Below are 141,212 nucleotides of genomic sequence, written 5' to 3'. Positions count from 1 at the left end.
CATATTCTCCCACAGGCCAAGTGATGGTTGAACGATCACACCAGGTTTTAAAGGAACAATTAGTGAGATTAAAAGAGGTCAAGAACATCGATGGGCGATTGTCCACGGCATTGGTTGTCTTGAATCACTTATGTTTGACTAGTGACCGAGAAGAGCCTCCTGCGAGTATTCATTTTCAAACAATAAATAGAGAAGCACCAAATGTGTTACCACAAATAAGAATGAATTACCGAGATCCTGCTACAGGAAATTGGAAAGGGCCATACAGTTACAGAAATACAAATAACACCTGTGGTTACAATGACACTGCTAGGCAGGGTTTAGGGGCTTATAGCATGGAGACAAGGGGTAACAACTACAGCGTTTGGAACAATCGTACAGCTATGGCCTTACCTCCTGATGTTTTTCTGATTTGCGGGGATAGGGCCTGGCAAGGTATCCCTGTAAATGCTATCGGAGGTCCATGTTACTTAGATAAACTCACTATATCTGCTCCTAGCTTGTCACAGTTGTGTGAGATCACCAGACATAAATGGGCATTGCTCGCACCGGACTGCAATGATAATGTTGAATTGCTTCGTGTTGCAGCTAGAGTGGCATTGGCAATTTTCGTGCCAGGAGTGGCGTCTGTGGCCGCACTTAACAACTTAGAAAAATTGGCATGCTGGGCCGAGAAGCAAGCCCATGCCACGACAGAGATACTTGAGGAGATGTTACCAGATACTTGAGGAGATGTCTGCAACATGCGCTCTTACAGGATCGATCTGCTATTGACTTCTTGCTCTTGGCTCAAGGGCATGGGTGTGAGGACTTTGAGGGAATGTGCTGTTTAAACCCTTTTGATCATAGTGAGTCAATTCACAAATCCATTACTTTCCTGAAAGAGCACATGAGAAAGATTCAATATGATATCAATCCTTTCAATCAGTGGCTCCCTGATTTGTTTGAAATGATGCATAGATGGTTACTGGGATTAATCAAAGAGGGATTAAGGATTCTGTTTGTTGTGGTGTTAATCATCATTGCGTGTTGTATTGTAATAAATGTGGTTAAAGGTTACTTGCAAAACTGTTACATCAGGCTTGGTTTGCTCAAAAAGAAAAAGGGGGAATTGTTGAGGTATTTTTGAAACAGCAAAGATCCCATGGCTTGCTGCAGCTGAGCAAACCAAGCTACCAGGATGACTATGAGAAGTTCCCATGGCAGTGTTCCCACATCGCCTGATTGAGGAATTTAAAAAATATTGTTGCCAGCAGCTGGCTTCAAGGACAAGGTCTACGTGACTGCTAATCACAAGGAGGTTGTTTTCTTGTAGTTGTTTGTCTGAGTGCTTTTGACCAATAATCTTGTGAGACACTATCCGCCCCTGTTAAGTTTGCTGTAAAAGTCAGGCTATTCGGGTAATAAGAGGGAGCATGATCTGACCATACTAGTGTCTGTTGTGCTTTCGGCTGTTCTTCCTGCAACACCTCCCCTTTTCGCATGTGTACTAGAGTCCTTGGGTGGTCATCAGGCGTATTCTGGTGGTGTTTTGATGAAGGCCAGAAGTCTTCCTTGCTGCTAAACTTCTGACCCTTTATTTCTTTGACAGACTTCAGCAGTCCAAGCCAGTTCTTGCTGCTTCTATTATCTATGTGCATACAGTCTTTTACTCCCTTATCTTTAGTGTCATCCTGTCCTTGTAGTTAACATACAGATGTGTTAGCTAAGACCTGCAAAATCAACATCCTTTATCTTGTTCCCTGTCTCAATAGGTATCCAAGATCCCTATATGGGGAAGGCTTATATAGCATGGGAATTTTGTGGGAGACTTATGCCTTATCTGGAATGTCATTTGGATGCTAGGGTACACAACCTTTGGTGTTTGGAAAGGCATCATTTATTTATACAATAAAACAAATTAATCTAGCCCATTGAGTAAGAGTACATTTTAATATTGTAACTTAAATCTAGATATCAATATGAATGATCTGTCTGTCAGCTAGATGTCTGAATTTCCATTATAGTGAATAGACATGAGACTTATTTAGTCACAGACTAAGCCAAACTTTTTTTGTCATTTGAGATACCATAGGATAATGCAGCTGGCATCTAGTTACCGCTCTAGAAATACATGAAAATGTGTGGATCCTGTCATATCTGCCAGCTCCATTCAGAAGTCTCAAATCTGACAATCATTTCCTCCCCCTGACTTCACTGAATATATCAACTAAGAGATAAACATAGGTATCTAAACATCCCCTGAAATGCTCTGGGACACTGTAGATGTTCAGATGAGGCAGATAAACATGACATAGGAGACCCACATCCTTAGTAGCAGTGTGAAGGCTAGTAGGATGTAGTAGACGAAAGACAACTGTATCCTGGGCTGCATCAAAAGAGGTGTGACCAGCAGGTTGAGGGAGGTGATTCTCCCTCTACTCTGCTCTCATGAGATGGTGTGGAATAATTGCCTGAGGTGACTTGGAAATTAATCTGATATTTACATTATAAAGAAAAGGTACAGCACTGAAGAAGCTTTCAGGGTGGAGCGTAGCTGCACTACATAGAAGCTCCCTAGGCCTCCAACCATAGATGTTGACCTCACCAAGGGAACTTGGTGTGCTGATTCTAAGAGGAATGGTATGGAGTGTGGAGCAGAGTGGAGACACCACAGCTAGGCTCTGTGATAAGATGGGAACTTGACTGTTCTTGTGCACACTGGAACCAATAAGCTGCACATTTGCTACCCTGAGCCAACGGCCTGTCATGTTTTTGACAAAATGCTGTACTTTTGGTGAACTTTGCCCATTATAATATCATTATAATACCAAAACACACCTCCACCCCAAAAGCTACCCACCTCCAAGGTGTAACCACACCTCACTGAGCATGCACTTTAAATTTTTTCTAGTCTATAAAAGCAAAGCGAGAAAATTTAACTCCAATCATAACAAAGGTATGCATGACTAGAGTCACACTCAAGCTCCACCTAAAAGATAGAAAATGGTATATAAATTAGCTTAAGGGAGAGAGGATGTTAGGGAAGATACCATAATGCAAGGAAAGATCCCTTCTGACTTCTGGGATCAGTCAACGGGCTGAGCCTCTCTTCCCCTGCATTGGGACGCCTTTGGGTAAGATTTGAACAATTGGTTATACCAAGTGCATCCCCAGGAAACTTAGAAATCTCTATAGTGGAGCTTCATATCTTTTAACGTGTTTATAGCCAGGCTGTGTTACTCATACTTTTGATATTTGTATGTGCTTTACAGACAGTGAATTTATCACCTGCAATTCAAAGAACCTGTGTACCCGTTGCTTTAATAAATTGCACTACTCAGTAAATCTAGCTGTGGTATTTCTCATTGAACATGACCAAACTCTTTTAAGTGTGGCTGTGGTAGTTCATGGAATGCAAAGACTGAGGGTATATTATGTTGTTTGTGAATCCGTAATCGTGATATGTACGCTGAACACAGCTTATAATGGCTAATTGGACATCATTCACAATTACTTCAACCTTCAACATAAGCTCTGGATCCCCCAGAACAAGGACATAAGGACATGGAAGTGTGAGGAATGTTTTAACAATTCGTGTCCATAAAGAACAATTTTGTTTGAATCCTGTCTGCCTCTGGGCCCTGCACTGGCAATTTAATTCTTGAACCACAGATGCAGTGTGTCCCAGTCTCCCCCTCATTCTAGTCAATTTATCACGTCTTCAGAAAACACTCCTTAAATTTATGAACCTGTTTGCTTTTGTTATTCCGGACTTCTATTTCTAACACTGCTATAGATGTGTCTGTGAATGGCTGGGGAAGAATGTTTTAATTACTCGTGAAGCTGTTTGTGTTTGATGTCTGGGAGTTTCAGAACAACTGATAACAACTAGTGACTGTTATGAGATACTATGTGGATCTTTGGTATCTGGTTAGGGGGGGCCGAGAGATAAAGAGGAAGGAGAAAGAAGCTGAAGGACGGCTGGGAGACAAGACTTGAAGAGGATGTTCTATAAACTTGGTATGGTGCCCAGTAAGTACAAAGGGGGAGAGGAAGACTATGAGCCTTCAGCATGAAAGACCCCTGGAGACCCCCAGAAGAGACCCCCAGAGGAGACTGCGCATGCTCCAGTAGGAGGGACTGGACCCCGGAAGCTAATTATAATAATCTATTTTTTTAGAAGTAGTAATGAATATGTATTAGTCTAGGAGCATAAAAATCAGCTGCTTGATGTAACTGGTGTGCGTCCTGGTGGAGTGGAGACTCCCGGTGCACCCAGCGCTGTTTGCTTACCTCTATTCCTTTATATTCTTTCAATAAATCCTATTTTTTATTTAATCCTAATTTGAATCCTGAGCCATTTATAACAATTTGGGGGCTCGTCCGGGATGACTATAGTTCCTGAATTCTGATTTAATCTAGGAGAGGCGCCCCACCATTTGGTGGCTCCTGTTTGAGTCAGATCAGGACTAATGCCATCCTGAACCTGAATAAAGGTAAGCAAAGAATTTGATTTTTTTGAGCTCCCTTGCCGGCTGTTTTTTGCCCGTAATTCTGCGTGCGAAGATCCGGATGAAGACGACAGGGTCGTTTGGATACCGTTCGGTTGGATTCCGGTGTCCGGAATCGAACCGGATGAAGACGACAGTCGTTTGTGGATACCGTCTGGTTCGATCCCAGACGAAGACAGCAGAGCTGCTTGTGGATACCGTCCAGTTGGATTCTGGATGAAGACGACTGATTCGTAAGATACTGTCTGGTTGGGTAAAGGTGCGGTTGCCAGTTTTTGTGTGTGAGAGTGTAACTGAGACTTCTAAAGTCAGCGTGGAGGTCTTTTTGTTTTCTCACTGGTTCTAATCTCCTGTCGGGGGGGCTGGTGAATGGAGTGATACGTGGGTGGGTGATAGGTCCTAAACCCCCTGCAAGACACTCTCACTGGGGGCAACCAAGGGCTGTGGGAATTGCCACTAGTAAAATTCCCGGATGGGTCAGATAAAATCGAAGACCAAGGACCAGAAAGGGAGCAAATTACCAGATATATGACCAAAAAGTCCATTATGAATAATGATTAGAAATTGGAACAATAGGGGCCCCAGAAAATTAAAGAGTAAATTGAAAATGATCCAGTATTTTATGATAGAATGACCAAAAGAACCCTTAAGACCCCATGTATTTTGATCCACGGAGGACAGGGTCTGTCAGGCTTTGAACATTAATAATAGAATACCCGTGGATCCGGAAAAGAGCAAGCTGAAACATTGGAATTAGAAATTAGAGAGCAATTGATTAAGAATGAATATGTGCTACATTTGTGCCTGTGCTGCACTTATACCACCAGATAACAGGAGCCTCTCAGACCCCGAGAACCAGATCAAAAACAACCTCATGGTTTAGACTTTAATCAAGGGGTCTGAGATAAGGAGGACTGTTCACAAAGGGACAGGTTATGCATATGTATAGGAATGTTCATGTATATGTAACTCTTTACTAAAGCAATTTGCCACATTAGGAGTGCATGACTTTGGTGGGACTACCTGCCCCGTGCTGCATGGAACTGAGTAAACATACCTACTTTACAATCTTACTGATTGTGGAGTCAGCTTTCTTTGAGTCATTTTGGTGAGCCAGGCAGGAGACACTCTGCTCGGCTGTGGGATTGGCTGCAGCGTGGACACCCCTAGGTGTACCCTGAGTGTTTTGCTCGGAGGGGACTCCACTCTCAGCTGCTCACCGCGGGAGCAAAGATCTCCTGAAACTGCAGACAAACGGTATGTTTTCGGCTGCTGGAGGGATACTAACTGGAGTGTTAATAATTGTATGTGGTTTTATGTATGTATTTTGTGTTGACATTTTGTATATTGTAATATTTGCATATTGTATGTATTTTGTGTTGAAAGTATTTGTGTAAATGTAAGGGTTTGAAACAAAGTGTTACAAGTCACTTCACGAAGAACACAGTCAGAGACAATACTTATTTGGTTGGTTATCATTCTAAATTATATTCCTGTGGTATGAATGAGATGTGCTGGAGGCCTCCGTGTGCGATTGTACTGTGTGAGTGAGACGCAGCGTTGCTGCAAAGCGAGTGCAGAGTTCCGATCCGTGGTTCTGTACTTTCCGCAAGGGGAGTGGGCAGAGATGAACGAAGTGCTTGACAGACTGAAAAGAAGTACTGTTTTATCCAAGTTTTGAGTGGTGGTGCCTAATATATGGGCCCGGTGTATCTTGTGCATCCTATTTTTGCTCTTAAATGTTTTGACTGTGACAAGAAAAAGGCAGGAGCATGATCTGACTCTACTGGTGCTTTCGGCTGTGCTTCCTGCAACATATGAGGCCCGCACAGGCCGAGACCTGGACTCGCTGAGACCTGAACAGGCCGAGAGACTGGAGCGGCGCTGGGAGACCAGAGAAACTACGGAGGGACTACCGCTGGACGGAGAGAGCCCTGAGAGACGCTGCAGAGCCACGGACGGCTCTGAGAGACACAGAATAGGCCTGACAGAAGCTGCAAAACGCGGGGAAATTGAAGTAATTGCGGAACATCCGAGATCGAGTTGCTATGGGAGATCAGAGGCGTCAGTGGACACCGGCAGTCGACTCTCACCGTGAGGCGAGTCGGCACAGAGCAGAGGGGCGGACATCAGGACCCTGCAGCCTGTCTGACATAACCATGGAGGCAGCAGCAGCAGTGGCTGTGCTGCTTCACTCTAGCATTCTTTTTATAAAAGGTTTATCTTGCAATGCAAAAAAGACTATTAGTCCCCAGATCGGTGTTATAACCATTACTAACGACGACTTAGCTCTATTGCAGGGCAGGAGTGCAGAGACACAGATTACACTGCCAAATGACCACCGGCAGGCTCTTTCACAAACCTAAGGTTGCAGCTGGCACTGCCTGCAGCCGTATAGCAGACGTTACACTCTCTTTCCTAACTAGTAATCATGTGTCTTATCCATTTGTGGTGAATGGTCAGTGGCAAAAAGAAAAGGAGGATGCCACTGACACTAACAGCATGGGTAATAGGAGTAGTATAAGTGACACAGGTGACGGTGCGGGGCGCTCTGCCTGCTGCTCGCCTTCGCCTGACTGTGCACTGCTGCCGACAGTGCTAGAGTAAAATGTGAAGACTGCTCAGATGGCAGTGATGAGAGTGCTTGTGTGAAGAAGATGTGTGCTGAATCTGACTTTGTGTGCAACAGTGGTCAGTGTGTGCCAAACAGATGGCAGTGTGATGGGGACCCGGATTGTGAAGATGGGTCTGACGAAATTGCTGAGCTGTGTCATATGAGAACAGTGTTATGGAAATGTGATGGTGAAAAAGACTGTGACAGTGGAGAAGATGAAGAGAATTGTGGCGATGTGACAGAGATCCTTATTGTAAGGATGGAAGTGATGAAATTAACTGCCCTTCCTGGACCTGCAGGCCAGATCAGTTCAGATGTGAAGATGGGAACTGTGTCCATAGGAGTAGGCAGTGCAGTGTTATGAGAGACTGTCTGGATGGCACTGATGAAGCAAACTGTAACAATGTTATTCAGTGCTCTGGACCTGGCAAATTCAAGTGCAGAAGTGGAGAATGCATAGATATCAATAAAGTGTGTAACCAGCAGAGAGACTGCAAGGACTGGGGTGATGAGCCTCTGAAGGAATGCATAAATGAATGTGACTGTCCAGCTGAGTTTGAATTTGTAGACAAGAGAAACTGTGGAGGTATTGATGAATGCCAAAACCCTGGTAGCTGTAGTCAAATCTGTATCAACCTGAAAGGCTATCAGATGAATCCTGCTACAGGAACCTGGAAAGGGCCATACAACAAAGCAAATTAGATAACTGTTATTTAACTTGTCAGAAGATAAAAAAAAAAAAAAAAAAAAAAAAAAAAAAAAAAAAAAAAAAAAAAAAAAGTGTTTCAACAAGCAGCCACGAGAGGAAAGAATCACTGAACCCCCGATGTGAGGGACTATACCTTGTTTCACTGACTACTGAAACAGCTGTGAGAACCGCAGAAAGGGACCCACGCATCCAGAATAAAAGGACCAGTAACTACTGAAACTTGGAGGGTTGAGTCCCGCTCCTGGGAAACTGAAACTCAAGCTAAGGGAGAACTAATATTCTGGCAACGAGGCTCTGCATGAATTAAGGATGCCAAATAAAGGGGACAAGCCTAAAGGGAGAAAAGGGAGAAGGCAAGACCGGGGCAGGACCCTCCACTGCGGTGTGTATGGTCTACCGAGGGAGGCAACCCCTATGGGTATTGACTGCCGAGTGAGAGGGCCTCGACCGGACTTCTCCCACACTAAGATCAGGTTGTCCCAAGAAAATAACATAAGAACCTTTTTAAACCTATATAAAATTGTGATTCGTTTTACAGGAGCTGGATCACCCTGACAGGCTGAACGGTAACACAAGCCTGAATCCACCCTGAAAGCAGGCCTAACTCCTTGACTGAAGGCGTTTGCCTATTATGATCCAGCTACGTGGGCAGAAGACAGATCCTGGGACTATAGGACCCCAGTATATATACTTAATAGAATAATTAGGTTATTAGCTGTAATAGAAATAGTTATAAAGATTAGAACTGCTTTGTATCAAAATTGCCTAGCTTTGGATTATTTACTAGCACAAGAAGGAGACATCTGTGGAAAATTTAGCTTTAGTAATTGCTGTTTAAAGATTGATAAAAAGGGTGTTTCTTCCTAGTAGCTGATAGAATGTTATGTTCTGGTATTAGGATGAGAAGAATGTTAATAATATGCTGATGTTTTAATTGTTTTTAATTGTTACAGAGCAGTGCTTACACCAAGCCAAGGACCAAGCCAAATTCAGCTTCTCACTGTCCTGCCAGCAGGCAGGCTGGGAGGAGGGCCGGACTGCTTGGAGTTAGGTTGGGCATCGGACAGCAGGTGGTGAGCATTGTGCATCACTTGTTTCGTACACATTATTACTAGTAGTACTATTATCATCATTATTGTTAGTATTATTGTTATTATTTTATTGTTTTTATCTCGACTCACAGGCTTCACTTTCCCATTTCTCTCTCCCATCCCAGAGAAGGAGGGGGGAGGTGAGCGAGCAAACACAAACCTGGAAGGATATGGAATGGGATTTATTTTCATGGCTGCCTGGTGGACCATGGGTTAAAAGAGTGTTATTTTTATTGTTATGTGGTGTAATGATGTTATTGTTTATACCTTGTATGATACCTTGTCTTACATTATTAATACACCGGGTGATAAATAGTACATTGGTAATAACTTCATTAAAAAAGGAAGGGAATATGTCAATTATGATGCTTAAGAATTGGACCCTCCAAGAAAAAAAATGATGAAATCCAATTATTAATAACAGAAGAGACACGAATTGGGGATGTTAAAAAGAAGATAAGGGATTGTGAGGAATGTTTTAACAATTCGTGTTCATAAAGAACAATTTTGTTTGAATCCTGTCTGCCTCTGGGCCCTGCACTGGCAATTTAATTCTTGAACCACAGATGCAGTGTGTCCCAGTCTCCCCCTCATTCTAGTCAATTTATCACGTCTTCAGAAAACACTCCTTAAATTTATGAACCTGTTTGCTTTTGTTATTTCGGACTTCTATTTCTAACACTGCTATAGATGTGTCTGTGAATGGCTGGGGAAGAATGTTTTAATTACTCGTGAAGCTGTTTGTGTTTGATGTCTGGGAGTTTCAGAACAACTGATAACAACTAGTGACTGTTATGAGATACTATGTGGATCTTTGGTATCTGGTTAGGGGGGGCCGAGAGATAAAGAGGAAGGAGAAAGAAGCTGAAGGACGGCTGGGAGACAAGACTTGAAGAGGATGTTCTATAAACTTGGTATGGTGCCCAGTAAGTACAAAGGGGGAGAGGAAGACTATGAGCCTTCAGCATGAAAGACCCCTGGAGACCCCCAGAAGAGACCCCCAGAGGAGACTGCGCATGCTCCAGTAGGAGGGACTGGACCCCGGAAGCTAATTATAATAATCTATTTTTTTAGAAGTAGTAATGAATATGTATTAGTCTAGGAGCATAAAAATCAGCTGCTTGATGTAACTGGTGTGCGTCCTGGTGGAGCGGAGACTCCCAGTGCACCCAGCTCTGTTTGCTTACCTCTATTCCTTTATATTCTTTCAATAAATCCTATTTTTTATTTAATCCTAATTTGAATCCTGAGCCATTTATAACAGAAGTATTAGAACAAGTCCAGAGGAGGGCCACAAAGAGGGGCTGGAACACCTCTCCTAGGAAGGTAGGCTGAGGGAGTTGGGGTTGTTCAGCCTGGAGAAGAGAAGGCTCTGGGAAGACCTTAGAGGGGCCTTCCAGTACCTAAAAGGGGCCCTACAGGAAATCTGGGGAGGGATACGGCAAGGAGCAAAGGTTTTAAACTAAAAAAGGGTAGGTTAAGATTAGATATTATAAATAAATTCTTTACTGTGAGGGTGGTAAGGCACTGGAACAGGTTGCCCAGAGAAGTTGAAGATGCCCCATCCCTGGAAGTGTTCAAGGTCAGGCTGGACGGGACTTTTATCAAACTGATCTAGTGGGAGGTGTTTCTGCCCATGGCAGGGGGGTTGGAATTAGATGATCTTTAAGGTCCCTTCCAATCCAAACCTTTCTGTGATTCTATGACTCCTTGGGCAGCTGAGCTTGCACTGGATTGGACTTATGGTTCACCAATGATGCTAAAAACTTTTCTGATGTTGACTGTGGATAAACCAAAGTGCCTATCTCCTGTGACTCACTAACAACTGCTCCATGTCAGTTGAAACTGCTTGCCTTTTGCTTGCTTTTTATTCTTTAAAATGTGTGGCTCCCATGCTTTCAAATAGCATTTTAGAGCTTAATTAGGTGAGGCTTTGCAAGAAACTTCAATCGGAGACATACACAACCTAGAAATGTAGTAGCTTTTGTTTGATGTGTGAGTTAGCATTATTTACATAAGCACTAGAGTGGTTGGTATCAGGTCAAACAATAAGTAAGGCAAGGTGGATGTATTATCCTAGGTGCTCAGTTCTCTGTCTGTAGTAATTTTGGTGTATTTACAAGCTGTTTACAGTCTCTGTCAGATAAATCTAATACTCAGTGATATTAAATACTTTAAATACAAAATTATGAGATTTGAAGGTTTTTGTTCTACAGACATTTCCCCCCCCCCAAATGGGTACAAAGGAATGCATAATCACTTTCATTCCAACATTAAACAATTGGCGGGATACTCAAGTGCAGAAGGCAAAAATGAACTGTTTGAGCATATGTATAAAGCTTTTGTGTAGTCTGCAGCGATTGGGCACATCCTCAGAATATTTAACCTGCTGCTTTTTTCTTTACCTGTTCTGTGTGATTTGAGTAATTCCACCACTCTTCAACCTTACTGTGCTTGTAAATTTGTTTTATACAAAGTATTAGTCAGTCATGTAGAGATACTCGCTTCAGATCTTGAGTTCCCAAGTAGTCAAATGCCCTATTTTTCTTTAGAAGCATTTAATACACTATAGAAGTACAAATTGGGATCATAGCCTTTGATTTCCAGTGAATCTGACAAATACAGGGTTCTCTCAGTTTCATTCATTTCATTGAACTTAAAATTGATTTCCCTAAACCTTAAAACTACAATGAACAATGAAACTTCCAGATGTAAAAAATCTCTTCCAAAAATTTAATCTAGTAGATGAATGCTACTGCTGGGGATATAGCAACAAATAACTGAGCATGGACAGAGTAATTCCAATCACATAATTTAAAACCAAATTACAATACTGATATAATACTGAGCCAGAAGGACATATGGTTCTCTCCCTGATAGAACAATAGAGACAAAGCTGAAATGTTTTATGAACAGATAGGCCAAACCTTGACTATGTTTATTCAGATAGAAGGAAGTTTAGAAACTTTGTATGTCTGGTGCTACCTTACTCACAAATTAGTCTATTAAATTTCCTTGGTCTCACTGGGAGAAGGCTCAAATTGTACAAGAAATTGTAACATATTTAGGTTTTGAAATTTTAAAGGGACAGAGACAGATAAGTAATAACAGGAAAGAAGCTATTTGCCAACTTCCAGAAACTTGGAATATTCATTTATGGCTTTCTTGGGAATGGTGGGATGGTGCTGCATATAGATTCCTAATGATGGATTGATGGTGAAACCTTTATATGAATTACTGAAGTTATCCAAAGGCCCCCTTCAGTGGACCAGTGAAAGTTGAAATGTATATATTCAGCTTAAAAAAAAGTTTGATGAAAGCCCTGGATTTAGAGCTGCCTAATTTAGAAAAGCCTTTTGAACTGTTCACCTGTGAAAGGCAGGCTGTAGCCCTTGGTGTCCTGACCCAACACTTGGGGGAATATAAGCGAGCAGTGGCATACCTTTCCAAGCAATTGGATCCAGTAAGTCAACAACAGCCTGGATGCTTGAGAGCGGTGGCTGCTACAGTATTGTTAATACAAGAGGCCCAGAAGCTCACCATGGGACAGAAAATAACTGTTTATGTTCCAGACATGGTAACTACAGTGTTGGATCAGAAGGGGGAACATTGTCTCTTCCCTAGCAGAATGCTAAAGTATCAGATGGCACTGATAGAACCATATGATGTGACCCTCAAGACTAGAGCTGTGGTCAACCTTGCCATGTTTCTCTCAACTTGATATGCAAAAAGTAAACCTGAGCTTGATTGCTTCAAATGTGTAAACATCTGGACATCAAAATATGCCTTTGGAGTAATGCATGCACATGGAGCCATTTGGAAAGAGAGGGGACTACTGTCTGCACAAGGGATAGAGATAAAGCATAAGGAAGAAATTCTGAGTTTACTTGAGAGTATACAAATCCCTTTTGCTATTGCTATTACGCATTGTAAAGCTCACCAATCAGGGTGAACCACCCCAGAAAGAGGAAATAAACTAGCTGATTTAGCTGCAAAACGGTCTACAGAAAAAGGCATGGAAAAAGAAGTACTAGCTATAGTGCCAGAGAAAAGTTTCTCTCCAGAAAAACCCTATTTATGATAAGCAAGATTTAAGATTAACTGAAACTTTAAAAGTGGAAAACTGAAGGGATGCAAGACATGGACTCCTGATGGCTCTTGAACAGGAGACGTTTATTACCCTTTTTCACTACTATGTATACTTTCCCTGTAGCCCCAAGCAATGTCCACTCGCCCGAATCTGTCATACAATTGGTTAGAGACCCTCAGACACATGCCTTGAGCCAGCCAGCAACTGGCCACTGCCCAAAGCTCATCTTTAACACTGTAGCCAATTTACTTTATCTCAACCTTGCTCAAGTTTTTGTTTCTACCACTTGTTTCCTCATTATCTCTAATTCAGGGACGTGTGAAACAGCATGAAGCCACCTGCGAATTCCTTTCCTACAGAAAACTGGCAGAATGGATGGGCAGTTGCACCCTCAGGTCTAGTAGTGGTATCCTATTCCCTTATGAATAGTCTAGTGAAAGAAGGACATAATGCTGTGCACTGGGAAACAGAAAATTTGCTAAAGCATTTACAGAAGTTATTTATTAGCAGGAATATTGCAAAGACTATTAGGCCAGTCACAGAGAGGTGTGAAATATGTTGTAGGAATTATCCAAAACCACAGAATAATATTCAATTTGGAAAAACTACTGAGGGGCAGGCATCTGGAGAGTATTGGCAAATAGACTTTACCGAAATGCCAGGAAAAGGGGGGGCTAAAGTATTCGTTGGACACATACACAGGTTGGCCTGAGGCTTTTCCATGTCATACTGAGAGAGGGAGTTCGGAGAATCTTATCAAGTAGTGATAGAGCGCTGAGAGCATTAAATTAGGATGCTACTTAGTGTCTTTGCTAACTATGGTGCATTGTGCAAATTAACTAAAGCAAGAAGCCTTGGGCCCCTTACCAAGGTCAGTCTCCTAATAAGAATGTGAGCCTATCTTAAGAAACTGGTAGAAACTGGTCCTGCAGATGGACAAGAGCCAAGGAGCAACTGAGTCTGCGCAAAGACAAGAGGTCAACTAGCAGTGAGGAGGAAGAATCATCAATCTTCATCCCCATGACCCCCGAAGACCACCACCAGAATACACTGTGCAAGTGCAGATGGGAGGAATTTATGGAAATGACTCCTTGGAGCTAATTTTAATATGAAGCAGGGACATGTTATGAATAGGTGTATTGGGAAACTTCATGCATACATGTATGTAACTCTTTACTGCATAAAAACAAGGGAAGTTGCCGCGTCAGGTGCCCACAACTTTAGTGGGACTACCCCCCATGCTTCCCAGCGCTGAATAAACATACCTACTTTACAATCTTACTGACTGTGGAGTCCGTTTTCCGCAAGTCACTACCAATAGGGCAAAAGTAGTAAAAGCTTTGTTAAAAGAGGTAATCCCGAGATTTGGAATACCTTTGGTGTTATAAATGAAGATACAACTCAATCTGAATTTAGTAATATTTATAAAAGGCAAGTAAACGGTGCTGGGTGTGCGGGGAGTCTATGCACTACCAACAAGCACACACTAACATCGAACTTTCTAAATATACAGAACATTGTTTTTACGTATTCATAAGAAACCCGAGTATGCCTATACCTATGTACAATCAGAAAAGGTACCAATTGAAACATAAACATGGCAAAGTTTTCTGAATTCTGGCAAGCGTTTAACAAACAATCCTTTAAGTCTATTACTATTAATATCCATGACTGGGGGAGCATAGTTGGAGTTGGTAATCCTGGTTGAAGTGCTCCCATGTCTTCCATGACTTCATTAATTTTTCTCAGATCATATAACAGTCTCCATTTTCCATTCCTTTTCTTGATTACAAACACCAAAGAATTCCAGGGCTAGTCGTGGGAATGATATGTCTCGCTTTAAGTTGTTAAGCAACTTGGCCTTCAGGCCTTATGTATCCTATTCTTCCCGGATCAAAGGGAAGCATATCCATCTCCTTTTCAAGGCCAATAGGGCCTGGATTAAAAGGCACGTTCAGGTCACCAGGGGGTATAACAGCAAAGGCCTGTGATGGCAGTAGCGGCAGGGGGACCAGTGATGTAGCAGAAGAATCAGTGGACGACATATATCACATTTGGGAATGTCATCAGACAGAGGTCCACAATTAATAGCCAAGATAGTTACTGAGATAATCAGACTATTAGGTATTAGTTGGGATCTGCATACCCCCCCCTCCCCCCCAGGCCCCAGTCTTGTGTCAGAGCCTCATTTTCCCTTTTGCGTTTTTCTAATCCTTCTCGCAATTTAGTCATTGTATCTCTTACCACCCCAGTATGATCTGCATATACACAACATTCTTCACGTAGGGCTGCACACAGTCCTCCTTGTTGTAAGAAAATCAAATCCAACCCTCTACGGTTTTGGAGTACCACTTCGGATAATGACCTAACCGATTTTTCCAGAGCTGTTATTGACTGCTCTATACGGGCCAGATCCTCATCTACGGCAAAGCGTAGAGAAGTAAATTCCTGGCTTTGTTTTATCAGGGAAGCAATTCCAGTTCCTGCACCTGCAGCCCCCAGAGCCATTAAAGTGGCTAAGGTGACGGCCGTAATAGGCTCCCTCTTTACCAGATGGTATTCAGCCACTGTGTGATGGGTATACATATACTCTTCAGTGTGGTATAGAATCCTTGGTATAATGACCACCTGTACACAAAAATCATGAGATGTGCTAAACAATTTTAAAGATATGCAAGGAGTGACTCCTAACGATGAACATACCCACCTAGTGTTATTTGCAGGAATTAACCATTTGTGTGTTTGGTCCATTTTTTCAGTGACATGGCACAGATCATTTTTATCTCTTGGAACTGTGCCGATACATCTACCTTTTCCCGTAACTTGAGTCAAAGTTATCCCGATTTCCTGACCCCAACTGCATTTGGAAGGATTTAACTCATTTGAATATTCAGACCTCCCCATATCTCCTATAGCTTCATAATATGGGGGCTTAACACTTACACATAGCCAGCACCCTTCAGTTATCTCAGGATTAGTTTGATTTAGTACCTGGAAACTAGCATTTATAACTTTCCACATACTACTCTCGGGTACGACCCCCCTTTTTTTTTTTTTTCACAATGTTTGGAAGCAGTGTGGGAAAGGATAACTCTGTCGACTTACTAGAAAACACTGTAGTAGGTTGGGCAGTCCCAGGTATATTTACAGTCTGGACAACCAAACCTTCCCCTAGTAACTCTTTATTAGGCCCGACTACCTTGGAAGTCTCGGGTTTTCCCTTCTTTATTAGTATGAGTCCTCCCCTATCTGTTCCGTGTTCGTAAAATCTGACATTTTTCCTAGTACCCAGCTAGTATCGTCCGAGTTTGTTAGATTTATATATAGAACCTTGCAAATTTCTTTATTTCCGTGGAAGGTTCCTGTATACCCTATACCATGCCCTCACCACCTGCAACGGGGATCCAATTGTCGGTTACAAGCTTGCAGCCCATAGCCCACTTGTAAGAATTTATCCCGACCAGCCCCGAGTGTCCAGTCTGTAGCAATGGTTTCACACCCCCGGTATGCACAATAATACACGTTCAGGCATTTACAGTACCCCCTTCCCAGGTTAGAACTTGGGCAGAAATAAAATCCCATATATTCCCAGCATCGGGGCCTCGAGATCAGCTGACATAGTGTAGAAGTAAAGCTTGGCCCCCCCCCCCGATGTTATCTGGGTTGCAATAACCTGTTGATCTTCGAATCGACTTAAAGTCCATTTAAAAGGTTGGTGGGGGTGGTGTTGAGTCGCTACGCAGGATGAAATCACTGCGAGAACCCCCAAATACCGATAGGAATGGCTGAGGCCCATGTCTTTCCCCACTTATTCACTCCTCTGCCTCACTCGTCAGTTGGGTTGCAGCCAACTACGAGGTTTTAGTTCTTCTCGGCAGCAGTAGTGTTCTTCAGGGGAGAGCCTCTACCTTAACCCACGGTACCTATCGAGTTCGTCGCAATGTGAGCTTCAGGTCTTTGTTTCCTGGAGCGATCTCCCACTTCTTGTCACAGATGGGTCCTTTAACACGGCTGGCATGCGTCCATCCTTTCTCCGCAGTCCGGACGGCTGTTTCTGTAGTAAGCAAAACAACATAGGGGCCTTCCCCATCGTGGTGTTAAAAAAAGTCTCTTTCCAAGTCTTAATTAGAATTGAGGGTGATCAAGTGGCAATTCCAAGTCATAGGGCATACCATATAGCATTTCAAAAGGAGAAATTCCTACATCAGTTCTGGACTGCGTCCATATGTTTAACAGTGCAAGGGGTAAGCATTTTACCCAAGAAGCCTTAGTTTCCAGCATAAGTTTTGTTAGTTGTTTCTTAATTTCACCATTCATTCGCTCTACCTTTCCAGAAGAGGAGAGGTGCCAGGGGCCGTGAAAATCCCACTCAATCTCTAAGGCCTGCTTTAATCCTTGCAGTAAAGCTTTACACCCATTCAGTCACGTGGTCAATTAGGACAAACAAGTAACTCAGTAAAGTCTACCTGTATATTTTGGAAAGGTCAAAGCCCTGGCTCCCGTCCCCCTCAAGATAGGTTACAGAAGACCTTTTATTTACCTTTTGACACATAGTACATCCTCTGCATGCGTGCTTCCCTAAAGTATATATTCCTACGCAGACATGCTTTCTTAGAACAACATCACACATTGCTTGCACCTCCCAGTGACTCTTCTGATGACTCATCAGAAGGATTATAATCAAAGTTTACAATTTATTAAAAGAATAGAGGTAAAGCAAACGGCACTGGGTGCGCCGGGAGTCTCCGCTCCACCTAGTCGCACACCCGTTACATCAAGATGCTGATTTTTTATGCTCCTAAACTCAACCCTCCACCCTCCAAGTTTCGGTATTTATTGGTCCTTTTACCCTGGATGCATGGGTCCAACCCCTTTCTGCTGTTCTCACAGCTGTTTCAGTAGTAAGTAAAACAAGGTACGGTCCCTCCCATCGGGGGTTCAATGATTCTTCCCTCCAGGTTTTTAAGACCTTGTCTCCTGGTTCTACCTTATGAATAGCAAATCCTAAAGGTTATGTTTTATTGTTTGATTCAATCTTTCTACTTTCCCTGAGCTTTGTGGGTGCCACGGAGTATGATATTCACAGAATCACAGAATTTCTAGGTTGGAAGAGACCTCAAGATCATCGCGTCCAACCTCTGACCTAACACTAACAGTCCCCTCTAAACCATATCCCTAAGCTCTACATCTAAACGTCTTTTAAAGACTTCCAGGGATGGTGACTCCACCACTTCCCTGGGCAGCCTGTTCCAATGTCTAACAACCCTTTCGGTAAATAAGTTCTTCCTAACATCCAACCTAAAACTCCCCTGGCGCAACTTTAGCCCGTTCCCCCTCGTCCTGTCACCAGGCACATGGGAGAACAGACCAACCCCCACCTCGCTACAGCCTCCCTTGAGGTACCTATAGAGAGCGATAAGGTCGCCCCTGAGCCTCCTCTTCTCCAGGCCGAACAAGCCCAGCTCCCTCAGCCGCTCCTCGTAGGACTTGTTCTCCAGACCCCTCACCAGCTTCGTTGCCCTTCTCTGGACTCGCTCAAGCGCCTCGATGTCCTTCTTGTAGCGAGGGGCCCAAAACTGAACACAGTACTCGAGGTGCGGCCTCACCAGAGCCGAGTACAGGGGGACGATCACTTCCCTAGCCCTGCTGGCCACACTGCTTCTTATACAAGCCAGGATGCCGTTGGCCTTCTTGGCCACCTGAGCACACTGCTGGCTCATATTCAGCCAACTATCAACCAATACTCCCAGGTCCTTCTCCGCCTGGCAGCTTTCCAACCATTCCTCTCCCAGCCTGTAGCTCTGCTTGGGGTTATTGCGCCCCAGGTGCAGGACCCGGCACTTGGCCTTGTTGAACTTCATGCAGTTGACCTCAGCCCATCGGTCCAGCCTATCCAGATCCTCCTGCAGAGCCTTCCTACCCTCGAGCAGATCGACACACGCGCCTAGCTTGGTGTCATCTGCGAACTTACTGAGGGTACACTCAATGCCCTCATCCAGATCATCGATGAAGATATTAAAGAGGACTGGCCCCAGCACCGAGCCCTGGGGAACACCACTAGTAACCGGCCTCCAACTGGATTTGACTCCATTTACCACGACTCTTTGGGCCCGGCTATCCAGCCAGTTTCTAACCCAACGAAGCGTGCGCCAGTCCAAGCCAAGAGCAGCCAGTTTCTCGAGGAGAATGCTGTGGGAAACGGTGTCAAAAGCCTTGCTGAAGTCAAGGCAGACCACATGCACAGCCTTTCCCTCATCCACCAAGCGCGTCACTTTGTCATAGAAGGAGATCAGGCTCGTCAAGCAGGACCTGCCTTTCAGAAACCCATGCTGACTGGGCCTGATCGCCTGCTTGCCCTGCAAGTGCCGCGTGATGACTCTCAAGATAATCTGCTCCATGAGCTTCCCTGGCACTGAGGTCAAACTGACAGGCCTATAGTTGCCCGGGTCTGCCCTACGGCCCTTCTTGTAGATGGGCGTCACATTTCCTAGGCGCCAGTCAACTAGGACCTCCCCCGATAGCCAGGACTGTTGATAAATGATGGTAAGCGCCTTGGCCAGCTCCTCTGCCAGTTCTCTCAGTACCCTCGGGTGGATCCCATCCGGCCACATCGACTTGCGCGCATCCAAGTGCCGTACCAGGTCACCAACCATTTCTTCGTGGATAGTGAGGGCCACATTCAGCCCCCCATCCCCTTCTGCCAGCTCAGGGTACTGGGTATCCAGAGAACAACCGGTATTGCCGCTAAAGACTGAGGCAAAGAAGGCATAAGCACCTCCACCTTTTCCTCATCTTTTGTAACAAGGTTTCCCCCCCGCATCCAGTAAAGGATGGAGATTCTCCTTAGAATTTTCCCACTGAATACCCAATTAGATTACCACACCAGAGGAAATAATCTAGCAGATAAAGAATACCACTTAGAATATTCCAATACCACTTAGAATATTCCCACTGAATACCTAATGATTGACATAATAATCTTATTATTTTAGAAGTAAAGTGTGTGCCCTGATCAGAACCAATGTACTGTATTATCCCATATCTAGGTATCAGGTGTTCTAATAAAATTTTTGCCACCATTTGTGCCGTAGCTCGTGCTACGGGATAAGCTTCTACCCATTGCATTAAATGATCTACTATTACCAATAAATACTTTATCCTCCCTACCTTGGGCAATTCAGTGAAATCAACTTGTACTCTCTCGGAAGGCCCATAAGCTGTTTTTCTCCCTCCCGTGGCTGCTTGTCGAAACACTTTCTTATTTATCTTCTGACAAGTTAAGCAACGTGGTGTAATTGGCTTTGCTATTTCAAAAAAAAAAACAATGCAACCAAATTGTTTTAGTAAATGGTCACTTAACACCTGTGTACCCCAATGTGTTTGTGCATGCAAACGTCCCAATATTTGCTTATCGGTTAGAAGACCTCCGCGCTCGCTTCGGAACTACGTTCCGTCTCAGTCACACTCTTACACACACGCAGGCAACCGAATCCCACCCAACTGAACGGTATACGCCTTAAACACTTACGACTCTGTCATCTTCGTCCAGATCTTCGCACGCAGAATTACGGGCAAAAACAATGCTGCAGCCGGCAAGGGAGCTCATAACAAAAACAAAATCTTTGCTTACCTTTATTCAGGTTCAAATGGCATTGGTTCCGGACAGGAGCCACCAAATGGTGGGGCGCCTCTCCTAGATTAAAATCCAGGAACCAAAACCATCCCGGACGAGCCCCCAAGTTGTTATAAATAGCTCAGTCCCAAAAGAGGACTATAATCAAAGTTTACAATTTATTAAAAGAATAGAGGTAAGCAAACAGCGCTGGGTGCGCCAGGAGTCTCCGCTCCACCTAGTCGCACACCCGTTACATCAAGATGCTGATTTTTTATGCTCCTAGACTAATACATATTCATTACTATTTCTAAAAAAAAAAAAAAAAAAAAACACAACAGAGTTATTATAATTAGTTCCGGAATCTGAACCCTCCTACTGGAGCATGCGTATCAGTCTCTGGTGGTCCCTCTGGGGGTCTTCCATGATGAAGGCTCATAGTCTTCCCCTCCGGCTTTTTTTTTCTTGTCCTTCTTCTTTGTACTCCTTGGCTGCATGTCAAAAGCTTGCACAGCGTTCCCTGCGAGCTTTGTCTTTTAGCCGTCCTTCAGCTTTTCCCTTCTCCTTAATCTCCTGGCCAGATATCAGGGGCTTGCATAGTGTCCCGTTCAGAAGCCAGAACAGTTAGCAGTTGTTCTGAAACCCCCAGGTATCAGAGACTTCAAGGAAAGAACATACGAATACATTTTCCTTCAAGCTCTCCATTGACACGAATGGTTAAAACATTCCTCACAGATCATAATAGGCAAGACGCCTTCAATCAAGGGGTTGGGCCCGCTTTCAGGGTCGATTGGGGCTTGTGTTACCATTCAGTTCAGCCTGTCGGCGTGATCCAGCTCCTGGAAAACAAATCACAATTTTATATGGGTTTAAAAAAAAAGGTTCTTATGTTATTTTCTCGGGACAACCTAACCTTAGCGTGGGAGAAGTCCGGTCGAGGCCCTCTCACTCGGCAGTCAATACCCATAGGGGTTGCCTCCCTCGGTAGACCATGCACACCGCAGTCGAGGGTCCTGCCCCGGTCTTGCCTTCTCCCTTTCCTCCCTTTAGGCTTGTCCCCCTTATTTGGCGTCCTTAATTCATGCAGAGCGTCACTGCCAGAACATTAGTTCTTCTTTAGCTTTAGTTTCAGTTCCCCAGGAGCGGACTCAACCCTCCAAGTTTCGGTAGTTACTGGTCCTTTTATTCTGGATGTGCGGGTCCAACCCCTTTCTGCTGTTCTCACAGCTGTTTCAGTAGTAAGTAAAACAAGGTACGGTGTTGTCGACGGAAGGAAGACACAGACACTCAATATGAGTGAACAATGAACTTCAACTTTCATTGATAGCTCAGTCGCCTTTTATCTAGTTTGAACATAATCAACTCATACATATTGCAAAAACTAAGCTCAGGATTGGCTAACATTTCCCACTCTTTTCAGTTAGTTCCTCCTTCTTTTAGCCACCGTCCTGCCTTAGGGACTTTCCCAATCGCTCAAGGGCATCGTGTCCTTGAGCCTGATTGGCTCTCAGCCAGCTGCGTACGTGCCAGACTCATGTGAGTTGAGTACGGTACTTTACTAGCCCATTGCCTCCTAACTGCCCAACATCCACATGTCCTATTTTACTTAACCATTCCTCCACAGTACGGTCCCTCCCATCGGGGGTTCAATGATTCTTCCCTCCAGGTTTTTATTAAGACCTTGTCTCCTGGTTCTACCTTATGAATAGCAAATCCTAAAGGTGGTGTTTGAGCCATCACTCCAATTTCTCTTAGCTCTTGTAATCTCCTTCCAATAGTAATTATATATTTCCGGATGCTACGACCCTCAACTACATTGTTGCCTAGAGGCATCCCTTGAGAATAAGGCATACCATATAACATTTTATATGGCGATAATCCAGTCTCACTGTGTGGTTTAGTTCTTATGTTTAGAAGTGCCAATGGTAAGCATTTCATCCAGGGCATTTGTGTCTCGATCATTGATTTAGCCAATTGTTGTTTTATTGTTTGATTCAATTCAATTCAATGATTTCTACTTTCCCTGAGCTTTGTGGGTGCCACGGAGTATGGTATTCCCACTGAATACCCAATGATTGACAGAATACTTTTATTATTTTAGAAGTAAGGTGTGTGTCCTGAGCAGAGTCAATGTACTGGATTATCCCATATTTAGGTATCAGGTGTTCTAATAGAATTTTTACCACCATTTGTGCCGTAGCTCATGCTACGGGATAAGCTTCTACCCATTGCGTTAAATGATCTACTATTACCAATAGATATTTTATCCTCCCTACCTTGGGCAATTCAGTGAAATCAACTTGTACTCTCTCGGAAGGCCCATAAGCTGTTTTTCTCCCTCCCGTGGCTGCTTGTCGAAACACTTTCTTATTTATCTTCTGACAAGTTAAGCAACGTGGTGTAATTTGCTTTGCTATTTCAAAAAAAAAAAAAACACGTAACCAAACTGTTTTAGCAAATGATCAGTTAACACCTTTGTACCCCAATGTGTTTGTGCATGCAAACGTCCCAATATTTGCTTCGCGTAAGCTTTTGGCAGTATCTCTCGCCTGTCTGGCAGCGTACATTTTCCTTGTTCTAACTTAGCCCCTATTTTCTCCAGTTTCGTTTGTTTGTTTTGTTTTCCATTGCATTTCAAAGTTGGTCCAAAAGTTCCATAGGGGTTTCTTTGGACCTTGTTGGAACCGATTCTCCATTCCCAATTTAACCAGATTTTGGTATTTACCGTTCATTATTTCCGGGGTGGCTATAGTCTCAGTGGGGGGTCGGTCAGGGGAATGCAATTGTCAACAGTTCCCTGAGCGGTCCCATCGGCAATCTGAGCTCACTCATAAACTCAGGTTGTTTTAAGAGTTAGCTGCCCTTCTGTTTCCATGACAACTCTCTCGGACCCATCATGGTCCCTCTGCCCCAAAGGGCTCACACCGGTGATTTTGAGATCACAGCCTCCTGTTGAGGCAGAACTATTAACATTCCTACATCCTCTTTCCCTGCTCATTCAACTTCAAACAGCTCTGTTAAATACTACATGCCACACCTTTAACACCGTCCACAACTCTTTTAACACTTCCTTTTATCTTTCTCCAGCCTGTACTTTTCTCATGCCAACACCAAAGGCTCAGTCAAGGGCCAATTAATTCCACTCCTTTTCTCTCTAAGATGCTGAAACAACGTATCAGTATACTACACTTCATCCTATTTTCCTTCTCTCCTCAAAAACATTAGTTGCAAGATAGTGTTACAGTCGACTGATCCATAAAGTGGCCATTTAGCTTATGTAGTGGCCACCACTGATTGCAATACTTAGTGGAAGTCCTCTTCCTTTCTGCGCTCCAAGTTCTAACAATATCCTTCGAATGTGCCAATATGCACCCAAGGAGGCTTTCTTTAAAACGTCTTTGTTTTGGATATTACTCATTTCTTTGATTTTCCATTCCCTTTTATTTATTTATTACTGTTCCTTATTAGTTGCCGCCCTTTGTTTCAATTTCCACGCAAACCTTTTTACTATCTTTTCCTAATCTTCTTCCCAAATGTCCCAGTTCTCTGGGATTAAATGCTTCTTCCCGCATACAAACTTTACTATTTCAGATTATTAAGGAGCCCCGTTCCAATCATAAATCCACGGAACTTCAGGAAAAGAGCTGAAGCACTCAGCCTTCCGTCTTCTAGACGAACATGACCACCTTTTCCACAAAATTTACATTTCAACAGGACCGAATTTCAAGCCGAATGCCGATTTTTCTCATGCACTTTCTTAGTAAGCCCATACAAAACAAGGGATCACTCCTGTGTATCCGTCAATATGGGGGCTTTAAAAAGGTATTGAGGCCTAAATAAATTCGCTCTCCCCCTTCTTACCGGATTCCCAGGGCTCAAACCCGAACCACCAAAGAAATGACTCTCTCCGTTCTACCGCTTCGATAATCAGTCAGCCCCCTCCCCCTCTCCAGTACTTGGGAAACTGACCAAACACCACAGCAAATACACCAAGGCTTCTAAACTGTTAGTTACTTAGATAATGCTCCCGCCTTTTTTCTTGTCACACTCAAAGCATTTAAGAGCAAAAATAGGATCACAAGATACACTGCCAGGCCCACATATTGGGCACCACCAATCAACACTTGGATAAAACAGCACTTCTTTTCAGTCTGTCACGCACTTCGTTCGTCTCCGGCCGCTCCCCTCACGGAGAACACGGAACCGCGGATCGGAACTCCGCACTCGCTTCGCAGCGACGCTGCGTCTCACTCCCACAGCACAATCATGCAATCACACAGAGAGGCCTCTAGCACATCTCATTCATACCACAAGAATATAATTTAGAATGATAACCAACCAAACAAGTATTGCCTCTGACTGTGTTCTTCGTGGAGTGACTCATTCCACTTGGTTTCAAACCCTTACACAAACGCTTTCAACACAAAATACCTGCACGTTTAAGAATAAGACATACAATTATTAACACTCCAGTTAGTATCCCTCCAGCAGCTGAAAACATACCGCTTGTCCGCAGCTTCAGGAGGCCTTTGTCTGCTCCTGCGGTGAGCGGCCGAGAGCGGAGTCCCCTCCGAGCAAAACACTCAGGCTGCACCTAGGGGCGTCCGCTAATCATTATTCCTAATGGACTTTCTGGTGGTATGTCTGGTAATTTGCTCCCTTTCTTCTGGTCCTTGGTCTTCAGTTCTGTCTGACCCATCTAGGAATTTTACCATGGCAATTCCCACAGCCCTTGGTTACCTTAGTAAGAGTGTCTTGCAGGGGGTTCAGGACCTATCACCCACCCACGAATCCTATAGGAATCGCTTCGGTCCTTCACCGGCCAAGTCCCTCGCGGGAGACTGGAGCCGCGGTTAGAAGACCTCCACACTCGCTTCGGAACTAAGTTCCGTCTCAGTCACACTCTTACACACGCAGGCAACCGAATCCCACCCAACCAAACGGTATACGCCTTAAATGCTTACGACTCCGTCGTCTTCGTTCGGATCTTCGCGCGCAGAATTACGGGCAAAATACAGTGCTGCAGCCGGCAAGGGAGCTCGTAACAAAATCAAATTCTTTGCTTACCTTTATTCAGGTTCAAGATGCCATTAGTCCCGACCTGACCCGAACAAGAGCCACCAAATGGTGAGGCGCCTCTCCTAGATCAAATCAGAATTCAGGAACCAAAGCCATCCCGGACGAGCCCCCAACTGTTATAAATGACAATTCCCCCCTTTTCTTCTTTATAAACCGTTGATTTTTGAAAAACCTTTCTCTAAGGTGTAATTTGGTAGATTTCGTCTTCTCCTTCGCTTTCTTTGCTTTCCATCTCCTCATTATCACCTTATCTGAGTAAGGTGGTGGCTCCATGGTCATTTGTTTCAATAGTGCGGTTTCAGTTAACCACTGTACTAGTCCTCTTACACGGGGGATAATGCAGCAACCAATGGCTGTCAAAACTCCTACAACTACGATCAAGGATGTAAATATGCCTACTTTTTCTGCCAATTCACTGGCAAGGGTGGTAAGCCCTTGCAATGCTCTAGTTACTGAGCCATCTGGGGCAGTATTGCTGGGTGTAAGAGTGCAACAATGGTTGCTCAGTATCACACACACACACCCCACCTCCTTCCTCCGCGAGCATCATACCTAATGATGTTCTGTTTTCCCAAGCCATTTTGCTGGTGCCATCTAGTTGTTCGGCAATTCCTCTCATCGCATCCCTTGTATAATTTATGACTCTCCGCTGATTAGAATAAGTATAATTAATCCAATCCACATTCTTATCGATCGTTACCCACCAGAACAGTGACTCAAACCCTGCAGCAATTTGATTCCTGGCTTTCTGTTCACCGGAAACTCCTCTAGGCACCCCAATAGAATCCACGTATACTCTGTCATCGAATGATACTCCTAAGCTTCTTTAACTTCTTCTGGGTATTTGTGATGTTTCTCTTTCAAATGCCAGGGTGAAGGGTATAGCTAAACAAACAAGCGCACAAGTGCCTCCCCAGTTATATGGTAGGGTGGACCGTAAGATCTTCCCTCCACCGTACCACCAGAGATCTGCCCTGGGTGGGGATCTCAAGTCTTGAGCAGTTTCCCATCAAGTCCTTGGTAGCACAAGGCAAATTCTCCCAGATGCTGGGTAGCACTCACACCCTGCCGTGAGAGGCAAGCTGTATGGTTACCTATAGCTGTAGAGAATGCAGGGGGAACCGCGATGTTGCTATCACACAAGGAACAGCAAAGAGAGACTTACAGGCCTCATTTCCCCAGGCAGTCTTTTCTTGGTACAATGTAATCATACATTGCATCCCCTGGGAATCCTTGGTCACACTTAAAACATCTTATCAAAGCCTGTCCCTGCTAGGATTCAGGCCACAACACAGGCAGCCTTCTTTGCCTGCCATTCCTTCATCTCTCTTCCTCTCCTTTCCATCCTGGCCCTGACTCCCCCTGAAGATTTTCTTCCTCTTTCTCCAACCCTCTGCCTCACTACCCGCTGCACTGTCAATACCATTAGTTTCGCTCTCTGCTTTTCCTTCTCATCTCCCCTCCGGACACACACCTCCAGGGCCTCCCGCAGGAGGGCCCCCCAGTGACTGTTCACTACATCCCCCCACCTTCTGGAGCATTTTCTGCATATCTTGCCAGGCTTTAATCACACAATGAACTTTCAAGAGCCCTTGGGATACCGGGTCCTCAGGACTCATCCCCGAGTACTTTCTCATTCTGACCCCAAGTCTCTCATATGATTTCTGTGTTGCACACTATCCTTACTCCAGCCAGGATTGGCAAGTGGGTATTTCTGCTCTGCCGGTAGTACCCCTGGTCCCGGAGGATGAGCTCTTTCCCATTCTTGTATAGCAGCTCTCCTCCTGATCATTCCCATCTCTTTCCCTGTAAACAACATACTCATAGGCATAATTCCCTCCCCCAAGAGTATAAGTCAGGTCCTAGGAACTGGTCTATTTGTTCAGCTAGGCTGTTGGGGTCCTCGAATAAAGACTTCCTCTCCTTCTTAAAAGTCCTAACCTCTCTGCTGCTAAGGAGGGGGGGGGTAGTTCACCTAAGAGGATACACCGTTAGTGTTAGTACTGTTAGTGCCAGGGAAGGCAAAATTCTCAATATATCTTCTACCTTGTTCTAATTCTTGACAGAGCCTAGAGTACGATCCTTCTTTAGGGACAGTGTTAACTACAGTCCCTGTCTCCCTTCCTGGAGTGACTGCTGCTGCCACGGGTACAATATTAGGATTATAGGGAGCATAACTTGGCTCCTTCTCCGAAAAAGGAAGCTTATTGTTTACACATAAACGTAAAGCCTGAATTTTCATCAGACCCGTATTTTGGCCAAAATACTGCTGTTTCCTTAATTGGTTCTTTTGTCCAGACTGATACACAGTATTTAATTTTTTTTTCTCCCCTTTTACAATCTCCTCTAATTTTGGGATTACGTTTCCAATTTCTTATCATTCTTCAGGAAGAACTGTTGGTAGGCACTCCCCCAGGGATATTTCCCATTTTTCCTAGCCCTTGTCAGTGTGCTGCTACAGAAATTTCCCTCCTGCAGGGTACCTCACACTAACGTTCCGATTCTGGAAAATGGGGGTGTACTTCCAAGCACTTCCCCCGTGCAAGGATTACCGTACACGAAATTTCCCGAGACTCTTCCTTTCTCTCCCTTATCTCACGCTTCGTCCGTCTCCGGCCGCGCCCCTCACAGAGCCACAGAACCGCAGATCAGGACTCCACACTCGCTTCGTACAAAAGTATGTCTCAATCACACATCACGCAGAGTCTCACCCAACCCCCAAGGCAATACTTAACATTTCTTACCTTGGTCTGTGCACAGAGTTACCGGATCAATTAGCAAACCCGGAGTGCCTACCTTCTTCTCTTTCCCAGTACTTCACGGATCCCGCCTCTTTAATCAGTCTCGGGCCCTCTGTCAGCTCTCTGCAGAACCGCCACCGTCGATGCACAGGACCGTTGAAATCAGCGGGCCATGCTTTCCTCCTGCTGCGGCGGTGGGGCTCCCCGGTAGGTGACTGGATCCCGGACGAGCCCCCAAATTGCGAGAAACACTCCGTAGCCAATAACTTAGGCTCAGGCGAGGATCTCAGTGAAGTAGTAATTTACTCGCGATTGATTGCAATGGCGGGCGCCCCACAAGCAGGAGAGCACACCTACTAGTTCCAAAACACAGTTTATATGCTTTTTGATGACAGGACCCTCCCCTGTTTCCCCACTGAGGGGGTAATCCAGGGACCTTAAAGATCACCTAATTCCAACCCCCCCCTCCCCACGCCCTGGGCAGGGACACCTTCCACTAGACCAGGTTGCTCAAAGCCCCATCCAACCTGGCCTTAAACACGTCCAGGGACAGGGCATCCACCACTTCTCTGGGCAACCCGTTCCAGTGCCTCACCCCCCTCTCAGGAAAGAATCGCTTCCAACTATCCAACCTAAGTCTACCCTCTCTGACTTCAAAACCATTACTCCTGGCCCTATCGCTCCTCTCCCTGGCAAAGAGTCCCTCCCCAGCTTTCCTGTAGGGCCCCCCCCCCTTTAGGTACTGGAAGGCCCCTCCAAGGTCTCCCCGGCGCCTTCTCTTCTCCAGGCCGAACCACCCCAACTCCCTCAGCCTGCCTTCCTAGGAGAGGTGCCCCAGCCCCCGGTCATCTTCGTGGCCCTCCTCTGGACGCCTTCTAGTACGTCCACGTCCTTCTTGTGCTGGGGACCCCAGAGCTGAACACAGTACTTACTCTAGGTGGGGCCTCACAAGAGCACAGCAGCAGAGAGGGAGAATCACCTCCCTCCACCTGCCGGCCACCCTCCTTTTGATGCGGCCCAGGATACGGTTGGCTTTCCGGGCTGCAAGCGCACGTTGCATTGCCGGCTCCGGTTGACGAGCTTCTCATCAACCAACGCCCCCAGGCCCTTCTCCTCAGAGCTGCTCTCAATCCATTCTCCGCCCAGCCTGGATTTGTGCTTAGGATTGCCCCGGACCAGATGTGGGACCTCACGCTCGTAGCCCCAAGCGTTATTTATGACCCTATCAGCTCCACCCCAAACGCGCTGGTGGCTTTTGGGCGCTGCTCCCTGCAGGCAAATCCCCGCTTTTGCCAGGGCAGGCCTTACCTTTTCAGAACTTGCTCCACAACCTTCCCTGAGAGCCCCACTTCAACTGCTGGTGTTTCCGAGGGGGAAAGCTGCACCTCCCGTGCAGGGGGTGGCGGGAAGGAATACAAAGCCTGCGCTCAGCCCTGACGCATCACAACTGGGTTTCTGCTCAGCTGGGGAGGAAGCTTCTGGAAAACTAGGCAGCGCCCCCCGAGGCTGCCCAAGCGTGGTCCGCGGTGCCCTGCAGCCGCACGGAGAGCGGAGCTCAAACTGGCCCGACACGGCGGCAGGGACGCGGCCGTCCCCACACGTGCAGTTCCTGCCTGAGGAGGCCACAGCGCTTCTGCCTCTCTGACAGGCTTGGAGGGTAATGACATCAGAACACGCTCGCTTCAGTTTGAGCTTCCAGGCGGGCGCTACTGCCATCGGGATGGCCCATGGGGACGGGGCTGGGGGCAGGCAACCACAGGCAGCTTTAACATCTCAGTCCTCCCCGTCGGCCATCTCCCAGCTACCACATGGGCCAATCAATGTGACCAGACACCAATTCACCCAAGGCAACAAAAATATTTACAAAGCTACATCTCTCTTCATAACTGTTCGTTGTTTACGGCTGAAACCAGTCCTGGGATAGGATATGCTACCTGGACCGAGCAAAGCCTTTGATGTGGTCCCTCACCACATTCTTCTCTCTAAATTGCAGAGGTAGGGCTTTGAAGGATGGACTGTTGGGTGGATAAAGAATTGGTTGGCTGGTCGCGGCCAAAGGGTTGTGGCCAATGGCTCTATGTCTGGGCGCAGGCCGGTCACAAGTGGCGTCCCTCAGGGGTCGGGCTCGGGACCGGTGCTCTTCAACACCCTTGGCAATGGCATAGACGACGGAATCGCGCAAGTTTGCAGATGACACCAAGCTGAGCGGTGCAGTCGATACAATAGAGGGAAGGGATGCCATAAGTGCAAGGCGTTGACCTTGGGCTGGGGCAATCCTAGGTATCTCTATAGGCTGGGAGAAGAAGAACTTCAGAGCAGCCCCGCGGAGAAGGACTTGGGGGTCCTGATGGACGAGAAGCTGGACGTGAGCCAGCAGCGCACGCTTGCAGCCCGGAAGGCCAACTAAGTCCTGGGCTGCATTAAAAAAGGGGTGACCAGCAGGGAGAGGGAGGAGATTCTCCCCCTCTACCCTGCTCTTGGGAGACCCCACCCGGAATACTGCGTGCAGGCCTGGGGCCCCCAGCACAAGAAGGATGTGGAGCTCTTGGAAAGGTCAGTCTCACCTCTGTCCCTGAAAAAGCTGTTGGAACAGCTTGTTCCGGATGCCATCTCCAAGCCACTGGAAGAGAAGAAAGTTATGAGGAGCAGTCAGCATGGATTCACCAAGGGGAAATCGTGCTCGACCAACCTTGTAGCCTTCTATGATGGCATCACCAGCTGGGTTGATGGAGGGAGAGCAGTGGACGTCATCTACCTTGACTTTAGCAAGGCTTTTGACACTGTCTCCCACGACATCCTGCTAGCAAAGCTGAGAAGGCGTGGGATAGACAAGTGGACGGTAAGGTGGGTTGAGAACTGGCTGACTGGCCGAGCTCAGAGGGTGGCGATCGGTGGCGCAGAGTCCGGCTGGAGATCTGTGACTAGCGGTGTTCCCCAGGGGTCGGTGCTGGGTCCGGTCTTGTTCAACATCTTCATCGACGACCTTGATGAGGGAATAGTGTCCACCCTCCGCAAGTACACCGATGATACAAAGCTGGGAGGAGTGGCCGACACGCCAGAAGGCTGTGCTGCCATTCAGCGAGACCTGGGCGGGAAGAAACCAAATGAAGTTTAACAAGAGCAAGTGTAGAGTCCTGCACCTGGGAAGGAACAACCGCATGTATCGGTACAGGCTGGGGGATGACCTGCTGGAGAGGAGCTCTGCGGAGAAGGACCTGCGGGTCCTGGTGGACGACAGGTTGACCACGAGCCAGCAGTGCGCCCTGGTGGCCAAGAAGGCCAATGGGATCCTGGCGTGCATTAAAAGAAGCGTGGCCAGCAGGTCAAGGGAGGTGATCCTCCCCCTCTACTCTGCCCTGGGCAGGCCTCACCTGGAGTACTGTGTCCACTTCTGGGCTCCCCGGTACAAAAAAAGACAAGGATCTCCTGGAAAGAGTCCAGCGGAGGGCAACAAAGATGATACGGGGCCTGGAGCATCTTCCCTATGAGCAAAGACTGAGAGACCTGGGTCTGTTCAGCCTGGAGAAGAGAAGACTGAGAGGGGATCTTATCAATGTTTACAAATATCTTCTGCGTGGGAGACAGTGGGATTTCGCCACCCTCTGTGCAGTGGTTAGTGGGGATAGGACAAGGGGCAACGGCCTGTACTGGGTCTGGCTGGGACGTTAACTTTCCCTGCAGCAGCCCATACAGTGCTGTGCTCTGCACTTGTAGCTAGAACAGCAGTGGTATCACACCAGTGTTGTGTCTACTGCCGAGCAGCGCTGGCACAGCATCAGGACTCTCTCTAACCCTCCTAGGGGGTGGGCAAAAAAGCAAGAAGACAAACATCACCAGGGCAGCTGACTTCAACCAACCAAAGGGATATTCCATACCGTATGATGTCACACTCAGCAATAAAAGGTGGAAACAGGAAGAAGAGGGGAAGGCTGGGCTCTCGTTGTGAAAACGTCGGTCTTCCTCCCAAACACCGGCTACGCACGTTGAGGCCCTGCTTCAAGGACGTGGTCAAGCATCGCTCATTTGTGGGAAGTAGAGAGTAATTTCTTTCCTCTGCACTACTTCCACGTAGCCTTTATTTGTTTTGGTTTTTTCCTTTTTTCCCTTTCCCCCTTTCTTTTCCCCTTTAGTTACATTGTTTAATTAATAATAATAATCAATATTATCAAGGAAGGATCATATAGGACAAGGGGGAATGGTTTTAAACTAAGACAGGGGAGATTTAGGTTAGATATTAGGAGAAAGTTTTTCACTCAGAGGGTGGCGAGGCACTGGAACGGGTTGCCCAGGGAGGTCGTGGATGCCCCATCCCTGGGGGCTTTCAAGGCCAGGCTGGATGCAGCTCTGGGCAGCCTGTTCTAGTGGTTGGCTAACGAATCAAGTTTCTTTATGAGGAACGGAGTCACAAAAATCATTTCATTTAGCAAGTTTCAAACACTAAGAGTATTTAATAGCATTTTAACGTTCCCACGCTCCAGTAAGCCTTGAATGTAATCGCGATTAAACAAGGAGCAGAGCGAAGCCAGAGGTCTAACAAAGCACGAGAGGTGATCGCATTTAAAAGCCTTATGGTGCCTTTAGCTAATCCTTCTTCTAGTTACTGAACAACGGACTTCGTTTAGGGGAAAAAAAAAAAAAAAAAGACACTAAAAATAAACACAAAAAAAAAAATAAAGAGAACGGCAGCCGAGTCTCGAACTTATCAGAAGCCGACTCAAGCATCCCAGAGCCTTCTACATCCTGTGGGAGGAATTCCTTCTCAAAGTTGCGAAACCCACGAGGAGGACCGAAAAGAAAGCGGTAGCAAAACTCCTAGGGTAGTCAAGAACAGGCTGACAAGCACCTGTCAGAAATTACACCCGGTAGAGTTTATTCTGCCTCCTCCTCGGGACAGGGGCAGACAACAGACAATGCCTGGAAGCTTTCTTCCAACCTTATTCTTCTCTGGTTCTACATCTGCCAGTCCTCAACTCGGCTATTTCGCAATAAAAGGGCACGCTTTTATTCGGGAGCAGGGGGAAGATAGCAAGGCCTCAAACACACAGCACATCCTAGATCGTCTTAGGAAGACGGAGACCCACAGGACCGCCGAGCGCTTCTAGCTTCGCGTTCCAAATGAATGGGCAAACCACCACCTACACGACACTGTCAACGGACCAAAACATTCTGCGCACGTGCGCTCCAGGGAGACACCGTTTTAACTTGCGGAACTATTTCCATCGGTAAGACACGCAAGACAGAGGTGATATCCCCATGCTCCATCTTTATTGTGCAAATGCTGCTCAAAAGCTCTTTATTACCCTCCACAGACAGCCGTCCAAAAAAAATAATAAATCAAACCTCAACAGGGGCTAGACTGATGGGCAACATATGAAACCTATTCGGCGGCGACCCGTACGCGTGCAGTGACGCCTGCGGTGCAAAAACCTTAGCCGGGAGGCCGGCCCAACTGACCGCCACCCAGAATACATAGATGTACACGATAGTCTGAAGGGCCCGAGGGTGGGCATTCACAGCCATCCGGAATCCATTGGTCAGGTCCAGGTTAACAGCACACTTCTTGCCAACAACCACGAAACGCCCAAGAAGCTGGAAAAAGGAAATAACGTCACCTAACGTGCTGTGCCACGACGCACAGAATGAACGCGAGCGGAGAACCACCCACAGAACACGGTTAGCTAATCCTTCACAATTCAACCGCCGCTCTTTGAATTACCCTCTAGACAGTAACAGACTACAAAACAGTCACAGAAGCTGAATTTGTCTTGGGGCTTAAAGCCCCCGTCATAGCTTCGGGCAACGTAAGCCACTCTGGCGGAAAATAAAAGCTTCACGGTGCCTTTTCTCTTGCGTGGGCTCACAGAGCCTTGGAACTTGACTTGCATAGCTAACAGCGAAACAAACACCCAAGCGCCGCTCAACCAGCTTTCCCTTTCCTCGCCTCTGACCTGCCCAAACCCCAAGCCCTCTTCTGCATAGTCAAGGCACCACCCCCGCTGTCCGGAAACCGTGAAAACGGGCATCAGACCGCACGCCGGAACAACGCTGCTTTTTGCACTGCAAGCGCGTAGCTGGAGACGAGCATCGCTTTATATCACTGCTCTCAGTCAAAAAGCTCAACTCCATTACAAGCTAGAGGCGAAAGACTACAGCATCGGACAACCCCAAATAGCCTACTGTGCGCCCCTCTGCAACAGCCAGAGGAAAAGAGGGGACGGGAAAGAGTCTAGGAAGTTACAAACCTGTTACAGGTACAGCCAGCCTAGCAAACAGAAAGCTCCCACAGTACTCACGGGTCCGCCAGAATCGTCTGCTTCACATAACCGGACAACTGCCTTCTCAGGAAGGACTAGGAAAAAACACTGGAGCCTGAGGCGAACTATCACGGAACGCAAGGCACTGGAGGAAGAGTAAACAGTTAAAACCTAGTCGGCTTCAGAGAAAGGCAACAGCTTAAGCAAATCACTATGCCCCACTGAACTCGTCCTACCGAAGCAGATTATCAGGCGCCCCAAACGCGCACGACAAAACAGCGATTCTTCTTAAGCGAGCTTTGAATAGGCAAAGTTCTCTACCTTCTACGCACAAGACACACAAGCGGCAAACAATGGCTAACTGTCCTTCGGTTATGTCCAAATATTGCCTCGGCCAGAGGCAGGAAGGCATCTTCAAAGAACCTGGAGTAATCCGGCTGAGGCCGTATTAACTCTCCGTCCTCGAGAACGCCACGTACTCAGGGGAAGGAACGTTCCAAATTAGCCCGTTACGGCCGGACCGACGTCAGACACCTCCAGACCGAGGCCAAGGCATCACCTTCGAAACACGAATACCACCGACCTGTAGGAAACCATCAACTCGCAACTACTTGCGAGGGAACTCCCCAAATCACCAGCAGACAGAAACTGCATACGGCGCCAGAAGCAGGATCCAGCGCGCAAGGTGACGGGGGCAGCGAGACAGCCGAGTACTTCAGGTTAGCGACTTCCGCTATTTTTATTTGTTTTAGATGCGACTGAAACACTGCCGATAAGACTCGATTCCACAGATGCTTTGTACTTCTTACTCACCATCGCCTTTCACTGCACGACAATCGAGAATTATAAGCCTTCCTCACGCTCCTCCCTATAACATCGCTCAACCGTAAAACAGGCCTTCGGTACAGCGAGCTAAGCAAATTCAAGACCATTCGCTAGAGCCAACTACGCTCCAAAAGCGGTTCTAAGCCCCCGCCCCCTCCCCCCACCTCAAGTTGAGACCAAGCGAGAAACTGCAACTAATTCGTCCTCCAGGAAACGCGTCGCACTAAGAGCGGTCAGAGTAGGTTGTCTGCTCTCAAGTCACTCATCAGACTCAAGTTAACGGCCTGGTTCTCCAATCAAGCACAGCGTTCAGGTTACATACGTTGCTGCAGCCAGTACGGCCGAGTCAAAACAGACGCGCGTGCGCACACACACACACACACGCACGCACACTCCTCGCGCAGCCTTCACCACGAAGGAGACAGGAAACGCGCCCTTTCGTAAAGGCAGGGCGCTACCGCAAGCACGGTTTCCGGAGAGCAGTTGAACGCTTCCAATACTCCAAACGGGCGGCAGCTGCAACATTACCGAGACCTATTAAGAAAGCGCTGTTCCAAGCAACGCGCCAACGCTTTGAGCAACCCGATCTAGTGAAACACGTCCCTGACCGCGGCAGGCGGGTTGGGCTAGATGATCTTTAAGGGTGCCTTCCAAGCCAAACCATTCTACGAGTCAGCACGCAGAGCGGGCAACGCAGCCCCTTTCACTAAGGGCCTGTTTTCCACACTGCAGATAAACCCTGCCGTCAGAAGCAGAGGAAATCCCTAACTGTCCTATCTTTAGCATTTCAAACTTAAAAACAGCAACAACGGTTATGCTGGACACTAACTTAGAGTTAACACCTTGCAGATAACATCTGCAATTTTTTCATAACTCTCAGCAGCTGCTCACTTAGTTCCTAGCACGTTGCGGCGCACCAGCATCAGTGAACCTTGCCAGCGTGCTCTTATCACGGTCCACCTCCAGCACGGAAATGAGAGCTGGGAAGCTCTCGCAGCCTGCGGGATTGACTGGTTTCTAGGTGTTTAAGAAAGCTAGGAAAAGCTGCAATTCTTCCCTTTCACAAGCCACTTTGGAGAGAGCGCGCGCTCGTGTGCGCGGTGGGGGTGGTGCCATAACCAAAGCCTAGCACAGCCGAGCCGGGGCGTCTCTAGAACGCTATCACGAGGCGCATCAAGACCTGCATTTCTGCTACGCAGAAACGACTGATTACGGTCACTACTGCGATGCTCACTGCCTATATGCATACAGTCCGAACCCCCAAGGAGACCGACTGCGCCGGCGACCCAGTACGCGCCGTGGCACCCCGGGGGCAGGCACCGAAGAAGCGCGGCGTTTTAGAGGCGCTGCAGTAGAGAGCGCCACGAGCCGGAGAGACCCCGACCGACCGACCGACCGACCGTCCGTCCCTCCCTCCCGCAGCAAGGCCACCACCCGCCCTGCCGCACTCCCGGGACCCGCGACGGGCCCTCGTTTCAGAGGGCCTGCGAGCGGCCGAGGGAAAGGAAAGGAAGGAAAGACTCGCACAACAACGCCGCGGCTACCTCCTCGTCCACGACCGCTCATCCTCACGGAGAATGTTGGCGGGGACCTCCTTGCCCTTGCAGGCGACCGCTCCGAAAGCTCCGAAAGCAGCGGCAGCGCCGCCACCGGGCCAGGCGGCCTGCGCCCTAACAATCCCGTCGGCCATGACGGCGCCCGCTCGGTACAACGCCCCCTCGCTTCCCGCACTCGGCCCGGCCCTCCGCGGCGCTCATTGGGCCGACAGATCGCCGCCGACCGCCCCCGCGCCTCGATTGGCTGCCTCGCCTGCCCCCTTGTCCCCGCCCTCTCGGCGGCTCCGCTCCCGTCGACCCGGTGCTTATCGGCGCTCAGGGAGGTCGCGTGCCCTCGGGGCGCGGAGGGAGCCGACCGGGAGGGAGGAAGTGGGCGCCCGAAAACGGGCTGGGCGGCTCCGCGGAGGGAATCTGGGCCCTGCACGGCTGGGAAACGAGCTCCACAGAACAGGCGCTCCGCTCATAGAATCATAGCGTGGCTTGGGTTGGAAGGGAGGGCGAGAAACACTCCGTAGCCGATAGCTTAGGCTCAGGCGAGGATCTCAGTGAAGTAGTAATTTACTCGCGATTGATTGCAATGGCGGGCGCCCCACAAGCAGGAGAGCGCGCCTACTAGTTCCAAAACACAGTTTATGTGCTTTTTGATGACAGGACCCTCCCCCGTTTCCCCACTTGAGGGGGTAATCCAGGTTCACAATCTATCTGATGTGGTAATGTTTCTTCACTTATCTGACTTGACACCGCCATTTTCACCTAATTGTCCTAAGGAGTCTGGTTGTCTGCATTTTACGAGGTCGCCTGCTAAGCTTTCTTATCACTGCAAGCATATCTCAGTACCACGTTCCTTCCCTCTAAACAGCGGAACTCTGCAAAAACAACGTTTCTATTCCCACAACAGGTACCGCAGGTATTTGCATTCCTTGTATAACCGAGTGTATTGGGCTGGTAAAACATGGAATTATTTAAATCCTCCACATATCCCCCCAGTACAACCATCCCAATTTTAGTAAGCCAATCAACACCCATAAAGCGCGCCCCCCCCCCCCCCGATAATCCTCCTAGATCGATTCCATAGCGAGTTTGAACTGGGGCATGTGCAATTTTCTTCGTTTCTTTTACAAGTTCATTTACAGCTTTTCCTTCTGTTGTGGTTTAAGCCGGCCGGCAGCTAAACACCACACAGCCGTTCGCTCTCCCTCTCTGGGATGGGGAGAGAAACGGGGAAACGGGAAAGCGAAGCCCGTGAGTTGAGATAAAGACAGGTAAATAATAATAATAACAATAAAGACAATCATTATGATAATAGTATTACTAATAATAACGTGTATGAAACAAGTGATGCACAATGCAATTGCTCACCACCCGCTGTCCGATGCCCACCCTAACCCTGAGCAGTCCGGCCCTCCTCCCAGCTCTTGCTACACCCCCAGCCTGCTCGCTGGCAGGACAGAGTGAGAAGCTGAAACGTCCTTGGCTTGGTGTAAGCACTACTCTGCAACAATTAAAACATCAGCATGTTATCAGCACTCTTCTCATCCTAAGCCAAAACATAGCATTCTACCAGCTACTAGGAAGAAACACCTTCATCACCAATCTATAAAACAGCAATTACTAAGGTTAAATTTTCCACAGACTTCTCCTTCTTGTGCAAATAATCCAAAGCTAAGCGATTTTGATACAAAGCAGTCCTCATCTTAGTATTTTGCTTTGCAATTAATCCAAGTGCATCTCCGGTTTTATTTACTGTTATAAATTAGACCACACAATTTACTGGTCTATTGAAATTATTTTATTAATCAAGTAAGCAGACACAAGCAAAACAGCGCTGGGCGGCTGGGGAGTCTCTGCTCCGCAACAGCACGCAACTTCCCTTTCCAGTGTTGCTGTTTTATAGCAGTTGAATTCCGGCTTATCAGGACTTGTTGAACTGGCTGAGGCTGCGCAGTCTATTGTTGAGAGGGGAAGTCGTTATTCCTCTGCTTCGTGTTCAGGTGGGGGTAGTGAAGCGGCAAAAAGGATGTCTTGTGGTAAGGAATTTCACAGAGTCTGGTTTAACTCAAGGATGTTCACCCAACACCCCCTCCTGCTTCCTCCCTTATCAAGGCCATTAAATTTTACAACCTTTTCTCCCCAGCAGATTCTCCAAATTCCTCAAAGACAATGAACAAACCCCCACTAATTTATCACAATCCCTCCTTTTTCTTTTTCTAACATATTTTGTTCATTGAATTTTTGCAATATTTGCTTGCTGAGCATCAAAGTTTCTGCGTCGTCCTTCTCCTGCTCAAGAGATTCATACTTAGCACGCACGAGCATAAGATGAGCTGCCTCTAATCGGCTTTTCACAACTGTGATTGCTCGATTGAATATACATGGTCCAAAAGTCAGTGCTAATGTAAGTAACAACAAGAGCCCCGCTATGGTTGATAGCAGGGTAGTAAGCCAAGGTGAGTAATTAAACCAGGATTCATACCAATTCTGACGAGCCTCATTTTCCCTTTTGCGTTTTTCTAATCCTTCTCGCAATTTAGTCATTGTATCTCTTACCACCCCAGTATGATCTGCATATACACAACATTCTTCACGTAGGGCTGCACACAGTCCTCCTTGTTGTAAGAAAATCAAATCCAACCCTCTACGGTTTTGGAGTACCACTTCGGATAATGACCTAACCGATTTTTCCAGAGCTGTTATTGACTGCTCTATACGGGCCAGATCCTCATCTACGGCAAAGCGTAGAGAAGTAAATTCCTGGCTTTGTTTTATCAGGGAAGCAATTCCAGTTCCTGCACCTGCAGCCCCGAGAGCCATTAAAGTGGCTAAGGTGACGGCCGTAATAGGCTCCCTCTTTACCAGATGGTATTCAGCCACTGTGTGATGGGTATACATATACTCTTCAGTGTGGTATAGAATCCTTGGTATAATGACCACCTGTACACAAAAATCATGAGATGTGCTAAACAATTTTAAAGATATGCAAGGAGTGACTCCTAACGATGAACATACCCACCTAGTGTTATTTGCAGGAATTAACCATTTGTGTGTTTGGTCCATTTTTTCAGTGACATGGCACAGATCATTTTTATCTCTTGGAACTGTGCCGATACATCTACCTTTTCCCGTAACTTGAGTCAAAGTTATCCCGATTTCCTGACCCCAACTGCATTTGGAAGGATTTAACTCATTTGAATATTCAGACCTCCCCATATCTCCTATAGCTTCATAATATGGGGGCTTAACACTTACACATAGCCAGCACCCTTCAGTTATCTCAGGATTAGTTTGATTTAGTACCTGGAAACTAGCATTTATAACTTTCCACATACTACTCTCGGGTACGACCCCCTTTTTTTTTTTTTTCACAATGTTTGGAAGCAGTGTGGGAAAGGATAACTCTGTCGATTTACTAGAAAACACTGTAGTAGGTTGGGCAGTCCCAGGTATATTTACAGTCTGGACAACCAAACCTTCCCCTAGTAACTCTTTATTAGGCCCGACTACCTTGGAAGTCTCGGGTTTTCCCTTCTTTATTAGTATGAGTCCTCCCCTATCTGTTCCGTGTTCGTAAAATCTGACATTTTTCCTAGTACCCAGCTAGTATCGTCCGAGTTTGTTAGATTTATATATAGAACCTTGCAAATTTCTTTATTTCCGTGGAAGGTTCCTGTATACCCTATACCATGCCCTCACTACCTGCAACGGGGATCCAATTGTCGGTTACAAGCTTGCAGCCCATAGCCCACTTGTAAGAATTTATCCCGACCAGCCCCGAGTGTCCAGTCTGTAGCAATGGTTTCACACCCCCGGTATGCACAATAATACACGTTCAGGCATTTACAGTACCCCCTTCCCAGGTTAGAACTTGGGCAGAAATAAAATCCCATATATTCCCAGCATCGGGGCCTCGAGATCAGCTGACATAGTGTAGAAGTAAAGCTTGCCCCCCCCCCCGATGTTATCTGGGTTGCAATAACCTGTTGATCTTCGAATCGACTTAAAGTCCATTTAAAAGGTTGGTGGGGGTGGTGTTGAGTCGCTACGCAGGATGAAATCACTGCGAGAACCCCCAAATACCGATAGGAATGGCTGAGGCCCATGTCTTTCCCCACTTATTCACTCCTCTGCCTCACTCGTCAGTTGGGTTGCAGCCAACTACGAGGTTTTAGTTCTTCTCGGCAGCAGTAGTGTTCTTCAGGGGAGAGCCTCTACCTTAACCCACGGTACCTATCGAGTTCGTCGCAATGTGAGCTTCAGGTCTTTGTTTCCTGGAGCGATCTCCCACTTCTTGTCACAGATGGGTCCTTTAACACGGCTGGCATGCGTCCATCCTTTCTCCGCAGTCCGGACGGCTGTTTCTGTAGTAAGCAAAACAACATAGGGGCCTTCCCCATCGTGGTGTTAAAAAAAGTCTCTTTCCAAGTCTTAATTAGAATTGAGGGTGATCAAGTGGCAATTCCAAGTCATAGGGCATACCATATAGCATTTCAAAAGGAGAAATTCCTACATCAGTTCTGGACTGCGTCCATATGTTTAACAGTGCAAGGGGTAAGCATTTTACCCAAGAAGCCTTAGTTTCCAGCATAAGTTTTGTTAGTTGTTTCTTAATTTCACCATTCATTCGCTCTACCTTTCCAGAAGAGGAGGGGTGCCAGGGGCTGTGAAAATCCCACTCAATCTCTAAGGCCTGCTGTAATCCTTGCAGTAAAGCTTTACACCCATTCAGTCACGTGGTCAATTAGGACAAACAAGTAACTCAGTAAAGTCTACCTGTATATTTTGGAAAGGTCAAAGCCCTGGCTCCCGTCCCCCTCAAGATAGGTTACAGAAGACCTTTTTATTTACCTTTTGACACATAGTACATCCTCTGCATGTGTGCTTCCCTAAAGTATATATTCCTACGCAGACATGCTTTCTTAGAACAACATCACACATTGCTTGCACCTCCCAATGACTCTTCTGATGTAAAACATCAGAAGGATTATAATCAAAGTTTACAATTTATTAAAAGAATAGAGGTAAAGCAAACGGCACTGGGTGCGCCGGGAGTCTCCGCTCCACCTAGTCGCACACCCGTTACATCAAGATGCTGATTTTTTATGCTCCTAGACTAATACATATTCGTTACTATTTCTAAAAAAAAAAAACACAACGGAGTTATTATAATTAGTTCCGGAATCTGAACCCTCCTACTGGAGCATGCGTATCAGTCTCTGGTGGTCCCTCTGGGGGTTTTCCATGATGAAGGCTCATAGTCTTCCCCTCCGGCTTTTTTTTTCTTGTCCTTCTTCTTTGTACTCCTTGGCTGCATGTCAAAAGCTTGCACAGCGTTCCCTGCGAGCTTTGTCTTTTAGCCGTCCTTCAGCTTTTCCCTTCTCCTTAATCTCCTGGCCAGATATCAGGGGCTTGCATAGTGTCCCGTTCAGAAGCCAGAACAGTTAGCAGTTGTTAGCAGTTGTTCTGAAACCCTCAGGTATCAGAGACTTCAAGGAAAGAACATACGAATACATTTTCCTTCAAGCTCTCCATTGACACGCATTGTTAAAACATTCCTCACAATCCCTTATCTTCTTTTTAATATCCTCAATTCGTGTCTCTTTTTCAACTTTTGTCATTAATAACTGGATTTCATCAGTCCGTTCTCGGAAGGTCCAATTCTTAAGCAGCATAATTGACATATCCCCTTCCTTTTTTAATGAAGTCATTACAAATGTACTATTTATCATCCGGCGCATCAATAACGTAAAGCAAGGTATCATACAAGGTATGAATAATAACATCATTACAGCACATAAAAATAAAAATAGCATCCTTTTAACCCATGGTCCACCAGGCAGCCATGAAGTTTAGTTTAGTTTCATTTAGTTTTCCACACCCCACCCCCCCCTTCTGCTAGTAAATAGCAGAACAACATTCTATGTTGAAAAATAGCATTCCTCATCTGGGTGGACTGGTCAGCTAAAAGATCCAAAGCTGTCGCTGTTTGATTGGTTATTATTTCGAGGACAGCTTGCAACCTAATTATTCGATTCAAATTATAAATAGGTTCTCGGGCTCCAGATATTACCTCGTTCGGGTTCCAGGTAGCTGGTCCATAATACTGTATGATTCTTTCAGGGGGCCATTCATTTTCTCTCCATTTTTGAGCACTACCTCCGGCTAAGGAAGCATCAATAGATCGTTTTTCTCTATTCAGATCATCATATAATTTTATTCCTAAGTGATTTCCTTGTATTTGTGACAATAAAAAGGACAAGGGTCTTATGTACCCCACATAGCATATTCCTGACCAGTCCTTTGGTAGCCTTTTATAGGCCTGTTTGCCACACACCCAATAATGTCCCTTTAGAGCCCACGTCCCATTTGGAAAAGGACCGTCCCATTCTCTTTTATTCCTTGGGGCGTGAAAATACAAAAGTGTTTCCATTACCAAGCGGTCCTGTTACAATGTTTGCCCCATTAGTACTCATATATATATACACCTCCAAGCTCCCGCACTAGATTCCCACTCACAATGACGACTAAGTTCTCCTTCACGACTTGTCATATTACGAGCTGACCAGAAATGTTTAAAGAACACTTGTGTCCCATGCTCATTTTGCCACCTCCAGCGGTAGACTCTTACCACATGCTGCTCCCTAGTGGTGTTATCACGCTGACAACTCAGGATTTGAACGTCGAATTGTCCCTTTGATTGTGCTCTTGCCATGGCTTCACATCCAGGTCCAAAAACTTTCTTATATGAGCATTTCAGCCAAGTCCCGTTTTTCAGCTGGACATGCCTAGCATTCCATTTTCCTTTACTTGCTGTACAGTTTATAGGTCCACATTCAGGATCAGTACATTCATACCCAGGAGATAGAGCCCATTTACAAACGCTTTTTCCCACCTTTACTGTTCCTGTTCTGTTTAAACAGTATATACCTTTCTCTGACGAGTGCAATTGCCACGGGCCTTCTTCCTCTTTCCAGAATTGTGTACCATTATGAACTTCACTCAAATTACTAACCCACCGCTTAGGTTCAACCGGGCCAGCTACCCAGGGCCAACTTTCAGCTCCCCCTGGTCCCCCACAAACCCAGCAATTGCTAAGGATAAAAGCCTTGGCCACTTCCTCCCCCAGAATGAAAAAGTTATTCCCATGGCTTAATTGCCCTTGTAAAAATAGTACCAGGAAGTATAACATCTTTCTGCGTCGTCCAGGGGGTATCGTGGGGATGTGAGAAACGCCTTCAATCAAGGGGTTGGGCCCACTTCCAGGATCTATTTGAGCTTGGGTTACTGTTCAGCCTTTGAGGGTGATCCAGCTCCTGGGAAACTAATTACAATAGGTTAAAAAAAAAAAAAAAATCTTATTTATTATATACACATCTTTGCTTGCTTGTTTGTTTCTTTTTCCTGGGACAACCTGGCTTTAGTGCGGGAGAAGTCCGGTCGAGGCCCTCTCACTCGGCAGTCAATACCCGTAGGGGTTGCCTCCCTCGGTAGACCATACACACCGCAGTGGAGAGTCCTGCCCCGGTCTTGCCTTCTCCCTTTCTTCCCTTCAGGCTCATCCCCTTCTTCTGGCATCCTTAATTTATGCAGAGCCTTATTGCCAGAACATTAGTTCTTTTTCAGCTTTAATTTCAGTTCCCCAGGAGCGGACTCAACCCTCCACCCTCCAAGTTTCGGTATTTATTGGTCCTTTTACCCTGGATGCATGGGTCCAACCCCTTTCTGCTGTTCTCACAGCTGTTTCAGTAGTAAATAAAACAAGGTATGGTCCCTCCCATCGGGGGTTCAATGATTCTTCCCTCCAGGTTTTTATTAAGACCTTGTCTCCTGGTTCTATCTTATGAATAGCAAATCCTAAAGGTGGTGTTTGAGCCATCACTCCAATTTCTCTTAGCTCTTGTAATCTCCTTCCAATAGTAATTATATATTTCCGGATGCTACGACCCTCAACTACATTGTTGCCTAGAGGCATCCCTTGAGAATAAGGCATACCATATAACATTTCATATGGCGATAATCCAGTCTCACTGTGTGGTTTAGTTCTTATGTTTAGAAGTGCCAATGGTAAGCATTTCATCCAGGGCATTTGTGTCTCGATCATTGATTTAGCCAATTGTTGTTTTATTGTTTGATTCAATCTTTCTACTTTCCCTGAGCTTTGTGGGTGCCACGGAGTATGATATTCACAGAATTTCTAGGTTGGAAGAGACCTCAAGATCATCGCGTCCAACCTCTGACCTAACACTAACAGTCCCCTCTAAACCATATCCCTAAGCTCTACATCTAAACGTCTTTTAAAGACTTCCAGGGATGGTGACTCCACCACTTCCCTGGGCAGCCTGTTCCAATGTCTAACAAACCTTTCGGTAAAGAAGTTCTTCCTAACATCCAACCTAAAACTCCCCTGGCGCAACTTTAGCCCGTTCCCCCTCGTCCTGTCACCAGGCACATGGGAGAACAGACCAACCCCCACCTCGCTACAGCCTCCCTTGAGGTACCTATAGAGAGCGATAAGGTCGCCCCTGAGCCTCCTCTTCTCCAGGCCGAACAAGCCCAGCTCCCTCAGCCGCTCCTCGTAGGACTTGTTCTCCAGACCCCTCACCAGCTTCGTCGCCATTCTCTGGACTCGCTCAAGCGCCTCGATGTCCTTCTTGTAGCGAGGGGCCCAAAACTGAACACAGTACTCGAGGTGTGGCCTCACCAGAGCCGAGTACAGGGGGACGATCACTTCCCTAGCCCTGCTGGCCACACTGCTTCTTATACAAGCCAGGATGCCGTTGGCCTTCTTGGCCACCTGAGCACACTGCTGGCTCATATTCAGCCAACTATCAACCAATACTCCCAGGTCCTTCTCCGCCTGGCAGCTTTCCAACCATTCCTCTCCCAGCCTGTAGCTCTGCTTGGGGTTATTGCGCCCCAGGTGCAGGACCCGGCACTTGGCCTTGTTGAACTTCATGCAGTTGACCTCAGCCCATCGGTCCAGCCTATCCAGATCCTCCTGCAGAGCCTTCCTACCCTCGAGCAGATCGACACACGCGCCTAGCTTGGTGTCATCTGCGAACTTACTGAGGGTACACTCAATGCCCTCATCCAGATCATCGATGAAGATATTAAAGAGGACTGGCCCCAGCACCGAGCCCTGGGGAACACCACTAGTAACCGGCCTCCAACTGGATTTGACTCCATTTACCACGACTCTTTGGGCCCGGCTATCCAGCCAGTTTCTAACCCAACGAAGCATGCGCCAGTCCAAGCCAAGAGCAGCCAGTTTCTTGAGGAGAATGCTGTGGGAAACGGTGTCAAAAGCCTTGCTGAAGTCAAGGCAGACCACATGCACAGCCTTTCCCTCATCCACCAAGCGCGTCACTTTGTCATAGAAGGAGATCAGGCTCGTCAAGCAGGACCTGCCTTTCAGAAACCCATGCTGACTGGGCCTGATCGCCTGCTTGCCCTGCAAGTGCCGCGTGATGACTCTCAAGATAATCTGCTCCATGAGCTTCCCTGGCACTGAGGTCAAACTGACAGGCCTATAGTTGCCCGGGTCTGCCCTACGGCCCTTCTTGTAGATGGGCGTCACATTTCCTAGCCGCCAGTCAACTAGGACCTCCCCCGATAGCCAGGACTGTTGATAAATGATGGTAAGCGCCTTGGCCAGCTCCTCTGCCAGTTCTCTCAGTACCCTCGGGTGGATCCCATCCGGCCACATCGACTTGCGCGCATCCAAGTGCCGTACCAGGTCACCAACCATTTCTTCGTGGATAGTGAGGGCCACATTCAGCCCCCCATCCCCTTCTGCCAGCTCAGGGTACTGGGTATCCAGAGAACAACCGGTATTGCCGCTAAAGACTGAGGCAAAGAAGGCATAAGCACCTCCACCTTTTCCTCATCTTTTGTAACAAGGTTTCCCCCCCGCATCCAGTAAAGGATGGAGATTCTCCTTAGAATTTTCCCACTGAATACCCAATTAGATTACCACACCAGAGGAAATAATCTAGCAGATAAAGAATACCACTTAGAATATTCCAATACCACTTAGAATATTCCCACTGAATACCTAATGATTGACATAATAATCTTATTATTTTAGAAGTAAAGTGTGTGCCCTGATCAGAACCAATGTACTGTATTATCCCATATCTAGGTATCAGGTGTTCTAATAAAATTTTTGCCACCATTTGTGCCGTAGCTCGTGCTACGGGATAAGCTTCTACCCATTGCATTAAATGATCTACTATTACCAATACATACTTTATCCTCCCTACCTTGGGCAATTCAGTGAAATCAACTTGTACTCTCTCGGAAGGCCCATAAGCTGTTTTTCTCCCTCCCGTGGCTGCTTGTCGAAACACTTTCTTATTTATCTTCTGACAAGTTAAGCAACGTGGTGTAATTGGCTTTGCTATTTCAAAAAAAAAAAACAATGCAACCAAATTGTTTTAGTAAATGGTCACTTAACACCTGTGTACCCCAATGTGTTTGTGCATGCAAACGTCCCAATATTTGCTTATCGGTTAGAAGACCTCCGCGCTCGCTTCGGAACTACGTTCCGTCTCAGTCACACTCTTACACACACGCAGGCAACCGAATCCCACCCAACTGAACGGTATACGCCTTAAACACTTACGACTCTGTCATCTTCGTCCAGATCTTCGCACGCAGAATTACGGGCAAAAACAATGCTGCAGCCGGCAAGGGAGCTCATAACAAAAACAAAATCTTTGCTTACCTTTATTCAGGTTCAAATGGCATTGGTTCCGGACAGGAGCCACCAAATAGTGGGGCGCCTCTCCTAGATTAAAATCCAGGAACCAAAACCATCCCGGGCGAGCCCCCAAGTTGTTATAAATAGCTCAGTCCCAAAAGAGGACTATAATCAAAGTTTACAATTTATTAAAAGAATAGAGGTAAGCAAACAGCGCTGGGTGCGCCAGGAGTCTCCGCTCCACCTAGTCGCACACCCGTTACATCAAGATGCTGATTTTTTATGCTCCTAGACTAATACATATTCATTACTATTTCTAAAAAAAAAAAAAACAAAAAAAAAACACAACAGAGTTATTATAATTAGTTCCGGAATCTGAACCCTCCTACTGGAGCATGCGTATCAGTCTCTGGTGGTCCCTCTGGGGGTCTTCCATGATGAAGGCTCATAGTCTTCCCCTCCGGCTTTTTTTTTCTTGTCCTTCTTCTTTGTACTCCTTGGCTGCATGTCAAAAGCTTGCACAGCGTTCCCTGCGAGCTTTGTCTTTTAGCCGTCCTTCAGCTTTTCCCTTCTCCTTAATCTCCTGGCCAGATATCAGGGGCTTGCATAGTGTCCCGTTCAGAAGCCAGAACAGTTAGCAGTTGTTCTGAAACCCCCAGGTATCAGAGACTTCAAGGAAAGAACATACGAATACATTTTCCTTCAAGCTCTCCATTGACACGAATGGTTAAAACATTCCTCACAGATCATAATAGGCAAGACGCCTTCAATCAAGGGGTTGGGCCCGCTTTCAGGGTCGATTGGGGCTTGTGTTACCATTCAGTTCAGCCTGTCGGCGTGATCCAGCTCCTGGAAAACAAATCACAATTTTATATGGGTTTAAAAAAAAAGGTTCTTATGTTATTTCCTCGGGACAACCTAACCTTAGCGTGGGAGAAGTCCGGTCGAGGCCCTCTCACTCGGCAGTCAATACCCATAGGGGTTGCCTCCCTCGGTAGACCATGCACACCGCAGTCGAGGGTCCTGCCCCGGTCTTGCCTTCTCCCTTTCCTCCCTTTAGGCTTGTCCCCCTTATTTGGCGTCCTTAATTCATGCAGAGCGTCACTGCCAGAACATTAGTTCTTCTTTAGCTTTAGTTTCAGTTCCCCAGGAGCGGACTCAACCCTCCAAGTTTCGGTAGTTACTGGTCCTTTTATTCTGGATGTGCGGGTCCAACCCCTTTCTGCTGTTCTCACAGCTGTTTCAGTAGTAAGTAAAACAAGGTACGGTGTTGTCGACAGAAGGAAGACACAGACACTCAATATGAGTGAACAATGAACTTCAACTTTCATTGATAGCTCAGTCGCCTTTTATCTAGTTTGAACATAATCAACTCATACATATTGCAAAAACTAAGCTCAGGATTGGCTAACATTTCCCACTCTTTTCAGTTAGTTCCTCCTTCTTTTAGCCACCGTCCTGCCTTAGGGACTTTCCCCATCGCTCAAGGGCATCGTGTCCTTGATCCTGATTGGCTCTCAGCCAGCTGCATATGTGCCAGACTCATGTGAGTTGAGTACGGTACTTTACTAGCCCATTGCCTCCTAACTGCCCAACATCCACATGTCCTATTTTACTTAACCATTCTTCCACAGTACGGTCCCTCCCATCGGGGGTTCAATGATTCTTCCCTCCAGGTTTTTATTAAGACCTTGTCTCCTGGTTCTATCTTATGAATAGCAAATCCTAAAGGTGGTGTTTGAGCCATCACTCCAATTTCTCTTAGCTCTTGTAATCTCCTTCCAATAGTAATTATATATTTCCGGATGCTACGACCCTCAACTACATTGTTGCCTAGAGGCACCCCTTGAGAATAAGGCATACCATATAACATTTCATATGGCGATAATCCAGTCTCACTGTGTGGTTTAGTTCTTATGTTTAGAAGTGCCAATGGTAAGCATTTCATCCAGGGCATTTGTGTCTCGATCATTGATTTAGCCAATTGTTGTTTTATTGTTTGATTCAATTCAATTCAATGATTTCTACTTTCCCTGAGCTTTGTGGGTGCCACGGAGTATGGTATTCCCACTGAATACCCAATGATTGACAGAATACTTTTATTATTTTAGAAGTAAGGTGTGTGTCCTGAGCAGAGTCAATGTACTGGATTATCCCATATTTAGGTATCAGGTGTTCTAATAGAATTTTTACCACCATTTGTGCCGTAGCTCATGCTACGGGATAAGCTTCTACCCATTGCGTTAAATGATCTACTATTACCAATAGATATTTTATCCTCCCTACCTTGGGCAATTCAGTGAAATCAACTTGTACTCTCTCGGAAGGCCCATAAGCTGTTTTTCTCCCTCCTGTGGCTGCTTGTCGAAACACTTTCTTATTTATCTTCTGACAAGGTAAGCAACGTGGTGTAATTGGCTTTGCTATTTCAAAAAAAAAAAAACAAAAAACATGTAACCAAACTGTTTTAGCAAATGATCAGTTAACACCTTTGTACCCCAATGTGTTTGTGCATGCAAACGTCCCAATATTTGCTTCGCGTAAGCTTTTGGCAGTATCTCTCGCCTGTCTGGCAGCATCCATTTTCCTTGTTCTAACTTAGCCCCTATTTTCTCCAGTTTCGTTTGTTTGTTTGTTTTGTTTTGTTTTCCATTGCATTTCAAAGTTGGTCCAAAAGTTCCATAGGGGTTTCTTTTGGACCTTGTTGGAACTGATTCTCCATTCCCAATTTAACCAGATTTTGGTATTTACCGTTCATTATTTCCGGGGTGGCTATAGTCTCAGTGGGGGGTCGGTCAGGGGAATGCAATTGTCAACAGTTCCCTGAGCGGTCCCATCGGCAATCTGAGCTCACTCATAAACTCAGGTTGTTTTAAGAGTTAGCTGCCCTTCTGTTTCCATGACAACTCTCTCGGACCCATCATGGTCCCTCTGCCCCAAAGGGCTCACACCGGTGATTTTGAGATCACAGCCTCCTGTTGAGGCAGAACTATTAACACTCCTACATCCTCTTTCCCTGCTCATTCAACTTCAAACAGCTCTGTTAAATACTACATGCCACACCTTTAACACCGTCCACAACTCTTTTAACACTTCCTTTTATCTTTCTCCAGCCTGTACTTTTCTCATGCCAACACCAAAGGCTCAGTCAAGGGCCAATTAATTCCACTCCTTTTCTCTCTAAGATGCTGAAACAACGTATCAGTATACTACACTTCATCCTATTTTCCTTCTCTCCTCAAAAACATTAGTTGCAAGATAGTGTTACAGTCGACTGATCCATAAAGTGGCCATTTAGCTTATGTAGTGGCCACCACTGATTGCAATACTTAGTGGAAGTCCTCTTCCTTTCTGCGCTCCAAGTTCTAACAATATCCTTCGAATGTGCCAATATGCACCCAAGGAGGCTTTCTTTAAAACGTCTTTGTTTTGGATATTACTCATTTCTTTGATTTTCCATTCCCTTTTATTTATTTATTACTGTTCCTTATTAGTTGCCGCCCTTTGTTTCAATTTCCACGCAAACCTTTTTACTATCTTTTCCTAATCTTCTTCCCAAATGTTCCAGTTCTCTGGGATTAAATGCTTCTTCCCGCATACAAACTTTACTATTTCAGATTATTAAGGAGCCCCGTTCCAATCATAAATCCACGGAACTTCAGGAAAAGAGCTGAAGCACTCAGCCTTCCGTCTTCTAGACGAACATGACCACCTTTTCCACAAAATTTACATTTCAACAGGACCGAATTTCAAGCCGAATGCCGATTTTTCTCATGCACTTACTAAGAAAGCCCATACAAAACAAGGGATCACTCCTGTGTATCCGTCAATATGGGGGCTTTAAAAAGGTATTGAGGCCTAAATAAATTCGCTCTCCCCCTTCTTACCGGATTCCCAGGGCTCAAACCCGAACCACCAAAGAAATGACTCTCTCCGTTCTACCGCTTCGATAATCAGTCAGCCCCCTCCCCCTCTCCAGTACTTGGGAAACTGACCAAACACCACAGCAAATACACCAAGGCTTCTAAACTGTTAGTTACTTAGATAATGCTCCCGCCTTTTTTCTTGTCACACTCAAAGCATTTAAGAGCAAAAATAGGATCACAAGATACACTGCCAGGCCCACATATTGGGCACCACCAATCAACACTTGGATAAAACAGCACTTCTTTTCAGTCTGTCACGCACTTCGTTCGTCTCTGGCCGCTCCCCTCACGGAGAACACGGAACCGCGGATCGGAACTCCGCACTCGCTTCGCAGCGACGCTGCGTCTCACTCCCACAGCACAATCATGCAATCACACAGAGAGGCCTCTAGCACATCTCATTCATACCACAAGAATATAATTTAGAATGATAACCAACCAAACAAGTATTGCCTCTGACTGTGTTCTTCGTGGAGTGACTCATTCCACTTGGTTTCAAACCCTTACACAAACGCTTTCAACACAAAATACCTGCACGTTTAAGAATAAGACATACAATTATTAACACTCCAGTTAGTATCCCTCCAGCAGCTGAAAACATACCGCTTGTCCGCAGCTTCAGGAGGCCTTTGTCTGCTCCTGCGGTGAGCGGCCGAGAGCGGAGTCCCCTCCGAGCAAAACACTCAGGCTGCACCTAGGGGCGTCCGCTAATCATTATTCCTAATGGACTTTCTGGTGGTATGTCTGGTAATTTGCTCCCTTTCTTCTGGTCCTTGGTCTTCAGTTCTGTCTGACCCATCTAGGAATTTTACCATGGCAATTCCCACAGCCCTTGGTTACCTTAGTAAGAGTGTCTTGCAGGGGGTTCAGGACCTATCACCCACCCACGAATCCTATAGGAATCGCTTCGGTCCTTCACCGGCCAAGTCCCTCGCGGGAGACTGGAGCCGCGGTTAGAAGACCTCCACACTCGCTTCGGAACTAAGTTCCGTCTCAGTCACACTCTTACACACACAGGCAACCGAATCCCACCCAACCAAACGGTATACGCCTTAAATGCTTACGACTCCGTCGTCTTCGTTCGGATCTTCGCGCGCAGAATTACGGGCAAAATACAGTGCTGCAGCCGGCAAGGGAGCTCGTAACAAAATCAAGTTCTTTGCTTACCTTTATTCAGGTTCAAGATGCCATTAGTCCCGACCTGACTCGAACAGGAGCCACCAAATGGTGAGGCGCCTCTCCTAGATCAAATCAGAATTCAGGAACCAAAGCCATCCCGGACGAGCCCCCAACTGTTATAAATGACAATTCCCCCCTTTTCTTCTTTATAAACCGTTGATTTTTGAAAAACCTTTCTCTAAGGTGTAATTTGGTAGATTTCGTCTTCTCCTTCGCTTTCTTTGCTTTCCATCTCCTCATTATCAACTTATCTGAGTAAGGTGGTGGCTCCATGGTCATTTGTTTCAATAGTGCGGTTTCAGTTAACCACTGTACTAGTCCTCTTACACGGGGGATAATGCAGCAACCAATGGCTGTCAAAACTCCTACAACTACGATCAAGGATGTAAATATGCCTACTTTTTCTGCCAATTCACTGGCAAGGGTGGTAAGCCCTTGCAATGCTCTAGTTACTGAGCCATCTGGGGCAGTATTGCTGGGTGTAAGAGCGCAACAATGGTTGCTCAGTATCACACACACACACCCCACCTCCTTCCTCCGCGAGCATCATACCTAATGATGTTCTGTTTTCCCAAGCCAGTTTGCTGGTGCCATCTAGTTGTTCGGCAATTCCTCTCATCGCATCCCTTGTATAATTTATGACTCTCTGCTGATTAGAATAAATATAATTAATCCAATCCACATTCTTATCGATCGTTACCCACCAGAACAGTGACTCAAACCCTGCAGCAATTTGATTCCTGGCTTTCTGTTCATCGGAAACTCCTCTAGGCACCCCAATAGAATCTACGTATACTCTGTCATCGAATGATACTCCTAAGCTTCTTTAACTTCTTCTGGGTATTTGTGATGTTTCTCTTTCAAATGCCAGGGTGAAGGGTATAGCTAAACAAACAAGCGCACAAGTGCCTCCCCAGTTATATGGTAGGGTGGACCGTAAGATCTTCCCTCCACCGTACCACCAGAGATCTGCCCTGGGTGGGGATCTCAAGTCTTGAGCAGTTTCCCATCAAGTCCTTGGTAGCACAAGGCAAATTCTCCCAGATGCTGGGTAGCACTCACACCCTGCCGTGAGAGGCAAGCTGTATGGTTACCTATAGCTGTAGAGAATGCAGGGGGAACTGCGATGTTGCTATCACACAAGGAACAGCAAAGAGAGACTTACAGGCCTCATTTCCCCAGGCAGTCTTTTCTTGGTACAATGTAATCATACATTGCATCCCCTGGGAATCCTTGGTCACACTTAAAACATCTTATCAAAGCCTGTCCCTGCTAGGATTCAGGCCACAACACAGGCAGCCTTCTTTGCCTGCCATTCCTTCATCTCTCTTCCTCTCCTTTCCATCCTGGCCCTGACTCCCCCTGAAGATTTTCTTCCTCTTTCTCCAACCCTCTGCCTCACTACCCGCTGCACTGTCAATACCATTAGTTTCGCTCTCTGCTTTTCCTTCTCATCTCCCCTCCGGACACACACCTCCAGGGCCTCCCGCAGGAGGGCCCCCCAGTGACTGTTCACTACATCCCCCCACCTTCTGGAGCATTTTCTGCATATCTTGCCAGGCTTTAATCACACAATGAACTTTCAAGAGCCCTTGGGATACCGGGTCCTCGGGACTCATCCCCGAGTACTTTCTCATTCTGACCCCAAGTCTCTCATATGATTTCTGTGTTGCACACTATCCTTACTCCAGCCAGGATTGGCAAGTGGGCATTTCTGCTCTGCCGGTAGTACCCCTGGTCCCGGAGGATGAGCTCTTTCCCATTCTTGTATAGCAGCTCTCCTCCTGATCATTCCCATCTCTTTCCCTGTAAACAACATACTCATAGGCATAATTCCCTCCCCCAAGAGTATAAGTCAGGTCCTAGGAACTGGTCTATTTGTTCAGCTAGGCTGTTGGGGTCCTCGAATAAAGACTTCCTCTCCTTCTTAAAAGTCCTAACCTCTCTGCTGCTAAGGAGGGGGGGGGTAGTTCACCTAAGAGGATACACCGTTAGTGTTAGTACTGTTAGTGCCAGGGAAGGCAAAATTCTCAATATATCTTCTACCTTGTTCTAATTCTTGACAGAGCCTAGAGTACGATCCTTCTTTAGGGACAGTGTTAACTACAGTCCCTGTCTCCCTTCCTGGAGTGACTGCTGCTGCCACGGGTACAATATTAGGATTATAGGGAGCATAACTTGGCTCCTTCTCCGAAAAAGGAAGCTTATTGTTTACACATAAACGTAAAGCCTGAATTTTCATCAGACCCGTATTTTGGCCAAAATACTGCTGTTTCCTTAATTGGTTCTTTTGTCCAGACTGATACACAATATTTAATTTTTTTTCTCCCCTTCTACAATCCCCTCTAATTTTGGGATTACGTTTCCAATTTCTTATCATTCTTCAGGAAGAACTGTTGGTAGGCACTCCCCCAGGGATATTTCCCATTTTTCCTAGCCCTTGTCAGTGTGCTGCTACAGAAATTTCCCTCCTGCAGGGTACCTCACACTAACGTTCTGATTCTGGAAAATGGGGGTGTACTGCCAAGCACTTCCCCGTGCAAGGGCTACCACACACCTATGAATTTACCAGATTCCCTGGTGTACTTCCAAGCACTTTCCCCGTGCAAGGATTACCGTACACCAAATTTCCCTGGTGTACTTCCAAGCACTTCCCTGCGCAAGGGCTTACCGTACACCAAATTTCCCGAGACTCTTCCTTTCTCTCCCTTATCTCACGCTTCGTCCGTCTCCGGCCGCGCCCCTCACAGAGCCACGGAACCGCGGATCAGGACTCCACACTCGCTTCGTACAAAAGTACGTCTCAATCACACATCACGCAGAGTCTCACCCGACCCCCAAGGCAATACTTAACATTTCTTACCTTGGTCTGTGCACAGAGTTACCGGATCAATTAGCAAACCCGGAGTGCCCACCTTCTTCTCTTTCCCAGTACTTCACGGATCCCGCCTCTTTAATCAGTCTCGGGCCCTCTGTCAGCTCTCCGCAGAACCGCCACCGTCGATGCACAGGACCGTTGAAATCAGCGGGCCATGCTTTCCTCCTGCTGCGGCGGTGGGGCTCCCCGGTAGGTGACTGGATCCCGGACGAGCCCCCAAATTGCGAGAAACACTCCGTAGCCAATAACTTAGGCTCAGGCGAGGATCTCAGTGAAGTAGTAATTTACTCGCGATTGATTGCAATGGCGGGCACCCCACAAGCAAGAGAGCGCGCCTACTAGTTCCAAAACACAGTTTATATGCTTTTTGATGACAGGACCCTCCCCTGTTTCCCCACTGAGGGGGTAATCCAGGGACCTTAAAGATCACCTAATTCCAACCCCCCCCCCCCCGGGCAGGGACACCTTCCACTAGACCAGGTTGCTCAAAGCCCCATCCAACCTGGCCTTAAACACGTCCAGGGACAGGGCATCCACCACTTCTCTGGGCAACCCGTTCCAGTGCCTCACCCCCCTCTCAGGAAAGAATCGCTTCCAACTATCCAACCTAAGTCTACCCTCTCTGACTTCAAAACCATTACTCCTGGCCCTATCGCTCCTCTCCCTGGCAAAGAGTCCCTCCCCAGCTTTCCTGTAGGGACCCCCCCCCCCTTTAGGTACTGGAAGGCCCCTCCAAGGTCTCCCCGGCGCCTTCTCTTCTCCAGGCCGAACCACCCCAACTCCCTCAGCCTGCCTTCCTAGGAGAGGTGCCCCAGCCCCCGGTCATCTTCGTGGCCCTCCTCTGGACGCCTTCTAGTACGTCCACGTCCTTCTTGTGCTGGGACCCCAGAGCTGAACACAGTACTTACTCTAGGTGGGGCCTCACAAGAGCACAGCAGCAGAGAGGGAGAATCACCTCCCTCCACCTGCCGGCCACCCTCCTTTTGATGCGGCCCAGGATACGGTTGGCTTTCCGGGCTGCAAGCGCATGTTGCATTGCCGGCTCCGGTTGACGAGCTTCTCATCAACCAACGCCCCCAGGCCCTTCTCCTCAGAGCTGCTCTCAATCCATTCTCCGCCCAGCCTGGATTTGTGCTTAGGATTGCCCCGGACCAGATGTGGGACCTCACGCTCGTAGCCCCAAGCGTTATTTATGACCCTATCAGCTCCACCCCAAACGCGCTGGTGGCTTTTGGGCGCTGCTCCCTGCAGGCAAATCCCCGCTTTTGCCAGGGCAGGCCTTACCTTTTCAGAACTTGCTCCACAACCTTCCCTGAGAGCCCCACTTCAACTGCTGGTGTTTCCGAGGGGGAAAGCTGCACCTCCCGTGCAGGGGGTGGCGGGAAGGAATACAAAGCCTGCGCTCAGCCCTGACGCATCACAACTGGGTTTCTGCTCAGCTGGGGAGGAAGCTTCTGGAAAACTAGGCAGCGCCCCCCGAGGCTGCCCAAGCGTGGTCTGCGGTGCCCTGCAGCCGCACGGAGAGCGGAGCTCAAACTGGCCCGACACGGCGGCAGGGACGCGGCCGTCCCCACACGTGCAGTTCCTGCCTGAGGAGGCCACAGCGCTTCTGCCTCTCTGACAGGCTTGGAGGGTAATGACATCAGAATACGCTCGCTTCAGTTTGAGCTTCCAGGCGGGCGCTACTGCCATCGGGATGGCCCACGGGGACGGGGCTGGGGGCAGGCAACCACAGGCAGCTTTAACATCTCAGTCCTCCCCGTCGGCCATCTCCCAGCTACCACGTGGGCCAATCAATGTGACCAGACACCAATTCACCCAAGGCAACAAAAATATTTACAAAGCTACATCTCTCTTCATAACTGTTTGTTGTTTACGGCTGAAACCAGTCCTGGGATAGGATATGCTACCTGGACCGAGCAAAGCCTTTGATGTGGTCCCTCACCACATTCTTCTCTCTAAATTGCAGAGGTAGGGCTTTGAAGGATGGACTGTTGGGTGGATAAAGAATTGGTTGGCTGGTCGCGGCCAAAGGGTTGTGGCCAACGGCTCTATGTCTGGGCGCAGGCCGGTCACAAGTGGCGTCCCTCAGGGGTCGGGCTCGGGACCGGTGCTCTTCAACACCCTTAGCAATGGCATAGACGACGGAATCGCGCAAGTTTGCAGATGACACCAAGCTGAGCGGTGCAGTCGATACAATAGAGGGAAGGGATGCCATAAGTGCAAGGCGTTGACCTTGGGCTGGGGCAATCCTAGGTATCTCTATAGGCTGGGAGAAGAAGAACTTCAGAGCAGCCCCTGCGGAGAAGGACTTGGGGGTCCTGATGGACGAGAAGCTGGACGTGAGCCAGCAGCGCACGCTTGCAGCCCGGAAGGCCAACTAAGTCCTGGGCTGCATTAAAAAAGGGGTGACCAGCAGGGAGAGGGAGGAGATTCTCCCCCTCTACCCTGCTCTTGGGAGACCCCACCCGGAATACTGCGTGCAGGCCTGGGGCCCCCAGCACAAGAAGGATGTGGAGCTCTTGGAAAGGTCAGTCTCACCTCTGTCCCTGAAAAAGCTGTTGGAACAGCTTGTTCCGGATGCCATCTCCAAGCCACTGGAAGAGAAGAAAGTTATGAGGAGTAGTCAGCATGGATTCACCAAGGGGAAATCGTGCTCGACCAACCTTGTAGCCTTCTATGATGGCATCACCAGCTGGGTTGATGGAGGGAGAGCAGTGGACGTCATCTACCTTGACTTTAGCAAGGCTTTTGACACTGTCTCCCACGACATCCTGCTAGCAAAGCTGAGAAGGCGTGGGATAGACAAGTGGACGGTAAGGTGGGTTGAGAACTGGCTGACTGGCCGAGCTCAGAGGGTGGCGATCGGTGGCGCAGAGTCCGGCTGGAGATCTGTGACTAGCGGTGTTCCCCAGGGGTCGGTGCTGGGTCCGGTCTTGTTCAACATCTTCATCGACGACCTTGATGAGGGAATAGTGTCCACCCTCCGCAAGTACGCCGATGATACAAAGCTGGGAGGAGTGGCCGACACGCCAGAAGGCTGTGCTGCCATTCAGCGAGACCTGGGCGGGAAGAAACCAAATGAAGTTTAACAAGAGCAAGTGTAGAGTCCTGCACCTGGGAAGGAACAACCGCATGTATCAGTACAGGCTGGGGGATGACCTGCTGGAGAGGAGCTCTGCGGAGAAGGACCTGCGGGTCCTGGTGGACGACAGGTTGACCACGAGCCAGCAGTGCGCCCTGGTGGCCAAGAAGGCCAATGGGATCCTGGCGTGCATTAAAAGGAAGCGTAGGCCAGCAGGTCAAGGGAGGTGATCCCCCCCCTCTACTCTGCCCTGGGCAGGCCTCACCTGGAGTACTGTGTCCACTTCTGGGCTCCCCGGTACAAAAAAAGACAAGGATCTCCTGGAAAGAGTCCAGCGGAGGGCAACAAAGATGATACGGGGCCTGGAGCATCTTCCCTATGAGCAAAGACTGAGAGACCTGGGTCTGTTCAGCCTGGAGAAGAGAAGACTGAGAGGGGATCTTATCAATGTTTACAAATATCTTCTGCGTGGGAGACAGTGGGATTTCGCCACCCTCTGTGCAGTGGTTAGTGGGGATAGGACAAGAGGCAACGGCCTGTACTGGGTCTGGCTGGGACGTTAACTTTCCCTGCAGCAGCCCATACAGTGCTGTGCTCTGCACTTGTAGCTAGAACAGCAGTGGTATCACACCAGTGTTGTGTCTACTGCCGAGCAGCGCTGGCACAGCATCAGGACTCTCTCTAACCCTCCTAGGGGGTGGGCAAAAAAGCAAGAAGACAAACATCACCAGGGCAGCTGACTTCAACCAACCAAAGGGATATTCCATACCGTATGATGTCACACTCAGCAATAAAAGGTGGAAACAGGAAGAAGAGGGGAAGGCTGGGCTCTCGTTGTGAAAACGTCGGTCTTCCTCCCAAACACCGGCTACGCACGTTGAGGCCCTGCTTCAAGGACGTGGTCAAGCATCGCTCATTTGTGGGAAGTAGAGAGTAATTTCTTTCCTCTGCACTACTTCCACGTAGCCTTTATTTGTTTTGGTTTTTTCCTTTTTTCCCTTTCCCCCTTTCTTTTCCCCTTTCCCCCTTTCTTTTCCCCTTTAGTTAAATTGTTTAATTAATAATAATAATCAATATTATCAAGGAAGGATCATATAGGACAAGGGGGAATGGTTTTAAACTAAGACAGGGGAGATTTAGGTTAGATATTAGGAGAAAGTTTTTCACTCAGAGGGTGGTGAGGCACTGGAACGGGTTGCCCAGGGAGGTCGTGGATGCCCCATCCCTGGGGGCTTTCAAGGCCAGGCTGGATGCAGCTCTGGGCAGCCTGTTCTAGTGGTTGGCTAACGAATCAAGTTTCTTTATGAGGAACGGAGTCACAAAAATCATTTCATTTAGCAAGTTTCAAACACTAAGAGTATTTAATAGCATTTTAACGTTCCCACGCTCCAGTAAGCCTTGAATGTAATCGCGATTAAACAAGGAGCAGAGCGAAGCCATAGGTCTAACAAAGCACGAGAGGTGATCGCATTTAAAAGCCTTATGGTGCCTTTAGCTAATCCTTCTTCTAGTTACTGAACAACGGACTTCGTTTAGGGAAAAAAAAAAAAAAAAGACACTAAAAATAAACACAAAAAAAAATAAAGAGAACGGCAGCCGAGTCTCGAACTTATCAGAGGCCGACTCAAGCATCCCAGAGCCTTCTACATCCTGTGGGAGGAATTCCTTCTCAAAGTTGCGAAACCCACGAGGAGGACCGAAAAGAAAGCGGTAGCAAAACTCCTAGGGTAGTCAAGAACAGGCTGACAAGCACCTGTCAGAAATTACACCCGGTAGAGTTTATTCTGCCTCCTCCTCGGGACAGGGGCAGACAACAGACAATGCCTGGAAGCTTTCTTCCAACCTTATTCTTCTCTGGTTCTACATCTGCCAGTCCTCAACTCGGCTATTTCGCAATAAAAGGGCACGCTTTTATTCGGGAGCAGGGGGAAGATAGCAAGGCCTCAAACACACAGCACATCCTAGATCGTCTTAGGAAGACAGAGACCCACAGGACCGCCGAGCGCTTCTAGCTTCGCGTTCCAAATGAATGGGCAAACCACCACCTACACGACACTGTCAACGGACCAAAACATTCTGCGCACGTGCGCTCCAGGGAGACGCCGTTTTAACTTGCGGAACTATTTCCATCGGTAAGACACGCAAGACAGAGGTGATATCCCCATGCTCCATCTTTATTGTGCAAATGCTGCTCAAAAGCTCTTTATTACCCTCCACAGACAGCCGTCCAAAAAAAATAATAAATCAAACCTCAACAGGGGCTAGACTGATGGGCAACATATGAAACCTATTCGGCGGCGACCCGTACGCGTGCAGTGACGCCTGCGGTGCAAAAACCTTAGCCGGGAGGCCGGCCCAACTGACCGCCACCCAGAATACATAGATGTACACGATAGTCTGAAGGGCCCGAGGGTGGGCATTCACAGCCATCCGGAATCCATTGGTCAGGTCCAGGTTAACAGCACACTTCTTGCCAACAACCACGAAACGCCCAAGAAGCTGGAAAAAGGAAATAACGTCACCTAACGTGCTGTGCCACGACGCACAGAATGAACGCGAGCGGAGAACCACCCACAGAACACGGTTAGCTAATCCTTCACAATTCAACCGCCGCTCTTTGAATTACCCTCTAGACAGTAACAGACTACAAAACAGTCACAGAAGCTGAATTTGTCTTGGGGCTTAAAGCCCCCGTCATAGCTTCGGGCAACGTAAGCCACTCTGGCGGAAAATAAAAGCTTCACGGTGCCTTTTCTCTTGCGTGGGCTCACAGAGCCTTGGAACTTGACTTGCATAGCTAACAGCGAAACAAACACCCAGGCGCCGCTCAACCAGCTTTCCCTTTCCTCGCCTCTGACCTGCCCAAACCCCAAGCCCTCTTCTGCATAGTCAAGGCACCACCCCCGCTGTCCGGAAACCGTGAAAACGGGCATCAGACCGCACGCCGGAACAACGCTGCTTTTTGCACTGCAAGCGCGTAGCTGGAGACGAGCATCGCTTTATATCACTGCTCTCAGTCAAAAAGCTCAACTCCATTACAAGCTAGAGGCGAAAGACTACAGCATCGGAACAACCCCAAATAGCCTACTGTGCGCCCCTCTGCAACAGCCAGAGGAAAAGAGGGGACGGGAAAGAGTCTAGGAAGTTACAAACCTGTTACAGGTACAGCCAGCCTAGCAAACAGAAAGCTCCCACAGTACTCACGGGTCCGCCAGAATCGTCTGCTTCACATAACCGGACAACTGCCTTCTCAGGAAGGACTAGGAAAAAACACTGGAGCCTGAGGCGAACTATCACGGAACGCAAGGCACTGGAGGAAGAGTAAACAGTTAAAACGTAGTCGGCTTCAGAGAAAGGCAACAGCTTAAGCAAATCACTATGCCCCACTGAACTCGTCCTACCGAAGCAGATTATCAGGCGCCCCAAACGCGCACGACAAAACAGCGATTCTTCTTAAGCGAGCTTTGAATAGGCAAAGTTCTCTACCTTCTACGCACAAGACACACAAGCGGCAAACAATGGCTAACTGTCCTTCGGTTATGTCCAAATATTGCCTCGGCCAGAGGCAGGAAGGCATCTTCAAAGAACCTGGAGTAATCCGGCTGAGGCCGTATTAACTCTCCGTCCTCGAGAACGCCACGTACTCAGGGGAAGGAACGTTCCAAATTAGCCCGTTACGGCCGGACCGACGTCAGACACCTCCAGACCGAGGCCAAGGCATCACCTTCGAAACACGAATACCACCGACCTGTAGGAAACCATCAACTCGCAACTACTTGCGAGGGAACTCCCCAAATCACCAGCAGACAGAAACTGCATACGGCGCCAGAAGCAGGATCCAGCGCGCAAGGTGACGGGGGCAGCGAGACAGCCGAGTACTTCAGGTTAGCGACTTCCGCTATTTTTATTTGTTTTAGATGCGACTGAAACACTGCCGATAAGACTCGATTCCACAGATGCTTTGTACTTCTTACTCACCATCGCCTTTCACTGCACGACAATCGAGAATTATAAGCCTTCCTCACGCTCCTCCCTATAACATCGCTCAACCGTAAAACAGGCCTTCGGTACAGCGAGCTAAGCAAATTCAAGACCATTCGCTAGAGCCAACTACGCTCCAAAAGCGGTTCTAAGCCCCCGCCCCCTCCCCCCACCTCAAGTTGAGACCAAGCGAGAAACTGCAACTAATTCGTCCTCCAGGAAACGCGTCGCACTAAGAGCGGTCAGAGTAGGTTGTCTGCTCTCAAGTCACTCATCAGACTCAAGTTAACGGCCTGGTTCTCCAATCAAGCACAGCGTTCAGGTTACATACGTTGCTGCAGCCAGTACGGCCGAGTCAAAACAGACGCGCGTGCGCACACACACACACACACGCACGCACACTCCTCGCGCAGCCTTCACCACGAAGGAGACAGGAAACGCGCCCTTTCGTAAAGGCAGGGCGCTACCGCAAGCACGGTTTCCGGAGAGCAGTTGAACGCTTCCAATACTCCAAACGGGCGGCAGCTGCAACATTACCGAGACCTATTAAGAAAGCGCTGTTCCAAGCAACGCGTCAACGCTTTGAGCAACCCGATCTAGTGAAACACGTCCCTGACTGCGGCAGGCGGGTTGGGCTAGATGATCTTTAAGGGTGCCTTCCAAGCCAAACCATTCTACGAGTCAGCACGCAGAGCGGGCAACGCAGCCCCTTTCACTAAGGGCCTGTTTTCCACGCTGCAGATAAACCCTGCCGTCAGAAGCAGAGGAAATCCCTAACTGTCCTATCTTTAGCATTTCAAACTTAAAAACAGCAACAACGGTTATGCTGGACACTAACTTAGAGTTAACACCTTGCAGATAACATCTGCAATTTTTTCATAACTCTCAGCAGCTGCTCACTTAGTTCCTAGCACGTTGCGGCGCACCAGCATCAGTGAACCTTGCCAGCGTGCTCTTATCACGGTCCACCTCCAGCACGGAAATGAGAGCTGGGAAGCTCTCGCAGCCTGCGGGATTGACTGGTTTCTAGGTGTTTAAGAAAGCTAGGAAAAGCTGCAATTCTTCCCTTTCACAAGCCACTTTGGAGAGAGCGCGCGCTCGTGTGCGCGGTGGGGGTGGTGCCATAACCAAAGCCTAGCACAGCCGAGCCGGGGCGTCTCTAGAACGCTATCACGAGGCGCATCAAGACCTGCATTTCTGCTACGCAGAAACGACTGATTACGGTCACTACTGCGATGCTCACTGCCTATATGCATACAGTCCGAACCCCCAAGGAGACCGACTGCGCCGGCGACCCAGTACGCGCCGTGGCACCCCGGGGGCAGGCACCGAAGAAGCGCGGCGTTTTAGAGGCGCTGCAGTAGAGAGCGCCACGAGCCGGAGAGACCCCGACCGACCGACCGACCGTCCGTCCGTCCCTCCCTCCCGCAGCAAGGCCACCACCCGCCCTGCCGCACTCCCGGGACCCGCGACGGGCCCTCGTTTCAGAGGGCCTGCGAGCGGCCGAGGGAAAGGAAAGGAAGGAAAGACTCGCACAACAACGCCGCGGCTACCTCCTCGTCCACGACCGCTCATCCTCACGGAGAATGTTGGCGGGGACCTCCTTGCCCTTGCAGGCGACCGCTCCGAAAGCTCCGAAAGCAGCGGCAGCGCCGCCACCGGGCCAGGCGGCCTGCGCCCTAACAATCCCGTCGGCCATGACGGCGCCCGCTCGGTACAACGCCCCCTCGCTTCCCGCACTCGGCCCGGCCCTCCGCGGCGCTCATTGGGCCGACAGATCGCCGCCGACCGCCCCCGCGCCTCGATTGGCTGCCTCGCCTGCCCTCTTCCCTTGTCCCCGCCCTCTCGGCGGCTCCGCTCCCGTCGACCCGGTGCTTATCGGCGCTCAGGGAGGTCGCGTGCCCTCGGGGCGCGGAGGGAGCCGACCGGGAGGGAGGAAGTGGGCGCCCGAAAACGGGCTGGGCGGCTCCGCGGAGGGAATCTGGGCCCTGCACGGCTGGGAAACGAGCTCCACAGAACAGGCGCTCCGCTCATAGAATCATAGCGTGGCTTGGGTTGGAAGGGAGGGCGAGAAACACTCCGTAGCCGATAGCTTAGGCTCAGGCGAGGATCTCAGTGAAGTAGTAATTTACTCGCGATTGATTGCAATGGCGGGCGCCCCACAAGCAGGAGAGCGCGCCTACTAGTTCCAAAACACAGTTTATGTGCTTTTTGATGACAGGACCCTCCCCCGTTTCCCCACTTGAGGGGGTAATCCAGGTTCACAATCTATCTGATGTGGTAATGTTTCTTCACTTATCTGACTTGACACCGCCATTTTCACCTAATTGTCCTAAGGAGTCTGGTTGTCTGCATTTTACGAGGTCGCCTGCTAAGCTTTCTTATCACTGCAAGCATATCTCAGTACCACGTTCCTTCCCTCTAAACAGCGGAACTCTGCAAAAACAACGTTTCTATTCCCACAACAGGTACCGCAGGTATTTGCATTCCTTGTATAACCGAGTGTATTGGGCTGGTAAAACATGGAATTATTAAATCCTCCACATATCCCCCCAGTACAACCATCCCAATTTTAGTAAGCCAATCAACACCCATAAAGCGCGCCCCCCCCTCCCCCCCCCGATAATCCTCCTAGATCGATTCCATAGCGAGTTTGAACTGGGGCATGTGCAATTTTCTTCGTTTCTTTTACAAGTTCATTTACAGCTTTTCCTTCTGTTGTGGTTTAAGCCGGCCGGCAGCTAAACACCACACAGCCGTTCGCTCACCCTCTCCCCTCCCTCTCTGGGATGGGGAGAGAAACGGGGAAACGGGAAAGCGAAGCCCGTGAGTTGAGATAAAGACAGGATAAATAATAATAATAACAATAAAGACAATCATTATGATAATAGTATTACTAATAATAACGTGTATGAAACAAGTGATGCACAATGCAATTGCTCACCACCCGCTGTCCGATGCCCACCTAACCCTGAGCAGTCTGGCCCTCCTCCCAGCTCTTGCTACACCCCCAGCCTGCTCGCTGGCAGGACAGAGTGAGAAGCTGAAACGTCCTTGGCTTGGTGTAAGCACTACTCTGCAACAATTAAAACATCAGCATGTTATCAGCACTCTTCTCATCCTAAGCCAAAACATAGCATTCTACCAGCTACTAGGAAGAAACACCTTCATCACCAATCTATAAAACAGCAATTACTAAGGTTAAATTTTCCACAGACTTCTCCTTCTTGTGCAAATAATCCAAAGCTAAGCGATTTTGATACAAAGCAGTCCTCATCTTAGTATTTTGCTTTGCAATTAATCCAAGTGCATCTCCGGTTTTATTTACTGTTATAAATTAGACCACACAATTTACTGGTCTATTGAAATTATTTTATTAATCAAGTAAGCAGACACAAGCAAAACAGCGCTGGGCGGCTGGGGAGTCTCTGCTCCGCAACAGCACACAACTTCCCTTTCCAGTGTTGCTGTTTTATAGCAGTTGAATTCTGGCTTATCAGGACTTGTTGAACTGGCTGAGGCTGCGCAGTCTATTGTTGAGAGGGGAGGTCGTTATTCCTCTGCTTCGTGTTCAGGTGGGGGTAGTGAAGCGGCAAAAAGGATGTCTTGTGGTAAGGAATTTCACAGAGTCTGGTTTAACTCAAGGATGTTCACCCAACACCCCCTCCTGCTTCCTCCCTTATCAAGGCCATTAAATTTTACAACCTTTTCTCCCCAGCAGATTCTCCAAATTCCTCAAAGACAATGAACAACCCCCCACTAATTTATCACAATCCCTCCTTTTTCTTTTTCTAACATATTTTGTTCATTGAATTTTTGCAATATTTGCTTGCTGAGCATCAAAGTTTCTGCGTCGTCCTTCTCCTGCTCAAGAGATTCATACTTAGCACGCACGAGCATAAGATGAGCTGCCTCTAATCGGCTTTTCACAACTGTGATTGCTCGATTGAATATACATGGTCCAAAAGTCAGTGCTAATGTAAGTAACAACAAGAGCCCCGCTATGGTTGATAGCAGGGTAGTAAGCCAAGGTGAGTAATTAAACCAGGATTCATACCAATTCTGACGAGCCTCATTTTCCCTTTTGCGTTTTTCTAATCCTTCTCGCAATTTAGTCATTGTATCTCTTACCACCCCAGTATGATCTGCATATACACAACATTCTTCACGTAGGGCTGCACACAGTCCTCCTTGTTGTAAGAAAATCAAATCCAACCCTCTACGGTTTTGGAGTACCACTTCGGATAATGACCTAACCGATTTTTCCAGAGCTGTTATTGACTGCTCTATACGGGCCAGATCCTCATCTACGGCAAAGCGTAGAGAAGTAAATTCCTGGCTTTGTTTTATCAGGGAAGCAATTCCAGTTCCTGCACCTGCAGCCCCGAGAGCCATTAAAGTGGCTAAGGTGACGGCCGTAATAGGCTCCCTCTTTACCAGATGGTATTCAGCCACTGTGTGATGGGTATACATATACTCTTCAGTGTGGTATAGAATCCTTGGTATAATGACCACCTGTACACAAAAATCATGAGATGTGCTAAACAATTTTAAAGATATGCAAGGAGTGACTCCTAACGATGAACATACCCACCTAGTGTTATTTGCAGGAATTAACCATTTGTGTGTTTGGTCCATTTTTTCAGTGACATGGCACAGATCATTTTTATCTCTTGGAACTGTGCCGATACATCTACCTTTTCCCGTAACTTGAGTCAAAGTTATCCCGATTTCCTGACCCCAACTGCATTTGGAAGGATTTAACTCATTTGAATATTCAGACCTCCCCATATCTCCTATAGCTTCATAATATGGGGGCTTAACACTTACACATAGCCAGCACCCTTCAGTTATCTCAGGATTAGTTTGATTTAGTACCTGGAAACTAGCATTTATAACTTTCCACATACTACTCTCGGGTACGACCCCTTTCTTTTTTTTTTTTCCACAATGTTTGGAAGCAGTGTGGGAAAGGATAACTCTGTCGACTTACTAGAAAACACTGTAGTAGGTTGGGCAGTCCCAGGTATATTTACAGTCTGGACAACCAAACCTTCCCCTAGTAACTCTTTATTAGGCCCGACTACCTTGGAAGTCTCGGGTTTTCCCTTCTTTATTAGTATGAGTCCTCCCCTATCTGTTCCGTGTTCGTAAAATCTGACATTTTTCCTAGTACCCAGCTAGTATCGTCCGAGTTTGTTAGATTTATATATAGAACCTTGCAAATTTCTTTATTTCCGTGGAAGGTTCCTGTATACCCTATACCATGCCCTCACCACCTGCAACGGGGATCCAATTGTCGATTACAACCTTGCAGCCCATATCCCACTTGTAAGAATTTATCCCGACCAGCCCCGAGTGTCCAGTCTGTAGCAATGGTTTCACACCCCCGGTATGCACAATAATACACGTTCAGGCATTTACAGTACCCCCTTCCCAGGTTAGAACTTGGGCAGAAATAAAATCCCATATATTCCCAGCATCGGGGCCTCGAGATCAGCTGACATAGTGTAGAAGTAAAGCTTGGCCCCCCCCCCCGATGTTATCTGGGTTGCAATAACCTGTTGATCTTCGAATCGACTTAAAGTCCATTTAAAAGGTTGGTGGGGGTGGTGTTGAGTCGCTACGCAGGATGAAATCACTGCGAGAACCCCCAAATACCGATAGGAATGGCTGAGGCCCATGTCTTTCCCCACTTATTCACTCCTCTGCCTCACTCGTCAGTTGGGTTGCAGCCAACTACGAGGTTTTAGTTCTTCTCGGCAGCAGTAGTGTTCTTCAGGGGAGAGCCTCTACCTTAACCCACGGTACCTATCGAGTTCGTCGCAATGTGAGCTTCAGGTCTTTGTTTCCTGGAGCGATCTCCCACTTCTTGTCACAGATGGGTCCTTTAACACGGCTGGCATGCGTCCATCCTTTCTCCGCAGTCCGGACGGCTGTTTCTGTAGTAAGCAAAACAACATAGGGGCCTTCCCCATCGTGGTGTTAAAAAAAGTCTCTTTCCAAGTCTTAATTAGAATTGAGGGTGATCAAGTGGCAATTCCAAGTCATAGGGCATACCATATAGCATTTCAAAAGGAGAAATTCCTACATCAGTTCTGGACTGCGTCCATATGTTTAACAGTGCAAGGGGTAAGCATTTTACCCAAGAAGCCTTAGTTTCCAGCATAAGTTTTGTTAGTTGTTTCTTAATTTCACCATTCATTCGCTCTACCTTTCCAGAAGAGGAGGGGTGCCAGGGGCTGTGAAAATCCCACTCAATCTCTAAGGCCTGCTTTAATCCTTGCAGTAAAGCTTTACACCCATTCAGTCACGTGGTCAATTAGGACAAACAAGTAACTCAGTAAAGTCTACCTGTAAAGGTCAAAGCCCTGGCTCCCGTCCCCCTCAAGATAGGTTACAGAAGACCTTTTTATTTACCTTTTGACACATAGTACATCCTCTGCATGTGTGCTTCCCTAAAGTATATATTCCTACGCAGACATGCTTTCTTAGAACAACATCACACATTGCTTGCACCTCCCAGTGACTCTTCTGATGTAAAACATCAGAAGGATTATAATCAAAGTTTACAATTTATTAAAAGAATAGAGGTAAGCAAACGGCGCTGGGTGCGCCGGGAGTCTCCGCTCCACCTAGTCGCACACCCGTTACATCAAGATGCTGATTTTTTATGCTCCTAGACTAATACATATTCATTACTATTTCTAAAAAAAAAAAAAAACACAACGGAGTTATTATAATTAGTTCCGGAATCTGAACCCTCCTACTGGAGCATGCGTATCAGTCTCTGGTGGTCCCTCTGGGGGTCTTCCATGATGAAGGCTCATAGTCTTCCCCTCCGGCTTTTTTTTTTCTTGTCCTTCTTCTTTGTACTCCTTGGCTGCATGTCAAAAGCTTGCACAGCGTTCCCTGCGAGCTTTGTCTTTTAGCCGTCCTTCAGCTTTTCCCTTCTCCTTAATCTCCTGGCCAGATATCAGGGGCTTGCATAGTGTCCCGTTCAGAAGCCAGAACAGTTAGCAGTTGTTCTGAAACCCTCAGGTATCAGAGACTTCAAGGAAAGAACATACGAATACATTTTCCTTCAAGCTCTCCATTGACACGCATTGTTAAAACATTCCTCACAATCCCTTATCTTCTTTTTAATATCCTCAATTCGTGTCTCTTTTTCAACTTTTGTCATTAATAACTGGATTCCATCAGTCCGTTCTCGGAAGGTCCAATTCTTAAGCAGCATAATTGACATATCCCCTTCCTTTTTTAATGAAGTCATTACAAATGTACTATTTATCATCCGGCGCATCAATAATGTAAAGCAAGGTATCATACAAGGTATGAATAATAACATCATTACAGCACATAAAAATAAAAATAGCATCCTTTTAACCCATGGTCCACCAGGCAGCCATGAAGTTTAGTTTAGTTTCATTTAGTTTTCCACACCCCACCCCCCCCTTCTGCTAGTAAATAGCAGAACAACATTCTATGTTGAAAAATAGCATTCCTCATCTGGGTGGACTGGTCAGCTAAAAGATCCAAAGCTGTCGCTGTTTGATTGGTTATTATTTCGAGGACAGCTTGCAACCTAATTATTCGATTCAAATTATAAATAGGTTCTCGGGCTCCAGATATTACCTCATTCGGGTTCCAGGTAGCTGGTCCATAATACTGTATGATTCTTTCAGGGGGCCATTCATTTTCTCTCCATTTTTGAGCACTACCTCCGGCTAAGGAAGCATCAATAGATCGTTTTTCTCTATTCAGATCATCATATAATTTTATTCCTAAGTGATTTCCTTGTATTTGTGACAATAAAAAGAACAAGGGCCTTATGTACCCCACATAGCATATTCCTGACCAGTCCTTTGGTAGCCTTTTATAGGCCTGTTTGCCACACACCCAATAATGTCCCTTTAGAGCCCACGTCCCATTTGGAAAAGGACCGTCCCATTCTCTTTTATTCCTTGGGGCGTGAAAATACAAAAGTGTTTCCATTACCAAGCGGTCCTGTTACAATGTTTGCCCCATTAGTACTCATATATATATACACCTCCAAGCTCCCGCACTAGATTCCCACTCACAATGACGACTAAGTTCTCCTTCACGACTTGTCATATTACGAGCTGACCAGAAATGTTTAAAGAACACTTGTGTCCCATGCTCATTTTGCCACCTCCAGCGGTAGACTCTTACCACATGCTGCTCCCTAGTGGTGTTATCACGCTGACAACTCAGGATTTGAACGTCGAATTGTCCCTTTGATTGTGCTCTTGCCATGGCTTCACATCCAGGTCCAAAAACTTTCTTATATGAGCATTTCAGCCAAGTCCCGTTTTTCAGCTGGACATGCCTAGCATTCCATTTTCCTTTACTTGCTGTACAGTTTATAGGTCCACATTCAGGATCAGTACATTCATACCCAGGAGATAGAGCCCATTTACAAACGCTTTTTCCCACCTTTACTGTTCCTGTTCTGTTTAAACAGTATATACCTTTCTCTGACGAGTGCAATTGCCACGGGCCTTCTTCCTCTTTCCAGAATTGTGTACCATTATGAACTTCACTCAAATTACTAACCCACCGCTTAGGTTCAACCGGGCCAGCTACCCAGGGCCAACTTTCAGCTCCCCCTGGTCCCCCACAAACCCAGCAATTGCTAAGGTTAAAAGCCTTGGCCACTTCCTCCCCCAGAATGAAAAAGTTATTCCCATGGCTTAATTGCCCTTGTAAAAATAGTACCAGGAAGTATAACATCTTTCTGCGTCGTCCAGGGGGTATCGTGGGGATGTGAGAAACGCCTTCAATCAAGGGGTTGGGCCCACTTCCAGGATCTATTTGAGCTTGGGTTACTGTTCAGCCTTTGAGGGTGATCCAGCTCCTGGGAAACTAATTACAATAGGTTAAAAAAAAATCTTATTTATTATATACACATATCTTTGCTTGCTTGTTTGTTTCTTTTTCCTGGGACAACCTGGCTTTAGTGCGGGAGAAGTCCGGTCGAGGCCCTCTCACTCGGCAGTCAATACCCGTAGGGGTTGCCTCCCTCGGTAGACCATACACACCGCAGTGGAGAGTCCTGCCCCGGTCTTGCCTTCTCCCTTTCTTCCCTTCAGGCTCGTCCCCTTCTTCTGGCATCCTTAATTTATGCAGAGCCTTATTGCCAGAACATTAGTTCTTTTTAGCTTTAATTTCAGTTCCCCAGGAGCGGACTCAACCCTCCAAGTTTCGGTATTTATTGGTCCTTTTACCCTGGATGCATGGGTCCAACCCCTTTCTGCTGTTCTCACAGCTGTTTCAGTAGTAAGTAAAACAAGGTACGGTCCCTCCCATCGGGGGTTCAATGATTCTTCCCTCCAGGTTTTTATTAAGACCTTGTCTCCTGGTTCTATCTTATGAATAGCAAATCCTAAAGGTGGTGTTTGAGCCATCACTCCAATTTCTCTTAGCTCTTGTAATCTCCTTCCAATAGTAATTATATATTTCTGGATGCTACGACCCTCAACTACATTGTTGCCTAGAGGCATCCCTTGAGAATAAGGCATACCATATAACATTTCATATGGCGATAATCCAGTCTCACTGTGTGGTTTAGTTCTTATGTTTAGAAGTGCCAATGGTAAGCATTTCATCCAGGGCATTTGTGTCTCGATCATTGATTTAGCCAATTGTTGTTTTATTGTTTGATTCAATCTTTCTACTTTCCCTGAGCTTTGTGGGTGCCACGGAGTATGATATTCACAGAATCACAGAATTTCTAGGTTGGAAGAGACCTCAAGATCATCGCGTCCAACCTCTGACCTAACACTAACAGTCCCCTCTAAACCATATCCCTAAGCTCTACATCTAAACGTCTTTTAAAGACTTCCAGGGATGGTGACTCCACCACTTCCCTGGGCAGCCTGTTCCAATGTCTAACAACCCTTTCGGTAAAGAAGTTCTTCCTAACATCCAACCTAAAACTCCCCTGGCGCAACTTTAGCCCGTTCCCCCTCGTCCTGTCACCAGGCACATGGGAGAACAGACCAACCCCCACCTCGCTACAGCCTCCCTTGAGGTACCTATAGAGAGCGATAAGGTCGCCCCTGAGCCTCCTCTTCTCCAGGCCGAACAAGCCCAGCTCCCTCAGCCGCTCCTCGTAGGACTTGTTCTCCAGACCCCTCACCAGCTTCATCGCCCTTCTCTGGACTCGCTCAAGCGCCTCGATGTCCTTCTTGTAGCGAGGGGCCCAAAACTGAACACAGTACTCGAGGTGCGGCCTCACCAGAGCCGAGTACAGGGGGACGATCACTTCCCTAGCCCTGCTGGCCACACTGCTTCTTATACAAGCCAGGATGCCGTTGGCCTTCTTGGCCACCTGAGCACACTGCTGGCTCATATTCAGCCGACTATCAACCAATACTCCCAGGTCCTTCTCCGCCTGGCAGCTTTCCAACCATTCCTCTCCCAGCCTGTAGCTCTGCTTGGGGTTATTGCGCCCCAGGTGCAGGACCCGGCACTTGGCCTTGTTGAACTTCATGCAGTTGACCTCAGCCCATCGGTCCAGCCTATCCAGATCCTCCTGCAGAGCCTTCCTACCCTCGAGCAGATCGACACACGCGCCTAGCTTGGTGTCATCTGCGAACTTACTGAGGGTACACTCAATGCCCTCATCCAGATCATCGATGAAGATATTAAAGAGGACTGGCCCCAGCACCGAGCCCTGGGGAACACCACTAGTAACCGGCCTCCAACTGGATTTGACTCCATTTACCACGACTCTTTGGGCCCGGCTATCCAGCCAGTTTCTAACCCAACGAAGCGTGCGCCAGTCCAAGCCAAGAGCAGCCAGTTTCTTGAGGAGAATGCTGTGGGAAACGGTGTCAAAAGCCTTGCTGAAGTCAAGGTAGACCACATGCACAGCCTTTCCCTCATCCACCAAGCGCGTCACTTTGTCATAGAAGGAGATCAGGCTCGTCAAGCAGGACCTGCCTTTCAGAAACCCATGCTGACTGGGCCTGATCGCCTGCTTGCCCTGCAAGTGCCGCGTGATGACTCTCAAGATAATCTGCTCCATGAGCTTCCCTGGCACTGAGGTCAAACTGACAGGCCTATAGTTGCCCGGGTCTGCCCTACGGCCCTTCTTGTAGATGGGCGTCACATTTCCTAGCCGCCAGTCAACTGGGACCTCCCCTGATAGCCAGGACTGTTGATAAATGATGGTAAGCGCCTTGGCCAGCTCCTCTGCCAGTTCTCTCAGTACCCTCGGGTGGATCCCATCCGGCCACATCGACTTGCGCGCATCCAAGTGCCGTACCAGGTCACCAACCATTTCTTCGTGGATAGTGAGGGCCACATTCAGCCCCCCATCCCCTTCTGCCAGCTCAGGGTACTGGGTATCCAGAGAACAACCGGTATTGCCGCTAAAGACTGAGGCAAAGAAGGCATAAGCACCTCCACCTTTTCCTCATCTTTTGTAACAAGGTTTCCCCCCCGCATCCAGTAAAGGATGGAGATTCTCCTTAGAATTTTCCCACTGAATACCCAATTAGATTACCACACCAGAGGAAATAATCTAGCAGATAAAGAATACCACTTAGAATATTCCAATACCACTTAGAATATTCCCACTGAATACCTAATGATTGACATAATAATCTTATTATTTTAGAAGTAAAGTGTGTGCCCTGATCAGAACCAATGTACTGTATTATCCCATATCTAGGTATCAGGTGTTCTAATAAAATTTTTGCCACCATTTGTGCCGTAGCTCGTGCTACGGGATAAGCTTCTACCCATTGCATTAAATGATCTACTATTACCAATACATACTTTATCCTCCCTACCTTGGGCAATTCAGTGAAATCAACTTGTACTCTCTCGGAAGGCCCATAAGCTGTTTTTCTCCCTCCCGTGGCTGCTTGTCGAAACACTTTCATATTTATCTTCTGACAAGTTAAGCAACGTGGTGTAATTGGCTTTGCTATTTAAAAAAAAAAAAAAACAAACAAACAAAAAAACAAAAAACAACAATGCAACCAAATTGTTTTAGTAAATGGTCACTTAACACCTGTGTACCCCAATGTGTTTGTGCATGCAAACGTCCCAATATTTGCTTATCGGTTAGAAGACCTCCGCGCTCGCTTCAGAACTAAGTTCCGTCTCAGACACACTCTTACACACACGCAGGCAACCGAATCCCACCCAACTGAACGGTATACGCCTTAAACACTTACGACTCTGTCATCTTCGTCCAGATCTTCGCGCGCAGAATTACGGGCAAAAACAATGCTGCAGCCGGCAAGGGAGCTCATAACAAAAACAAAATCTTTGCTTACCTTTATTCAGGTTCAAATGGCATTGGTTCCGGACAGGAGCCACCAAATGGTGGGGCGCCTCTCCTAGATTAAAATCCAGGAACCAAAACCATCCCGGACGAGCCCCCAAGTTGTTATAAATAGCTCAGTCCCAAAAGAGGACTATAATCAAAGTTTACAATTTATTAAAAGAATAGAGGTAAGCAAACAGCGCTGGGTGCGCCAGGAGTCTCCGCTCCACCTAGTCGCACACCCGTTACATCAAGATGCTGATTTTTTATGCTCCTAGACTAATACATATTCATTACTATTTCTAAAAAAAAAAAAAAAAAAAAACACAACAGAGTTATTATAATTAGTTCCGGAATCTGAACCCTCCTACTGGAGCATGCGTATCAGTCTCTGGTGGTCCCTCTGGGGGTCTTCCATGATGAAGGCTCATAGTCTTCCCCTCCGGCTTTTTTTTTCTTGTCCTTCTTCTTTGTACTCCTTGGCTGCATGTCAAAAGCTTGCACAGCGTTCCCTGCGAGCTTTGTCTTTTAGCCGTCCTTCAGCTTTTCCCTTCTCCTTAATCTCCTGGCCAGATATCAGGGGCTTGCATAGTGTCCCGTTCAGAAGCCAGAACAGTTAGCAGTTGTTCTGAAACCCCCAGGTATCAGAGACTTCAAGGAAAGAACATACGAATACATTTTCCTTCAAGCTCTCCATTGACACGAATGGTTAAAACATTCCTCACAGATCATAATAGGCAAGACGCCTTCAATCAAGGGGTTGGGCCCGCTTTCAGGGTCGATTGGGGCTTGTGTTACCATTCAGTTCAGCCTGTCGGCGTGATCCAGCTCCTGGAAAACAAATCACAATTTTATATGGGTTTAAAAAAAAAGGTTCTTATGTTATTTTCTCGGGACAACCTAACCTTAGCGTGGGAGAAGTCCGGTCGAGGCCCTCTCACTCGGCAGTCAATACCCATAGGGGTTGCCTCCCTCGGTAGACCATGCACACCGCAGTCGAGGGTCCTGCCCCGGTCTTGCCTTCTCCCTTTCCTCCCTTTAGGCTTGTCCCCCTTATTTGGCGTCCTTAATTCATGCAGAGCGTCACTGCCAGAACATTAGTTCTTCTTTAGCTTTAGTTTCAGTTCCCCAGGAGCGGACTCAACCCTCCAAGTTTCGGTAGTTACTGGTCCTTTTATTCTGGATGTGCGGGTCCAACCCCTTTCTGCTGTTCTCACAGCTGTTTCAGTAGTAAGTAAAACAAGGTACGGTGTTGTCGACGGAAGGAAGACACAGACACTCAATATGAGTGAACAATGAACTTCAACTTTCATTGATAGCTCAGTCGCCTTTTATCTAGTTTGAACATAATCAACTCATACATATTGCAAAAACTAAGCTCAGGATTGGCTAACATTTCCCACTCTTTTCAGTTAGTTCCTCCTTCTTTTAGCCACCGTCCTGCCTTAGGGACTTTCCCCATCGCTCAAGGGCATCGTGTCCTTGATCCTGATTGGCTCTCAGCCAGCTGCGTATGTGCCAGACTCATGTGAGTTGAGTACGGTACTTTACTAGCCCATTGCCTCCTAACTGCCCAACATCCACATGTCCTATTTTACTTAACCATTCCTCCACAGTACGGTCCCTCCCATCGGGGGTTCAATGATTCTTCCCTCCAGGTTTTTATTAAGACCTTGTCTCCTGGTTCTACCTTATGAATAGCAAATCCTAAAGGTGGTGTTTGAGCCATCACTCCAATTTCTCTTAGCTCTTGTAATCTCCTTCCAATAGTAATTATATATTTCCGGATGCTACGACCCTCAACTACATTGTTGCCTAGAGGCATCCCTTGAGAATAAGGCATACCATATAACATTTCATATGGCGATAATCCAGTCTCACTGTGTGGTTTAGTTCTTATGTTTAGAAGTGCCAATGGTAAGCATTTCATCCAGGGCATTTGTGTCTCGATCATTGATTTAGCCAATTGTTGTTTTATTGTTTGATTCAATTCAATTCAATGATTTCTACTTTCCCTGAGCTTTGTGGGTGCCACGGAGTATGGTATTCCCACTGAATACCCAATGATTGACAGAATACTTTTATTATTTTAGAAGTAAGGTGTGTGTCCTGAGCAGAGTCAATGTACTGGATTATCCCATATTTAGGTATCAGGTGTTCTAATAGAATTTTTACCACCATTTGTGCCGTAGCTCATGCTACGGGATAAGCTTCTACCCATTGCGTTAAATGATCTACTATTACCAATAGATATTTTATCCTCCCTACCTTGGGCAATTCAGTGAAATCAACTTGTACTCTCTCGGAAGGCCCATAAGCTGTTTTTCTCCCTCCTGTGGCTGCTTGTCGAAACACTTTCTTATTTATCTTCTGACAAGGTAAGCAACGTGGTGTAATTGGCTTTGCTATTTCAAAAAAAAAAAAAAAAAAAAAAACGTAACCAAACTGTTTTAGCAAATGATCAGTTAACACCTTTGTACCCCAATGTGTTTGTGCATGCAAACGTCCCAATATTTGCTTCGCGTAAGCTTTTGGCAGTATCTCTCGCCTGTCTGGCAGCGTCCATTTTCCTTGTTCTAACTTAGCCCCTATTTTCTCCAGTTTCGTTTGTTTGTTTTGTTTTCCATTGCATTTCAAAGTTGGTCCAAAAGTTCCATAGGGGTTTCTTTTGGACCTTGTTGGAACTGATTCTCCATTCCCAATTTAACCAGATTTTGGTATTTACCGTTCATTATTTCCGGGGTGGCTATAGTCTCAGTGGGGGGTCGGTCAGGGGAATGCAATTGTCAACAGTTCCCTGAGCGGTCCCATCGGCAATCTGAGCTCACTCATAAACTCAGGTTGTTTTAAGAGTTAGCTGCCCTTCTGTTTCCATGACAACTCTCTCGGACCCATCATGGTCCCTCTGCCCCAAAGGGCTCACACCGGTGATTTTGAGATCACAGCCTCCTGTTGAGGCAGAACTATTAACATTCCTACATCCTCTTTCCCTGCTCATTCAACTTCAAACAGCTCTGTTAAATACTACATGCCACACCTTTAACACCGTCCACAACTCTTTTAACACTTCCTTTTATCTTTCTCCAGCCTGTACTTTTCTCATGCCAACACCAAAGGCTCAGTCAAGGGCCAATTAATTCCACTCCTTTTCTCTCTAAGATGCTGAAACAACGTATCAGTATACTACACTTCATCCTATTTTCCTTCTCTCCTCAAAAACATTAGTTGCAAGATAGTGTTACAGTCGACTGATCCATAAAGTGGCCATTTAGCTTATGTAGTGGCCACCACTGATTGCAATACTTAGTGGAAGTCCTCTTCCTTTCTGCGCTCCAAGTTCTAACAATATCCTTCGAATGTGCCAATATGCACCCAAGGAGGCTTTCTTTAAAACGTCTTTGTTTTGGATATTACTCATTTCTTTGATTTTCCATTCCCTTTTATTTATTTATTACTGTTCCTTATTAGTTGCCGCCCTTTGTTTCAATTTCCACGCAAACCTTTTTACTATCTTTTCCTAATCTTCTTCCCAAATGTCCCAGTTCTCTGGGATTAAATGCTTCTTCCCGCATACAAACTTTACTATTTCAGATTATTAAGGAGCCCCGTTCCAATCATAAATCCACGGAACTTCAGGAAAAGAGCTGAAGCACTCAGCCTTCCGTCTTCTAGACGAACATGACCACCTTTTCCACAAAATTTACATTTCAACAGGACCGAATTTCAAGCCGAATGCCGATTTTTCTCATGCACTTTCTTAGTAAGCCCATACAAAACAAGGGATCACTCCTGTGTATCCGTCAATATGGGGGCTTTAAAAAGGTATTGAGGCCTAAATAAATTCGCTCTCCCCCTTCTTACCGGATTCCCAGGGCTCAAACCCGAACCACCAAAGAAATGACTCTCTCCGTTCTACCGCTTCGATAATCAGTCAGCCCCCTCCCCCTCTCCAGTACTTGGGAAACTGACCAAACACCACAGCAAATACACCAAGGCTTCTAAACTGTTAGTTACTTAGATAATGCTCCCGCCTTTTTTCTTGTCACACTCAAAGCATTTAAGAGCAAAAATAGGATCACAAGATACACTGCCAGGCCCACATATTGGGCACCACCAATCAACACTTGGATAAAACAGCACTTCTTTTCAGTCTGTCACGCACTTCGTTCGTCTCCGGCCGCTCCCCTCACGGAGAACACGGAACCGCGGATCGGAACTCCGCACTCGCTTCGCAGCGACGCTGCGTCTCACTCCCACAGCACAATCATGCAATCACACAGAGAGGCCTCTAGCACATCTCATTCATACCACAAGAATATAATTTAGAATGATAACCAACCAAACAAGTATTGCCTCTGACTGTGTTCTTCGTGGAGTGACTCATTCCACTTGGTTTCAAACCCTTACACAAACGCTTTCAACACAAAATACCTGCACGTTTAAGAATAAGACATACAATTATTAACACTCCAGTTAGTATCCCTCCAGCAGCTGAAAACATACCGCTTGTCCGCAGCTTCAGGAGGCCTTTGTCTGCTCCTGCGGTGAGCGGCCGAGAGCGGAGTCCCCTCCGAGCAAAACACTCAGGCTGCACCTAGGGGCGTCCGCTAATCATTATTCCTAATGGACTTTCTGGTGGTATGTCTGGTAATTTGCTCCCTTTCTTCTGGTCCTTGGTCTTCAGTTCTGTCTGACCCATCTAGGAATTTTACCATGGCAATTCCCACAGCCCTTGGTTACCTTAGTAAGAGTGTCTTGCAGGGGGTTCAGGACCTATCACCCACCCACGAATCCTATAGGAATCGCTTCGGTCCTTCACCGGCCAAGTCCCTCGCGGGAGACTGGAGCCGCGGTTAGAAGACCTCCACACTCGCTTCGGAACTAAGTTCCGTCTCAGTCACACTCTTACACACGCAGGCAACCGAATCCCACCCAACCAAACGGTATACGCCTTAAATGCTTACGACTCCGTCGTCTTCGTTCGGATCTTCGCGCGCAGAATTACGGGCAAAATACAGTGCTGCAGCCGGCAAGGGAGCTCGTAACAAAATCAAATTCTTTGCTTACCTTTATTCAGGTTCAAGATGCCATTAGTCCCGACCTGACCCGAACAGGAGCCACCAAATGGTGAGGCGCCTCTCCTAGATCAAATCAGAATTCAGGAACCAAAGCCATCCCGGACGAGCCCCCAACTGTTATAAATGACAATTCCCCCCTTTTCTTCTTTATAAACCGTTGATTTTTGAAAAACCTTTCTCTAAGGTGTAATTTGGTAGATTTCGTCTTCTCCTTCGCTTTCTTTGCTTTCCATCTCCTCATTATCACCTTATCTGAGTAAGGTGGTGGCTCCATGGTCATTTGTTTCAATAGTGCGGTTTCAGTTAACCACTGTACTAGTCCTCTTACACGGGGGATAATGCAGCAACCAATGGCTGTCAAAACTCCTACAACTACGATCAAGGATGTAAATATGCCTACTTTTTCTGCCAATTCACTGGCAAGGGTGGTAAGCCCTTGCAATGCTCTAGTTACTGAGCCATCTGGGGCAGTATTGCTGGGTGTAAGAGTGCAACAATGGTTGCTCAGTATCACACACACACACCCCACCTCCTTCCTCCGCGAGCATCATACCTAATGATGTTCTGTTTTCCCAAGCCAGTTTGCTGGTGCCATCTAGTTGTTCGGCAATTCCTCTCATCGCATCCCTTGTATAATTTATGACTCTCCGCTGATTAGAATAAATATAATTAATCCAATCCACATTCTTATCGATCGTTACCCACCAGAACAGTGACTCAAACCCTGCAGCAATTTGATTCCTGGCTTTCTGTTCATCGGAAACTCCTCTAGGCACCCCAATAGAATCTACGTATACTCTGTCATCGAATGATACTCCTAAGCTTCTTTAACTTCTTCTGGGTATTTGTGATGTTTCTCTTTCAAATGCCAGGGTGAAGGGTATAGCTAAACGAACAAGCGCACAAGTGCCTCCCCAGTTATATGGTAGGGTGGACCGTAAGATCTTCCCTCCACCGTACCACCAGAGATCTGCCCTGGGTGGGGATCTCAAGTCTTGAGCAGTTTCCCATCAAGTCCTTGGTAGCACAAGGCAAATTCTCCCAGATGCTGGGTAGCACTCACACCCTGCCGTGAGAGGCAAGCTGTATGGTTACCTATAGCTGTAGAGAATGCAGGGGGAACCGCGATGTTGCTATCACACAAGGAACAGCAAAGAGAGACTTACAGGCCTCATTTCCCCAGGCAGTCTTTTCTTGGTACAATGTAATCATACATTGCATCCCCTGGGAATCCTTGGTCACACTTAAAACATCTTATCAAAGCCTGTCCCTGCTAGGATTCAGGCCACAACACAGGCAGCCTTCTTTGCCTGCCATTCCTTCATCTCTCTTCCTCTCCTTTCCATCCTGGCCCTGACTCCCCCTGAAGATTTTCTTCCTCTTTCTCCAACCCTCTGCCTCACTACCCGCTGCACTGTCAATACCATTAGTTTCGCTCTCTGCTTTTCCTTCTCATCTCCCCTCCGGACACACACCTCCAGGGCCTCCCGCAGGAGGGCCCCCCAGTGACTGTTCACTACATCCCCCCACCTTCTGGAGCATTTTCTGCATATCTTGCCAGGCTTTAATCACACAATGAACTTTCAAGAGCCCTTGGGATACCGGGTCCTCGGGACTCATCCCCGAGTACTTTCTCATTCTGACCCCAAGTCTCTCATATGATTTCTGTGTTGCACACTATCCTTACTCCAGCCAGGATTGGCAAGTGGGTATTTCTGCTCTGCCGGTAGTACCCCTGGTCCCGGAGGATGAGCTCTTTCCCATTCTTGTATAGCAGCTCTCCTCCTGATCATTCCCATCTCTTTCCCTGTAAACAACATACTCATAGGCATAATTCCCTCCCCCAAGAGTATAAGTCAGGTCCTAGGAACTGGTCTATTTGTTCAGCTAGGCTGTTGGGGTCCTCGAATAAAGACTTCCTCTCCTTCTTAACCTCTCTGCTGCTAAGGAGGGGGGGTAGTTCACCTAAGAGGATACACCGTTAGTGTTAGTACTGTTAGTGCCAGGGAAGGCAAAATTCTCAATATATCTTCTACCTTGTTCTAATTCTTGACAGAGCCTAGAGTACGATCCTTCTTTAGGGACAGTGTTAACTACAGTCCCTGTCTCCCTTCCTGGAGTGACTGCTGCTGCCACGGGTACAATATTAGGATTATAGGGAGCATAACTTGGCTCCTTCTCCGAAAAAGGAAGCTTATTGTTTACACATAAACGTAAAGCCTGAATTTTCATCAGACCCGTATTTTGGCCAAAATACTGCTGTTTCCTTAATTGGTTCTTTTGTCCAGACTGATACACAATATTTAATTTTTTTTCTCCCCTTCTACAATCTCCTCTAATTTTGGGATTACGTTTCCAATTTCTTATCATTCTTCAGGAAGAACTGTTGGTAGGCACTCCCCCAGGGATATTTCCCATTTTTCCTAGCCCTTGTCAGTGTGCTGCTACAGAAATTTCCCTCCTGCAGGGTACCTCACACTAACGTTCCGATTCTGGAAAATGGGGGTGTACTGCCAAGCACTTCCCCGTGCAAGGGCTACCACACACCTATGAATTTACCAGATTCCCTGGTGTACTTCCAAGCACTTCCCCCGTGCAAGGGCTTACCGTACACCAAATTTCCCGAGACTCTTCCTTTCTCTCCCTTATCTCACGCTTCGTCCGTCTCCGGCCGCGCCCCTCACAGAGCCACAGAACCGCAGATCAGGACTCCACACTCGCTTCGTACAAAAGTACGTCTCAATCACACATCACGCAGAGTCTCACCCGACCCCCAAGGCAATACTTAACATTTCTTACCTTGGTCTGTGCACAGAGTTACCGGATCAATTAGCAAACCCGGAGTGCCTACCTTCTTCTCTTTCCCAGTACTTCACGGATCCCGCCTCTTTAATCAGTCTCGGGCCCTCTGTCAGCTCTCCGCAGAACCGCCACCGTCGATGCACAGGACCGTTGAAATCAGCGGGGCATGCTTTCCTCCTGCTGCGGCGGTGGGGCTCCCCGGTAGGTGACTGGATCCCGGACGAGCCCCCAAATTGCGAGAAACACTCCGTAGCCAATAACTTAGGCTCAGGCGAGGATCTCAGTGAAGTAGTAATTTACTCGCGATTGATTGCAATGGTGGGCGCCCCACAAGCAGGAGAGCACACCTACTAGTTCCAAAACACAGTTTATATGCTTTTTGATGACAGGACCCTCCCCTGTTTCCCCACTGAGAGGGTAATCCAGGGACCTTAAAGATCACCTAATTCCAACCCCCCCCTCCCCACGCCCTGGGCAGGGACACCTTCCACTAGACCAGGTTGCTCAAAGCCCCATCCAACCTGGCCTTAAACACGTCCAGGGACAGGGCATCCACCACTTCTCTGGGCAACCCGTTCCAGTGCCTCACCCCCCTCTCAGGAAAGAATCGCTTCCAACTATCCAACCTAAGTCTACCCTCTCTGACTTCAAAACCATTACTCCTGGCCCTATCGCTCCTCTCCCTGGCAAAGAGTCCCTCCCCAGCTTTCCTGTAGGCCCCCCCCCCCCTTTAGGTACTGGAAGGCCCCTCCAAGGTCTCCCCGGCGCCTTCTCTTCTCCAGGCCGAACCACCCCAACTCCCTCAGCCTGCCTTCCTAGGAGAGGTGCCCCAGCCCCCGGTCATCTTCGTGGCCCTCCTCTGGACGCCTTCTAGTACGTCCACGTCCTTCTTGTGCTGGGGACCCCAGAGCTGAACACAGTACTTACTCTAGGTGGGGCCTCACAAGAGCACAGCAGCAGAGAGGGAGAATCACCTCCCTCCACCTGCCGGCCACCCTCCTTTTGATGCGGCCCAGGATACGGTTGGCTTTCCGGGCTGCAAGCGCACGTTGCATTGCCGGCTCCGGTTGACGAGCTTCTCATCAACCAACGCCCCCAGGCCCTTCTCCTCAGAGCTGCTCTCAATCCATTCTCCGCCCAGCCTGGATTTGTGCTTAGGATTGCCCCGGACCAGATGTGGGACCTCACGCTCGTAGCCCCAAGCGTTATTTATGACCCTATCAGCTCCACCCCAAACGCGCTGGTGGCTTTTGGGCGCTGCTCCCTGCAGGCAAATCCCCGCTTTTGCCAGGGCAGGCCTTACCTTTTCAGAACTTGCTCCACAACCTTCCCTGAGAGCCCCACTTCAACTGCTGGTGTTTCCGAGGGGGAAAGCTGCACCTCCCGTGCAGGGGGTGGCGGGAAGGAATACAAAGCCTGCGCTCAGCCCTGACGCATCACAACTGGGTTTCTGCTCAGCTGGGGAGGAAGCTTCTGGAAAACTAGGCAGCGCCCCCCGAGGCTGCCCAAGCGTGGTCCGCGGTGCCCTGCAGCCGCATAGGAGAGCGGAGCTCAAACTGGCCCGACACGGCGGCAGGGACGCGGCCGTCCCCACACGTGCAGTTCCTGCCTGAGGAGGCCACAGCGCTTCTGCCTCTCTGACAGGCTTGGAGGGTAATGACATCAGAATACGCTCGCTTCAGTTTGAGCTTCCAGGCGGGCGCTACTGCCATCGGGATGGCCCACGGGGACGGGGCTGGGGGCAGGCAACCACAGGCAGCTTTAACATCTCAGTCCTCCCCGTCGGCCATCTCCCAGCTACCACGTGGGCCAATCAATGTGACCAGACACCAATTCACCCAAGGCAACAAAAATATTTACAAAGCTACATCTCTCTTCATAACTGTTTGTTGTTTACGGCTGAAACCAGTCCTGGGACAGGATATGCTACCTGGACCGAGCAAAGCCTTTGATGTGGTCCCTCACCACATTCTTCTCTCTAAATTTCACAGGTAGGGCTTTGAAGGATGGACTGTTGGGTGGATAAAGAATTGGTTGGCTGGTCGCGGCCAAAGGGTTGTGGCCAACGGCTCTATGTCTGGGCGCAGGCCGGTCACAAGTGGCGTCCCTCAGGGGTCGGGCTCGGGACCGGTGCTCTTCAACACCCTTAGCAATGGCATAGACGACGGAATCGCGCAAGTTTGCAGATGACACCAAGCTGAGCGGTGCAGTCGATACAATAGAGGGAAGGGATGCCATAAGTGCAAGGCGTTGACCTTGGGCTGGGGCAATCCTAGGTATCTCTATAGGCTGGGAGAAGAAGAACTTCAGAGCAGCCCCGCGGAGAAGGACTTGGGGGTCCTGATGGACGAGAAGCTGGACGTGAGCCAGCAGCGCACGCTTGCAGCCCGGAAGGCCAACTAAGTCCTGGGCTGCATTAAAAAAGGGGTGACCAGCAGGGAGAGGGAGGAGATTCTCCCCCTCTACCCTGCTCTTGGGAGACCCCACCCGGAATACTGCGTGCAGGCCTGGGGCCCCCAGCACAAGAAGGATGTGGAGCTCTTGGAAAGGTCAGTCTCACCTCTGTCCCTGAAAAAGCTGTTGGAACAGCTTGTTCCGGATGCCATCTCCAAGCCACTGGAAGAGAAGAAAGTTATGAGGAGTAGTCAGCATGGATTCACCAAGGGGAAATCGTGCTCGACCAACCTTGTAGCCTTCTATGATGGCATCACCAGCTGGGTTGATGGAGGGAGAGCAGTGGACGCCATCTACCTTGACTTTAGCAAGGCTTTTGACACTGTCTCCCACGACATCCTGCTAGCAAAGCTGAGAAGGCGTGGGATAGACAAGTGGACGGTAAGGTGGGTTGAGAACTGGCTGACTGGCCGAGCTCAGAGGGTGGCGATCGGTGGCGCAGAGTCCGGCTGGAGATCTGTGACTAGCGGTGTTCCCCAGGGGTCGGTGCTGGGTCCGGTCTTGTTCAACATCTTCATCGACGACCTTGATGAGGGAATAGTGTCCACCCTCCGCAAGTACGCCGATGATACAAAGCTGGGAGGAGTGGCCGACACGCCAGAAGGCTGTGCTGCCATTCAGCGAGACCTGGGCGGGAAGAAACCAAATGAAGTTTAACAAGAGCAAGTGTAGAGTCCTGCACCTGGGAAGGAACAACCGCATGTATCGGTACAGGCTGGGGGATGACCTGCTGGAGAGGAGCTCTGCGGAGAAGGACCTGCGGGTCCTGGTGGACGACAGGTTGACCACGAGCCAGCAGTGCGCCCTGGTGGCCAAGAAGGCCAATGGGATCCTGGTGTGCATTAAAAGGAGCGAGGCCAGCAGGTCAAGGGAGGTGATCCCCCCCCTCTACTCTGCCCTGGGCAGGCCTCACCTGGAGTACTGTGTCCACTTCTGGGCTCCCCGGTACAAAAAAAGACAAGGATCTCCTGGAAAGAGTCCAGCGGAGGGCAACAAAGATGATACGGGGCCTGGAGCATCTTCCCTATGAGCAAAGACTGAGAGACCTGGGTCTGTTCAGCCTGGAGAAGACTGAGAGGGGATCTTATCAATGTTTACAAATATCTTCTGCGTGGGAGACAGTGGGATTTCGCCACCCTCTGTGCAGTGGTTAGTGGGGATAGGACAAGAGGCAACGGCCTGTACTGGGTCTGGCTGGGACGTTAACTTTCCCTGCAGCAGCCCATACAGTGCTGTGCTCTGCACTTGTAGCTAGAACAGCAGTGGTATCACACCAGTGTTGCGTCTACTGCCGAGCAGCGCTGGCACAGCATCAGGACTCTCTCTAACCCTCCTAGGGGGTGGGCAAAAAAGCAAGAAGACAAACATCACCAGGGCAGCTGACTTCAACCAACCAAAGGGATATTCCATACCGTATGATGTCACACTCAGCAATAAAAGGTGGAAACAGGAAGAAGAGGGGAAGGCTGGGCTCTCGTTGTGAAAACGTCGGTCTTCCTCCCAAACACCGGCTACGCACGTTGAGGCCCTGCTTCAAGGACGTGGTCAAGCATCGCTCATTTGTGGGAAGTAGAGAGTAATTTCTTTCCTCTGCACTACTTCCACGTAGCCTTTATTTGTTTTGGTTTTTTCCTTTTTTCCCTTTCCCCCTTTCTTTTCCCCTTTCCCCCTTTCTTTTCCCCTTTAGTTAAATTGTTTAATTAATAATAATAATCAATTATTATCAAGGAAGGATCATATAGGACAAGGGGGAATGGTTTTAAACTAAGACAGGGGAGATTTAGGTTAGATATTAGGAGAAAGTTTTTCACTCAGAGGGTGGTGAGGCACTGGAACGGGTTGCCCAGGGAGGTCGTGGATGCCCCATCCCTGGGGGCTTTCAAGGCCAGGCTGGATGCAGCTCTGAGCAGCCTGTTCTAGTGGTTGGCTAACGAATCAAGTTTCTTTATGAGGAACGGAGTCACAAAAATCATTTCATTTAGCAAGTTTCAAACACTAAGAGTATTTAATAGCATTTTAACGTTCCCACGCTCCAGTAAGCCTTGAATGTAATCGCGATTAAACAAGGAGCAGAGCGAAGCCATAGGTCTAACAAAGCACGAGAGGTGATCGCATTTAAAAGCCTTATGGTGCCTTTAGCTAATCCTTCTTCTAGTTACTGAACAACGGACTTCGTTTAGGGAAAAAAAAAAAAAAAAGACACTAAAAATAAACACAAAAAAAAAAAATAAAGAGAACGGCAGCCGAGTCTCGAACTTATCAGAAGCCGACTCAAGCATCCCAGAGCCTTCTACATCCTGTGGGAGGAATTCCTTCTCAAAGTTGCGAAACCCACGAGGAGGACCGAAAAGAAAGCGGTAGCAAAACTCCTAGGGTAGTCAAGAACAGGCTGACAAGCACCTGTCAGAAATTACACCCGGTAGAGTTTATTCTGCCTCCTCCTCGGGACAGGGGCAGACAACAGACAATGCCTGGAAGCTTTCTTCCAACCTTATTCTTCTCTGGTTCTTCATCTGCCAGTCCTCAACTCGGCTATTTTGCAATAAAAGGGCACGCTTTTATTCGGGAGCAGGGGGAAGATAGCAAGGCCTCAAACACACAGCACATCCTAGATCGTCTTAGGAAGACAGAGACCCACAGGACCGCCGAGCGCTTCTAGCTTCGCGTTCCAAATGAATGGGCAAACCACCACCTACACGACACTGTCAACGGACCAAAACATTCTGCGCACGTGCGCTCCAGGGAGACACCGTTTTAACTTGCGGAACTATTTCCATCGGTAAGACACGCAAGACAGAGGTGATATCCCCATGCTCCATCTTTATTGTGCAAATGCTGCTCAAAAGCTCTTTATTACCCTCCACAGACAGCCGTCCAAAAAAAATAATAAATCAAACCTCAACAGGGGCTAGACTGATGGGCAACATATGAAACCTATTCGGCGGCGACCCGTACGCGTGCAGTGACGCCTGCGGTGCAAAAACCTTAGCCGGGAGGCCGGCCCAACTGACCGCCACCCAGAATACATAGATGTACACGATAGTCTGAAGGGCCCGAGGGTGGGCATTCACAGCCATCCGGAATCCATTGGTCAGGTCCAGGTTAACAGCACACTTCTTGCCAACAACCACGAAACGCCCAAGAAGCTGGAAAAAGGAAATAACGTCACCTAACGTGCTGTGCCACGACGCACAGAATGAACGCGAGCGGAGAACCACCCACAGAACACGGTTAGCTAATCCTTCACAATTCAACCGCCGCTCTTTGAATTACCCTCTAGACAGTAACAGACTACAAAACAGTCACAGAAGCTGAATTTGTCTTGGGGCTTAAAGCCCCCGTCATAGCTTCGGGCAACGTAAGCCACTCTGGCGGAAAATAAAAGCTTCACGGTGCCTTTTCTCTTGCGTGGGCTCACAGAGCCTTGGAACTTGACTTGCATAGCTAACAGCGAAACAAACACCCAAGCGCCGCTCAACCAGCTTTCCCTTTCCTCGCCTCTGACCTGCCCAAACCCCAAGCCCTCTTCTGCATAGTCAAGGCACCACCCCCGCTGTCCGGAAACCGTGAAAACGGGCATCAGACCGCACGCCGGAACAACGCTGCTTTTTGCACTGCAAGCGCGTAGCTGGAGACGAGCATCGCTTTATATCACTGCTCTCAGTCAAAAAGCTCAACTCCATTACAAGCTAGAGGCGAAAGACTACAGCATCGGACAACCCCAAATAGCCTACTGTGCGCCCCTCTGCAACAGCCAGAGGAAAAGAGGGGACGGGAAAGAGTCTAGGAAGTTACAAACCTGTTACAGGTACAGCCAGCCTAGCAAACAGAAAGCTCCCACAGTACTCACGGGTCCGCCAGAATCGTCTGCTTCACATAACCGGACAACTGCCTTCTCAGGAAGGACTAGGAAAAAACACTGGAGCCTGAGGCGAACTATCACGGAACGCAAGGCACTGGAGGAAGAGTAAACAGTTAAAACCGTAGTCGGCTTCAGAGAAAGGCAACAGCTTAAGCAAATCACTATGCCCCACTGAACTCGTCCTACCGAAGCAGATTATCAGGCGCCCCAAACGCGCACGACAAAACAGCGATTCTTCTTAAGCGAGCTTTGAATAGGCAAAGTTCTCTACCTTCTACGCACAAGACACACAAGCGGCAAACAATGGCTAACTGTCCTTCGGTTATGTCCAAATATTGCCTCGGCCAGAGGCAGGAAGGCATCTTCAAAGAACCTGGAGTAATCCGGCTGAGGCCGTATTAACTCTCCGTCCTCGAGAACGCCACGTACTCAGGGGAAGGAACGTTCCAAATTAGCCCGTTACGGCCGGACCGACGTCAGACACCTCCAGACCGAGGCCAAGGCATCACCTTCGAAACACGAATACCACCGACCTGTAGGAAACCATCAACTCGCAACTACTTGCGAGGGAACTCCCCAAATCACCAGCAGACAGAAACTGCATACGGCGCCAGAAGCAGGATCCAGCGCGCAAGGTGACGGGGGCAGCGAGACAGCCGAGTACTTCAGGTTAGCGACTTCCGCTATTTTTATTTGTTTTAGATGCGACTGAAACACTGCCGATAAGACTCGATTCCACAGATGCTTTGTACTTCTTACTCACCATCGCCTTTCACTGCACGACAATCGAGAATTATAAGCCTTCCTCACGCTCCTCCCTATAACATCGCTCAACCGTAAAACAGGCCTTCGGTACAGCGAGCTAAGCAAATTCAAGACCATTCGCTAGAGCCAACTACGCTCCAAAAGCGGTTCTAAGCCCCCGCCCCCTCCCCCCACCTCAAGTTGAGACCAAGCGAGAAACTGCAACTAATTCGTCCTCCAGGAAACGCGTCGCACTAAGAGCGGTCAGAGTAGGTTGTCTGCTCTCAAGTCACTCATCAGACTCAAGTTAACGGCCTGGTTCTCCAATCAAGCACAGCGTTCAGGTTACATACGTTGCTGCAGCCAGTACGGCCGAGTCAAAACAGACGCGCGTGCGCACACACACACACGCACGCACACTCCTCGCGCAGCCTTCACCACGAAGGAGACAGGAAACGCGCCCTTTCGTAAAGGCAGGGCGCTACCGCAAGCACGGTTTCCGGAGAGCAGTTGAACGCTTCCAATACTCCAAACGGGCGGCAGCTGCAACATTACCGAGACCTATTAAGAAAGCGCTGTTCCAAGCAACGCGCCAACGCTTTGAGCAACCCGATCTAGTGAAACACGTCCCTGACCGCGGCAGGCGGGTTGGGCTAGATGATCTTTAAGGGTGCCTTCCAAGCCAAACCATTCTACGAGTCAGCACGCAGAGCGGGCAACGCAGCCCCTTTCACTAAGGGCCTGTTTTCCACGCTGCAGATAAACCCTGCCGTCAGAAGCAGAGGAAATCCCTAACTGTCCTATCTTTAGCATTTCAAACTTAAAAACAGCAACAACGGTTATGCTGGACACTAACTTAGAGTTAACACCTTGCAGATAACATCTGCAATTTTTTCATAACTCTCAGCAGCTGCTCACTTAGTTCCTAGCACGTTGCGGCGCACCAGCATCAGTGAACCTTGCCAGCGTGCTCTTATCACGGTCCACCTCCAGCACGGAAATGAGAGCTGGGAAGCTCTCGCAGCCTGCGGGATTGACTGGTTTCTAGGTGTTTAAGAAAGCTAGGAAAAGCTGCAATTCTTCCCTTTCACAAGCCACTTTGGAGAGAGCGCGCGCTCGTGTGCGCGGTGGGGGTGGTGCCATAACCAAAGCCTAGCACAGCCGAGCCGGGGCGTCTCTAGAACGCTATCACGAGGCGCATCAAGACCTGCATTTCTGCTACGCAGAAACGACTGATTACGGTCACTACTGCGATGCTCACTGCCTATATGCATACAGTCCGAACCCCCAAGGAGACCGACTGCGCCGGCGACCCAGTACGCGCCGTGGCACCCCGGGGGCAGGCACCGAAGAAGCGCGGCGTTTTAGAGGCGCTGCAGTAGAGAGCGCCACGAGCCGGAGAGACCCCGACCGACCGACCGACCGACCGTCCGTCCCTCCCTCCCGCAGCAAGGCCACCACCCGCCCTGCCGCACTCCCGGGACCCGCGACGGGCCCTCGTTTCAGAGGGCCTGCGAGCGGCCGAGGGAAAGGAAAGGAAGGAAAGACTCGCACAACAACGCCGCGGCTACCTCCTCGTCCACGACCGCTCATCCTCACGGAGAACGTTGGCGGGGACCTCCTTGCCCTTGCAGGCGACCGCTCCGAAAGCTCCGAAAGCAGCGGCAGCGCCGCCACCGGGCCAGGCGGCCTGCGCCCTAACAATCCCGTCGGCCATGACGGCGCCCGCTCGGTACAACGCCCCCTCGCTTCCCGCACTCGGCCCGGCCCTCCGCGGCGCTCATTGGGCCGACAGATCGCCGCCGACCGCCCCCGCGCCTCGATTGGCTGCCTCGCCTGCCCTCTTCCCTTGTCCCCGCCCTCTCGGCGGCTCCGCTCCCGTCGACCCGGTGCTTATCGGCGCTCAGGGAGGTCGCGTGCCCTCGGGGCGCGGAGGGAGCCGACCGGGAGGGAGGAAGTGGGCGCCCGAAAACGGGCTGGGCGGCTCCGCGGAGGGAATCTGGGCCCTGCACGGCTGGGAAACGAGCTCCACAGAACAGGCGCTCCGCTCATAGAATCATAGCGTGGCTTGGGTTGGAAGGGAGGGCGAGAAACACTCCGTAGCCGATAGCTTAGGCTCAGGCGAGGATCTCAGTGAAGTAGTAATTTACTCGCGATTGATTGCAATGGCGGGCGCCCCACAAGCAGGAGAGCGCGCCTACTAGTTCCAAAACACAGTTTATGTGCTTTTTGATGACAGGACCCTCCCCCGTTTCCCCACTTGAGGGGGTAATCCAGGTTCACAATCTATCTGATGTGGTAATGTTTCTTCACTTATCTGACTTGACACCGCCATTTTCACCTAATTGTCCTAAGGAGTCTGGTTGTCTGCATTTTACGAGGTCGCCTGCTAAGCTTTCTTATCACTGCAAGCATATCTCAGTACCACGTTCCTTCCCTCTAAACAGCGGAACTCTGCAAAAACAACGTTTCTATTCCCACAACAGGTACCGCAGGTATTTGCATTCCTTGTATAACCGAGTGTATTGGGCTGGTAAAACATGGAATTATTAAATCCTCCACATATCCCCCCAGTACAACCATCCCAATTTTAGTAAGCCAATCAACACCCATAAAGCGCGCCCCCCCCCCCCCCCCCCCCCCGATAATCCTCCTAGATCGATTCCATAGCGAGTTTGAACTGGGGCATGTGCAATTTTCTTCGTTTCTTTTACAAGTTCATTTACAGCTTTTCCTTCTGTTGTGGTTTAAGCCGGCCGGCAGCTAAACACCACACAGCCGTTCGCTCACCCTCTCCCCTCCCTCTCTGGGATGGGGAGAGAAACGGGGAAACGGGAAAGCGAAGCCCGTGAGTTGAGATAAAGACAGGATAAATAATAATAATAACAATAAAGACAATCATTATGATAATAGTATTACTAATAATAACGTGTATGAAACAAGTGATGCACAATGCAATTGCTCACCACCCGCTGTCCGATGCCCAGCCCTAACCCTGAGCAGTCCTGGCCCTCCTCCCAGCTCTTGCTACACCCCCAGCCTGCTCGCTGGCAGGACAGAGTGAGAAGCTGAAACGTCCTTGGCTTGGTGTAAGCACTACTCTGCAACAATTAAAACATCAGCATGTTATCAGCACTCTTCTCATCCTAAGCCAAAACATAGCATTCTACCAGCTACTAGGAAGAAACACCTTCATCACCAATCTATAAAACAGCAATTACTAAGGTTAAATTTTCCACAGACTTCTCCTTCTTGTGCAAATAATCCAAAGCTAAGCGATTTTGATACAAAGCAGTCCTCATCTTAGTATTTTGCTTTGCAATTAATCCAAGTGCATCTCCGGTTTTATTTACTGTTATAAATTAGACCACACAATTTACTGGTCTATTGAAATTATTTTATTAATCAAGTAAGCAGACACAAGCAAAACAGCGCTGGGCGGCTGGGGAGTCTCTGCTCCGCAACAGCACACAACTTCCCTTTCCAGTGTTGCTGTTTTATAGCAGTTGAATTCCTGGCTTATCAGGACTTGTTGAACTGGCTGAGGCTGCGCAGTCTATTGTTGAGAGGGGAGGTCGTTATTCCTCTGCTTCGTGTTCAGGTGGGGGTAGTGAAGCGGCAAAAAGGATGTCTTGTGGTAAGGAATTTCACAGAGTCTGGTTTAACTCAAGGATGTTCACCCAACACCCCCTCCTGCTTCCTCCCTTATCAAGGCCATTAAATTTTACAACCTTTTCTCCCCAGCAGATTCTCCAAATTCCTCAAAGACAATGAACAAACCCCCACTAATTTATCACAATCCCCCCTTTTTCTTTTTCTAACATATTTTGTTCATTGAATTTTTGCAATATTTGCTTGCTGAGCATCAAAGTTTCTGCGTCGTCCTTCTCCTGCTCAAAAGATTCATACTTAGCACGCACGAGCATAAGATGAGCTGCCTCTAATCGGCTTTTCACAACTGTGATTGCTCGATTGAATATACATGGTCCAAAAGTCAGTGCTAATGTAAGTAACAACAAGAGCCCCGCTATGGTTGATAGCAGGGTAGTAAGCCAAGGTGAGTAATTAAACCAGGATTCATACCAATTCTGACGAGCCTCATTTTCCCTTTTGCGTTTTTCTAATCCTTCCCGCAATTTAGTCATTGTATCTCTTACCACCCCAGTATGATCTGCATATACACAGCATTCTTCACGTAGGGCTGCACACAGTCCTCCTTGTTGTAAGAAAATCAAATCCAACCCTCTACGGTTTTGGAGTACCACTTCGGATAATGACCTAACCGATTTTTCCAGAGCTGTTATTGACTGCTCTATACGGGCCAGATCCTCATCTACGGCAAAGCGTAGAGAAGTAAATTCCTGGCTTTGTTTTATCAGGGAAGCAATTCCAGTTCCTGCACCTGCAGCCCCGAGAGCCATTAAAGTGGCTAAGGTGACGGCCGTAATAGGCTCCCTCTTTACCAGATGGTATTCAGCCACTGTGTGATGGGTATACATATACTCTTCAGTGTGGTATAGAATCCTTGGTATAATGACCACCTGTACACAAAAATCATGAGATGTGCTAAACAATTTTAAAGATATGCAAGGAGTGACTCCTAACGATGAACATACCCACCTAGTGTTATTTGCAGGAATTAACCATTTGTGTGTTTGGTCCATTTTTTCAGTGACATGGCACAGATCATTTTTATCTCTTGGAACTGTGCCGATACATCTACCTTTTCCCGTAACTTGAGTCAAAGTTATCCCGATTTCCTGACCCCAACTGCATTTGGAAGGATTTAACTCATTTGAATATTCAGACCTCCCCATATCTCCTATAGCTTCATAATATGGGGGCTTAACACTTACACATAGCCAGCACCCTTCAGTTATCTCAGGATTAGTTTGATTTAGTACCTGGAAACTAGCATTTATAACTTTCCACATACTACTCTCGGGTACGACCCCCCTTTTTTTTTTTTTTTTCACAATGTTTGGAAGCAGTGTGGGAAAGGATAACTCTGTCGACTTACTAGAAAACACTGTAGTAGGTTGGGCAGTCCCAGGTATATTTACAGTCTGGACAACCAAACCTTCCCCTAGTAACTCTTTATTAGGCCCGACTACCTTGGAAGTCTCGGGTTTTCCCTTCTTTATTAGTATGAGTCCTCCCCTATCTGTTCCGTGTTCGTAAAATCTGACATTTTTCCTAGTACCCAGCTAGTATCGTCCGAGTTTGTTAGATTTATATATAGAACCTTGCAAATTTCTTTATTTCCGTGGAAGGTTCCTGTATACCCTATACCATGCCCTCACCACCTGCAACGGGGATCCAATTGTCGATTACAACCTTGCAGCCCATATCCCACTTGTAAGAATTTATCCCGACCAGCCCCAAGTGTCCAGTCTGTAGCAATGGTTTCACACCCCCGGTATGCACAATAATACACGTTCAGGCATTTACAGTACCCCCTTCCCAGGTTAGAACTTGGGCAGAAATAAAATCCCATATATTCCCAGCATCGGGGCCTCGAGATCAGCTGACATAGTGTAGAAGTAAAGCTTGGCCCCCCCCCCCGATGTTATCTGGGTTGCAATAACCTGTTGATCTTCGAATCGACTTAAAGTCCATTTAAAAGGTTGGTGGGGGTGGTGTTGAGTCGCTACGCAGGATGAAATCACTGCGAGAACCCCCAAATACTGATAGGAATGGCTGAGGCCCATGTCTTTCCCCACTTATTCACTCCTCTGCCTCACTCGTCAGTTGGGTTGCAGCCAACTACGAGGTTTTAGTTCTTCTCGGCAGCAGTAGTGTTCTTCAGGGGAGAGCCTCTACCTTAACCCACGGTACCTATCGAGTTCGTCGCAATGTGAGCTTCAGGTCTTTGTTTCCTGGAGCGATCTCCCACTTCTTGTCACAGATGGGTCCTTTAACACGGCTGGCATGCGTCCATCCTTTCTCCGCAGTCCGGACGGCTGTTTCTGTAGTAAGCAAAACAACATAGGGGCCTTCCCCATCGTGGTGTTAAAAAAAGTCTCTTTCCAAGTCTTAATTAGAATTGAGGGTGATCAAGTGGCAATTCCAAGTCATAGGGCATACCATATAGCATTTCAAAAGGAGAAATTCCTACATCAGTTCTGGACTGCGTCCATATGTTTAACAGTGCAAGGGGTAAGCATTTTACCCAAGAAGCCTTAGTTTCCAGCATAAGTTTTGTTAGTTGTTTCTTAATTTCACCATTCATTCGCTCTACCTTTCCAGAAGAGGAGGGGTGCCAGGGGCTGTGAAAATCCCACTCAATCTCTAAGGCCTGCTTTAATCCTTGCAGTAAAGCTTTACACCCATTCAGTCACGTGGTCAATTAGGACAAACAAGTAACTCAGTAAAGTCTACCTGTATATTTTGGAAAGGTCAAAGCCCTGGCTCCCGTCCCCCTCAAGATAGGTTACAGAAGACCTTTTTATTTACCTTTTGACACATAGTACATCCTCTGCATGTGTGCTTCCCTAAAGTATATATTCCTACGCAGACATGCTTTCTTAGAACAACATCACACATTGCTTGCACCTCCCAGTGACTCTTCTGATGTAACTCATCAGAAGGATTATAATCAAAGTTTACAATTTATTAAAAGAATAGAGGTAAGCAAACGGCACTGGGTGCGCCGGGAGTCTCCGCTCCACCTAGTCGCACACCCGTTACATCAAGATGCTGATTTTTTATGCTCCTAGACTAATACATATTCATTACTATTTCTAAAAAAAAAAAAAACACAACGGAGTTATTATAATTAGTTCTGGAATCTGAACCCTCCTACTGGAGCATGCGTATCAGTCTCTGGTGGTCCCTCTGGGGGTCTTCCATGATGAAGGCTCATAGTCTTCCCCTCCGGCTTTTTTTTTCTTGTCCTTCTTCTTTGTACTCCTTGGCTGCATGTCAAAAGCTTGCACAGCGTTCCCTGCGAGCTTTGTCTTTTAGCCGTCCTTCAGCTTTTCCCTTCTCCTTAATCTCCTGGCCAGATATCAGGGGCTTGCATAGTGTCCCGTTCAGAAGCCAGAACAGTTAGCAGTTGTTAGCAGTTGTTCTGAAACCCCCAGGTATCAGAGACTTCAAGGAAAGAACATACGAATACATTTTCCTTCAAGCTCTCCATTGACACGAATTATTAAAACATTCCTCACAATCCCTTATCTTCTTTTTAATATCCTCAATTCGTGTCTCTTTTTCAACTTTTGTCATTAATAACTGGATTCCATCAGTCCGTTCTCGGAAGGTCCAATTCTTAAGCAGCATAATTGACATATCCCCTTCCTTTTTTAATGAAGTCATTACACATGTACTATTTATCATCCGGCGCATCAATAATGTAAAGCAAGGTATCATACAAGGTATGAATAATAACATCATTACAGCACATAAAAATAAAAATAGCATCCTTTTAACCCATGGTCCACCAGGCAGCCATGAAGTTTAGTTTAGTTTCATTTAGTTTTCCACACCCCACCCCCCCCTTCTGCTAGTAAATAGCAGAACAACATTCTATGTTGAAAAATAGCATTCCTCATCTGGGTGGACTGGTCAGCTAAAAGATCCAAAGCTGTCGCTGTTTGATTGGTTATTATTTCGAGGACAGCTTGCAACCTAATTATTCGATTCAAATTATAAATAGGTTCTCGGGCTCCAGATATTACCTCGTTCGGGTTCCAGGTAGCTGGTCCATAATACTGTATGATTCTTTCAGGGGGCCATTCATTTTCTCTCCATTTTTGAGCACTACCTCCGGCTAAGGAAGCATCAATAGATCGTTTTTCTCTATTCAGATCATCATATAATTTTATTCCTAAGTGATTTCCTTGTATTTGTGACAATAAAAAGGACAAGGGTCTTATGTACCCCACATAGCATATTCCTGACCAGTCCTTTGGTAGCCTTTTATAGGCCTGTTTGCCACACACCCAATAATGTCCCTTTAGAGCCCACGTCCCATTTGGAAAAGGACCGTCCCATTCTCTTTTATTCCTTGGGGCGTGAAAATACAAAAGTGTTTCCATTACCAAGCGGTCCTGTTACAATGTTTGCCCCATTAGTACTCATATATATATACACCTCCAAGCTCCCGCACTAGATTCCCACTCACAATGACGACTAAGTTCTCCTTCACGACTTGTCATATTACGAGCTGACCAGAAATGTTTAAAGAACACTTGTGTCCCATGCTCATTTTGCCACCTCCAGCGGTAGACTCTTACCACATGCTGCTCCCTAGTGGTGTTATCACGCTGACAACTCAGGATTTGAACGTCGAATTGTCCCTTTGATTGTGCTCTTGCCATGGCTTCACATCCAGGTCCAAAAACTTTCTTATATGAGCATTTCAGCCAAGTCCCGTTTTTCAGCTGGACATGCCTAGCATTCCATTTTCCTTTACTTGCTGTACAGTTTATAGGTCCACATTCAGGATCAGTACATTCATACCCAGGAGATAGAGCCCATTTACAAACGCTTTTTCCCACCTTTACTGTTCCTGTTCTGTTTAAACAGTATATACCTTTCTCTGACGAGTGCAATTGCCACGGGCCTTCTTCCTCTTTCCAGAATTGTGTACCATTATGAACTTCACTCAAATTACTAACCCACCGCTTAGGTTCAACCGGGCCAGCTACCCAGGGCCAACTTTCAGCTCCCCCTGGTCCCCCACAAACCCAGCAATTGCTAAGGTTAAAAGCCTTGGCCACTTCCTCCCCCAGAATGAAAAAGTTATTCCCATGGCTTAATTGTCCTTGTAAAAATAGTACCAGGAAGTATAACATCTTTCTGCGTCGTCCAGGGGGTATCGTGGGGATGTGAGAAACGCCTTCAATCAAGGGGTTGGGCCCACTTCCAGGATCTATTTGAGCTTGGGTTACTGTTCAGCCTTTGACGGTGATCCAGCTCCTGGGAAACTAATTACAATAGGTTAAAAAAAAATCTTATTTATTATATACATATATCTTTGCTTGCTTGTTTGTTTTTTTTTTTCCTGGGACAACCTGGCTTTAGTGCGGGAGAAGTCCGGTCGAGGCCCTCTCACTCGGCAGTCAATACCCGTAGGGGTTGCCTCCCTCGGTAGACCATACACACCGCAGTGGAGAGTCCTGCCCCGGTCTTGCCTTCTCCCTTTCTTCCCTTCAGGCTTGTCCCCTTCTTCTGGCATCCTTAATTTATGCAGAGCCTTATTGCCAGAACATTAGTTCTTCTTTAGCTTTAATTTCAGTTCCCCAGGAGCGGACTCAACCCTCCAAGTTTCGGTAGTTACTGGTCCTTTTATTCTGGATGTGCGGGTCCAACCCCTTTCTGCTGTTCTCACAGCTGTTTCAGTAGTAAGTAAAACAAGGTACGGTCCCTCCCATCGGGGGTTCAATGATTCTTCCCTCCAGGTTTTTATTAAGACCTTGTCTCCTGGTTCTATCTTATGAATAGCAAATCCTAAAGGTGGTGTTTGAGCCATCACTCCAATTTCTCTTAGCTCTTGTAATCTCCTTCCAATAGTAATTATATATTTCCGGATGCTACGACCCTCAACTACATTGTTGCCTAGAGGCATCCCTTGAGAATAAGGCATACCATATAACATTTCATATGGCGATAATCCAGTCTCACTGTGTGGTTTAGTTCTTATGTTTAGAAGTGCCAATGGTAAGCATTTCATCCAGGGCATTTGTGTCTCGATCATTGATTTAGCCAATTGTTGTTTTATTGTTTGATTCAATTCAATTCAATGATTTCTACTTTCCCTGAGCTTTGTGGGTGCCACGGAGTATGGTATTCCCACTGAATACCCAATGATTGACAGAATACTTTTATTATTTTAGAAGTAAGGTGTGTGTCCTGAGCAGAGTCAATGTACTGGATTATCCCATATTTAGGTATCAGGTGTTCTAATAGAATTTTTACCACCATTTGTGCCGTAGCTCATGCTACGGGATAAGCTTCTACCCATTGCGTTAAATGATCTACTATTACCAATAGATATTTTATCCTCCCTACCTTGGGCAATTCAGTGAAATCAACTTGTACTCTCTCGGAAGGCCCATAAGCTGTTTTTCTCCCTCCCGTGGCTGCTTGTCGAAACACTTTCTTATTTATCTTCTGACAAGGTAAGCAACGTGGTGTAATTTGCTTTGCTATTTCAAAAAAAAAAACAAAAAAAAAAACACGTAACCAAACTGTTTTAGCAAATGATCAGTTAACACCTTTGTACCCCAATGTGTTTGTGCATGCAAACGTCCCAATATTTGCTTCGCGTAAGCTTTTGGCAGTATCTCTCGCCTGTCTGGCAGCGTACATTTTCCTTGTTCTAACTTAGCCCCTATTTTCTCCAGTTTCGTTTGTTTGTTTTGTTTTCCATTGCATTTCAAAGTTGGTCCAAAAGTTCCATAGGGGTTTCTTTTGGACCTTGTTGGAACCGATTCTCCATTCCCAATTTAACCAGATTTTGGTATTTACCGTTCATTATTTCCGGGGTGGCTATAGTCTCAGGGGGGGGGTCGGTCAGGGGAATGCAATTGTCAACAGTTCCCTGAGCGGTCCCATCGGCAATCTGAGCTCACTCATAAACTCAGGTTGTTTTAAGAGTTAGCTGCCCTTCTGTTTCCATGACAACTCTCTCGGACCCATCATGGTCCCTCTGCCCCAAAGGGCTCACACCGGTGATTTTGAGATCACAGCCTCCTGTTGAGGCAGAACTATTAACATTCCTACATCCTCTTTCCCTGCTCATTCAACTTCAAACAGCTCTGTTAAATACTACATGCCACACCTTTAACACCGTCCACAACTCTTTTAACACTTCCTTTTATCTTTCTCCAGCCTGTACTTTTCTCATGCCAACACCAAAGGCTCAGTCAAGGGCCAATTAATTCCACTCCTTTTCTCTCTAAGATGCTGAAACAACGTATCAGTATACTACACTTCATCCTATTTTCCTTCTCTCCTCAAAAACATTAGTTGCAAGATAGTGTTACAGTCGACTGATCCATAAAGTGGCCATTTAGCTTATGTAGTGGCCACCACTGATTGCAATACTTAGTGGAAGTCCTCTTCCTTTCTGCGCTCCAAGTTCTAACAATATCCTTCGAATGTGCCAATATGCACCCAAGGAGGCTTTCTTTAAAACGTCTTTGTTTTGGATATTACTCATTTCTTTGATTTTCCATTCCCTTTTATTTATTTATTACTGTTCCTTATTAGTTGCCGCCCTTTGTTTCAATTTCCACGCAAACCTTTTTACTATCTTTTCCTAATCTTCTTCCCAAATGTCCCAGTTCTCTGGGATTAAATGCTTCTTCCCGCATACAAACTTTACTATTTCAGATTATTAAGGAGCCCCGTTCCAATCATAAATCCACGGAACTTCAGGAAAAGAGCTGAAGCACTCAGCCTTCCGTCTTCTAGACGAACATGACCACCTTTTCCACAAAATTTACATTTCAACAGGACCGAATTTCAAGCCGAATGCCGATTTTTCTCATGCACTTTCTTAGTAAGCCCATACAAAACAAGGGATCACTCCTGTGTATCCGTCAATATGGGGGCTTTAAAAAGGTATTGAGGCCTAAATAAATTCGCTCTCCCCCTTCTTACCGGATTCCCAGGGCTCAAACCCGAACCACCAAAGAAATGACTCTCTCCGTTCTACCGCTTCGATAATCAGTCAGCCCCCTCCCCCTCTCCAGTACTTGGGAAACTGACCAAACACCACAGCAAATACACCAAGGCTTCTAAACTGTTAGTTACTTAGATAATGCTCCCGCCTTTTTTCTTGTCACACTCAAAGCATTTAAGAGCAAAAATAGGATCACAAGATACACTGCCAGGCCCACATATTGGGCACCACCAATCAACACTTGGATAAAACAGCACTTCTTTTCAGTCTGTCACGCACTTCGTTCGTCTCCGGCCGCTCCCCTCACGGAGAACACGGAACCGCGGATCGGAACTCCGCACTCGCTTCGCAGCGACGCTGCGTCTCACTCCCACAGCACAATCATGCAATCACACAGAGAGGCCTCTAGCACATCTCATTCATACCACAAGAATATAATTTAGAATGATAACCAACCAAACAAGTATTGCCTCTGACTGTGTTCTTCGTGGAGTGACTCATTCCACTTGGTTTCAAACCCTTACACAAACGCTTTCAACACAAAATACCTGCACGTTTAAGAATAAGACATACAATTATTAACACTCCAGTTAGTATCCCTCCAGCAGCTGAAAACATACCGCTTGTCCGCAGCTTCAGGAGGCCTTTGTCTGCTCCTGCGGTGAGCGGCCGAGAGCGGAGTCCCCTCCGAGCAAAACACTCAGGCTGCACCTAGGGGCGTCCGCTAATCATTATTCCTAATGGACTTTCTGGTGGTATGTCTAGGTAATTTGCTCCCTTTCTTCTGGTCCTTGGTCTTCAGTTCTGTCTGACCCATCTAGGAATTTTACCATGGCAATTCCCACAGCCCTTGGTTACCTTAGTAAGAGTGTCTTGCAGGGGGTTCAGGACCTATCACCCACCCACGAATCCTATAGGAATCGCTTCGGTCCTTCACCGGCCAAGTCCCTCGCGGGAGACTGGAGCCGCGGTTAGAAGACCTCCACACTCGCTTCGGAACTAAGTTCCGTCTCAGTCACACTCTTACACACGCAGGCAACCGAATCCCACCCAACCAAACGGTATACGCCTTAAATGCTTACGACTCCATCGTCTTCGTTCGGATCTTCGCGCGCAGAATTACGGGCAAAATACAGTGCTGCAGCCGGCAAGGGAGCTCGTAACAAAATCAAATTCTTTGCTTACCTTTATTCAGGTTCAAGATGCCATTAGTCCCGACCTGACTCGAACAGGAGCCACCAAATGGTGAGGCGCCTCTCCTAGATCAAATCAGAATTCAGGAACCAAAGCCATCCCGGACGAGCCCCCAACTGTTATAAATGACAATTCCCCCCTTTTCTTCTTTATAAACCGTTGATTTTTGAAAAACCTTTCTCTAAGGTGTAATTTGGTAGATTTCGTCTTCTCCTTCGCTTTCTTTGCTTTCCATCTCCTCATTATCACCTTATCTGAGTAAGGTGGTGGCTCCATGGTCATTTGTTTCAATAGTGCGGTTTCAGTTAACCACTGTACTAGTCCTCTTACACGGGGGATAATGCAGCAACCAATGGCTGTCAAAACTCCTACAACTACGATCAAGGATGTAAATATGCCTACTTTTTCTGCCAATTCACTGGCAAGGGTGGTAAGCCCTTGCAATGCTCTAGTTACTGAGCCATCTGGGGCAGTATTGCTGGGTGTAAGAGTGCAACAATGGTTGCTCAGTATCACACACACACACCCCACCTCCTTCCTCCGCGAGCATCATACCTAATGATGTTCTGTTTTCCCAAGCCAGTTTGCTGGTGCCATCTAGTTGTTCGGCAATTCCTCTCATCGCATCCCTTGTATAATTTATGACTCTCCGCTGATTAGAATAAATATAATTAATCCAATCCACATTCTTATCGATCGTTACCCACCAGAACAGTGACTCAAACCCTGCAGCAATTTGATTCCTGGCTTTCTGTTCATCCGGAAACTCCTCTAGGCACCCCAATAGAATCTACGTATACTCTGTCATCGAATGATACTCCTAAGCTTCTTTAACTTCTTCTGGGTATTTGTGATGTTTCTCTTTCAAATGCCAGGGTGAAGGGTATAGCTAAACGAACAAGCGCACAAGTGCCTCCCCAGTTATATGGTAGGGTGGACCGTAAGATCTTCCCTCCACCGTACCACCAGAGATCTGCCCTGGGTGGGGATCTCAAGTCTTGAGCAGTTTCCCATCAAGTCCTTGGTAGCACAAGGCAAATTCTCCCAGATGCTGGGTAGCACTCACACCCTGCCGTGAGAGGCAAGCTGTATGGTTACCTATAGCTGTAGAGAATGCAGGGGGAACCGCGATGTTGCTATCACACAAGGAACAGCAAAGAGAGACTTACAGGCCTCATTTCCCCAGGCAGTCTTTTCTTGGTACAATGTAATCATACATTGCATCCCCTGGGAATCCTTGGTCACACTTAAAACATCTTATCAAAGCCTGTCCCTGCTAGGATTCAGGCCACAACACAGGCAGCCTTCTTTGCCTGCCATTCCTTCATCTCTCTTCCTCTCCTTTCCATCCTGGCCCTGACTCCCCCTGAAGATTTTCTTCCTCTTTCTCCAACCCTCTGCCTCACTACCCGCTGCACTGTCAATACCATTAGTTTCGCTCTCTGCTTTTCCTTCTCATCTCCCCTCCGGACACACACCTCCAGGGCCTCCCGCAGGAGGGCCCCCCAGTGACTGTTCACTACATCCCCCCACCTTCTGGAGCATTTTCTGCATATCTTGCCAGGCTTTAATCACACAATGAACTTTCAAGAGCCCTTGGGATACCGGGTCCTCGGGACTCATCCCCGAGTACTTTCTCATTCTGACCCCAAGTCTCTCATATGATTTCTGTGTTGCACACTATCCTTACTCCAGCCGGGATTGGCAAGTGGGTATTTCTGCTCTGCCGGTAGTACCCCTGGTCCCGGAGGATGAGCTCTTTCCCATTCTTGTATAGCAGCTCTCCTCCTGATCATTCCCATCTCTTTCCCTGTAAACAACATACTCATAGGCATAATTCCCTCCCCCAAGAGTATAAGTCAGGTCCTAGGAACTGGTCTAATTGTTCAGCTAGGCTGTTGGGGTCCTCGAATAAAGACTTCCTCTCCTTCTTAAAAGTCCTAACCTCTCTGCTGCTAAGGAGGGGGGGTAGTTCACCTAAGAGGATACACCGTTAGTGTTAGTACTGTTAGTGCCAGGGAAGGCAAAATTCTCAATATATCTTCTACCTTGTTCTAATTCTTGACAGAGCCTAGAGTACGATCCTTCTTTAGGGACAGTGTTAACTACAGTCCCTGTCTCCCTTCCTGGAGTGACTGCTGCTGCCACGGGTACAATATTAGGATTATAGGGAGCATAACTTGGCTCCTTCTCCGAAAAAGGAAGCTTATTGTTTACACATAAACGTAAAGCCTGAATTTTCATCAGACCCGTATTTTGGCCAAAATACTGCTGTTTCCTTAATTGGTTCTTTTGTCCAGACTGATACACAGTATTTAATTTTTTTTTCTCCCCTTCTACAATCTCCTCTAATTTTGGGATTACGTTTCCAATTTCTTATCATTCTTCAGGAAGAACTGTTGGTAGGCACTCCCCCAGGGATATTTCCCATTTTTCCTAGCCCTTGTCAGTGTGCTGCTACAGAAATTTCCCTCCTGCAGGGTACCTCACACTAACGTTCCGATTCTGGAAAATGGGGGTGTACTGCCAAGCACTTCCCCGTGCAAGGGCTACCACACACCTATGAATTTACCAGATTCCCTGGTGTACTTCCAAGCACTTCCCCCGTGCAAGGATTACCGTACACGAAATTTCCCTGGTGTACTTCCAAGCACTTCCCTGCGCAAGGGCTTACCGTACACCAAATTTCCCGAGACTCTTCCTTTCTCTCCCTTATCTCACGCTTCGTCCGTCTCCGGCCGCGCCCCTCACGGAGCCACGGAACCGCGGATCAGGACTCCACACTCGCTTCGTACAAAAGTACGTCTCAACCACACATCACGCAGAGTCTCACCCGACCCCCAAGGCAATACTTAACATTTCTTACCTTGGTCTGTGCACAGAGTTACCGGATCAATTAGCAAACCCGGAGTGCCTACCTTCTTCTCTTTCCCAGTACTTCACGGATCCCGCCTCTTTAATCAGTCTCGGGCCCTCTGTCAGCTCTCCGCAGAACCGCCACCGTCGATGCACAGGACCGTTGAAATCAGCGGGCCATGCTTTCCTCCTGCTGCGGCGGTGGGGCTCCCCGGTAGGTGACTGGATCCCGGACGAGCCCCCAAATTGCGAGAAACACTCCGTAGCCAATAACTTAGGCTCAGGCGAGGATCTCAGTGAAGTAGTAATTTACTCGCGATTGATTGCAATGGTGGGCGCCCCACAAGCAGGAGAGCACACCTACTAGTTCCAAAACACAGTTTATATGCTTTTTGATGACAGGACCCTCCCCTGTTTCCCCACTGAGGGGGTAATCCAGGGACGTTAAAGATCACCTAATTCCAACCCCCCCCTCCCCACGCCCTGGGCAGGGACACCTTCCACTAGACCAGGTTGCTCAAAGCCCCATCCAACCTGGCCTTAAACACGTCCAGGGACAGGGCATCCACCACTTCTCTGGGCAACCCGTTCCAGTGCCTCACCCCCCTCTCAGGAAAGAATCGCTTCCAACTATCCAACCTAAGTCTACCCTCTCTGACTTCAAAACCATTACTCCTGGCCCTATCGCTCCTCTCCCTGGCAAAGAGTCCCTCCCCAGCTTTCCTGTAGGCCCCCCCCCCCCTTTAGGTACTGGAAGGCCCCTCCAAGGTCTCCCCGGCGCCTTCTCTTCTCCAGGCCGAACCACCCCAACTCCCTCAGCCTGCCTTCCTAGGAGAGGTGCCCCAGCCCCCGGTCATCTTCGTGGCCCTCCTCTGGACGCCTTCTAGTACGTCCACGTCCTTCTTGTGCTGGGGACCCCAGAGCTGAACACAGTACTTACTCTAGGTGGGGCCTCACAAGAGCACAGCAGCAGAGAGGGAGAATCACCTCCCTCCACCTGCCGGCCACCCTCCTTTTGATGCGGCCCAGGATACGGTTGGCTTTCCGGGCTGCAAGCGCACGTTGCATTGCCGGCTCCGGTTGACGAGCTTCTCATCAACCAACGCCCCCAGGCCCTTCTCCTCAGAGCTGCTCTCAATCCATTCTCCGCCCAGCCTGGATTTGTGCTTAGGATTGCCCCGGACCAGATGTGGGACCTCACGCTCGTAGCCCCAAGCGTTATTTATGACCCTATCAGCTCCACCCCAAACGCGCTGGTGGCTTTTGGGCGCTGCTCCCTGCAGGCAAATCCCCGCTTTTGCCAGGGCAGGCCTTACCTTTTCAGAACTTGCTCCACAACCTTCCCTGAGAGCCCCACTTCAACTGCTGGTGTTTCCGAGGGGGAAAGCTGCACCTCCCGTGCAGGGGGTGGCGGGAAGGAATACAAAGCCTGCGCTCAGCCCTGACGCATCACAACTGGGTTTCTGCTCAGCTGGGGAGGAAGCTTCTGGAAAACTAGGCAGCGCCCCCCGAGGCTGCCCAAGCGTGGTCCGCGGTGCCCTGCAGCCGCACGGAGAGCGGAGCTCAAACTGGCCCGACACGGCGGCAGGGACGCGGCCGTCCCCACACGTGCAGTTCCTGCCTGAGGAGGCCACAGCGCTTCTGCCTCTCTGACAGGCTTGGAGGGTAATGATATCAGAATACGCTCGCTTCAGTTTGAGCTTCCAGGCGGGCGCTACTGCCATCGGGATGGCCCACGGGGACGGGGCTGGGGGCAGGCAACCACAGGCAGCTTTAACATCTCAGTCCTCCCCGTCGGCCATCTCCCAGCTACCACGTGGGCCAATCAATGTGACCAGACACCAATTCACCCAAGGCAACAAAAATATTTACAAAGCTACATCTCTCTTCATAACTGTTTGTTGTTTACGGCTGAAACCAGTCCTGGGATAGGATATGCTACCTGGACCGAGCAAAGCCTTTGATGTGATCCCTTACCACATTCTTCTCTCTAAATTGCAGAGGTAGGGCTTTGAAGGATGGACTGTTGGGTGGATAAAGAATTGGTTGGCTGGTCGCGGCCAAAGGGTTGTGGCCAATGGCTCTATGTCTGGGCGCAGGCCGGTCACAAGTGGCGTCCCTCAGGGGTCGGGCTCGGGACCGGTGCTCTTCAACACCCTTAGCAATGGCATAGACGACGGAATCGCGCAAGTTTGCAGATGACACCAAGCTGAGCGGTGCAGTCGATACAATAGAGGGAAGGGATGCCATAAGTGCAAGGCGTTGACCTTGGGCTGGGGCAATCCTAGGTATCTCTATAGGCTGGGAGAAGAAGAACTTCAGAGCAGCCCCGCGGAGAAGGACTTGGGGGTCCTGATGGACGAGAAGCTGGACGTGAGCCAGCAGCGCACGCTTGCAGCCCGGAAGGCCAACTAAGTCCTGGGCTGCATTAAAAAAGGGGTGACCAGCAGGGAGAGGGAGGAGATTCTCCCCCTCTACCCTGCTCTTGGGAGACCCCACCCGGAATACTGCGTGCAGGCCTGGGGCCCCCAGCACAAGAAGGATGTGGAGCTCTTGGAAAGGTCAGTCTCACCTCTGTCCCTGGAAAGCTGTTGGAACAGCTTGTTCCGGATGCCATCTCCAAGCCACTGGAAGAGAAGAAAGTTATGAGGAGTAGTCAGCATGGATTCACCAAGGGGAAATCGTGCTCGACCAACCTTGTAGCCTTCTATGATGGCATCACCAGCTGGGTTGATGGAGGGAGAGCAGTGGACGCCATCTACCTTGACTTTAGCAAGGCTTTTGACACTGTCTCCCACGACATCCTGCTAGCAAAGCTGAGAAGGCGTGGGATAGACAAGTGGACGGTAAGGTGGGTTGAGAACTGGCTGACTGGCCGAGCTCAGAGGGTGGCGATCGGTGGCGCAGAGTCCGGCTGGAGATCTGTGACTAGCGGTGTTCCCCAGGGGTCGGTGCTGGGTCCGGTCTTGTTCAACATCTTCATCGACGACCTTGATGAGGGAATAGTGTCCACCCTCCGCAAGTACGCCGATGATACAAAGCTGGGAGGAGTGGCCGACACGCCAGAAGGCTGTGCTGCCATTCAGCGAGACCTGGGCGGGAAGAAACCAAATGAAGTTTAACAAGAGCAAGTGTAGAGTCCTGCACCTGGGAAGGAACAACCGCATGTATCAGTACAGGCTGGGGGATGACCTGCTGGAGAGGAGCTCTGCGGAGAAGGACCTGCGGGTCCTGGTGGACGACAGGTTGACCACGAGCCAGCAGTGCGCCCTGGTGGCCAAGAAGGCCAATGGGATCCTGGCGTGCATTAAAAGGAGCGTGGCCAGCAGGTCAAGGGAGGTGATCCCCCCCCTCTACTCTGCCCTGGGCAGGCCTCACCTGGAGTACTGTGTCCACTTCTGGGCTCCCCGGTACAAAAAAAGACAAGGATCTCCTGGAAAGAGTCCAGCGGAGGGCAACAAAGATGATACGGGGCCTGGAGCATCTTCCCTATGAGCAAAGACTGAGAGACCTGGGTCTGTTCAGCCTGGAGAAGAGAAGACTGAGAGGGGATCTTATCAATGTTTACAAATATCTTCTGCGTGGGAGACAGTGGGATTTCGCCACCCTCTGTGCAGTGGTTAGTGGGGATAGGACAAGAGGCAACGGCCTGTACTGGGTCTGGCTGGGACGTTAACTTTCCCTGCAGCAGCCCATACAGTGCTGTGCTCTGCACTTGTAGCTAGAACAGCAGTGGTATCACACCAGTGTTGCGTCTACTGCCGAGCAGCGCTGGCACAGCATCAGGACTCTCTCTAACCCTCCTAGGGGGTGGGCAAAAAAGCGAGAAGACAAACATCACCAGGGCAGCTGACTTCAACCAACCAAAGGGATATTCCATACCGTATGATGTCACACTCAGCAATAAAAGGTGGAAACAGGAAGAAGAGGGGAAGGCTGGGCTCTCGTTGTGAAAACGTCGGTCTTCCTCCCAAACACCGGCTACGCACGTTGAGGCCCTGCTTCGAGGACGTGGTCAAGCATCGCTCATTTGTGGGAAGTAGAGAGTAATTTCTTTCCTCTGCACTACTTCCACGTAGCCTTTATTTGTTTTGGTTTTTTCCTTTTTTCCCTTTCCCCCTTTCTTTTCCCCTTTAGTTAAATTGTTTAATTAATAATAATAATCAATATTATCAAGGAAGGATCATATAGGACAAGGGGGAATGGTTTTAAACTAAGACAGGGGAGATTTAGGTTAGATATTAGGAGAAAGTTTTTCACTCAGAGGGTGGTGAGGCACTGGAACGGGTTGCCCAGGGAGGTCGTGGATGCCCCATCCCTGGGGGCGTTCAAGGCCAGGCTGGATGCAGCTCTGGGCAGCCTGTTCTAGTGGTTGGCTAACGAATCAAGTTTCTTTATGAGGAACGGAGTCACAAAAATCATTTCATTTAGCAAGTTTCAAACACTAAGAGTATTTAATAGCATTTTAACGTTCCCACGCTCCAGTAAGCCTTGAATGTAATCGCGATTAAACAAGGAGCAGAGCGAAGCCATAGGTCTAACAAAGCACGAGAGGTGATCGCATTTAAAAGCCTTATGGTGCCTTTAGCTAATCCTTCTTCTAGTTACTGAACAACGGACTTCGTTTAGGGAAAAAAAAAAAAAAAAAGACACTAAAAATAAACACAAAAAAAAAATAAAGAGAACGGCAGCCGAGTCTCGAACTTATCAGAAGCCGACTCAAGCATCCCAGAGCCTTCTACATCCTGTGGGAGGAATTCCTTCTCAAAGTTGCGAAACCCACGAGGAGGACCGAAAAGAAAGCGGTAGCAAAACTCCTAGGGTAGTCAAGAACAGGCTGACAAGCACCTGTCAGAAATTACACCCGGTAGAGTTTATTCTGCCTCCTCCTCGGGACAGGGGCAGACAACAGACAATGCCTGGAAGCTTTCTTCCAACCTTATTCTTCTCTGGTTCTACATCTGCCAGTCCTCAACGCGGCTATTTCGCAATAAAAGGGCACGCTTTTATTCGGGAGCAGGGGGAAGATAGCAAGGCCTCAAACACACAGCACATCCTAGATCGTCTTAGGAAGACGGAGACCCACAGGACCGCCGAGCGCTTCTAGCTTCGCGTTCCAAATGAATGGGCAAACCACCACCTACACGACACTGTCAACGGACCAAAACATTCTGCGCACGTGCGCTCCAGGGAGACGCCGTTTTAACTTGCGGAACTATTTCCATCGGTAAGACACGCAAGACAGAGGTGATATCCCCACTGCTCCATCTTTATTGTGCAAATGCTGCTCAAAAGCTCTTTATTACCCTCCACAGACAGCCGTCCAAAAAAAATAATAAATCAAACCTCAACAGGGGCTAGACTGATGGGCAACATATGAAACCTATTCGGCGGCGACCCGTACGCGTGCAGTGACGCCTGCGGTGCAAAAACCTTAGCCGGGAGGCCGGCCCAACTGACCGCCACCCAGAATACATAGATGTACACGATAGTCTGAAGGGCCCGAGGGTGGGCATTCACAGCCATCCGGAATCCATTGGTCAGGTCCAGGTTAACAGCACACTTCTTGCCAACAACCACGAAACGCCCAAGAAGCTGGAAAAAGGAAATAACGTCACCTAACGTGCTGTGCCACGACGCACAGAATGAACGCGAGCGGAGAACCACCCACAGAACACGGTTAGCTAATCCTTCACAATTCAACCGCCGCTCTTTGAATTACCCTCTAGACAGTAACAGACTACAAAACAGTCACAGAAGCTGAATTTGTCTTGGGGCTTAAAGCCCCCGTCATAGCTTCGGGCAACGTAAGCCACTCTGGCGGAAAATAAAAGCTTCACGGTGCCTTTTCTCTTGCGTGGGCTCACAGAGCCTTGGAACTTGACTTGCATAGCTAACAGCGAAACAAACACCCAAGCGCCGCTCAACCAGCTTTCCCTTTCCTCGCCTCTGACCTGCCCAAACCCCAAGCCCTCTTCTGCATAGTCAAGGCACCACCCCCGCTGTCCGGAAACCGTGAAAACGGGCATCAGACCGCACGCCGGAACAACGCTGCTTTTTGCACTGCAAGCGCGTAGCTGGAGACGAGCATCGCTTTATATCACTGCTCTCAGTCAAAAAGCTCAACTCCATTACAAGCTAGAGGCGAAAGACTACAGCATCGGACAACCCCAAATAGCCTACTGTGCGCCCCTCTGCAACAGCCAGAGGAAAAGAGGGGACGGGAAAGAGTCTAGGAAGTTACAAACCTGTTACAGGTACAGCCAGCCTAGCAAACAGAAAGCTCCCACAGTACTCACGGGTCCGCCAGAATCGTCTGCTTCACATAACCGGACAACTGCCTTCTCAGGAAGGACTAGGAAAAAACACTGGAGCCTGAGGCGAACTATCACGGAACGCAAGGCACTGGAGGAAGAGTAAACAGTTAAAACGTAGTCGGCTTCAGAGAAAGGCAACAGCTTAAGCAAATCACTATGCCCCACTGAACTCGTCCTACCGAAGCAGATTATCAGGCGCCCCAAACGCGCACGACAAAACAGCGATTCTTCTTAAGCGAGCTTTGAATAGGCAAAGTTCTCTACCTTCTACGCACAAGACACACAAGCGGCAAACAATGGCTAACTGTCCTTCGGTTATGTCCAAATATTGCCTCGGCCAGAGGCAGGAAGGCATCTTCAAAGAACCTGGAGTAATCCGGCTGAGGCCGTATTAACTCTCCGTCCTCGAGAACGCCACGTACTCAGGGGAAGGAACGTTCCAAATTAGCCCGTTACGGCCGGACCGACGTCAGACACCTCCAGACCGAGGCCAAGGCATCACCTTCGAAACACGAATACCACCGACCTGTAGGAAACCATCAACTCGCAACTACTTGCGAGGGAACTCCCCAAATCACCAGCAGACAGAAACTGCATACGGCGCCAGAAGCAGGATCCAGCGTGCAAGGTGACGGGGGCAGCGAGACAGCCGAGTACTTCAGGTTAGCGACTTCCGCTATTTTTATTTGTTTTAGATGCGACTGAAACACTGCCGATAAGACTCGATTCCACAGATGCTTTGTACTTCTTACTCACCATCGCCTTTCACTGCACGACAATCGAGAATTATAAGCCTTCCTCACGCTCCTCCCTATAACATCGCTCAACCGTAAAACAGGCCTTCGGTACAGCGAGCTAAGCAAATTCAAGACCATTCGCTAGAGCCAACTACGCTCCAAAAGCGGTTCTAAGCCCCCGCCCCCTCCCCCCACCTCAAGTTGAGACCAAGCGAGAAACTGCAACTAATTCGTCCTCCAGGAAACGCGTCGCACTAAGAGCGGTCAGAGTAGGTTGTCTGCTCTCAAGTCACTCATCAGACTCAAGTTAACGGCCTGGTTCTCCAATCAAGCACAGCGTTCAGGTTACATACGTTGCTGCAGCCAGTACGGCCGAGTCAAAACAGACGCGCGTGCGCACACACACACACACGCACGCACACTCCTCGCGCAGCCTTCACCACGAAGGAGACAGGAAACGCGCCCTTTCGTAAAGGCAGGGCGCTACCGCAAGCACGGTTTCCGGAGAGCAGTTGAACGCTTCCAATACTCCAAACGGGCGGCAGCTGCAACATTACCGAGACCTATTAAGAAAGCGCTGTTCCAAGCAACGCGTCAACGCTTTGAGCAACCCGATCTAGTGAAACACGTCCCTGACCGCGGCAGGCGGGTTGGGCTAGATGATCTTTAAGGGTGCCTTCCAAGCCAAACCATTCTACGAGTCAGCACGCAGAGCGGGCAACGCAGCCCCTTTCACTAAGGGCCTGTTTTCCACGCTGCAGATAAACCCTGCCGTCAGAAGCAGAGGAAATCCCTAACTGTCCTATCTTTAGCATTTCAAACTTAAAAACAGCAACAACGGTTATGCTGGACACTAACTTAGAGTTAACACCTTGCAGATAACATCTGCAATTTTTTCATAACTCTCAGCAGCTGCTCACTTAGTTCCTAGCACGTTGCGGCGCACCAGCATCAGTGAACCTTGCCAGCGTGCTCTTATCACGGTCCACCTCCAGCACGGAAATGAGAGCTGGGAAGCTCTCGCAGCCTGCGGGATTGACTGGTTTCTAGGTGTTTAAGAAAGCTAGGAAAAGCTGCAATTCTTCCCTTTCACAAGCCACTTTGGAGAGAGCGCGCGCTCGTGTGCGCGGTGGGGGTGGTGCCATAACCAAAGCCTAGCACAGCCGAGCCGGGGCGTCTCTAGAACGCTATCACGAGGCGCATCAAGACCTGCATTTCTGCTACGCAGAAACGACTGATTACGGTCACTACTGCGATGCTCACTGCCTATATGCATACAGTCCGAACCCCCAAGGAGACCGACTGCGCCGGCGACCCAGTACGCGCCGTGGCACCCCGGGGGCAGGCACCGAAGAAGCGCGGCGTTTTAGAGGCGCTGCAGTAGAGAGCGCCACGAGCCGGAGAGACCCCGACCGACCGACCGACCGACCGTCCGTCCCTCCCTCCCGCAGCAAGGCCACCACCCGCCCTGCCGCACTCCCGGGACCCGCGACGGGCCCTCGTTTCAGAGGGCCTGCGAGCGGCCGAGGGAAAGGAAAGGAAGGAAAGACTCGCACAACAACGCCGCGGCTACCTCCTCGTCCACGACCGCTCATCCTCACGGAGAACGTTGGCGGGGACCTCCTTGCCCTTGCAGGCGACCGCTCCGAAAGCTCCGAAAGCAGCGGCAGCGCCGCCACCGGGCCAGGCGGCCTGCGCCCTAACAATCCCGTCGGCCATGACGGCGCCCGCTCGGTACAACGCCCCCTCGCTTCCCGCACTCGGCCCGGCCCTCCGCGGCGCTCATTGGGCCGACAGATCGCCGCCGACCGCCCCCGCGCCTCGATTGGCTGCCTCGCCTGCCCTCTTCCCTTGTCCCCGCCCTCTCGGCGGCTCCGCTCCCGTCGACCCGGTGCTTATCGGCGCTCAGGGAGGTCGCGTGCCCTCGGGGCGCGGAGGGAGCCGACCGGGAGGGAGGAAGTGGGCGCCCGAAAACGGGCTGGGCGGCTCCGCGGAGGGAATCTGGGCCCTGCACGGCTGGGAAACGAGCTCCACAGAACAAGCGCTCCGCTCATAGAATCATAGCGTGGCTTGGGTTGGAAGGGAGGGCGAGAAACACTCCGTAGCCGATAGCTTAGGCTCAGGCGAGGATCTCAGTGAAGTAGTAATTTACTCGCGATTGATTGCAATGGCGGGCGCCCCACAAGCAGGAGAGCGCGCCTACTAGTTCCAAAACACAGTTTATATGCTTTTTGATGACAGGACCCTCCCCCGTTTCCCCACTTGAGGGGGTAATCCAGGTTCACGATCTATCTGATGTGGTAATGTTTCTTCACTTATCTGACTTGACACCGCCATTTTCACCTAATTGTCCTAAGGAGTCTGGTTGTCTGCATTTTACGAGGTCGCCTGCTAAGCTTTCTTATCACTGCAAGCATATCTCAGTACCACGTTCCTTCCCTCTAAACAGCGGAACTCTGCAAAAACAACGTTTCTATTCCCACAACAGGTACCGCAGGTATTTGTATTCCTTGTATAACCGAGTGTATTGGGCTGGTAAAACATGGAGTTATTAAAATCCTCCACATATCCCCCCAGTACAACCATCCCAATTTTAGTAAGCCAATCAACACCCATAAAGCGCGCCCCCCCCCCCCCCCGATAATCCTCCTAGATCGATTCCATAGCGAGTTTGAACTGGGGCATGTGCAATTTTCTTCGTTTCTTTTACAAGTTCATTTACAGCTTTTCCTTCTGTTGTGGTTTAAGCCGGCCGGCAGCTAAACACCACACAGCCGTTCGCTCACCCTCTCCCCTCCCTCTCTGGGATGGGGAGAGAAACGGGGAAACGGGAAAGCGAAGCCCGTGAGTTGAGATAAAGACAGATAAATAATAATAATAACAATAAAGACAATCATTATGATAATAGTATTACTAATAATAACGTGTATGAAACAAGTGATGCACAATGCAATTGCTCACCACCCGCTGTCCGATGCCCAGCCTAACCCTGAGCAGTCCGGCCCTCCTCCCAGCTCTTGCTACACCCCCAGCCTGCTCGCTGGCAGGACAGAGTGAGAAGCTGAAACGTCCTTGGCTTGGTGTAAGCACTACTCTGCAACAATTAAAACATCAGCATGTTATCAGCACTCTTCTCATCCTAAGCCAAAACATAGCATTCTACCAGCTACTAGGAAGAAACACCTTCATCACCAATCTATAAAACAGCAATTACTAAGGTTAAATTTTCCACAGACTTCTCCTTCTTGTGCAAATAATCCAAAGCTAAGCGATTTTGATACAAAGCAGTCCTCATCTTAGTATTTTGCTTTGCAATTAATCCAAGTGCATCTCCGGTTTTATTTACTGTTATAAATTAGACCACACAATTTACTGGTCTATTGAAATTATTTTATTAATCAAGTAAGCAGACACAAGCAAAACAGCGCTGGGCGGCTGGGGAGTCTCTGCTCCGCAACAGCACACAACTTCCCTTTCCAGTGTTGCTGTTTTATAGCAGTTGAATTCCGGCTTATCAGGACTTGTTGAACTGGCTGAGGCTGCGCAGTCTATTGTTGAGAGGGGAGGTCGTTATTCCTCTGCTTCGTGTTCAGGTGGGGGTAGTGAAGCGGCAAAAAGGATGTCTTGTGGTAAGGAATTTCACAGAGTCTGGTTTAACTCAAGGATGTTCACTCAACACCCCCTCCTGCTTCCTCCCTTATCAAGGCCATTAAATTTTACAACCTTTTCTCCCCAGCAGATTCTCCAAATTCCTCAAAGACAATGAACAAACCCCCACTAATTTATCACAATCCCCCCTTTTTCTTTTTCTAACATATTTTGTTCATTGAATTTTTGCAATATTTGCTTGCTGAGCATCAAAGTTTCTGCGTCGTCCTTCTCCTGCTCAAGAGATTCATACTTAGCACGCACGAGCATAAGATGAGCTGCCTCTAATCGGCTTTTCACAACTGTGATTGCTCGATTGAATATACATGGTCCAAAAGTCAGTGCTAATGTAAGTAACAACAAGAGCCCCGCTATGGTTGATAGCAGGGTAGTAAGCCAAGGTGAGTAATTAAACCAGGATTCATACCAATTCTGACGAGCCTCATTTTCCCTTTTGCGTTTTTCTAATCCTTCTCGCAATTTAGTCATTGTATCTCTTACCACCCCAGTATGATCTGCATATACACAGCATTCTTCACGTAGGGCTGCACACAGTCCTCCTTGTTGTAAGAAAATCAAATCCAACCCTCTACGGTTTTGGAGTACCACTTCGGATAATGACCTAACCGATTTTTCCAGAGCTGTTATTGACTGCTCTATACGGGCCAGATCCTCATCTACGGCAAAGCGTAGAGAAGTAAATTCCTGGCTTTGTTTTATCAGGGAAGCAATTCCAGTTCCTGCACCTGCAGCCCCCAGAGCCATTAAAGTGGCTAAGGTGACGGCCGTAATAGGCTCCCTCTTTACCAGATGGTATTCAGCCACTGTGTGATGGGTATACATATACTCTTCAGTGTGGTATAGAATCCTTGGTATAATGACCACCTGTACACAAAAATCATGAGATGTGCTAAACAATTTTAAAGATATGCAAGGAGTGACTCCTAACGATGAACATACCCACCTAGTGTTATTTGCAGGAATTAACCATTTGTGTGTTTGGTCCATTTTTTCAGTGACATGGCACAGATCATTTTTATCTCTTGGAACTGTGCCGATACATCTACCTTTTCCCGTAACTTGAGTCAAAGTTATCCCGATTTCCTGACCCCAACTGCATTTGGAAGGATTTAACTCATTTGAATATTCAGACCTCCCCATATCTCCTATAGCTTCATAATATGGGGGCTTAACACTTACACATAGCCAGCACCCTTCAGTTATCTCAGGATTAGTTTGATTTAGTACCTGGAAACTAGCATTTATAACTTTCCACATACTACTCTCGGGTACGACCCCCCTTTTTTTTTTTTTTCACAATGTTTGGAAGCAGTGTGGGAAAGGATAACTCTGTCGACTTACTAGAAAACACTGTAGTAGGTTGGGCAGTCCCAGGTATATTTACAGTCTGGACAACCAAACCTTCCCCTAGTAACTCTTTATTAGGCCCGACTACCTTGGAAGTCTCGGGTTTTCCCTTCTTTATTAGTATGAGTCCTCCCCTATCTGTTCCGTGTTCGTAAAATCTGACATTTTTCCTAGTACCCAGCTAGTATCGTCCGAGTTTGTTAGATTTATATATAGAACCTTGCAAATTTCTTTATTTCCGTGGAAGGTTCCTGTATACCCTATACCATGCCCTCACCACCTGCAACGGGGATCCAATTGTCGGTTACAAGCTTGCAGCCCATAGCCCACTTGTAAGAATTTATCCCGACCAGCCCCGAGTGTCCAGTCTGTAGCAATGGTTTCACACCCCCGGTATGCACAATAATACACGTTCAGGCATTTACAGTACCCCCTTCCCAGGTTAGAACTTGGGCAGAAATAAAATCCCATATATTCCCAGCATCGGGGCCTCGAGATCAGCTGACATAGTGTAGAAGTAAAGCTTGGCCCCCCCCCCCGATGTTATCTGGGTTGCAATAACCTGTTGATCTTCGAATCGACTTAAAGTCCATTTAAAAGGTTGGTGGGGGTGGTGTTGAGTCGCTACGCAGGATGAAATCACTGCGAGAACCCCCAAATACCGATAGGAATGGCTGAGGCCCATGTCTTTCCCCACTTATTCACTCCTCTGCCTCACTCGTCAGTTGGGTTGCAGCCAACTACGAGGTTTTAGTTCTTCTCGGCAGCAGTAGTGTTCTTCAGGGGAGAGCCTCTACCTTAACCCACGGTACCTATCGAGTTCGTCGCAATGTGAGCTTCAGGTCTTTGTTTCCTGGAGCGATCTCCCACTTCTTGTCACAGATGGGTCCTTTAACACGGCTGGCATGCGTCCATCCTTTCTCCGCAGTCCGGACGGCTGTTTCTGTAGTAAGCAAAACAACATAGGGGCCTTCCCCATCGTGGTGTTAAAAAAAGTCTCTTTCCAAGTCTTAATTAGAATTGAGGGTGATCAAGTGGCAATTCCAAGTCATAGGGCATACCATATAGCATTTCAAAAGGAGAAATTCCTACATCAGTTCTGGACTGCGTCCATATGTTTAACAGTGCAAGGGGTAAGCATTTTACCCAAGAAGCCTTAGTTTCCAGCATAAGTTTTGTTAGTTGTTTCTTAATTTCACCATTCATTCGCTCTACCTTTCCAGAAGAGGAGAGGTGCCAGGGGCCGTGAAAATCCCACTCAATCTCTAAGGCCTGCTTTAATCCTTGCAGTAAAGCTTTACACCCATTCAGTCACGTGGTCAATTAGGACAAACAAGTAACTCAGTAAAGTCTACCTGTATATTTTGGAAAGGTCAAAGCCCTGGCTCCCGTCCCCCTCAAGATAGGTTACAGAAGACCTTTTTATTTACCTTTTGACACATAGTACATCCTCTGCATGCGTGCTTCCCTAAAGTATATATTCCTACGCAGACATGCTTTCTTAGAACAACATCACACATTGCTTGCACCTCCCAGTGACTCTTCTGATGACTCATCAGAAGGATTATAATCAAAGTTTACAATTTATTAAAAGAATAGAGGTAAAGCAAACGGCACTGGGTGCGCCGGGAGTCTCCGCTCCACCTAGTCGCACACCCGTTACATCAAGATGCTGATTTTTTATGCTCCTAAACTCAACCCTCCACCCTCCAAGTTTCGGTATTTATTGGTCCTTTTACCCTGGATGCATGGGTCCAACCCCTTTCTGCTGTTCTCACAGCTGTTTCAGTAGTAAGTAAAACAAGGTACGGTCCCTCCCATCGGGGGTTCAATGATTCTTCCCTCCAGGTTTTTAAGACCTTGTCTCCTGGTTCTACCTTATGAATAGCAAATCCTAAAGGTTATGTTTTATTGTTTGATTCAATCTTTCTACTTTCCCTGAGCTTTGTGGGTGCCACGGAGTATGATATTCACAGAATCACAGAATTTCTAGGTTGGAAGAGACCTCAAGATCATCGCGTCCAACCTCTGACCTAACACTAACAGTCCCCTCTAAACCATATCCCTAAGCTCTACATCTAAACGTCTTTTAAAGACTTCCAGGGATGGTGACTCCACCACTTCCCTGGGCAGCCTGTTCCAATGTCTAACAACCCTTTCGGTAAATAAGTTCTTCCTAACATCCAACCTAAAACTCCCCTGGCGCAACTTTAGCCCGTTCCCCCTCGTCCTGTCACCAGGCACATGGGAGAACAGACCAACCCCCACCTCGCTACAGCCTCCCTTGAGGTACCTATAGAGAGCGATAAGGTCGCCCCTGAGCCTCCTCTTCTCCAGGCCGAACAAGCCCAGCTCCCTCAGCCGCTCCTCGTAGGACTTGTTCTCCAGACCCCTCACCAGCTTCGTTGCCCTTCTCTGGACTCGCTCAAGCGCCTCGATGTCCTTCTTGTAGCGAGGGGCCCAAAACTGAACACAGTACTCGAGGTGCGGCCTCACCAGAGCCGAGTACAGGGGGACGATCACTTCCCTAGCCCTGCTGGCCACACTGCTTCTTATACAAGCCAGGATGCCGTTGGCCTTCTTGGCCACCTGAGCACACTGCTGGCTCATATTCAGCCGACTATCAACCAATACTCCCAGGTCCTTCTCCGCCTGGCAGCTTTCCAACCATTCCTCTCCCAGCCTGTAGCTCTGCTTGGGGTTATTGCGCCCCAGGTGCAGGACCCGGCACTTGGCCTTGTTGAACTTCATGCAGTTGACCTCAGCCCATCGGTCCAGCCTATCCAGATCCTCCTGCAGAGCCTTCCTACCCTCGAGCAGATCGACACACGCGCCTAGCTTGGTGTCATCTGCGAACTTACTGAGGGTACACTCAATGCCCTCATCCAGATCATCGATGAAGATATTAAAGAGGACTGGCCCCAGCACCGAGCCCTGGGGAACACCACTAGTAACCGGCCTCCAACTGGATTTGACTCCATTTACCACGACTCTTTGGGCCCGGCTATCCAGCCAGTTTCTAACCCAACGAAGCGTGCGCCAGTCCAAGCCAAGAGCAGCCAGTTTCTCGAGGAGAATGCTGTGGGAAACGGTGTCAAAAGCCTTGCTGAAGTCAAGGCAGACCACATGCACAGCCTTTCCCTCATCCACCAAGCGCGTCACTTTGTCATAGAAGGAGATCAGGCTCGTCAAGCAGGACCTGCCTTTCAGAAACCCATGCTGACTGGGCCTGATCGCCTGCTTGCCCTGCAAGTGCCGCGTGATGACTCTCAAGATAATCTGCTCCATGAGCTTCCCTGGCACTGAGGTCAAACTGACAGGCCTATAGTTGCCCGGGTCTGCCCTACGGCCCTTCTTGTAGATGGGCGTCACATTTCCTAGGCGCCAGTCAACTAGGACCTCCCCCGATAGCCAGGACTGTTGATAAATGATGGTAAGCGCCTTGGCCAGCTCCTCTGCCAGTTCTCTCAGTACCCTCGGGTGGATCCCATCCGGCCACATCGACTTGCGCGCATCCAAGTGCCGTACCAGGTCACCAACCATTTCTTCGTGGATAGTGAGGGCCACATTCAGCCCCCCATCCCCTTCTGCCAGCTCAGGGTACTGGGTATCCAGAGAACAACCGGTATTGCCGCTAAAGACTGAGGCAAAGAAGGCATAAGCACCTCCACCTTTTCCTCATCTTTTGTAACAAGGTTTCCCCCCCGCATCCAGTAAAGGATGGAGATTCTCCTTAGAATTTTCCCACTGAATACCCAATTAGATTACCACACCAGAGGAAATAATCTAGCAGATAAAGAATACCACTTAGAATATTCCAATACCACTTAGAATATTCCCACTGAATACCTAATGATTGACATAATAATCTTATTATTTTAGAAGTAAAGTGTGTGCCCTGATCAGAACCAATGTACTGTATTATCCCATATCTAGGTATCAGGTGTTCTAATAAAATTTTTGCCACCATTTGTGCCGTAGCTCGTGCTACGGGATAAGCTTCTACCCATTGCATTAAATGATCTACTATTACCAATACATACTTTATCCTCCCTACCTTGGGCAATTCAGTGAAATCAACTTGTACTCTCTCGGAAGGCCCATAAGCTGTTTTTCTCCCTCCCGTGGCTGCTTGTCGAAACACTTTCTTATTTATCTTCTGACAAGTTAAGCAACGTGGTGTAATTGGCTTTGCTATTTCAAAAAAAAAAACAATGCAACCAAATTGTTTTAGTAAATGGTCACTTAACACCTGTGTACCCCAATGTGTTTGTGCATGCAAACGTCCCAATATTTGCTTATCGGTTAGAAGACCTCCGCGCTCGCTTCGGAACTACGTTCCGTCTCAGTCACACTCTTACACACACGCAGGCAACCGAATCCCACCCAACTGAACGGTATACGCCTTAAACACTTACGACTCTGTCATCTTCGTCCAGATCTTCGCACGCAGAATTACGGGCAAAAACAATGCTGCAGCCGGCAAGGGAGCTCATAACAAAAACAAAATCTTTGCTTACCTTTATTCAGGTTCAAATGGCATTGGTTCCGGACAGGAGCCACCAAATGGTGGGGCGCCTCTCCTAGATTAAAATCCAGGAACCAAAACCATCCCGGACGAGCCCCCAAGTTGTTATAAATAGCTCAGTCCCAAAAGAGGACTATAATCAAAGTTTACAATTTATTAAAAGAATAGAGGTAAGCAAACAGCGCTGGGTGCGCCAGGAGTCTCCGCTCCACCTAGTCGCACACCCGTTACATCAAGATGCTGATTTTTTATGCTCCTAGACTAATACATATTCATTACTATTTCTAAAAAAAAAAAAAAAAAAAAAACACAGAGTTATTATAATTAGTTCCGGAATCTGAACCCTCCTACTGGAGCATGCGTATCAGTCTCTGGTGGTCCCTCTGGGGGTCTTCCATGATGAAGGCTCATAGTCTTCCCCTCCGGCTTTTTTTTTTCTTGTCCTTCTTCTTTGTACTCCTTGGCTGCATGTCAAAAGCTTGCACAGCGTTCCCTGCGAGCTTTGTCTTTTAGCCGTCCTTCAGCTTTTCCCTTCTCCTTAATCTCCTGGCCAGATATCAGGGGCTTGCATAGTGTCCCGTTCAGAAGCCAGAACAGTTAGCAGTTGTTCTGAAACCCCCAGGTATCAGAGACTTCAAGGAAAGAACATACGAATACATTTTCCTTCAAGCTCTCCATTGACACGAATGGTTAAAACATTCCTCACAGATCATAATAGGCAAGACGCCTTCAATCAAGGGGTTGGGCCCGCTTTCAGGGTCGATTGGGGCTTGTGTTACCATTCAGTTCAGCCTGTCGGCGTGATCCAGCTCCTGGAAAACAAATCACAATTTTATATGGGTTTAAAAAAAAAGGTTCTTATGTTATTTTCTCGGGACAACCTAACCTTAGCGTGGGAGAAGTCCGGTCGAGGCCCTCTCACTCGGCAGTCAATACCCATAGGGGTTGCCTCCCTCGGTAGACCATGCACACCGCAGTCGAGGGTCCTGCCCCGGTCTTGCCTTCTCCCTTTCCTCCCTTTAGGCTTGTCCCCCTTATTTGGCGTCCTTAATTCATGCAGAGCGTCACTGCCAGAACATTAGTTCTTCTTTAGCTTTAGTTTCAGTTCCCCAGGAGCGGACTCAACCCTCCAAGTTTCGGTAGTTACTGGTCCTTTTATTCTGGATGTGCGGGTCCAACCCCTTTCTGCTGTTCTCACAGCTGTTTCAGTAGTAAGTAAAACAAGGTACGGTGTTGTCGACGGAAGGAAGACACAGACACTCAATATGAGTGAACAATGAACTTCAACTTTCATTGATAGCTCAGTCGCCTTTTATCTAGTTTGAACATAATCAACTCATACATATTGCAAAAACTAAGCTCAGGATTGGCTAACATTTCCCACTCTTTTCAGTTAGTTCCTCCTTCTTTTAGTTACCGTCCCGCCTTAGGGACTTTCCCAATCGCTCAAGGGCATCGTGTCCTTGAGCCTGATTGGCTCTCAGCCAGCTGTGTACGTGCCAGATTCATGTGAGTTGAGTACGGTACTTTACTAGCCCATTGCCTCCTAACTGCCCAACATCCACATGTCCTATTTTACTTAACCATTCCTCCACAGTACGGTCCCTCCCATCGGGGGTTCAATGATTCTTCCCTCCAGGTTTTTATTAAGACCTTGTCTCCTGGTTCTACCTTATGAATAGCAAATCCTAAAGGTGGTGTTTGAGCCATCACTCCAATTTCTCTTAGCTCTTGTAATCTCCTTCCAATAGTAATTATATATTTCCGGATGCTACGACCCTCAACTACATTGTTGCCTAGAGGCATCCCTTGAGAATAAGGCATACCATATAACATTTTATATGGCGATAATCCAGTCTCACTGTGTGGTTTAGTTCTTATGTTTAGAAGTGCCAATGGTAAGCATTTCATCCAGGGCATTTGTGTCTCGATCATTGATTTAGCCAATTGTTGTTTTATTGTTTGATTCAATTCAATTCAATGATTTCTACTTTCCCTGAGCTTTGTGGGTGCCACGGAGTATGGTATTCCCACTGAATACCCAATGATTGACAGAATACTTTTATTATTTTAGAAGTAAGGTGTGTGTCCTGAGCAGAGTCAATGTACTGGATTATCCCATATTTAGGTATCAGGTGTTCTAATAGAATTTTTACCACCATTTGTGCCGTAGCTCATGCTACGGGATAAGCTTCTACCCATTGCGTTAAATGATCTACTATTACCAATAGATATTTTATCCTCCCTACCTTGGGCAATTCAGTGAAATCAACTTGTACTCTCTCGGAAGGCCCATAAGCTGTTTTTCTCCCTCCCGTGGCTGCTTGTCGAAACACTTTCTTATTTATCTTCTGACAAGTTAAGCAACGTGGTGTAATTTGCTTTGCTATTTCAAAAAAAAAAAAAACACGTAACCAAACTGTTTTAGCAAATGATCAGTTAACACCTTTGTACCCCAATGTGTTTGTGCATGCAAACGTCCCAATATTTGCTTCGCGTAAGCTTTTGGCAGTATCTCTCGCCTGTCTGGCAGCGTACATTTTCCTTGTTCTAACTTAGCCCCTATTTTCTCCAGTTTCGTTTGTTTGTTTTGTTTTCCATTGCATTTCAAAGTTGGTCCAAAAGTTCCATAGGGGTTTCTTTTGGACCTTGTTGGAACTGATTCTCCATTCCCAATTTAACCAGATTTTGGTATTTACCGTTCATTATTTCCGGGGTGGCTATAGTCTCAGTGGGGGGTCGGTCAGGGGAATGCAATTGTCAACAGTTCCCTGAGCGGTCCCATCGGCAATCTGAGCTCACTCATAAACTCAGGTTGTTTTAAGAGTTAGCTGCCCTTCTGTTTCCATGACAACTCTCTCGGACCCATCATGGTCCCTCTGCCCCAAAGGGCTCACACCGGTGATTTTGAGATCACAGCCTCCTGTTGAGGCAGAACTATTAACATTCCTACATCCTCTTTCCCTGCTCATTCAACTTCAAACAGCTCTGTTAAATACTACATGCCACACCTTTAACACCGTCCACAACTCTTTTAACACTTCCTTTTATCTTTCTCCAGCCTGTACTTTTCTCATGCCAACACCAAAGGCTCAGTCAAGGGCCAATTAATTCCACTCCTTTTCTCTCTAAGATGCTGAAACAACGTATCAGTATACTACACTTCATCCTATTTTCCTTCTCTCCTCAAAAACATTAGTTGCAAGATAGTGTTACAGTCGACTGATCCATAAAGTGGCCATTTAGCTTATGTAGTGGCCACCACTGATTGCAATACTTAGTGGAAGTCCTCTTCCTTTCTGCGCTCCAAGTTCTAACAATATCCTTCGAATGTGCCAATATGCACCCAAGGAGGCTTTCTTTAAAACGTCTTTGTTTTGGATATTACTCATTTCTTTGATTTTCCATTCCCTTTTATTTATTTATTACTGTTCCTTATTAGTTGCCGCCCTTTGTTTCAATTTCCACGCAAACCTTTTTACTATCTTTTCCTAATCTTCTTCCCAAATGTCCCAGTTCTCTGGGATTAAATGCTTCTTCCCGCATACAAACTTTACTATTTCAGATTATTAAGGAGCCCCGTTCCAATCATAAATCCACGGAACTTCAGGAAAAGAGCTGAAGCACTCAGCCTTCCGTCTTCTAGACGAACATGACCACCTTTTCCACAAAATTTACATTTCAACAGGACCGAATTTCAAGCCGAATGCCGATTTTTCTCATGCACTTTCTTAGTAAGCCCATACAAAACAAGGGATCACTCCTGTGTATCCGTCAATATGGGGGCTTTAAAAAGGTATTGAGGCCTAAATAAATTCGCTCTCCCCCTTCTTACCGGATTCCCAGGGCTCAAACCCGAACCACCAAAGAAATGACTCTCTCCGTTCTACCGCTTCGATAATCAGTCAGCCCCCTCCCCCTCTCCAGTACTTGGGAAACTGACCAAACACCACAGCAAATACACCAAGGCTTCTAAACTGTTAGTTACTTAGATAATGCTCCCGCCTTTTTTCTTGTCACACTCAAAGCATTTAAGAGCAAAAATAGGATCACAAGATACACTGCCAGGCCCACATATTGGGCACCACCAATCAACACTTGGATAAAACAGCACTTCTTTTCAGTCTGTCACGCACTTCGTTCGTCTCCGGCCGCTCCCCTCACGGAGAACACGGAACCGCGGATCGGAACTCCGCACTCGCTTCGCAGCGACGCTGCGTCTCACTCCCACAGCACAATCATGCAATCACACAGAGAGGCCTCTAGCACATCTCATTCATACCACAAGAATATAATTTAGAATGATAACCAACCAAACAAGTATTGCCTCTGACTGTGTTCTTCGTGGAGTGACTCATTCCACTTGGTTTCAAACCCTTACACAAACGCTTTCAACACAAAATACCTGCACGTTTAAGAATAAGACATACAATTATTAACACTCCAGTTAGTATCCCTCCAGCAGCTGAAAACATACCGCTTGTCCGCAGCTTCAGGAGGCCTTTGTCTGCTCCTGCGGTGAGCGGCCGAGAGCGGAGTCCCCTCCGAGCAAAACACTCAGGCTGCACCTAGGGGCGTCCGCTAATCATTATTCCTAATGGACTTTCTGGTGGTATGTCTGGTAATTTGCTCCCTTTCTTCTGGTCCTTGGTCTTCAGTTCTGTCTGACCCATCTAGGAATTTTACCTATGGCAATTCCCACAGCCCTTGGTTACCTTAGTAAGAGTGTCTTGCAGGGGGTTCAGGACCTATCACCCACCCACGAATCCTATAGGAATCGCTTCGGTCCTTCACCGGCCAAGTCCCTCGCGGGAGACTGGAGCCGCGGTTAGAAGACCTCCACACTCGCTTCGGAACTAAGTTCCGTCTCAGTCACACTCTTACACACGCAGGCAACCGAATCCCACCCAACCAAACGGTATACGCCTTAAATGCTTACGACTCCGTCGTCTTCGTTCGGATCTTCGCGCGCAGAATTACGGGCAAAATACAGTGCTGCAGCCGGCAAGGGAGCTCGTAACAAAATCAAATTCTTTGCTTACCTTTATTCAGGTTCAAGATGCCATTAGTCCCGACCTGACCCGAACAAGAGCCACCAAATGGTGAGGCGCCTCTCCTAGATCAAATCAGAATTCAGGAACCAAAGCCATCCCGGACGAGCCCCCAACTGTTATAAATGACAATTCCCCCCTTTTCTTCTTTATAAACCGTTGATTTTTGAAAAACCTTTCTCTAAGGTGTAATTTGGTAGATTTCGTCTTCTCCTTCGCTTTCTTTGCTTTCCATCTCCTCATTATCACCTTATCTGAGTAAGGTGGTGGCTCCATGGTCATTTGTTTCAATAGTGCGGTTTCAGTTAACCACTGTACTAGTCCTCTTACACGGGGGATAATGCAGCAACCAATGGCTGTCAAAACTCCTACAACTACGATCAAGGATGTAAATATGCCTACTTTTTCTGCCAATTCACTGGCAAGGGTGGTAAGCCCTTGCAATGCTCTAGTTACTGAGCCATCTGGGGCAGTATTGCTGGGTGTAAGAGTGCAACAATGGTTGCTCAGTATCACACACACACACCCCACCTCCTTCCTCCGCGAGCATCATACCTAATGATGTTCTGTTTTCCCAAGCCAGTTTGCTGGTGCCATCTAGTTGTTCGGCAATTCCTCTCATCGCATCCCTTGTATAATTTATGACTCTCCGCTGATTAGAATAAATATAATTAATCCAATCCACATTCTTATCGATCGTTACCCACCAGAACAGTGACTCAAACCCTGCAGCAATTTGATTCCTGGCTTTCTGTTCATCGGAAACTCCTCTAGGCACCCCAATAGAATCTACGTATACTCTGTCATCAAATGATACTCCTAAGCTTCTTTAACTTCTTCTGGGAATTTGTGATGTTTCTCTTTCAAATGCCAGGGTGAAGGGTATAGCTAAACGAACAAGCGCACAAGTGCCTCCCCAGTTATATGGTAGGGTGGACCGTAAGATCTTCCCTCCACCGTACCACCAGAGATCTGCCCTGGGTGGGGATCTCAAGTCTTGAGCAGTTTCCCATCAAGTCCTTGGTAGCACAAGGCAAATTCTCCCAGATGCTGGGTAGCACTCACACCCTGCCGTGAGAGGCAAGCTGTATGGTTACCTATAGCTGTAGAGAATGCAGGGGGAACCGCGATGTTGCTATCACACAAGGAACAGCAAAGAGAGACTTACAGGCCTCATTTCCCCAGGCAGTCTTTTCTTGGTACAATGTAATCATACATTGCATCCCCTGGGAATCCTTGGTCACACTTAAAACATCTTATCAAAGCCTGTCCCTGCTAGGATTCAGGCCACAACACAGGCAGCCTTCTTTGCCTGCCATTCCTTCATCTCTCTTCCTCTCCTTTCCATCCTGGCCCTGACTCCCCCTGAAGATTTTCTTCCTCTTTCTCCAACCCTCTGCCTCACTACCCGCTGCACTGTCAATACCATTAGTTTCGCTCTCTGCTTTTCCTTCTCATCTCCCCTCCGGACACACACCTCCAGGGCCTCCCGCAGGAGGGCCCCCCAGTGACTGTTCACTACATCCCCCCACCTTCTGGAGCATTTTCTGCATATCTTGCCAGGCTTTAATCACACAATGAACTTTCAAGAGCCCTTGGGATACCGGGTCCTCGGGACTCATCCCCGAGTACTTTCTCATTCTGACCCCAAGTCTCTCATATGATTTCTGTGTTGCACACTATCCTTACTCCAGCCAGGATTGGCAAGTGGGTATTTCTGCTCTGCCGGTAGTACCCCTGGTCCCGGAGGATGAGCTCTTTCCCATTCTTGTATAGCAGCTCTCCTCCTGATCATTCCCATCTCTTTCCCTGTAAACAACATACTCATAGGCATAATTCCCTCCCCCAAGAGTATAAGTCAGGTCCTAGGAACTGGTCTATTTGTTCAGCTAGGCTGTTGGGGTCCTCGAATAAAGACTTCCTCTCCTTCTTAACCTCTCTGCTGCTAAGGAGGGGGGGTAGTTCACCTAAGAGGATACACCGTTAGTGTTAGTACTGTTAGTGCCAGGGAAGGCAAAATTCTCAATATATCTTCTACCTTGTTCTAATTCTTGACAGAGCCTAGAGTACGATCCTTCTTTAGGGACAGTGTTAACTACAGTCCCTGTCTCCCTTCCTGGAGTGACTGCTGCTGCCACGGGTACAATATTAGGATTATAGGGAGCATAACTTGGCTCCTTCTCCGAAAAAGGAAGCTTATTGTTTACACATAAACGTAAAGCCTGAATTTTCATCAGACCCGTATTTTGGCCAAAATACTGCTGTTTCCTTAATTGGTTCTTTTGTCCAGACTGATACACAATATTTAATTTTTTTTTCTCCCCTTCTACAATCTCCTCTAATTTTGGGATTACGTTTCCAATTTCTTATCATTCTTCAGGAAGAACTGTTGGTAGGCACTCCCCCAGGGATATTTCCCATTTTTCCTAGCCCTTGTCAGTGTGCTGCTACAGAAATTTCCCTCCTGCAGGGTACCTCACACTAACGTTCCGATTCTGGAAAATGGGGGTGTACTGCCAAGCACTTCCCCGTGCAAGGGCTACCACACACCTATGAATTTACCAGATTCCCTGGTGTACTTCCAAGCACTTCCCCCGTGCAAGGATTACCGTACACGAAATTTCCCGAGACTCTTCCTTTCTCTCCCTTATCTCACGCTTCGTCCGTCTCCGGCCGCGCCCCTCACAGAGCCACAGAACCGCAGATCAGGACTCCACACTCGCTTCGTACAAAAGTATGTCTCAATCACACATCACGCAGAGTCTCACCCAACCCCCAAGGCAATACTTAACATTTCTTACCTTGGTCTGTGCACAGAGTTACCGGATCAATTAGCAAACCCGGAGTGCCTACCTTCTTCTCTTTCCCAGTACTTCACGGATCCCGCCTCTTTAATCAGTCTCGGGCCCTCTGTCAGCTCTCTGCAGAACCGCCACCGTCGATGCACAGGACCGTTGAAATCAGCGGGCCATGCTTTCCTCCTGCTGCGGCGGTGGGGCTCCCCGGTAGGTGACTGGATCCCGGACGAGCCCCCAAATTGCGAGAAACACTCCGTAGCCAATAACTTAGGCTCAGGCGAGGATCTCAGTGAAGTAGTAATTTACTCGCGATTGATTGCAATGGTGGGCGCCCCACAAGCAGGAGAGCACACCTACTAGTTCCAAAACACAGTTTATATGCTTTTTGATGACAGGACCCTCCCCTGTTTCCCCACTGAGGGGGTAATCCAGGGACCTTAAAGATCACCTAATTCCAACCCCCCCCTCCCCACGCCCTGGGCAGGGACACCTTCCACTAGACCAGGTTGCTCAAAGCCCCATCCAACCTGGCCTTAAACACGTCCAGGGACAGGGCATCCACCACTTCTCTGGGCAACCCGTTCCAGTGCCTCACCCCCCTCTCAGGAAAGAATCGCTTCCAACTATCCAACCTAAGTCTACCCTCTCTGACTTCAAAACCATTACTCCTGGCCCTATCGCTCCTCTCCCTGGCAAAGAGTCCCTCCCCAGCTTTCCTGTAGGGCCCCCCCCCCCCTTTAGGTACTGGAAGGCCCCTCCAAGGTCTCCCCGGCGCCTTCTCTTCTCCAGGCCGAACCACCCCAACTCCCTCAGCCTGCCTTCCTAGGAGAGGTGCCCCAGCCCCCGGTCATCTTCGTGGCCCTCCTCTGGACGCCTTCTAGTACGTCCACGTCCTTCTTGTGCTGGGGACCCCAGAGCTGAACACAGTACTTACTCTAGGTGGGGCCTCACAAGAGCACAGCAGCAGAGAGGGAGAATCACCTCCCTCCACCTGCCGGCCACCCTCCTTTTGATGCGGCCCAGGATACGGTTGGCTTTCCGGGCTGCAAGCGCACGTTGCATTGCCGGCTCCGGTTGACGAGCTTCTCATCAACCAACGCCCCCAGGCCCTTCTCCTCAGAGCTGCTCTCAATCCATTCTCCGCCCAGCCTGGATTTGTGCTTAGGATTGCCCCGGACCAGATGTGGGACCTCACGCTCGTAGCCCCAAGCGTTATTTATGACCCTATCAGCTCCACCCCAAACGCGCTGGTGGCTTTTGGGCGCTGCTCCCTGCAGGCAAATCCCCGCTTTTGCCAGGGCAGGCCTTACCTTTTCAGAACTTGCTCCACAACCTTCCCTGAGAGCCCCACTTCAACTGCTGGTGTTTCCGAGGGGGAAAGCTGCACCTCCCGTGCAGGGGGTGGCGGGAAGGAATACAAAGCCTGCGCTCAGCCCTGACGCATCACAACTGGGTTTCTGCTCAGCTGGGGAGGAAGCTTCTGGAAAACTAGGCAGCGCCCCCCGAGGCTGCCCAAGCGTGGTCCGCGGTGCCCTGCAGCCGCACGGAGAGCGGAGCTCAAACTGGCCCGACACGGCGGCAGGGACGCGGCCGTCCCCACACGTGCAGTTCCTGCCTGAGGAGGCCACAGCGCTTCTGCCTCTCTGACAGGCTTGGAGGGTAATGACATCAGAACACGCTCGCTTCAGTTTGAGCTTCCAGGCGGGCGCTACTGCCATCGGGATGGCCCACGGGGACGGGGCTGGGGGCAGGCAACCACAGGCAGCTTTAACATCTCAGTCCTCCCCGTCGGCCATCTCCCAGCTACCACGTGGGCCAATCAATGTGACCAGACACCAATTCACCCAAGGCAACAAAAATATTTACAAAGCTACATCTCTCTTCATAACTGTTTGTTGTTTACAGCTGAAACCAGTCCTGGGATAGGATATGCTACCTGGACCGAGCAAAGCCTTTGATGTGGTCCCTCACCACATTCTTCTCTCTAAATTTCACAGGTAGGGCTTTGAAGGATGGACTGTTGGGTGGATAAAGAATTGGTTGGCTGGTCGCGGCCAAAGGGTTGTGGCCAACGGCTCTATGTCTGGGCGCAGGCCGGTCACAAGTGGCATCCCTCAGGGGTCGGGCTCGGGACCGGTGCTCTTCAACATACTTAGCAATGGCATAGACGACGGAATCGCGCAAGTTTGCAGATGACACCAAGCTGAGCGGTGCAGTCGATACAATAGAGGGAAGGGATGCCATAAGTGCAAGGCGTTGACCTTGGGCTGGGGCAATCCTAGGTATCTCTATAGGCTGGGAGAAGAAGAACTTCAGAGCAGCCCCGCGGAGAAGGACTTGGGGGTCCAGATGGACGAGAAGCTGGACGTGAGCCAGCAGCGCACGCTTGCAGCCCGGAAGGCCAACTAAGTCCTGGGCTGCATTAAAAAAGGGGTGACCAGCAGGGAGAGGGAGGAGATTCTCCCCCTCTACCCTGCTCTTGGGAGACCCCACCCGGAATACTGCGTGCAGGCCTGGGGCCCCCAGCACAAGAAGGATGTGGAGCTCTTGGAAAGGTCAGTCTCACCTCTGTCCCTGAAAAAGCTGTTGGAACAGCTTGTTCCGGATGCCATCTCCAAGCCACTGGAAGAGAAGAAAGTTATGAGGAGTAGTCAGCATGGATTCACCAAGGGGAAATCGTGCTCGACCAACCTTGTAGCCTTCTATGATGGCATCACCAGCTGGGTTGATGGAGGGAGAGCAGTGGACGCCATCTACCTTGACTTTAGCAAGGCTTTTGACACTGTCTCCCACGACATCCTGCTAGCAAAGCTGAGAAGGCGTGGGATAGACAAGTGGACGGTAAGGTGGGTTGAGAACTGGCTGACTGGCCGAGCTCAGAGGGTGGCGATCGGTGGCGCAGAGTCCGGCTGGAGATCTGTGACTAGCGGTGTTCCCCAGGGGTCGGTGCTGGGTCCGGTCTTGTTCAACATCTTCATCGACGACCTTGATGAGGGAATAGTGTCCACCCTCCGCAAGTACGCCGATGATACAAAGCTGGGAGGAGTGGCCGACACGCCAGAAGGCTGTGCTGCCATTCAGCGAGACCTGGGCGGGAAGAAACCAAATGAAGTTTAACAAGAGCAAGTGTAGAGTCCTGCACCTGGGAAGGAACAACCGCATGTATCAGTACAGGCTGGGGGATGACCTGCTGGAGAGGAGCTCTGCGGAGAAGGACCTGCGGGTCCTGGTGGACGACAGGTTGACCACGAGCCAGCAGTGCGCCCTGGTGGCCAAGAAGGCCAATGGGATCCTGGCGTGCATTAAAAGAAGCGTGGCCAGCAGGTCAAGGGAGGTGATCCCCCCCCTCTACTCTGCCCTGGGCAGGCCTCACCTGGAGTACTGTGTCCACTTCTGGGCTCCCCGGTACAAAAAAAGACAAGGATCTCCTGGAAAGAGTCCAGCGGAGGGCAACAAAGATGATACGGGGCCTGGAGCATCTTCCCTATGAGCAAAGACTGAGAGACCTGGGTCTGTTCAGCCTGGAGAAGAGAAGACTGAGAGGGGATCTTATCAATGTTTACAAATATCTTCTGCGTGGGAGACAGTGGGATTTCGCCACCCTCTGTGCAGTGGTTAGTGGGGATAGGACAAGAGGCAACGGCCTGTACTGGGTCTGGCTGGGACGTTAACTTTCCCTGCAGCAGCCCATACAGTGCTGTGCTCTGCGCTTGTAGCTAGAACAGCAGTGGTATCACACCAGTGTTGCGTCTACTGCCGAGCAGCGCTGGCACAGCATCAGGACTCTCTCTAACCCTCCTAGGGGGTGGGCAAAAAAGCGAGAAGACAAACATCACCAGGGCAGCTGACTTCAACCAACCAAAGGGATATTCCATACCGTATGATGTCACACTCAGCAATAAAAGGTGGAAACAGGAAGAAGAGGGGAAGGCTGGGCTCTCGTTGTGAAAACGTCGGTCTTCCTCCCAAACACCGGCTACGCACGTTGAGGCCCTGCTTCGAGGACGTGGTCAAGCATCGCTCATTTGTGGGAAGTAGAGAGTAATTTCTTTCCTCTGCACTTCCACGTAGCCTTTATTTGTTTTGTTTTTTTCCTTTTTTCCCTTTCCCCCTTTCTTTTCCCCTTTAGTTAAATTGTTTAATTAATAATAATAATCATTATTATCAAGGAAGGATCATATAGGACAAGGGGGAATGGTTTTAAACTAAGACAGGGGAGATTTAGGTTAGATATTAGGAGAAAGTTTTTCACTCAGAGGGTGGTGAGGCACTGGAACGGGTTGCCCAGGGAGGTCGTGGATGCCCCATCCCTGGGGGCGTTCAAGGCCAGGCTGGATGCAGCTCTGGGCAGCCTGTTCTAGTGGTTGGCTAACGAATCAAGTTTCTTTATGAGGAACGGAGTCACAAAAATCATTTCATTTAGCAAGTTTCAAACACTAAGAGTATTTAATAGCATTTTAACGTTCCCACGCTCCAGTAAGCCTTGAATGTAATCGCGATTAAACAAGGAGCAGAGCGAAGCCATAGGTCTAACAAAGCACGAGAGGTGATCGCATTTAAAAGCCTTATGGTGCCTTTAGCTAATCCTTCTTCTAGTTACTGAACAACGGACTTCGTTTAGGGAAAAAAAAAAAAAAAGACACTAAAAATAAACACAAAAAAAATAAAGAGAACGGCAGCCGAGTCTCGAACTTATCAGAAGCCGACTCAAGCATCCCAGAGCCTTCTACATCCTGTGGGAGGAATTCCTTCTCAAAGTTGCGAAACCCACGAGGAGGACCGAAAAGAAAGCGGTAGCAAAACTCCTAGGGTAGTCAAGAACAGGCTGACAAGCACCTGTCAGAAATTACACCCGGTAGAGTTTATTCTGCCTCCTCCTCGGGACAGGGGCAGACAACAGACAATGCCTGGAAGCTTTCTTCCAACCTTATTCTTCTCTGGTTCTACATCTGCCAGTCCTCAACGCGGCTATTTCGCAATAAAAGGGCACGCTTTTATTCGGGAGCAGGGGGAAGATAGCAAGGCCTCAAACACACAGCACATCCTAGATCGTCTTAGGAAGACGGAGACCCACAGGACCGCCGAGCGCTTCTAGCTTCGCGTTCCAAATGAATGGGCAAACCACCACCTACACGACACTGTCAACGGACCAAAACATTCTGCGCACGTGCGCTCCAGGGAGACGCCGTTTTAACTTGCGGAACTATTTCCATCGGTAAGACACGCAAGACAGAGGTGATATCCCCATGCTCCATCTTTATTGTGCAAATGCTGCTCAAAAGCTCTTTATTACCCTCCACAGACAGCCGTCCAAAAAAATAATAAATCAAACCTCAACAGGGGCTAGACTGATGGGCAACATATGAAACCTATTCGGCGGCGACCCGTACGCGTGCAGTGACGCCTGCGGTGCAAAAACCTTAGCCGGGAGGCCGGCCCAACTGACCGCCACCCAGAATACATAGATGTACACGATAGTCTGAAGGGCCCGAGGGTGGGCATTCACAGCCATCCGGAATCCATTGGTCAGGTCCAGGTTAACAGCACACTTCTTGCCAACAACCACGAAACGCCCAAGAAGCTGGAAAAAGGAAATAACGTCACCTAACGTGCTGTGCCACGACGCACAGAATGAACGCGAGCGGAGAACCACCCACAGAACACGGTTAGCTAATCCTTCACAATTCAACCGCCGCTCTTTGAATTACCCTCTAGACAGTAACAGACTACAAAACAGTCACAGAAGCTGAATTTGTCTTGGGGCTTAAAGCCCCCGTCATAGCTTCGGGCAACGTAAGCCACTCTGGCGGAAAATAAAAGCTTCACGGTGCCTTTTCTCTTGCGTGGGCTCACAGAGCCTTGGAACTTGACTTGCATAGCTAACAGCGAAACAAACACCCAAGCGCCGCTCAACCAGCTTTCCCTTTCCTCGCCTCTGACCTGCCCAAACCCCAAGCCCTCTTCTGCATAGTCAAGGCACCACCCCCGCTGTCCGGAAACCGTGAAAACGGGCATCAGACCGCACGCCGGAACAACGCTGCTTTTTGCACTGCAAGCGCGTAGCTGGAGACGAGCATCGCTTTATATCACTGCTCTCAGTCAAAAAGCTCAACTCCATTACAAGCTAGAGGCGAAAGACTACAGCATCGGACAACCCCAAATAGCCTACTGTGCGCCCCTCTGCAACAGCCAGAGGAAAAGAGGGGACGGGAAAGAGTCTAGGAAGTTACAAACCTGTTACAGGTACAGCCAGCCTAGCAAACAGAAAGCTCCCACAGTACTCACGGGTCCGCCAGAATCGTCTGCTTCACATAACCGGACAACTGCCTTCTCAGGAAGGACTAGGAAAAAACACTGGAGCCTGAGGCGAACTATCACGGAACGCAAGGCACTGGAGGAAGAGTAAACAGTTAAAACCGTAGTCGGCTTCAGAGAAAGGCAACAGCTTAAGCAAATCACTATGCCCCACTGAACTCGTCCTACCGAAGCAGATTATCAGGCGCCCCAAACGCGCACGACAAAACAGCGATTCTTCTTAAGCGAGCTTTGAATAGGCAAAGTTCTCTACCTTCTACGCACAAGACACACAAGCGGCAAACAATGGCTAACTGTCCTTCGGTTATGTCCAAATATTGCCTCGGCCAGAGGCAGGAAGGCATCTTCAAAGAACCTGGAGTAATCCGGCTGAGGCCGTATTAACTCTCCGTCCTCGAGAACGCCACGTACTCAGGGGAAGGAACGTTCCAAATTAGCCCGTTACGGCCGGACCGACGTCAGACACCTCCAGACCGAGGCCAAGGCATCACCTTCGAAACACGAATACCACCGACCTGTAGGAAACCATCAACTCGCAACTACTTGCGAGGGAACTCCCCAAATCACCAGCAGACAGAAACTGCATACGGCGCCAGAAGCAGGATCCAGCGTGCAAGGTGACGGGGGCAGCGAGACAGCCGAGTACTTCAGGTTAGCGACTTCCGCTATTTTTATTTGTTTTAGATGCGACTGAAACACTGCCGATAAGACTCGATTCCACAGATGCTTTGTACTTCTTACTCACCATCGCCTTTCACTGCACGACAATCGAGAATTATAAGCCTTCCTCACGCTCCTCCCTATAACATCGCTCAACCGTAAAACAGGCCTTCGGTACAGCGAGCTAAGCAAATTCAAGACCATTCGCTAGAGCCAACTACGCTCCAAAAGCGGTTCTAAGCCCCCGCCCCCTCCCCCCACCTCAAGTTGAGACCAAGCGAGAAACTGCAACTAATTCGTCCTCCAGGAAACGCGTCGCACTAAGAGCGGTCAGAGTAGGTTGTCTGCTCTCAAGTCACTCATCAGACTCAAGTTAACGGCCTGGTTCTCCAATCAAGCACAGCGTTCAGGTTACATACGTTGCTGCAGCCAGTACGGCCGAGTCAAAACAGACGCGCGTGCGCACACACACACACACACGCACGCACACTCCTCGCGCAGCCTTCACCACGAAGGAGACAGGAAACGCGCCCTTTCGTAAAGGCAGGGCGCTACCGCAAGCACGGTTTCCGGAGAGCAGTTGAACGCTTCCAATACTCCAAACGGGCGGCAGCTGCAACATTACCGAGACCTATTAAGAAAGCGCTGTTCCAAGCAACGCGCCAACGCTTTGAGCAACCCGATCTAGTGAAACACGTCCCTGACTGCGGCAGGCGGGTTGGGCTAGATGATCTTTAAGGGTGCCTTCCAAGCCAAACCATTCTACGAGTCAGCACGCAGAGCGGGCAACGCAGCCCCTTTCACTAAGGGCCTGTTTTCCACGCTGCAGATAAACCCTGCCGTCAGAAGCAGAGGAAATCCCTAACTGTCCTATCTTTAGCATTTCAAACTTAAAAACAGCAACAACGGTTATGCTGGACACTAACTTAGAGTTAACACCTTGCAGATAACATCTGCAATTTTTTCATAACTCTCAGCAGCTGCTCACTTAGTTCCTAGCACGTTGCGGCGCACCAGCATCAGTGAACCTTGCCAGCGTGCTCTTATCACGGTCCACCTCCAGCACGGAAATGAGAGCTGGGAAGCTCTCGCAGCCTGCGGATTGACTGGTTTCTAGGTGTTTAAGAAAGCTAGGAAAAGCTGCAATTCTTCCCTTTCACAAGCCACTTTGGAGAGAGCGCGCGCTCGTGTGCGCGGTGGGGGTGGTGCCATAACCAAAGCCTAGCACAGCCGAGCCGGGGCGCCTCTAGAACGCTATCACGAGGCGCATCAAGACCTGCATTTCTGCTACGCAGAAACGACTGATTACGGTCACTACTGCGATGCTCACTGCCTATATGCATACAGTCCGAACCCCCAAGGAGACCGACTGCGCCGGCGACCCAGTACGCGCCGTGGCACCCCGGGGGCAGGCACCGAAGAAGCGCGGCGTTTTAGAGGCGCTGCAGTAGAGAGCGCCACGAGCCGGAGAGACCCCGACCGACCGACCGACCGACCGTCCGTCCCTCCCTCCCGCAGCAAGGCCACCACCCGCCCTGCCGCACTCCCGGGACCCGCGACGGGCCCTCGTTTCAGAGGGCCTGCGAGCGGCCGAGGGAAAGGAAAGGAAGGAAAGACTCGCACAACAACGCCGCGGCTACCTCCTCGTCCACGACCGCTCATCCTCACGGAGAACGTTGGCGGGGACCTCCTTGCCCTTGCAGGCGACCGCTCCGAAAGCTCCGAAAGCAGCGGCAGCGCCGCCACCGGGCCAGGCGGCCTGCGCCCTAACAATCCCGTCGGCCATGACGGCGCCCGCTCGGTACAACGCCCCCTCGCTTCCCGCACTCGGCCCGGCCCTCCGCGGCGCTCATTGGGCCGACAGATCGCCGCCGACCGCCCCCGCGCCTCGATTGGCTGCCTCGCCTGCCCTCTCCCTTGTCCCCGCCCTCTCGGCGGCTCCGCTCCCGTCGACCCGGTGCTTATCGGCGCTCAGGGAGGTCGCGTGCCCTCGGGGCGCGGAGGGAGCCGACCGGGAGGGAGGAAGTGGGCGCCCGAAAACGGGCTGGGCGGCTCCGCGGAGGGAATCTGGGCCCTGCACGGCTGGGAAACGAGCTCCACAGAACAGGCGCTCCGCTCATAGAATCATAGCGTGGCTTGGGTTGGAAGGGAGGGCGAGAAACACTCCGTAGCCGATAGCTTAGGCTCAGGCGAGGATCTCAGTGAAGTAGTAATTTACTCGCGATTGATTGCAATGGCGGGCGCCCCACAAGCAGGAGAGCGCGCCTACTAGTTCCAAAACACAGTTTATGTGCTTTTTGATGACAGGACCCTCCCCCGTTTCCCCACTGAGGGGGTAATCCAGGTTCACAATCTATCTGATGTGGTAATGTTTCTTCACTTATCTGACTTGACACCGCCATTTTCACCTAATTGTCCTAAGGAGTCTGGTTGTCTGCATTTTACGAGGTCGCCTGCTAAGCTTTCTTATCACTGCAAGCATATCTCAGTACCACGTTCCTTCCCTCTAAACAGCGGAACTCTGCAAAAACAACGTTTCTATTCCCACAACAGGTACCGCAGGTATTTGCATTCCTTGTATAACCGAGTGTATTGGGCTGGTAAAACATGGAATTATTAAAATCCTCCACATATCCCCCCAGTACAACCATCCCAATTTTAGTAAGCCAATCAACACCCATAAAGCGCGCCCCCCCCTCCCCCCCCCCGATAATCCTCCTAGATCGATTCCATAGCGAGTTTGAACTGGGGCATGTGCAATTTTCTTCGTTTCTTTTACAAGTTCATTTACAGCTTTTCCTTCTGTTGTGGTTTAAGCCGGCCGGCAGCTAAACACCACACAGCCGTTCGCTCACCCTCTCCCCTCCCTCTCTGGGATGGGGAGAGAAACGGGGAAACGGGAAAGCGAAGCCCGTGAGTTGAGATAAAGACAGATAAATAATAATAATAACAATAAAGACAATCATTATGATAATAGTATTACTAATAATAACGTGTATGAAACAAGTGATGCACAATGCAATTGCTCACCACCCGCTGTCCGATGCCCAGCCTAACCCTGAGCAGTCTGGCCCTCCTCCCAGCTCTTGCTACACCCCCAGCCTGCTCGCTGGCAGGACAGAGTGAGAAGCTGAAACGTCCTTGGCTTGGTGTAAGCACTACTCTGCAACAATTAAAACATCAGCATGTTATCAGCACTCTTCTCATCCTAAGCCAAAACATAGCATTCTACCAGCTACTAGGAAGAAACACCTTCATCACCAATCTATAAAACAGCAATTACTAAGGTTAAATTTTCCACAGACTTCTCCTTCTTGTGCAAATAATCCAAAGCTAAGCGATTTTGATACAAAGCAGTCCTCATCTTAGTATTTTGCTTTGCAATTAATCCAAGTGCATCTCCGGTTTTATTTACTGTTATAAATTAGACCACACAATTTACTGGTCTATTGAAATTATTTTATTAATCAAGTAAGCAGACACAAGCAAAACAGCGCTGGGCGGCTGGGGAGTCTCTGCTCCGCAACAGCACACAACTTCCCTTTCCAGTGTTGCTGTTTTATAGCAGTTGAATTCCGGCTTATCAGGACTTGTTGAACTGGCTGAGGCTGCGCAGTCTATTGTTGAGAGGGGAGGTCGTTATTCCTCTGCTTCGTGTTCAGGTGGGGGTAGTGAAGCGGCAAAAAGGATGTCTTGTGGTAAGGAATTTCACAGAGTCTGGTTTAACTCAAGGATGTTCACCCAACACCCCCTCCTGCTTCCTCCCTTATCAAGGCCATTAAATTTTACAACCTTTTCTCCCCAGCAGATTCTCCAAATTCCTCAAAGACAATGAACAAACCCCCACTAATTTATCACAATCCCCCCTTTTTCTTTTTCTAACATATTTTGTTCATTGAATTTTTGCAATATTTGCTTGCTGAGCATCAAAGTTTCTGCGTCGTCCTTCTCCTGCTCAAGAGATTCATACTTAGCACGCACGAGCATAAGATGAGCTGCCTCTAATCGGCTTTTCACAACTGTGATTGCTCGATTGAATATACATGGTCCAAAAG

General features: G+C 48.3%; 5 protein-coding genes and 7 long non-coding RNA genes across 16 annotated transcripts; all 12 read right to left on the bottom strand.

Moving 5' to 3' along the window:
- Window positions 1–20,276: 20,276 nt before the first annotated feature.
- Window positions 20,277–26,660, bottom strand: LOC116501447. Its single transcript, XR_004254437.1, has 4 exons — window positions 26,241–26,660; window positions 25,677–25,750; window positions 24,949–25,040; window positions 20,277–20,301 (listed from the first exon to the last, which is right to left on the bottom strand). It is a non-coding gene; the product is annotated as an uncharacterized LOC116501447 (long non-coding RNA).
- On the bottom strand, window positions 21,073–22,985 carry LOC116501446. The gene is made up of 2 exons (XR_004254436.1): window positions 22,886–22,985; window positions 21,073–21,448 (listed from the first exon to the last, which is right to left on the bottom strand). It is a non-coding gene; the product is annotated as an uncharacterized LOC116501446 (long non-coding RNA).
- A 7,012-nt stretch (window positions 26,661–33,672) lies between the features above and the next one.
- Window positions 33,673–37,250, bottom strand: LOC116501443 (histidine triad nucleotide-binding protein 1-like). The gene is made up of 3 exons (XM_032207018.1): window positions 37,053–37,250; window positions 34,723–34,828; window positions 33,673–34,018 (listed from the first exon to the last, which is right to left on the bottom strand). Exons 1-3 carry the CDS (start codon window positions 37,196–37,198, stop codon window positions 33,764–33,766), a joined length of 507 nt encoding a protein of 168 aa, XP_032062909.1. The 5' UTR covers window positions 37,199–37,250; the 3' UTR covers window positions 33,673–33,763.
- Window positions 37,251–48,233: 10,983 nt separating this feature from the next.
- On the bottom strand, window positions 48,234–58,431 carry LOC116501445. Of its 3 annotated transcripts, XR_004254433.1 has the most exons (6): window positions 58,285–58,319; window positions 53,418–53,511; window positions 52,854–52,927; window positions 52,126–52,217; window positions 50,047–50,183; window positions 48,234–48,609 (listed from the first exon to the last, which is right to left on the bottom strand). It is a non-coding gene; the product is annotated as an uncharacterized LOC116501445 (long non-coding RNA). The 3 variants fall into 3 exon arrangements; XR_004254434.1 differs by lacking the exons at window positions 52,854–52,927; window positions 53,418–53,511; window positions 58,285–58,319 and adding an exon at window positions 58,410–58,431; XR_004254435.1 differs by lacking the exons at window positions 52,854–52,927; window positions 53,418–53,511 and having other exon boundaries at window positions 58,285–58,304.
- Window positions 58,432–60,981: 2,550 nt separating this feature from the next.
- On the bottom strand, window positions 60,982–64,560 carry LOC116501444 (histidine triad nucleotide-binding protein 1-like). The gene is made up of 3 exons (XM_032207019.1): window positions 64,363–64,560; window positions 62,033–62,138; window positions 60,982–61,327 (listed from the first exon to the last, which is right to left on the bottom strand). The coding sequence occupies exons 1-3, from the start codon at window positions 64,506–64,508 to the stop codon at window positions 61,073–61,075; spliced, it is 507 nt and encodes a 168-aa protein (XP_032062910.1). The 5' UTR covers window positions 64,509–64,560; the 3' UTR covers window positions 60,982–61,072.
- Window positions 64,561–75,568: 11,008 nt separating this feature from the next.
- LOC116501418 lies at window positions 75,569–83,139 on the bottom strand. Of its 2 annotated transcripts, XR_004254425.1 has the most exons (6): window positions 83,043–83,139; window positions 80,745–80,841; window positions 80,181–80,254; window positions 79,453–79,544; window positions 77,382–77,518; window positions 75,569–75,944 (listed from the first exon to the last, which is right to left on the bottom strand). It is a non-coding gene; the product is annotated as an uncharacterized LOC116501418 (long non-coding RNA). The 2 variants fall into 2 exon arrangements; XR_004254424.1 differs by lacking the exon at window positions 83,043–83,139 and having other exon boundaries at window positions 80,745–81,164.
- A 5,108-nt stretch (window positions 83,140–88,247) lies between these two features.
- On the bottom strand, window positions 88,248–91,821 carry LOC116501417 (histidine triad nucleotide-binding protein 1-like). The gene is made up of 3 exons (XM_032206969.1): window positions 91,625–91,821; window positions 89,298–89,403; window positions 88,248–88,593 (listed from the first exon to the last, which is right to left on the bottom strand). The coding sequence occupies exons 1-3, from the start codon at window positions 91,768–91,770 to the stop codon at window positions 88,339–88,341; spliced, it is 507 nt and encodes a 168-aa protein (XP_032062860.1). The 5' UTR covers window positions 91,771–91,821; the 3' UTR covers window positions 88,248–88,338.
- An 8,358-nt stretch (window positions 91,822–100,179) lies between these two features.
- LOC116501261 lies at window positions 100,180–108,453 on the bottom strand. The gene is made up of 3 exons (XR_004254404.1): window positions 108,432–108,453; window positions 102,142–102,233; window positions 100,180–100,204 (listed from the first exon to the last, which is right to left on the bottom strand). It is a non-coding gene; the product is annotated as an uncharacterized LOC116501261 (long non-coding RNA).
- A 2,553-nt stretch (window positions 108,454–111,006) lies between these two features.
- LOC116501258 (histidine triad nucleotide-binding protein 1-like) lies at window positions 111,007–114,559 on the bottom strand. Its single transcript, XM_032206783.1, has 3 exons — window positions 114,363–114,559; window positions 112,035–112,140; window positions 111,007–111,330 (listed from the first exon to the last, which is right to left on the bottom strand). Exons 1-3 carry the CDS (start codon window positions 114,506–114,508, stop codon window positions 111,076–111,078), a joined length of 507 nt encoding a protein of 168 aa, XP_032062674.1. The 5' UTR covers window positions 114,509–114,559; the 3' UTR covers window positions 111,007–111,075.
- A 7,415-nt stretch (window positions 114,560–121,974) lies between these two features.
- LOC116501260 lies at window positions 121,975–128,359 on the bottom strand. Of its 2 annotated transcripts, none has more exons than XR_004254402.1 (4): window positions 127,940–128,359; window positions 127,376–127,449; window positions 126,647–126,738; window positions 121,975–121,999 (listed from the first exon to the last, which is right to left on the bottom strand). It is a non-coding gene; the product is annotated as an uncharacterized LOC116501260 (long non-coding RNA). The 2 variants fall into 2 exon arrangements; XR_004254403.1 differs by lacking the exon at window positions 121,975–121,999 and adding an exon at window positions 124,695–124,719.
- On the bottom strand, window positions 122,772–124,682 carry LOC116501259. The gene is made up of 2 exons (XR_004254401.1): window positions 124,583–124,682; window positions 122,772–123,145 (listed from the first exon to the last, which is right to left on the bottom strand). It is a non-coding gene; the product is annotated as an uncharacterized LOC116501259 (long non-coding RNA).
- Window positions 128,360–135,418: 7,059 nt separating the features above from the next.
- LOC116501257 (histidine triad nucleotide-binding protein 1-like) lies at window positions 135,419–138,995 on the bottom strand. Its single transcript, XM_032206782.1, has 3 exons — window positions 138,798–138,995; window positions 136,468–136,573; window positions 135,419–135,763 (listed from the first exon to the last, which is right to left on the bottom strand). The coding sequence occupies exons 1-3, from the start codon at window positions 138,941–138,943 to the stop codon at window positions 135,509–135,511; spliced, it is 507 nt and encodes a 168-aa protein (XP_032062673.1). The 5' UTR covers window positions 138,944–138,995; the 3' UTR covers window positions 135,419–135,508.
- Between the last annotated feature and the right edge of the window lie 2,217 nt (window positions 138,996–141,212).

Source organism: Aythya fuligula, chromosome W (assembly GCF_009819795.1).
Source record: "Aythya fuligula isolate bAytFul2 chromosome W, bAytFul2.pri, whole genome shotgun sequence".
Lineage (NCBI taxonomy): Eukaryota > Metazoa > Chordata > Aves > Anseriformes > Anatidae > Aythya > Aythya fuligula.
The sequence above is the reverse complement of the archived record's forward strand: the minus strand, read 5'-3'. Positions and strand labels throughout refer to the sequence as shown.

Coding starts and splice junctions, on each gene's coding strand:
- LOC116501443 (XM_032207018.1), bottom strand. CDS start 37,198: ATGGCCGACGGGATTGTTAGGGCGCAGGCCGCCTGGCCCGGTGGCGGC. Junction 34,829..37,052: donor GAGCGGTCGTGGACGAGGAG/GTAGCCGCGGCG, acceptor CTCTTCCTCCAG/TGCCTTGCGTTCCGTGATAG. Junction 34,019..34,722: donor CAGACGATTCTGGCGGACCC/GTGAGTACTGTG, acceptor TCCTTTTTCCAG/CTTCTTGGGCGTTTCGTGGT.
- LOC116501444 (XM_032207019.1), bottom strand. CDS start 64,508: ATGGCCGACGGGATTGTTAGGGCGCAGGCCGCCTGGCCCGGTGGCGGC. Junction 62,139..64,362: donor GAGCGGTCGTGGACGAGGAG/GTAGCCGCGGCG, acceptor CTCTTCCTCCAG/TGCCTTGCGTTCCGTGATAG. Junction 61,328..62,032: donor CAGACGATTCTGGCGGACCC/GTGAGTACTGTG, acceptor TCCTTTTTCCAG/CTTCTTGGGCGTTTCGTGGT.
- LOC116501417 (XM_032206969.1), bottom strand. CDS start 91,770: ATGGCCGACGGGATTGTTAGGGCGCAGGCCGCCTGGCCCGGTGGCGGC. Junction 89,404..91,624: donor GAGCGGTCGTGGACGAGGAG/GTAGCCGCGGCG, acceptor CTCTTCCTCCAG/TGCCTTGCGTTCCGTGATAG. Junction 88,594..89,297: donor CAGACGATTCTGGCGGACCC/GTGAGTACTGTG, acceptor TCCTTTTTCCAG/CTTCTTGGGCGTTTCGTGGT.
- LOC116501258 (XM_032206783.1), bottom strand. CDS start 114,508: ATGGCCGACGGGATTGTTAGGGCGCAGGCCGCCTGGCCCGGTGGCGGC. Junction 112,141..114,362: donor GAGCGGTCGTGGACGAGGAG/GTAGCCGCGGCG, acceptor CTCTTCCTCCAG/TGCCTTGCGTTCCGTGATAG. Junction 111,331..112,034: donor CAGACGATTCTGGCGGACCC/GTGAGTACTGTG, acceptor TCCTTTTTCCAG/CTTCTTGGGCGTTTCGTGGT.
- LOC116501257 (XM_032206782.1), bottom strand. CDS start 138,943: ATGGCCGACGGGATTGTTAGGGCGCAGGCCGCCTGGCCCGGTGGCGGC. Junction 136,574..138,797: donor GAGCGGTCGTGGACGAGGAG/GTAGCCGCGGCG, acceptor CTCTTCCTCCAG/TGCCTTGCGTTCCGTGATAG. Junction 135,764..136,467: donor CAGACGATTCTGGCGGACCC/GTGAGTACTGTG, acceptor TCCTTTTTCCAG/CTTCTTGGGCGTTTCGTGGT.